The sequence below is a fragment of the Scomber japonicus genome, chromosome 21, assembly GCF_027409825.1.
Source record: "Scomber japonicus isolate fScoJap1 chromosome 21, fScoJap1.pri, whole genome shotgun sequence".
NCBI classification, from domain to species: Eukaryota; Metazoa; Chordata; class Actinopteri; order Scombriformes; family Scombridae; genus Scomber; species Scomber japonicus.
Genome location: NC_070598.1, coordinates 9,524,838 through 9,669,016, shown reverse-complemented (window position 1 = coordinate 9,669,016; position 144,179 = coordinate 9,524,838). Strand labels below are relative to the sequence as shown.

The window sequence follows — 144,179 nt, the reverse complement described above, 5'->3', positions numbered from 1 at the left end:
TGACTTTCGATGTGAGTGACTTTCTTAATTACATTTTCTGACATAATGTGACAAGTTTTTCTCTATAATGCTCAAGCCTTATAAATCACGTCTCTTTGTAAATATGTAAATACTCCTTGATAGCATGATTGATCTATCCTGTGGTGATTTGTCAGAACATTGTTATTGTGAAATGGGCACAGGAGAGTTGTATTCTGTTATTCTAAAGATAAATAAAACTACTTTTTTATTATTTTATTCCTGGTTACTCTGCCCTAGAAAGACAAGCTACATTATAACTCAAAGTTGAGTCATATAACTAATTATTAATCAATGTTGAGCCTGCATGTGATGCCATTGGTGATAACTTCAAACTTTTGCCGGTTTTGAAAGAACATGAAAGTGCACATATGAAAAGTCTTCACACACAGAGGTTCATTTATTAATTTTTCACTTTTTTCCAGCTAGGTGCAGCTTGGACTCCAGCTACAGTATAAAATTGTTGCATTTACTCAACAATTGAATCAGGAAAGTTAACACACTCCATCAAGCAGCTCAGCTCGCCCACGTAATGAATGTCTCTTTTCTTACCAAGCTAAAGGGCCTTCATGGGAGCAAAATGGCGAACATTAGACATAATTAAATACCTTATGTTTTTGACTGAGTGGCTAAAAGTCTTTGCTTCTCCAATGATGAGCTACAATTATTGCTCCTGCGACAGAAATAAAAACAGGGACAGCCTCTCTTGCCTGGGCTCTTGGCTCAGTAATGTAATGGTTACTGGTTTTTAGTGTACTGACTATCTTTGTACCTTTTTTACACCCATTAACTTGGACTAGATGGAGGTGCAATGAAGAGGAAGCTTGTTTTGAATTATTGTGGGACTGGGACTAAAGGAAAGCGATTACAAAAAAATTAAAATAAAACCTATTTGTTCCAATACTTTAAAAATGTTGAAAATTATCTTTTATATCTTTTCAGATATTATATTAGTTCATAGCACTAACTACAGGCAATTAAATTTCATATAGACAAATTAGCAAATATATGAAAGTTAATTACCACAGTCTGACACTGAGTGCCCCTCTGACTCACACAAATTGATTCATGTCTGGTCTTCATATTGAAATGAATTCCAGTGAGAGTGACTGTCCGTCCGGTGATGAAGGCTCTCCATCTGCATCCTCACTTACATCCTCTGTTAAATATTTTGTCTGGAGACAGCAACTTGTGTTTCTGGTGCATGGAGAGAAATTTGATTTGTCATTAGCAACACTGTCACCAGTCGTTATCTTTGATGCAGGCTTTTAGCATGTTTATTGCAAGAAGATGATATTAATCAATATGGCAGGAGACATTCTGCAAGCAAGTTCAGCAAGTTGCTGAATTACCAGACAAGTTCTTAGGGAGATGAGTATAAATTTCATCATCAAATCAAAATCAGCTCCTTAATGTCATTTCGCTCAGCATGGCATTTAGGGATTTATTTCTAATGCTGTCAGGCATGAATTAAATGAAAAGTCTTCAAGAAAAGGATGGAGGAAGATAGAAAAACATCGAGATGAGGAGAAAAGGCAGAAATGTTTGTTTCCCTCTAATATAATTCTAAAGTAGGAGTGAACAAATTTAAATATATATTATTTCAGAAAGAACTTTAATATGCGTAACCATCTGTCACTTTATTTTGTTGTTGTACTTCAATAATCAGAGGGAGTGTTCAATATGTTTCTGTGTGCAAAAGAATGCCACACCTGAAAATACTGTGAGAATTAGTTTTCAAGCAGCAACACACCCCCTAATAAAATGTATTGGTAAGGAAAGGTATACGGTAAGAAAATGTAGTTCAGACTTTTACTGTAATAAAAACATTAATTACGGAAGTTACTGCTGCTGAGCCATGTGTGTAAAATATTCAAAATACCTGGACATGCTTATATTATTCCTGCTGATATGTGACGACTGCAGCTATTTAAGTTACTGAATAAAAAGGAGACATCATTATTAGTAAGATATTTATTAAAACCAAATCAAATTTACTCTCTAATATCTTCATTAGGAGCTTTAAATAAACTTATCCTGGCATTACTGTATCCCCCATTCATCTTCTGGAAGATTTCTTGGCAGCACATGTCAAAGCAAAAAAAGAAAGCACCGGTCTGGAAAGGTTCTTTTTTGTACCTGAAAGATGTTATAAACAGTTTCCTGAGTGGTAAAGAACTTTTTCCTCAGTAGAGTTTCAGTCAATGGGGAATGGCAACATTATATAAGATCAGCAGTGAGAAAAGAGACCTTGAAACTTATACTATTATTGAAACTCAACTTTCACATTGAGACAGGAGTATGTTGCAGTTTATCCAACATGCTGTATTATACCTACAAAGCTGCAGTGAAGTGTGAGCAAGCTGTAGGTGTAGGTTTAATTGTACAGGCATGGGAGTGATATTGATTTTCTGATCAAATTCTCCACAAGGAAGTGAAAATAGCTGTTTTCCAAAGCGTCTAACTTTTGCTGTAAAATGCCATTAATGAATGAAAAATGAATCAAATGACTATATTAATATGGAAGTAAATGTTTTACACCACATTCACTGTTTGGCTCATCAACCCTGTTTTCAGTTGCAGCGGAGCGTGTTTTCACCAAACATGCTCTGACAGACAAACCCACAATATGTCACCTGTCAACATCAAATGTCAAAAGAGTCAAACTTTTTTCTCTGGAGTTGGTTGAGACTGGTTAAAAGGACTCCGAATATTGGATGTACATTCATCATGTGGACAGAAACATGATTCTCAGAGCTGTGTGTCTGTCAGTTTGTTATGGTGTTATTCTGCTCCCACATACCCAAAAAAGCTTTTAATATAAGACATTACTTAATAAAATATTACTTTGTAGTTATAATTGGATATAACACATGATAATGGTGGTACACTGGTAATTGTAGGCTATAGTCAATAGAAATAATAATAATATGTATAATATTATACCATCATTTGATATACATAATGTTTTCACTGTTGGAGGAAAGACTCTCTCTCATGTCATTTCATGAAACCATTTAATGTTTTAACTTCACTTGTGAGATAAAACAAAATCTTGCTAAGTGATGCAACATGTTTCTCAAATCCATTCAATTTAAAAACTGCTCATTCATGTGCGTCAATCCAAACTTCGCTCCTCCTCCCACCTTATCAGCAAGCGGATAGGACAGGCGACTACTGGGAGTGTTTGTGTGTGTGTATGTGTGTGCCTGGTATAATAGCAGAGAGACAGGGAGGGAAGACCACAGTAGCTTGCTAAGTGATGATCTGCCTGCACTTGCACAGCAAGCTTTTGCGCACTACTCTCTCTGCCTCTCATGTTGCCACTCATCGTTAATCAGTCTCACACATGCTTCTTCCTGCACGCACCTCTGCTTTCTGCTTCACTACTTCCATTTATCTTTCTCACATCTTTTTTATTTTAACTTCTTACTACACTCTCTTCAGAGAGATGAAAGGAGAGCTGTGGGATTGTCATTGGCTGAGAGTAACAACAGCAGCAGATGTCTGAAGAAAACTGCCTTTCTTGATAAACCTTGAAGGGTGTACGAGGGAAGAAGGAAGACTGACAAAGATTTTTCTTCTCCCCTGCCAAGGGTGCCAGTGTTGTCCTCCAGAAAAATGGGGATGACTGGCTCACATTAAGATTTTAAGACTGACAAACCAGATGGACTAATAACTTAAAGAAAGAAAGAAAGAAAGAAAGAAGACTTAAACAAAGAAGACAAGGAATCTAAGGAGAAATTATGAACACCACACAACAGCATGGATTGACTCAAGGCTACCACAACAGGAGCCAAATCTCAGGCACTTTGCCACTTGACAAAGACTTAACAGCTGAGAAGGATTCATCAGCAGGATGCTACGAACAGCTGTTGATTTCAACAGAGGTTTTCCTCACCTTGGGCATTGTCAGCCTGCTGGAGAACATCCTGGTTGTGGCTGCCATTATCAAAAACAAGAACCTTCACTCACCTATGTACTTTTTTATCTGTAGCCTTGCTGTGGCTGACATGCTTGTTAGTGTCTCCAACGCCTCTGAGACTATTGTTATTGCGCTCATTAATGGAGGCAAACTGACCATCCCCGTCACGTTGATTAAAAACATGGACAATGTGTTTGACTCCATGATCTGCAGCTCTTTGTTAGCATCTATCTGTAGTCTGTTGGCCATTGCCGTTGACCGCTACATCACCATCTTCTACGCGCTGCGATACCATAACATTGTCACCCTGCGAAGAGCGACGTTGGTAATCAGTAGTATCTGGACGTGCTGCATCGTGTCCGGCATTCTGTTTATCATCTACTCAGAAAGCACCACAGTACTCATCTGCCTTATCACCATGTTCTTCACCATGCTGGTGCTCATGGCATCTCTTTATGTCCACATGTTCCTGCTGGCGCGCTTGCACATGAAGCGGATTGCCGCGTTGCCAGGCAACGCGCCTATCCACCAGCGAGCCAATATGAAGGGAGCCATCACCCTCACTATCCTCCTTGGGGTGTTTGTTGTGTGCTGGGCGCCTTTTTTTCTCCACCTCATCCTCATGATCAGCTGCCCCAGGAACCCCTACTGTACCTGCTTCATGTCTCACTTCAACATGTACCTCATCCTCATCATGTGCAACTCCGTCATTGACCCCATCATCTACGCCTTTCGTAGCCAGGAGATGAGAAGAACCTTCAAAGAGATTTTTTGCTGCTCTCGTGCCCTGTTGTGTGTGTGAGCTGCTTGTTAAGTGTCACCAGAGCCACGACCCTGGCAGTTGCAGTCCACTATTGAAATTAAATTGGTTGAACAAGGACTTTGAGGTTTTGAGCTGTAATCATTGTGGACTGGATTGTGGTTGTGCCCTGTGCTCTCGCAGTCGTCCGTAAATGATTTATAAGTAGTGCCCTCACCCACACCCTCACACCCTGACTCACAAAAACCTCTGGTTTTGTTAGTCAGCTTTCTGAAGAGGTAGGTTTACAAACACCTTGTAAAAAAGAGTATCATTGTATCACTTCTGTATAAAGAGAAATGCTATTTTGACTTAAAGTAAATGTCCTTCTGAAGTGCAATTTGAAAGGAAAATGTGACCAGCATCTGTATAAACCAGTGCACATGCTCAAACTGTGATTAATTTTACAAATTCTCTCTCTCTCTCTCTCTCTCTCTCTCTCTCTCTCTCTCTATCTCCCCCCCTCTCTCTCTCTCTCTCTCTCTCTCTCTCTCTCTCTCTCTCTCTCTCTCTAATCGTTTGTACTTTCACTCTTTTCTATTTAAGAGAAATCAACAATGCTCTGCCTTCATGTATCTATTGTATATTATATAACTACATTATGGCACTTAAATGTCACAGCTGTAATAGTGTTGCAACATAGAAATGAAATACCACAGTGCATGCACTATACTGTAAATTACATAGTGAATATCTTACAGTGTATTTTACAGACTACCTCCATGTTTGATGCTAGAGTTTAATCTTCTTCATAACAGAAATCATGACTGTATTTTGCACACTGCAAGCAAAGATTGGTATATCCCTGGCATATACTCTTTGTGTTTTGCATTTTAATGAATGTAAGTAAATATCTGTAACATTTACTTTTCATGAGATACACTGATGAAGTCAATTCAGAAGGAAAGCCATTATTCTTGACCAATTTCCCTCATGTACTATGTGCCAATCAACAAAAAGGAGATGGAGACAAGTTACCTTTTTACCAAGCTGGCATTTCACGTGTAGAAATGTAATAACGGGGGAAATCGCTCATTTCAATCTGATGTGTTATTTGTACATGTGTCTTTTTTTATCAAGCTGAAAAGAGCACTGTAATCAAACTAGATTTCTTCTGGAAATCATGAAAGAACAGCACAAAAAAGGAAGCCAACACTTTTCTCTCATCTGCTGACCTCCACCACTCAGCATATTGACCACATTGACCATTTTTTGATGGTTACGCACAACATTTGTTGACTGTGATCTAAATTGTAGGGTGGCAGATGTGTAAAGTCACTCAATGGGCTAACAGGGGTTAAAGATGCAAAAGGCTGCACATTTACAGAAATAAATAGTGATGCACAGTAAAACAATCTTTTTTTGAGACAGATTTTTACACTTTGAGGGAACTGAAGTCAGGAAATAGTCATTAATATATACAGTTATGTGTTTTTCTCAGGCTCAAATATTGACAACTTATAAACACCTGTCATTTAGATTTAACTAATACAACTACAGATTAATAATATCCAGAGTCCGGGTTTTTTTTTTTTTTTTGTGTATGACTCCATAATGGAAAACGTTGATCAAACTGTTGGGTTATGAGGTTTTTTAAGACCCTCATCTCTAAGTTCTTTAAAAGCAGGGCAACAGGAGAGATATTTTCATCCCTGATGTGAAAAGAAAGTAATTTAAACATTCAGTGAATCATGATTTCCAGTGAGCAAATAGCTGAAGTAGACCTGATGATTTCACTGCCACTCCACTCCAATCATTATCTCATTTGATTGGATGAATTTGTGTAGATATTTGTGTAAATTTGCACATGTGGGCTGTTCTCACTCTCACTCTCAACATGTACATGTGACTATTTAGAGATCTATTTTTCATCATGTTTATGTAATAGGACAGATTTTACTGAATGTATTTTTATGTACTGTGAACTTATTGCTTTTTATCTTTGCCTTAAATATGTCAAACTGTGATGTAAAGAGCAACTGTGTCCTCTGTGACAGTATTTGAACTTTTAGAAACTGATGTAATCAGTCTGTACATGTAGGTAAATGCTATTTTCAATATTGACTTATTTATTCATGCCTTTTAAAACTTGAAGTGCATTTCTAAGCCCAAAAAATACGCAAGAAAAAACTCATGTAAACTAGTGAACACATTTTAGATTTAAATAATGTGTGCTGATATGAAGATGTTTGCTTGACCACTGCATCCTCTGTGAATTGCTGCTGCGAAGTTACTTCAATAAATCATGACGCCACCTCAGCAACAACTGTGTTTGTCAGTGTTCCTCTGGAGTGCCGACTTTAACCTTTAAGCAAAGACAAGATTGTTGATGTTTTACTTCCAAAGAAAAGAAACACACATGCACAACCTCAAACCTAAAAAACAACTGGCCTTAAGATATACTGTAAGATATTGAGATACAAATACATTAGATAGATAGCTAGATAGCTAGATAGATAGATAGTACTCAAGCTTATTTCACCTATGAGAAGCATAGCAGTTGAATGCAGTTTCTCCCAGTTCAGTTTTCCTGAATGGGATATCCAAGGTAATGCATCCTTGTAAATGAGTGTGATACAAAATATTGATTAATGATGAAGAGCATGTAATTAGCTCTACCTGGATTTATTAAAAACGTATTTCAATCATAGTCTTTTGTATAGCCAAAAACGTACTGTGAATTAGACAAATTAGGATAGGACAGGATAGGACCGAGTATGGAGCCCTGTGGCACCTATTTTGTAACTCCCAGGAAGCCAGATGATCATCCTATACTATTGCTTGTGTTAGTAGATAATTGAACTAAGTCTATAGAGTATGATCCACTATGTCAAATACTTTGGACAAATCAATGATCACTCTCTCCTATTCAGAGAACAAATGATATAATTTACTACCTTACATGCTGATGTCAGAGTGCTTTGTCCAGGCCAGAAACCAGACTTGTGGGGGTTTAAAATGCAATGCTTGAATATAAAGTTACACATTTGATTGTCGATTAGCTTTTCTAAGATTTTGGCTAAACATGACAGTTTAGAGATTGCTAGTTTCACTGCTTTTATGCAGAGGCAGTACATCTTCAGGAATATTCCCAGATACATGAGTTAAATTAAAAATATGGGTTATAGGTAAAGCTATAATAGGTGCAGCCAATACTAAGAGTCCTGTATTCAAAAGGTCTGATGCAGCAGGCTTTTTTGGGTCAAGGAGAAGTAATACCTCTGTATAAAAGAAAATCTTTCACTAAAAGGGCTAGGCTATATCTATTGCAACTGCTCGCATCCTCGACTGAGGCAACTGTAGATTGGATAGGGAGTCAGCATGACCATGACTGAGTGACATTATTGTTTTCTAGAATTGGAAAATGATCACTTAAGCCTAGAGCAAAGACACCACTGGCTGTGAAATGATGTGTTTGTTTGTTATATCTATCTAGGTTTACTTTTCTGGATTTCTGGAGTCTGGCTGAGTAGGTGAAAAAATGAATCAAGTTTCTTTGCCAGGAACATTGTCCAAAGGGTTTCAGTTATTGTGAACAATTTCAAGCAAAGCAAACAAAACATTTATGACTCTGAGAAATAGCTTCTCCGTGGCTCAGTTAAAAGCCTCAGCCAGTATCCACACATGCAGTATTGCTTTGAGAACATCAGTATGACAAATTGATTCTAGTTTAATCTGAATTTAATAACAGCTTAATGGATTTCTGTGTTGTAATGGATTTGTAGATATCAAACTTAAATATGCTAATTAAATGACATATTTTCCTTCTATCAAGTATCCTGATCTCATCTCTCGTCTTGACATTGAAATTGTATTCATAACAGAAAAAGAGATTGGAATACAACAAGACTGGTAACTGAAAGAAAACATTTTGAGCCCAGAGAACATGGTTATTGTCCATATTTATTCTATGTCATTGGAAAATACTTCCATTATACAGAAAATCATTCAAACGGGCAAAAACATTCATTGTTTGTATTCAGGCAGTAAAAAAATACTGTATGTTATTTGTTGGAGTAAGCAGAATGAAGTATGAAATCTTTTACAAGTATAAAGAAGCAGTGACTCAACAGTGATTCAGCATTCATTCATTCATTCATTCATAATGGCAGCCTCAATATGGGCCCAGGCACATCAGAGCATCTACTGTACTTTCTCTCCCTTTTATTTATTTTTTTGAATTTTATTTTTTACTGAAGCACAATGAAAAATGTCACTGGTACAGTGGGTCACAAACAATGTATTTCAAATGTATGACTCCTTTCCTTTCTAAAGTGCAAATAACACAAAGCAGAAAGGGGCATCTGGACTCTTCCTGAATTACAAGTTTGAGAGTCTACATTCACTGGATTGCCTAAAAGTGCTGTCATACTGTGAGGGTGTGATGTGAATGACAACATGTATCGAAGCAACTGTGGAGTATGTACAGACATGTCAGACATTCAGACTGAGAGAAATGTTTATGATGCTTCATTCAAATCTAACACAATTCAAAACTTGATTTTCTTCCTCCTCTTCCTGTCATTATATTTTAATTATTTAATATTATGCATCTCAGGATCATGGATTGGGAAGTGATACATGTTTTTAGCAGTCTATCTATCTATTGATTCCCTCTCTCATAAGAAAAGTTTTGCACGTTTGCAGCCTTGCAAGCAGTCCTATGAGGCTTCAGTGCTCATCACACACCAGAAAACTAAATAGTCAGATGGGTGAAAAATGGACACTGTTGACACAAAATTTTTTAACCGAATTTCAACCAAAAAAAAATCACCAAAATCCACTTTTCAGTGTGTGATAGTGATGTAATGCTCCATCTCTCTGCTCCTCAGACTGTCGTATATCATAGTTAAACCCGACACCAGTCTTCAGCTGAATCCTTATAAGCCTGAGGAAAGCCGCCGTATCCTCAACTCCAGGACAGCCTCGCCTCGCCCGACTGGCTCTAATGTATCATCTACGGACTTATTACTCCGCTCAGCTGATGAGTCAGCAGATACTCCCTGATGTAATGTAATCCTTTTTTTTGGAGTGTTGAATCATTCTTTACACTTCATTCACAAGTGGAAAAAGGTGCTGCTTCTTTTTTTTTCTCATCTGTACCACTGCAGTTTCTCCTCACATGTGGTCGTTAAATACTGGTTAACTTCTGACTCTCATCAGCTCTCTCCTCCTTTATCATGCTGGCCTCCTGGGGGTTTGTGCACAGAGCTGCTTGCATCAAATTACACCATGTTGACTCTACTCCTGACATCCTAAGCCACAGCAAATAATGCTGGAATTTACTTCCAAGTCAGGTCCTCTCTGTCAAGTTCAATTAACACACAAAATTAGATTGTTAAAAATGCATGTGTAGTGTAGTGCCTCTGTTTCTGAAAGAGTAATGTTCTACAAGAAATTTGCCACATTGTGAGTAGAAAATACTTCTTAGTTCTTAATCCTTTTATAGTATTATTTGTATTATTACTACCAGGTATTCAATTTTGGGTAGGATAGGAATTTAGTCATATGGACAAATCAAAACTGCTGACTGTACTGTACTGTATCTTGCAGTGTTCCAGCTCTAATCCTCATTATTACATATTGTGTAACTGTATTTGTTCATCTCACTGAGTGTATTAGAGCATGTGTGTGAGTGCGTGAGAGAGAGCAGGAAAGCCAATGGGTGCTATAGTCACCATAACAACACTTACCTGTGCAATATGTCTTTGAAACCAACAAGGGAATGACCTCAGTCTTTTCTCTCTTCTCTATCTGGCTCATTCCAATCTCACACCATATACTTGAGAAAAATACCACTAGACCAGAAGCAACATATATCATACCTCTCTCTCTCTCTCTGTCTGTGTGTGTGTGTGTGTGTGTGTAGAAGCCTCAGAGCCTTATTTTTATTTTTTTTTAGCAATCAACAAAGATATTGCAACTAAAATATTCAGATTTTGATCCGTTCTTTGGAAAAGATGCCTATAAACTAAAAGTGCAGCTTTTAGCAAGGGTTACAATCCAGCCCCATCAAGCATCACTAATAAGCTAGGGCAGCCTGTATTTAACCTGATAAGTGAAACAAAGGGCAAAAAGTCTCCTTTCACCACTCTTGCCTGTTAGGCTTACAGGTTTAGCATATGGTAATAACTTGGCTGTAAATCACTTTGGATAACAGTGTCTACCAAATAATAACATGTAAATATAACTGAGGGCAATAAGCATATCAATATGTTCTGTCAATTCCTCTCTTCTGTGGACTATGGAGAATAGATAGAGAGAAAGCAATGTTCAGACAGATTTTAGAAAGAAACTTAATCTCTAAGAGTAAGAATAAGGGGGCAGAAAGTTGTATTTTTAATGTGGAAAGAGTGGAAGTTACACCGTTGAGTGAGTGTATACATTTTTGTTAAAGGTAAGAATCATTTTGCACTTGTTTGATGATTTTGTGCTTCTTGTCATGTCTGCGCTGCTGAAATCAATTCAAATATACTGAATCCAGTTTATACAGTACTTACTAAATGATCTTGTTTGCTTGTTAGCCCACTTGATATTCTAAATTCAAACCCTAATTTAACAGCTAGACTACATGTTTATATTTGAACATATTTTTCATAATTTGGTAATATCTTGTCTGACCTGTCTTAATGTCTGTATCACTAAAACTATCTACAAGTTCTATTCTTAAAAAAAAAATATTTCATTCGATTTAACAAACAATACATTTATTAGTGCCACGGGTGCACAGCTCCGAGGCACTATACTGTACCTTTTCATTTATTTCAGAACTTTCTTTTGATCTCTTTTCATTCTTTAACATACATTGGGTTATTTCGCATCACAGAACAATTCCACTACCCCTTTTACACTTTACACAGTTTTCTCTGAGGTACAGTACGATCATTGTTGTGTGGGGGGATAAGTCAGACTTCCATCATTGTAAAACACATTACTCTGCCACTGTCTGAGCAAGTATGATAGTTTTGACCTAAACTATTGTGAGTCAAAACATCACAGTCCCCCAGAAGAGCCAGACTTGGATCCAAATTAATATCTCAGTGTAATATAGTACTGCTACTGACGTACTGATGTCCAATAACTCTTGAATCTCACACAGCTATATAACATATGATACATCCTGCATCCTCTTTATTGCATCTTAGAAGTAGCTCAGGGGTATATGTAATGTCATTTGAAGCAAGATGCCAGGCTGGATTAAGCTATGTCTTGGGGTTATAATGAAACTGGATTGTGAATCTTTAATATCTTTGTTCCACTGTATGCTCACCAAGGTCTTAGCTTACTTATCTACAAATTAGTCACAAACTCACAATTTTACATTTTGCAGGCTGCAGATTCTCCCATGGGAATTAGTTTAATTCCTTCTACAAGAACAAAGTTAATCTTTCAATCTAAACTCTTACCAAAGTTTTAAGACTGAAAGTAACCTAACTAACCTAACCTAACTAGACTCACTCTGTTTGATCCTTGTCCAACCACTTCTATGCACACCAAGCAGTGCCACCTACAGGAAAAGCAACAGTTAAGATCTGCCCAGAGGCATGTATCACATCAAAAGGAATTCAAAAAGCTTTGTGATCACGTGATTCATGTAGGCTACAGATAGTTCCAGGAAATCCTTTGGGGTCAATTACAATTACAAAAAAATGACCTTGTCTGTAACAGGTTTTCTCAATTCCTTAGGATATTGCAAACAAAGACAACCTCCTCTCTAACAAGGTCCCTATTAATGACTTACTGACCTTTCAAGAAAGGATGGCATTTACAATAGCTCCCCATCTATCAGCTGCAGCAGTCGAGCCATGTCCAGCCTGTTCTAAATGTATTCAGAAAGGCAACAAGAGATATATGGTGCAGAAAGAAAACCACCTTATGTCCCACATGACTATAGCCACGCTACAGTCTTGTGGAAAGTCATGTATGATCATTGGTTTGATCTCATGTCAACTTGCCATCTCATTACAGCCCTGAGCAGAATCAAGATGAAGGGTCCAGGGGTCCTGAAGGACCGTCTTTGTTGATAGAGTGAAACAAAATGTCACCCAGGTCTCCTGCAGGGCCTAGCCTCCCCTCCTGTCTTCTGTCCAGTCCAGCCTCTAGCCTCCAGCTCCACCCCTCCCTCCATGCCTTGCTCACTGTTGGACTCCTGGAGGAAACAGTGGGATGGCTAGCAGGATGTTTTGATTATCTTTGCCCAGGGATCCCAGTGCTCTCCTCTATAGCCCTTGTTTCTCTCTCACAACATCTCACATTAAAAGAAGAGTGTCTTGGTAAAGCTTGATTGGCAATTGATCCCAGTGTTTAATGCCTCTGTGGGCTTCAGATCTGATTCATGGAGTAATGCATTTAAGATCTCATTACTGGCTGTCTGTTGTAATCAAAGTTTATAAATGAAAGTAAGGAGACTGAGTTCATCTCCAAAATAATAAGTATTGTTATTTTGAAAAGAACCTTTTGTACATTTCTTTTTGTGCTAAAGCTTCTTATATATTAAACTGTTTGTCAACCCTGCCTTGTCACTCCTTCTGCTGTTCTCTGGTGTGTTACTGCTGCTTCTAGGGCTGTGCAGACTCAGCATTGTTCCTCTGCGCTGCATCCTGTGTCTACGATGTCAATGTCAATATAATCCTGCAAAGAGCCATTCAAGTATTCAGTGCTGAAGTGAGTGAATATCATGCACTAACAGGCATATAAAACAGGGTTCAGCCCATGCATTTGCACCAAAATCTAGGGTGAGAAAAAAAACAATCTCTATGAGCTGCAACTGTAGTCATAAATTAACATGACCTCACACAGAAGCAGGTCACTATGTGCAGGTTTAGAGTAGAATCAGCTGGACATTAACCAAAAAAATGTAGCAGAAGATAAAACAGTTTCAGTGAACGATGTGACAAGAGGAGTTTTTGCTTACCTCCACAGACCTGTACTATGAAGCAAGATTTGGTGTTAGTGAGGTAACTTTGCTTCTTGCTAGGGTACATCACCATGGCAATGTAAACTGAAAACCTGCTCAGGTTAACTTTGAAGGATCTAACCACAACCTGTCAACACCCTGACTACTGACTAATCAAGTGACAAGTAAAAAAACCCAGCAGTATATGTTTTTATCGGTCAGAAGAAACTATTTATTTTTCCAGGCTTTCTATTTCCAGGCTGGTTTTAAAAACTGAAAAACATTGGTTATGGTTATGACACTAAAGACGTAATGATTTAATGAGGTACATGATGAGTGGCCATGGTTTAAGTGCGATAATGTTCTTCAAGAACTTCCGATATGACACTAATGGACTAGTTCTTCACTTCTCCATTATTTTCCAATACCGGGACACATCGTCAGGTATTATCAATTACGTAATCATTATTATTGTGATGGGAATTTCAAGTATTTTTTTCTAGTTGAGTATACTTTAATGCATAAAAAAATAATATTTTAAAAATAACATTGGGTAGCATGGAACCGACTTAAGTTACCAAACAGCACTCCAAATTAGTCATATGTCTCTGACAGAAACATACAACTTGTTGACCGTAAGAGAGGGGAGATACGGCTTGTATCTCTATCTCTGCCTCTGCTTTGCACTATCTTGACCACCTGCCATTACCCTATTGTCTCAGAAACGTTCCCCTAAATTCCTTGGGGATTTGGTGAGTTTGGTCAGCCATGCCAGCTGGTTGGCGCGCCAACACCTTATCCCGACTGCAAATAATAGAGCTGTGGCGTTGTTGTGCACTGGTGGCATGACGCTCAGAAAAAAGTATGCCAACTTCCAGAAAAGTGATCGAAACTCCTAAACCATGTGGTTACAGAAGGGTTATTATACAATAAATAAGGAGTTTTTTAAACTGTAAATCATGTAAAGCTATTCCTGTAGTGTCACAGAATAAAATGTAGATCTGGAAATGTGCATATTATGCCCTCTTTAGAATATAGTTTTTAGTTTGAACAGTATTACTGTGTGAGTTTGTAATGACTTGCCCCTGCATGATAAAAGGGCATTTTCTCTCTCATAGTATAAAGCATATTGATAGGACCAATTTGTTATAATTTCATGTTCACTTCATATTTCTTTGTGCAATGAGCTTTGAGATGGTTTTCAGATTTAACAACAAAGTTTTATTCCAAAACTGCCTGTTTGGGACAGAAAATGAGCTTTGACATCTAGAAACTTTAGCTGCTGGTGAAGTAATCACTGAATCAGTTGCATTCACCAACAATCAAGTTAACCTCCTGCAGATATATTTTAGCCATTTCGAATCCATGCATTAATCTCAACAATATGGCTGCATTGATTCAAAGAGCTTAAACTAACCCTTCACCTCCTGCTCAGTTCTCTTTGTGTGTTTTATATAACTGACTGATGTTTTACTTTTATAAAAATGCAATGCTGAAAATATATTATAACGGTATATAACCCAACTGGACTAATTCATGTCTAGACATTGCCTCATTTAAAAAGCAGAAAACTGCAGCAAATAATCAAAACAAGTCTGAATCAGATGATTAGTTCAGGAGTACATTAGCTGACTCTGAGTAAGAAACAGTCACAGGAGTAGTTCGCTTTCACCGATAAAGTTCTTTAATTGTGCAATGAGGTCCAGAGCTCGTCTCTTTCAACTATTACTGCTTTATCCAATTTCTGAGAGACACCAGACTCCTCAGTCCCTTACTTTAATCATTGTTCCCTACCTTTATTTCTCTAATCATTCTGTTCCCAACCTGGGTGTCAAGAACTCCACAAAGGGTCACTAGATAAATGTGAGGGGTAACAAGATGATAAACGGGAGGATAAGAAAGTTGAAAATGCACCTGTTTCTCAGTAAAGCTTTGGTTATTTATTTCAGACTCACTTTGGTTTTTGTCCAGGGAATTACTGGATAATTTTGTTTCTTAAGGACTGTGAAAAGTCAATGTCTCATAAAAATCTGTTTGGGTCAACCAGTCATCTCAGCTGCTAGCAGCCTGACTCTTGAGATGGTCAGCTGGTTGACATCTGTCATTAAAAAAAAAGGAATTTGATATACTGACTTATTATAATACATTTATACTGAAATGTGGTGATATCTATACGTATACAAAAATTATAATAAATAAATAAAAAACTCAAAGTGCCAATACTTGTTGTAGGGCCAATACAGTTTCTTCCAATAGAAGCATTTCAGTGCAATGTTTTCTTTTTAAATTCAGGTTCTGTTTGTAATGCTAAATTTTACTTTTGATGCCAAACTGCCCCATTCAACTACCCGTGGAACAATGTTACCAACAAAGGCTACGAAACTTACAGCTGTTTGTGGGCATGTAGGCCTACAGTTTAATGGGGAAGTGGAGGTAACCTTGCAAACAAAGCTATCAGAGCATGTTGAAGCCCTGGCTTTGCTCTGTTGAGCTTGTCGCGAGTTAAGCCCAATTTCCACCGGGTCCGTCAGTGGCACGTTACAGCTGCGCCACGGTCACCGGAGCTGATACAGTAAGTACCACTATAATTAATGAGAGTGTCTCCACTGGGAGTGTCTCAGCAGTGTGTCAGCAACGTCCCAGCAGCGGTTCTCCGCGCTGCAGCGCTATCAATAGGTAGCATTTCTATTATTGACGGAGGAAACACTCTCATTGATTATAGTGGTACCTATCAGCTCCGGTGACAGTGGCGCAGAAGTAACGCGCCGCTGACGGACCCGGTGGAAATTGGGCTTTACAGACATACAAAAAAAGTACAAAGTAAAAAAAGAAAAATGATTCACCATACTCAAAACTGGATTTTTATGTAAAATGATGTGATTCATAAGGGGTAAAAATAGTAACTGTATCAATTAGAGACTATATCACAACACAGTATCTATAGTAACTACCTTGGTTAATATTACTCATTCTTTGCTCTAGTCTGTACACATCTGAGAAGTGAATGTCTGACAATGTGAATATGAAACAGGATGACACTAGAAAAACTGCATGCACTCAGCCATCCACACATTGCACATGTAATATAGATCAGTGACTGAATTCACAATGGCTAATTTTCATTGCTTTGCAGTGCAGACACCACAAATGTCTAAACTGCTTTTAAATTAAAGCGAGAGGAGAATCTGTCTTTATTTATCAGACAGTTTAAAGAGTCTGTCCCATTTGATCTCTGAAAAGTCTCATGAGATTCATGGGCATGAACTGCAGTGCTAGGTGCAAACAGTGGTAAATGCCTCTCCCTGTGTTTGCATTCAGACTGTGGTGTTGTTTTCGGCAAGTAGAACTTGTCATAAGGCAAAGCAAGTTTATCAGTTTACACATTTCAAAAAGACAATTTGAAGTGCTTTACAAAAACATTAGATGCATTAAGATAAAACACACAAAAAACACTTATAAAGGACATTTAAATACAACTAAAAATATTTATCAAAGAGTTAACGGAATGGAAAATAAAAATAAGCTAAAATTGAATAAGACATAAATACAAGAATAAAAGAGCAGGGCAGAAAAGTCTTCAGCCTTGATTTTAAAGAATTGAGAGTTCCAGCACACCTGAAGTTTTCTGAGAGTTTATTCAGATGTATGGGTCATAAAAACTCCATGTTTAGTTTCAAGTCTGGGAACAGAAAACAGATCTGTCCCAGATGATCTGACAGGTCTGAATGGTTCACAATGTTTGGTTTTGAACATTTCCAATTGAAGCAGTTATTTATTCACGTCCCTTCCATATTTTAATGTGTGCCAACCAATCACAAAATGTTGCTCAGCTTACACTGTGTAAAACAAATGATTGCCCCTCGAAATCTTCAATACAAATTGAAAATCCATGTATGTATATTAATGTCTCTTCTGTTAGAATGTCTTTGTCAGATTGGTCATGGAAACCTTGTTTTGATGGGCCAGTGCAGAGCTGTATCCTGGGTATGGAATCTACTGTGTACTGTATGCACTATAAACTGTACTGTAATGTGATCCAGGAGGTCTAGTCTAAAGGCTTATCAGACCATCAGACCAAGACACTGCGCAGGGCATTACATATCTGGAAAATCAGCATGTCAACACTCATTTCTTATTCGGTCTTGTTGTTTTGGGTAATAAATAGTAGAATTTGTCCCACGCTACATGCTAGAGTGCATTCTAATTGGAATTGGGCTTGTATGTATTTAAAGCCCAACTTAAATCACATTTAATCATCCCTCTTTGCAGTATCTATTTTTAAAATGTATTGTGAATAGCATTGAGTTGTAAGATTGAAGAAAAAAAGCCCTTTGAGAAAATATCAGAAATTCTCTGGTTTGTCTCAGACGGCTGGCAGTTTTTCAGAGGTTTGTTTAATTGACATAAGCTGGCAGACTGCCAGTGTTACACTGTACTGAACAGAAACAAAATGAAGAAACTGCTGTGGCTACAAGTCATGAATAGAAAGTTTGTTGCTAACAGGGATTCTGAAAAACAATGAACAAATCAGTATCTTGTTTTCATTCTGTTGTGCTTCAGCTAATTAGCTATCTAGCCTGCCATGTTCATGTTTGAAATTTAGATAGGAAGAAGACTTGATCAGGAAAGCTAATGTGGGTTGTCCAGAGTCTGTGGCTCTTGTGTTGTAGAACAGGATGCTATCAGGCTCAGTGTGACCACATGCCCTGCCTATGATAGAACGACACATTATCACTTTATACAAAGATTTGATTCGATTTATTGAAATAAGGACTCCTGCTACATAAATGGAAATGGAACTAGTGGAAAGGTATTTAATCCAAATGAAATCAACACTGGACTGACTTATTGGTGCAGGAGACAGTTGAGGCAGCACTCCTGCTGGCCTTACACAGTTGGCTGGACCTGTCCACAATCTGCTGTGTTTGATATGATGGTATTGTTGGTCTAAAACTGTGAATGTCTGTCTCCCCTCTCCTGGAGGGATGAATCTCAGTTATAGTAGGAATGTGCTCAAAGTGTGTTTTCCTGATTAGTCTCTTTTCATATTTTCTAACTTCTTCTCAAAGGTCCTGACCTTCCTCATTTGTAAGCATCTGGCAAATGAATAAATGTAAATGTAGAGATTGAAACATTGTAGTGCATCCTCCCATATGATTCAAGACCCAATGATTGCTTAGCGGGAAAACCTGAGGATGTTAATAACGTTAAATGCCTCTGACACACAGGGCACAGCTAATCATGTATAGCTTAGATTCCCAGGAAATTGAAGCCCAGCTGTTTTCTATTCCAACTCAACTACATAAAAGAAAAGAAGTGTGAGAAGAGCCAAGTGTCAGACTGTCTCTCCTTGAAGGCATTCATAGCGTTACACTCGGTTGTACACTTGAGACGTGATAGCAATAGTTGCGTAACAAACAGAAATAGAAAGCTTGGGAGGAAATTTCATAACCTCGCCCTTCTCTCATCTCCTCACAGGTGGGCAATCACAGGTGGGAGGCTGCAAGGTTTAAATTCAATATTTACTCAAAAATCATCAACCAATATATTTGCAGTCTCTTTTTCTTCCCCTAGCAAAACAAAAGAAAAAGCAAATAAAGTAATTTTATTCACAACAGTGCACCCGCTTGTGGTTTTCAACTTGATGTGTGACTGCTCTGCTCAGAATATAGAACAGTCCAGAGGAGAATAACCTCTGTCCCTGAGGTCATCAAGCCTCTCTCTTCTACCTGACACAGTTGACATGGTAATCTACCTTCATCCTCCCTCTCCCCCTTGTGTATGATATTGGCATACTGATCATCATCATTGTATCAATACATTGTGTTTGTTTATCTATTATTTATCCAATATTCATGCTGTACAACATTTGAAAGTATTCCTGTAAATCACAGAATGATGATAGTGGATTTTAGAGCCCTGAGGTTGTAAAGTTAAACAGTATTTACTAATAAAAAGCATAAATTAGAGGGACGTAAAAAAACAGCTAATATGTAACGGATACATCAAAATTTGTCAGGTCAAATGTCATATTCCCATCCACCGATACCTCTAGCCGACAAATTTAAGATTTTTAGTTCATTAGTGGAGCCTGAAATGATAAAGAACCTGCAAAACACTTCCACATCATGTTTCCATGACAACAAGCAGCATCAGGGATAAAGGCAAACAGCAGCAGCTCAATGAAGAAATTAATTAAACAAATTCAACAAACTCAGTACATCAATGAAGATCATTTTGTCTTCACAGTTGCAAGTTTGGAGAATCCTCCACATGTGTCATGAGCTGTAATGAGTTGCAGGAGGTAAACTGACTTCTTAATGGAGAGCAGACAAGCATCATCATCACATCCAGGGCAGTGAGTCAGTCCTAGTATTGAGTAATGCAGATTCATAAATTATCCCCCAAAAAATCCCCATTCATTAAATTGACATTCATAAAAATAAGTGTTTGTGCTGAGTTCAGAAAACATGCCAGTATTCAGATCAAGCACTGCACAGCAATAGACATGTAGTGATTAGTGATTCTTATGATAAACTTTTACTTCGAGCTTAAAAATGTCATGTTGGGAATTTGGTGTATAAAGTTGCATATCTAAAATATAATAATGATCAGATGTATTTTTAAATGTAACTTTGCATGCTGGGTTCAGTCTCCATCAACTTCAGAGGCCCTTTAAGTAAGTAAGAAAGAAAAAGTAAGAAAGAAAGAAAGTTTATTTTTATGGCACCTATCTAGATCAGATGACACAAGAGAAATAGAATATATATGAAAAGAAAATACATATATGAAAAAACTGAATAAAATAGACACAGACATACATAAAAAGAACAGCATTTTTTTTTTAAAGATTCCACACATCTTAAATCCAATTGGAGTTTCAGAGTTTAGGAGCCAGGACTCCGAAGGCACATTCTCCTTTTATTTTGAGTCTTGACTTATGAAACAGCCAACAAAGCCTGATCAGATGACCTTAAAGAGACCTGCTGGTGACAAAAGACTGCAGAACATGTCTAATGCAGGCAGGTACCAAGCAATGCAGAGCTCTAACAGTAATGACAAGAATCATCTTCTTCTTTTTTGTGTGCTGAAAACAGCTCCTGCCTGCATCTGGAAATGAGGGAAAATGAAGATAGGTGAGGATGAAAGAATGAATGATAAAATTGCAGACCATAAAAAATGAGTTTTGTAGAGCCAAGGGGAACTGTAGAGTAAAACATCTCTATGGTTCATGACTATGACTATGAGCAACCCTTTTTAAATGTACGAGTAATCTGTAGTCCCCCGTTGATGTACTTACCAAGGCAAACCACCATGAGGAATCTGTTTTTCAATACATGGTTTTACATAATTTTATCAAAAGTATGAGATGCTCATCAACACTCTGAGTACACTATATCTGAACCTGAGCTGACAAATTATTCATGAGGAGCTGTGTAATGGAGGAAAGCTGGAGCATTATGAAGCCTCAGGACCTGACTGCATAATGAATTCAGGCCAAAATACAGGTGGGACTATTTCTACATTTACTATTTATTTATACACTTCTATGCTGGGAAAACTATTTTTCCCTGCCAAGGAACAACCTGGCCCACTGAATATAATTGGAAAACTGCCTCAGAACAAGCTATGCAAGACTGCACACAAGGGGTATGATGGTATGTGTTTTCATCCCAGACCAGTTTGATAAGGAATTTCCTTGACTCGCTGAGCCACTTGACTCAAACAACTGGCAGTAGTTTAATAATCCACTCAAATGTGAAGAACAATAATTCTAGTGTGCAAGTTCTACCTGGAACATTTTGACAATGTACCACTTAGCTGTAGCATGCTAATGGATGTATGCTAGCTGGCAGAGTGTATAAATGCTAGATTGTTTTATTTCCAACACACGCTCACTTAATTAGACAAACGTGTATCGAATTAGAATTGCTGACTTGACCTTTAATGATGAAAGGCTTTCTTGAGCTTACTAATTGTATTTTCTGGGGTTTTAGTTTCTATTCGCTCTGCTTCCTTCCTGTGTTGATGTACTCCTCCTTGGCCTGCCTCTCCCTTAACATCTGCACTGCATACAGTCTCGCTAGCCCAACACTGCTCGCTCTGTCTTCCCCAGCCTAGCCTGCCCTTGCGTCTTGCCAACTGTTTGTTGTTGTTTCATTAGTTCAGTTTGTTTTAAAGTATGCTCTGTTTGATCTGTGTTGTTCAGTTCTGTTCAGTTTTTCTTTTTAAGCTAAAATAAAGAAGTTCTTCTTCAGTTCATATTGCCTGCATCCTGCATTTGGGTCCTTCTCCTGCTACTCTGCCTGACAACACTAGCTTACCGTCGAAGAAAACAGCACACTGCTCTCGCCTTCACTCCTCGGTACTGCCAGTTCAAATGCAAGCAGGTAAATACTCCTAGCACGAGAGGTGGTTTTACACAGCTGTGGGGATCACAAAGTGGTCATAGATCTGCAAATAAAATGCAACACCAACCGCCTCCACGTAGCCGCCAAGTCCAACCACCATGCTGATATTTTCATAACGTTAGCTACTATTAAAGCTACTAATTAGCCTAATCAATAATTGTAACTTGTATAACTTCAATTGCAGTTTTTTAAAAACAATATGATACTTTTCAATTCAAGTTCAGTTAAATTATGTTAAAATGACATCACAGAGACAAGCTTGTGTTAGCCTAGTTAAGCAGTAATCACAAGGAAAATGATCGAATGTGCTTTGTTGCTCCCTCAATATTATCCAGAGTGCATGAATTCATGAGTCTGTCTAACGCACACACTGAAGCTTCTACTTCACTGATCCTTGCAGTGATTGATTTGTCATTCAGTAGCCCCAAATGAGTCCACAAACCTTGGACCTTGTCTCCAGAATACATGATGAATGGAAATGCAATTAAAAAAATATAGCCAGTCCTTCATACACCAGATGGTCCCATTGTTACATCTAAACCTGTTAAGATTTAATATTACTTACAATGACTGCACTGTGTCCTTTGTGACAAACTGCACCAGCTGCCACATCATATTTAAAAGGTCCAACAAAAAACACAAAACACAAACATACTCTCTCTGGGAGCCTACTTTCTCCTTTTCCAATATGTAATTGAGTCAATGCTGGTCTGTATGCTGAAAGGAATAAAATGCACATTAAATCAACATTAATACTCTCATGAACTTGTGATATTTGAGAAATGCTTATTCATTTTATTAATTTGTTGATGCACAGATTTTCCTATGGGAGAATTTTAATTTCCTGATATGCTTTAAGAACCATTTAATTAAATAAAAAAACAGCAGTTTTCCCATTTAAAAAATCTCTCTGGGCATTTTTTCCTGCTGTAATGTGAGTCAGTGCTCACAAAGAAGGGAATGTTTACTTTATTAACAATATGTATTTTCAAATAATACCTCTTGATTAATAGTTTTGTCAAAATACAACTGAATACCATATAACTCCAAACTAGATCAATGCCACCTGTGTCAAAGTGGTACTTATTACAGAGACCCTCCCTGATTGGCCACAGACAAAAGGTGTCTGGGTATAAAAGATTTTGGGAGACAGCAAACTGGTTGGTCTGTTTTGGACAATGAAGGCCTTCTCCACAAATTGTCCTCAGATGATCAATGATCAATCTTCTTCTTTCTGTGCAGTCTGAAAAAATGTTGAGTTCTGCAAAATCAGTGCCTGCTTGCTGGTCCTTCCTTCCAACTCACACTACCAACCATCCTCAAGTACAAAATACTACATTTATGAGGTATCACTATATTGGAAAGGTAAAACATCCTACTCACCCATCTAAGACCTTTTTGCGAGCCCTGCCAGACTGCAGCCATGATGTAGGCATTGATAATGCCTGCCCATGTAATCCTTTTACAAGATTGAGAGATAATCATTCACAATCTACTTGTGATCCACAGTTTTTCTAACAATCTAAAAGAGAAATATCAGATCAATAATATTAAGAAAAAAAAGTTAAGAAAGTACCACACTCTCTTACTCCTTTCCTCGGGCCAGGTCAGTCAGATAGATAAACTTTGTATGGGCTAATCTTTATTTTTCTCCAATGCCCTGATAACTGTAAAAATATCAATGTCAGTTATTTATGAATAAATGCATAAATTCAGATGTGCTTTGTGGAAGTTTACTTACAAATTCCTGCATCATTTTATGGTTCCGAGGCCTTGTGGCATGTGGATGGCCTTTCACATGTCCATCCGTGTAGTGCATGTTTGTGTGTTCTGTAAATTGCGTCTGTCTGTTATGGAGTGGTTTGTGATGGGCCAGCCAGAGGAGAAGGATCCAATTTGGCAGGGATTCTCTCCTCTGGCTGGAAATAGTGTGTCCCCTTTCCCTTGTCTTACACAAAATCAGCACTTTTCCACTCCAGTTTGGTTATTTGAAAGGCTCCCAGTGTGTCCGCTTCCAACTTCAACCTTTTCTCTACTCCTGTCCTCTACATCAAAAACAAATGTTTTTAGTTTATTTTGTTGTCAGCTGTTTCTTGGTGCAAAGGCCAGCCATGGTGGACAGGAGAAAATGGTCCTAGCTTTTCGAGTGATCATCCACCACTTTGTTCAGGGACCTCAAATACAGATTTCAAGTACAGGCATGAAAAGTTATTTATTGCAGAATGCTGTCTATTTTCTGAAAATATCTTCACTGATTAAGTATTCAGATAACAAGAAAGAAAGTTATTTGACGACAAACCAATACAGACAAACAGGCTGACTAATAATAATAATAATAATAACTTTATTTTGTATAGCGCCTTTCATAAAACCCAAGGTCGCTTGACAATAACAAGAACACAGACAAAAACACACATTTAGCCGGCAAAAGCCTGCAGGAACAAGTGCCTTTTCAACATTGATTTAAAATTGTCCAGAGTTGGTGCCTGGCGAATGTCCTGAGGGAGCGAATTCCAAAGTGTAGGAGCTACCACACTGAAGGCCCGGCTCCCAAAGGTTTGCCTTCTGGTGCGGGGGATGGACAGGAGGCCCAAGTCAGTGGAGCGCAGGTCTCGTGAAGGGTGGTAGATATGGAGAAGGACTAACAAACAGTTACACAGATAGCTGAGAGAGAGATAGAGAAACAGAGAGATAGATAGATTTTGAGTTGTTCTATGCCAAGTTTGAGGAGAAGTGTCAACTGTTGGGCCTGACAGATCCATCCACAAGGAATGTACAGCCAATCAAAGAACATAGGCGGGAGTTGTTCCACAACATCGATGAGGATGTAAGCACTCAAATGAAGAACAGGTTTGATCATTATGGCCAGCTCTCCTTCTTTAGTTTGGTTGACCTCCGCAAGTTTGAGAAGATGTCCAGCAGCTTTGATGACCGGTCCCTGAAGAGCTTGGAAGAGCAGATATTAAAAATAACCATAAAATAGTTTTCTAATCACAAAATGCCTGAATCCTGCAACAAAAAAGAAGAATAAAAGCATCAGATCATAAATATGGGATGATATGATTAAATGTACAGGCTTGACGTATCATTAAAAAAACGGGGGGGTAGGGGGGGAGAGAACGAGTTACATATACGATATGTAATATGATATACGAGGAATCTCTGATGATTCAAATGTTGTATGTATGCAGTTGATGTCAAGGTTCAGAAATTAAATAAAATCGAACCCCTTCTGTGCGCTGTGGCATTTGACTGTTGTGAGCACAAAATTAACTTCCAATTGAAATACATTAGTTTGAAATTCGTTCTGAGTAGCACGAAAAAAATGAGAAAATCGTGCTGGCACGCACGAAACAATAGATTAATTAACGTGACAGTTTCACGATTTCCCGTGAGACCAGGTTGCAATGTTTCACTTCACACAGTAGGGTGCGCATAGCATATAAAGTTGAAAGATGGTTCTTTCAACATGCTATTCACATGGAAAGAAAAGAAAGAAAGAAATCCGGCTCATGAAGGAACAATAATATGTGTACTATGATGCTTGTGAGGCTATCAAAAATCAGGTTAGCAAGATTTATTTAGACAGAATGTGGAGGGATTTTTGACAAGAAAATAAAGAGATGGCACTAAATGAACATGTCAGTGTTTTTCAGTATTGTTTCGCCTGTTTTTTTTGCCTTTTGTGTCTAAAAGCTCACTTTTTCACGTTTGACCCCCGATCATTGTTTGTTAAAAAACTAATTTGAATCATGTGAGAGAAAGGTGTATTTTTCTATCCCTTTGTTTGTAGGCCTTCAAAGATGGGCATGACAAAAAAGGAGTTACTGTGCTGACATTCACGTTAAAAGGTTTTTCTCTTTATCTCATTAAGTCTTGCTAATGCAATTCAGACTTTTCTTGCTACCTAACAAATTGGCAAATATTAATGACAAAATGTGTTCTTTGAAGAAGCAAAAAACAAAACATGTAATTAGGGACTCCATTACTTTATAATTAAAAAAAATCACACATTTTATTTATAGGGCGCTCTTCAAGCTACTCAGACACTTTACATAAGTTAAAATGATGGCGAGCAATATAACACACAAAATTAATCACACATTAAAAGCAGTTGTGAAAAGGTGAGTTTTGATTAGTGATTTGAACATCAGACAGATCACACACAGTCTTGGATGTGTTTGGGGAGACACATCGAGTACTTGGTCCTTAGTGTGGTGGAGAGAGCAGGTCGGCATCAGGACGCTGTGGGGAGGAGTGGGGTGGTGGGAGCAGGTTGGTGAGGTAGGAGGGGGGCTGGATTGGATCAGCTGTGGGACAGGAAGCCAGTGGAGGTTGTGGAGGACAGTGGTGATGTGGAGCAGGCGAGCAGAAGAGTTCTGGATTAGGACTTTGGACAATGATTCTGAATGTCATGAAGGCATGGATCAAAGTTTCAGCAGCAGAGAAGGACAGTGATGGGCGGAGACAATCTACGCTTTTTAGGTGGAAAAGGGGCAGTTCTGGTGTTTTGATTGACGTGGCGTTCAAAGGAGAGGTTACTCTCGAAAATGACTCAGCGATAACAGATGTGTGGGGGAGGGAGACAGGGAGGTGTTATCAATGGTGAAGCAGCAGAGATGTATCTTTCTCCCCTAGCTGAGATGGTGGTGCCATCAATATCTTTTGATTCATTACCTGTCTTCCACCAATGTCCATAAACCATTTGGACAAACATGGAGAATCAGCAAGGTTGCATTAGTGTTGTTTCAGTTCTGGTTTGTAATTTACTTGTTACAGGTGTGTTTTTTTAGATAATAATAATTTTAAAAAGTCTAGAACATATTAAACTTCATTTTTATTTTCCTCTGATGCCTCAGAGAGAGAGAGTGGATCCCCTGCGGGGACCATCTATACACACCTTGCCCTAGAAAAAGGCTTAGGATCAATGGCAGTGCCTACTTCACAGCTGAGAGGAGCTGTTGCTTTATGAACGTGTTGCTCCTAGCAACTGATAAGAAAGAGGAAAGATTTCAGTGAATGGTTTTCTTATGAAAAATCATACATCTGTGATGTTTTCAATGGGAAGATAAAAAAATGCACAATACTGAGTGATACAGAGCTTGAGTTTACTTCATGATATAGTGCTATATCTGCATCATGTATAATGACATGAGCTTTGAAATTATTAGATTTGGCTCAACAGTTCCTTCTGTAATAGAGCTCCTTATTTCTCTACTCATCTTAGACTCCATCATTGTTGATAATGTCATGCTGAAAAGAGTTGTCACTGCATTTAATGAATCAGCCGTTATCGATCTCCTTCCTTAGGCACACTAATAATCTCAATATAATTGAGATTTTTCTGGCCACCATTCTCAGACAAATAACTTGATGGATTTCTTATCGATTTATTTGTTCATCTACAAAAGATTGCAGCGGACAAATATGTTTCTGTATTTCCAAAGTAGTCTGATAAAACAAGTAAGATCACACAAAACATTAAAATCCTAACTTTTGATTCTAGAAGAATATCCAAACCAAGAATTAATAACCACATCTAACCAAATAAAAACGACAAAATTTAAATGATGGCAATTTTAACCTGTCATCTTACTTTATAAATATGCACAGCTGTTGGACACAAGGTAGAGTTTGTTTAAAATAAATAATAATAAACAATAACTTTATTTATATAGCACCCTTACAGACAACTGCACAGGAAATAAAGAGGAGGTTCTGACAACATTATGTACTCAAGTCTCTACACATGATTGCACACTGATGCCCTGGTGTTATGGTGGCATTCCCAGCTCCTCCAGTCCACATGCCGAAGTGTCTCAAGGCAACATACTGGATCCCAAATTGCTACCAATGGCTGCGGTTTTGGTGTATGAATGTATATGTGAATGAGTAGATGATTAGGATGTGCAGGTTGGCACTTGCATGGAAGCCCCTGCTATCAGCATATGAATGTGTGTGTCTGTGCGTGTGTGGACAGCTAAATGTGGCTTGTCATGTAAAAGCACTTTGAGAGGTTGGTCCATTTACCATCTGCTGCTTTTACTTCTCTTGACAAAAAACAACATGTTTTCTGGTTTGTGATGTGGACAAAGCTGAAACATGCATAAACATATCTGGATCAAAATGTACCTCATGGACCTAATCTTTGTGACTCATCAATGGGAAGTGTACCAGAGGTGGGATACATTCACACTCTATTAAATCACTACATGCTGGCACTGGGAAATCCTTACTTACCTATGCTGGAGCGTGGGGTAACTGCGGCTCTGGAGGTAGAGTGGGCCGTCCACAAATCTGTTTGCTTGCTTATTTTTGTCTCGTTTTTTGAGAGCTGCCCCCTCCCCTCTAGACCTGTCTCCCCAAGGAGATGTATCTAGCACATTATATTCTGGGGCTCTACTGGCATATATTTGCATGATTTTACAGTTCAAAAACTCCTTAATTACCTCATGCTGGAAAATGTAATCAAACATTGGAGCAACCTCAGCAACAATTTGTGGGGATGCAACATCACAACAATCACAAGAAGGAAGTAGAGTAAACTTTTTAAAGCACTCGGTCTGAGTTAGTCAGTCAGGTTGAAGCCCTGGCTTTTTTTTGACCATTTTTACATACAGCCAACCTCAATTTCTGAAACCTTGACCATGTGTAACATATACATCTGACATCATAACAGCTAAAAACAAAAGGAAAACAACCCTAAAATGGACTTCCTGCTTAGTCATGTAAGTGTGATGTCATTCTGATCTGTAACTCTTTATTTTTCACATAAAGGCAAACATATCAACCATCTCTAATATGCAGGCAATGTTGCATGATGGTAAATGTAGCACAGCCTTTTAGTAGCTCTAATAAGCCGTTTACACTTGCCCACAACAGGTAATGTCACCCCTTTAATAAATTACCTTCTTTATCCAAAATGTAGTGTTTTTTTTTTTGTTTTTTTTTATATTGGGCTACTGGTCGTTTTTCAGACCTTTTTTGTCCACCTTCTGATCCATTATCTGGAGAATCTGTGCTCATTACACTAATTTCATAAAGTGTTTGTATGAATGCCAAATTGAGGACCCTGCTAACTGATTGTCGGTCACACATGTAGTGTTTAATGTTCTGGAGACATTTAAACAAAAGTGGTTGCATTCGATCAAATGTAGCATTTTTGTTTTGGCTGCAGCTGAGCTCTCTACTGTGTTAGTGAAGGCAGGAGCTTTTATTTCAAGTGCTACTTCATCATGTAGCTCTATACTTTTTGAGTGACACCACTAATTTGCATATTTTCAAAATGCTGTTACAGTGTTAATTCTCTGTAACTGAGAAGTTTGTTTTCATGACGTTCAGTCAATTTAGATTAGGAGATAAAGTTCATTCTTGGCTATATAAATAGTTTTTTAAACAAAGCAATCTTAACTTAAAGTCCATTTTGTTCCCTTTTGTGCATGATAGCATAACTATTACCAGAGTTGCACACAGGAGAGATTCAGACATTCATCTACTGCTTCTAGCTTTTTATGCTATGATAAATACAACAATTCGTGCTGCAAAGATCAAAATCACAGAAGCTCTTACTGTCACACAGCGGGACCTGTTCATGAAAAAAGTGGATTACATAACCAACCAAGAAAAGTTTATCAATCAATGCTCACTGCAGTCATGCCAGACATGCCAGATGCTATCTCCACAGCCATTCCAGACAACCTCTCCGATGACAAAACAAACTAGACCAAAAGGGGGGAAAAAAAGACTCAGACATGGACAATCTGCTCACAACTGAAATAAATAACAGTGTATTACAATCCATTAACCAAAAACTTCACCTTCTCTAAGAGTGTCAGAATTAACTTGAACCCTTTTTGGGATCCACAGCTTTAGAATAAAGAAGATTGTACTTCTTACTGGCTTAGCCCTAAAGACACACACACACACAATTTAAAAGTCTAAATAGTTCAGTGTAATACAGGGAAGAAAACATCATCTATGGTGCTTTCACTAAGTGCAAGCAATCAGGATGATGACATGCTTTCATCACAAGATTCATGCTACAAGCTGTATTGTGCCTCCTTGCATAATTTTCCAGGTGTGTGTATAATTTTCTGGAGACCTTTTTGCCTGTGGTTGTTTACTCAACTTGCATGTTATTTGGGCCTGATGAACAGCTTCCATTAACTATACTGACCTGTTTCAGGTGATTGATTTTGGACTTGGGGACAGAAAAGAAATGTATAGGCAAGAAATGGACCAAAGACAGGCACTGTATAAATATTAGATCTAAATCAGCTTCACAGCTCTCATCCAAAAGCTGCTCTAGGATTATTTTTTTTATTGGTTTCCCCTCAAAAGCTGGGAAACAAAGGAGAGATATATTACGTCAGGGTCAGAAATTAACTGCAGGGCAGAGGCATGCGTCCTTGGGGATCATACATTTTGAATGAACTTAAAAATGAAGGGGCAGCAGCCTTTGTGCAACGACCCTGCTGTCATGGACATTCAGTCACTGACACTCAGCTGTGGATACAAAGGTGGACGGTCACTGCTCGTCCAATCAAGTGCCTGCTTTGAAGTCTGGAAGTGGCAACACCTCATCCTCTCTTGTTAAGAATATTTAATACAAATCAGAGTCAGATGAAGTTCAGGGAAGTTCCTCTGAGACAAAAATGGAAAATGGAGCCACTGCTGTTCACTGAAAATCATATATGTTCACAGTATTGACTTATCACTAAATAAGGAAAGCCCAGTTTTGTGTTAAAGTCTGTGTAAAGTCAATTCATTAATTTACTTCTAAACATATTATACATGTTGGAAAATGGTTACAGAAAACATGTGAAAAGGCTGATAACTATGCAGTATTGAATTGTGGAGGTAGCGCCTTAAACTGTTTTTCACCCTCTCATTTTTCCTGATTTTCTGAGCATGCAAAAAAGGGCTACTCCGTGACGTAGTGGCGTGACCTTGGTCCCTCCCCTACTATATAAGACTGAGAGGCCGATCTCCTCAGTGGTTAACCTGCCTAGTGGCGAGTTATTGTTACTACATCTGACACCTGGTAGGGGGCGGGGTTTCAGTGAACTTGTCGGGCACGCCCACAGCGTTTGGGAGCAGAGACAGAGGCTGATTTTTACACAACTTGGAAGCCTAATTTCATATATTTGGCGATTTTTTTTAATCATTCAAATTTGGAAGGGTTGTTAACAACACACTTTTCTGTGGTATGTCAAACACAACACATATTTATTCTTACTTTACACAGACTTTACGCTTTTTAACAGTTTCACAGTTTTTTAAGTCACACTAGGAGATGGAAATGCTGGTCTGTCTGTCCTTCAGTCCACCACTTTGGTCCAGACTGAAATATCCTGATAGAATGCACCATGAAATGTTGTGCAGATATTGTGCAGATATTCATAGTGCCCAAAGGATGACTCTTTTTCCATCCTTTACTGTTGCTCCACCATGAGGCTGACATTTGTGATTTTGAGTGAAAAGTGAACAACTACTTCCTGATCTAGTTACTAGCTCCATCATCACATCAAATATTAATTTGTCCAGTTTTTTGTTTTATGCCCAAACATATAAAACCAATAACAATCCCATCAGCCTCAGCTGTGTTTAGTACTCATTAGAACATGTTAGCATGCACCACCAATTATGGAGTTACATAGCTTTTACTGGACACTATGATCCTATAGGCTACAGTAGGCTATAAATGCAACATCACAGTTTACATTTCAGATTAGGTTTTTATTCATAAATATGTTTACTGTCAATGTCAGTGATTCAAGGAGACTATAGTATAGTGTACTGATTCTTTCCTATGCCTTCTGGGTGAAAAGGGTCAGTTTGTTGTTGATGGTACTTGTCAGAAAATAACAGGACATACAGCACAGACTGTAGAAAATGTTTCATGCACCCAGCATTTGTTGAAATTGCCTCTGATGGAACAAATTAATAGACTGTACTGAACTGAACTGAACTAAAAAAAGCAGACTTCCCACTTCAACCATTACATAAACAAAATATTGACAGATGTCAAAGTGGGTCGGACATGTACTTAACAATATAATGCAAGAACTGAAATGTTATGTTATACATTTTGTTATCAGTATGCTTTCAATTGCAGATTCGATTTCCTGATTCATCTCTATCTTTAAGGACAAGGTTTTGGTGGTCTATAATCTCTTCGTTTTGCTTGTCTGATCTCTTTTCAACTACTGACAGATGCTATCCTGTTTCTCCTGATTTTATTACATATTTCAGATAAATACCGGAGATCCTGTTTTTCAGTTCTAATGAGAAGACTGTTAAGAGCATTTAGAAATGATTTCCTCTACTGCCATCCCCTGAATGCGGAAATTAGTTCTGCCTGTTCCCCTGTCTGTCCAAAGTTATAAAAACAGGTTGTCAAAATTTCACATTAATGATGACAAGACTGGTTACTTAGAATCCATTTTTTAGCTTCATGGAAGAACATATGGAAATCTATGCATGTTTTAAGATTGACCGGTAGATTATTACTTGCTTTAATGGCTTTAAAATAAAAAGATTGTGCAAAGGCAGAGCCTCATTAAGGGTTGCTACTCTTTCCCCTTGAAGCAGACCTTGAAGCTCTACTGATTTGTTCAGAGCAAAGCTGATCAAAGCTCATCAATACTGGAGGAGCATTATGAATTATGCTCTTAATAGACTGTGGTCAGTTTATCACAATGATGATAGTGTTGTGATACAGGATTCCAATGTCATACAATACCAAAGAAGGAGGCTTTATTATTAATTAATCATTATAATTAATTGTATTTTTGTTGTCTGCACGATGCCAAAATGCTGAAATAAACAAGTTCCAAAAAAAGTGCCTTGGACCACACATTAGCCAATATGCACAAATGCCAACTAGCATTTTGTGCTGGGAAATATGAACAATGATGATGAAAATGCAATTCACTTTATAAAAACAGAAAAGATAATGTTATACAATTATTATTTTTTTTATTTAATCATGTCAGATGTTTACACGTATTAAAAATGACTACATCTCTAGATCTAGCACGCACATGCACCTGGTCTACTTGCTACTGCTCAATGAATTGGCTCACCGTGTCTTGAGAAGAGAGTGTGTTTTTAAAAATGGAGAAGATTTGGTAAAAGACTTTGGTAAAAACATGTCCTACTGTACTAAGAAAAGTGGTAATTCCGTTGATAATAAGTGACATTTTCTTATTTATTTAAAATAATCAGAATGATAAGAAAAGCAGGGCACTGGAAAGCTAAGCTAAGGCTAAGCTAGTGACCATCTGGCTACTTTGTTAGGAAACCTGGACATGATCTTGCCATTCTGCAACATCCTTTTGAAATCTTAATCTCAGGTTCTTCTTTCATTCACGATCAGACTCTTTTACATTGTACATCAGCTAAACAGCCTTTCCAGCCCTCCAAAGGAAATTTATTTCAGGAATGGCTGAAATACATTTTTGGAGATAATCTTTTCCTCTGTAATTGCCAAGCAGTGTGTGTGCTCAACACATTTTACAGCCAATTGTCTGCTGTGTCTTTAGTGAGACTCAAAACATGCAGGCTTAAGGGAAGTTGCATTATTCATTAGGTAGTATTAGTATGTGGTCATTAATAATGCCCTTTTTATGAGAATAGCTCCAGAAATGGCTTGCTGAAGGGAATCTGTGCTGTAAGAAAAGACAGATTTTATCAACTTTCCCAAAAAATGTTGCAGACTTGATTTTTTATGGTCATAATGAAAATCAATAAAACTATTTGTGTATTTATGAGTGTAGAATATCCACAGTTAAACTTTTCTCTAAATGATCATCTCAGTGTCTCATATTGACTTTCATACAAGTGTAACATACTTTATACAGTATAAGGCATGAGTAAAACCATTTCCTTGAAATGTGTAGGAATTTCATGAATCGTAGTTGGACACTGGATATTTAAAGTATTAAGCGAGGATAAAGAATGCATCAGGTCATGTTTGTATTAAGCATGACCTTATAGAGAAGTGGTAAAGCTAATGTCTTCGTCCATCAATCTATTTCTGTAACCATGTATTCTTCTCCAGGGTCACTGGAGAAGAACAGAGCTGCTCTCAGCATGCAATGGGCAAAAATCAATACAGGTTTTCAGTTTACAAGGTTAATACACTCACGAAAGACTTGAAACCAACTGACTTGCATTTTTAATGTGATAGGAATATCTGTCATTTAAATAGATGACTATATTATATGTTTTTTCTTAGTTAGTTAGTTAGTTCTTAGTCAAATTAACAAGGCAAACTTTATCTATTCAGGATCCATGATACTTGACTAATCTTTTGCCTGCAACATATCTCAGTTCTGCTGTGCTTCAGCACCCAGTCACAGATCTTTATGTAAACCTTATTGCTTTCAGCTCCAGTAACATTGCTGCACAGCCCAGTGGCAATTCCTGCTTAATAAGTCCATGCACACATGCACCACTGAGATTGATCTGAATGTTAATTTGCAAAAGCATGTGTAGCAGGCATGACTGCTCATACAAAGCTCATGGTCTAAAATGAATATTATATAATAGATGTGTCTATCTATTATACAGTGTTGCCCATAAAGTTGGAATAACATATTTTTTACTTCTTCTTATAAAATGATTGTGACAATGTGATTTATTCTTGATAGATAAAGCGTATATATTCTCAAAATTGTATTGATCAATCTCATTGTACCTGGTCAAAGGTGAGTACTGATGTATATAAATAGAAAATAAAAAGAGGAATGTGTCTGAAAACAAAATAATTCCAACTTTATGGGCAACAGTGTGTAATATCTATTACTATATACAGGTGAGAACGTTTCTGTGAACTTTGAACAAGATACAATAGTTCTAAGAAGTGAAGAGTAGAAGCAGTGAAGAGATAAATATTATATGATTGGTAAAAAGTTATGTACAGTATATAAGGCCTGTTCAAATATATATGAAGGGTTATGAGTGAAGTGTATTGCACATTTTGTGTTTTTAGACTAACATGAATATGATTTGTAGGTACAGTGGGTATTTTACTGTTCCTGGGTTATTGCATAGATCCACAGTGAGTTCATGTAAGTGTTTTGGTGAACAGTGTTCTGTGGCACCTCCCAGAGGGGAGAACTTAGAACAGGTTATGTCCAGGGTGTAAGCCTTTTTCCTATCTCTTAAGGTGTACAGATCATGGATGCTGGGCAGGTCAGTGTGACTCCTGCCCTGTTTGGTGGCCGATCCAAACCAGATAGTGATGGGTGTGCAGAGAACACACTCAATGACTAGACTGTAAAACTAGATAAGCAGCTCTTGCGGTACTGTAGGTCGTATTTCTCGAGCTGGCTCAGGAAGTACATTCTCTGCTGGGCCTTTCTGATGTTGGACTGCCACACAGGTCCTTGAAGATTGTACATCCCAGAAACCTGAAAGATGCCACGGCCGAAACAGTGATGTTGAGTGTGGTAGGGAGGGCTGAAGTCCACTGGCATCTCCACAGTTTTTAACGTGTTCAGCTCCAGGTTGTTGTGACTGCACCACAGGACCAGCTGTTTGGTAAATGCAGGTTTTAAATTTGATGTTCTCAGTTTGTGATATAAGCTATTATAAATTTGCCTCCATGTCAAAGCTGAAAGCTGGAGGACATTATGACTGAAGGGACTGATTACACTTTAAATGTTAAAATAGTGGAGTTACTCTTTAAATTACAGTCACAACAGGAGAACACACTCAATCCACCAGTTTATTTTTGGCTATTGCAGTGATAAGATTTCTTCCACATCAAGTGTCTCCTGGTTTCTTATAATGAGTTAGGGATTAGAGTATCAGCTACATACTCTTGGGGATGCAAGTGCAGAGTGTGCTAGGTATCTTACTGGCTTTTTACATGTGTGCCTGACAAAGACCTTTTTTTCAAGTTAATCCAAATAAAAGTGATCTCAAGTGTCAAAAGATCAATTTAAGAAAGGTTTGACATTTTGGAGAATACACTCATTGCCTTTCTTTGTGTGAATTACGTGAGGGGATTGTGAGCCTGAGGAGCTGAAGTCGGGAGGTTATTAGCTTAACTGTTTTTTAAAGTAATTTTAGGCCAATTTGTAAACTTCCTTTTATAAGCAAAATTTTTGAAAAAGTGGTTTAAACTCAACTTTTAAGTTTTATGTCTCAAAATGATATCTTTGAGAAATTTCAGCTTGATGTACCATTATTTGTACAGTATGCATACATGTTTCTTTTCCTCAGAGGTGGATTGATCCTCCAACTAAACCAACCACCTAACAAAGTATACTTCTGATACACCCAACCACCACAGTTATCTGTAAATATCCGCAGATGACAGGATACAGAGACGTGCTTGAAGGTGGAGGTGTATAATGAGAACAGAATGGGAGAAAGCACGGTTGCATGCTGGGCTCTGCTCCTGTTCAGAGAGAAAAAAAAATAGGTTTGTCTATCAGCCGCTCAGCTATCTAGAAAATTGTCGAGGCGTCTACCCTCTTCCTTTGTAACCTCTCACTCAGCAGCAGTAATTGCATTCTGTTAAGGGCCAAAAGCGTTGCCATCACAGTGCTGCCTGTGCTGTCCTGTTCTAATGTGATTGGTATAACTCTTGTTTCAGTTAGTAATGACAAAGCCAGAACTCTTGAATAGCTTACAATAAATGTATGGTTTGTGAGAATGAGGTCAAAATGTCAGATGCTCAGTTGTCAGGGTCAGCGACTAGAGGAATGATTGAAGCAAATGTGCCACTTATGTTGCTGGTGAATGACTTATCATTCTGATTCCTTTGAGATGATGGCTTTCATTGTCATTTCCAGTTCAAATCAGGTTTCATTTTTTTCAAATAACAATTAAACTCCATAAAGAAAATGCAACCAGGAAGCATGAATCTCATATGTTGTTTGTTCAACAGCATGACATCTGTGTTCAAAATGTTCACAGCAGCACTCTAATAATACTAAGGGAAAAAAGTGCCTTTTGTGTTATTCAAAGCTGCTAGGTGATTAATCATGCCTGGTATCAGACAGACTCAGAATGTTAAATACATCTGTACACATCTGAAATATGTGAGTGCACAATGCAAAACACCTTAGCAACAAAGAATACTTAAAATAATTATGTGACAGATCTGACATTATCACAGGAATGTAGATGTAACTTTGCAAACAGAGTGTTTAGAGCAAACTGAAACCCTTGCTTTTCGAAACGCAGGTGACATTTTTATATACGTTTACCACCTGTTATGCAACTTTCACCATGTTTATTATAGGCATTCATTATATCAGTATATAACTGTCAGAAAATCACAAACAGCCTGTTAATGTCCTTTTTGGACATAGTGAATGTCCAAATTATACATTCACTATGCCACAAATTGCATCTTTGAATGTCTGGGTGCAGTGATCTTGCAGTCCTAAAAGAGCAGTGAATCTTACACGGAGCCTTAAAACTCCAAATGTATGTCTCTTTTATAAATTATCTTGTTCTATAATCAGCTACATCCATTGTTCAAACACAACCACTTTTTCAAACCCAAGTGTTTTGTTTGGAGTCCTGGAGACCACTGACCCTCTTTGTAAGAGTTCAGAAAACACACTTAACATCACGATTGTATCAAATAGACACATGGCAAGTTTTCCTAGTTTGATAAGCTGACAGATGTGATTTTGAATCGACACCTTGGTGAAACAGAATCCTTCCCATATAAGTCTATTTGGATTTCTGTTAATGAGATTTTATAACAGTTTAATTATTGTTTCGTGTGTGCATAACCCATTAACATTTTTGGTGAAATAGCAACAGTTTATTATTATTTCTGTATTTTGTGTCACCATGAAATAACAAAACAACCTTTTCTTATGAATAGAGAGGTCAGGTTGCAGTTAGTACTTTTATGACTCATTCTCAACTTCAAATCAAGGGCAAACTAAATTGAATGTAGCTGAAATATCTGCAGCACCTATTGAATTCATCACTGCGCACAATACTGACCTTACAAAAGTATTGGCCAATGTCAGGAAGGTGGAATTGTTGATTACAAAAGTACTTCATGTCATTCACAGTAGTTTTTGTGTTGATCCTTTCATCCTGTTTTTTTGTATTTTTGCCTTTCTTGGGCTGATTTTATCATTTTTTGTGTGATGGTGGCTGCATAAAGCCATGCTTTTGTCTTCTCACCTACTTTAGCAATGATTAAAAACAGCCAGAGAAAGAAGATCTGATTGAATATAGGACTCTGACTCTCCAATGAAAAGACTTTTCAAAGAGTACCAGATACTGTACATACATACGGAGCCCCTCTGGTGACATGGTCAAAAAAAAAATTAAATTGTGGCCACAATATAGCTATAACATGCGCACGAAATACTAATTACTAATATTAATGTAATTCCTGGACAGCTGGGTAAGCAAATCGAGCGCACCTTCTCTAGAACCTGACTCTCAAAATCCTGTTTAAATGTCTCTCGGTAATGATGGTTCCTTGCAATGCCAGGTTATTCAGAATGTCTATGTAGCTCATTCTCAGCTTAAAATAAAACTCATACTGTCCCTGTCCATCATGTAGCTTTAGCCCCTCTAATGCCTCTACCTTAGACCTTAGAGAAGGTGTGCTTGATTTGCTTGATGGACAGGTTTTGTAATTAAGATTTTAGTGATGTTGATGAGGGAATGTACTAAATTTTGCTGTACTGTATATGTATGTTTACAGGTAATAATTTCCTTTTCGTAAACCACTATTGAATTCAGGGGTTACGAACCAGTTAAATTTAGTGTATGCAGCCGTGTATCTATATATAAGTGTAACTTTGTTAATATCATACTGCTATCCAAGGTGAACACTACACAGATGGTTCCTTTAAGTAGATTCCAGTTAATGTCTTCCCTTAGTTTAAATGAAATGGTACTGAAAAAATGTTGACATGAAGCCACCAGCAATTGGACTGAATCCTCCACATTTTATGCGAATGTCAGGTGAAACAACAAAAGCAAAACTCTTATACCAGCTGCATTTAACTAAATGCTTTTTGGGCAACTAAGGTTATGAGATGTAATCACAGCATTAAAGAACGCCTCGGTACTTGTACCAGGTACATCAAAGTAAACTCCCTGACCCTTATTTTTCTACGAAATTAATTTGCTCTTCCCAGCACTCCAATGAAATGCATCACATGAAAAATGTGTTATGGTCTCCGCATGTTGCCTTTGGTAATTATGTGTTTCCATGTATGCACAGGCGCTGCACTGCACAGTGAACGAGATGATAAATGCCAACTAACAAGCGGCATGTTTCTCAAGAAAATGACATTAACATCTCCACGGAAGCTACTTTTTCTGGTTGCAGGCAACATCAGAATAATCGGTTCTAGTCAAAAGAAAAGAATGGTGCTTTTTCTCAAAATAAACTGCCATCTGAAAAAGCAGTTTAATTTATTTATAAGCTGTTTATTTTATTTATAAGAAATACTGTGACTGATGTGGTCTTTTAACCAAAGACTTAAATGTAATCCTTCATTGAAAACTCCACAATCTTCAAATGTACAGTATGCTTTTCTGAAATCTTAAATATTTTACTGTTGGATACAAGATATATTTAACTTCACTGTTTCACTGACTTCACTGTTAGCGCAATTTAACTAAAATAGCTCTACTAGTTAGTAGCACGGCAACCAGTAGCAGCATCCAGAAGCTGCTACTCTGAGCTCCACTGTAAACTTATAAGTGATGTCACAGTCTGTGATACATAAATGAGAGTAGTATTGGTCTTCTCATCAAAACCTCAGCAAGAAAGCAAATATAAAAATACCGACCACTACAAGCCATATTCATCAATTCACACACACACACACATCAATGATGGCAATCTACCACGCAGGGTGCAAGTGCAGCAATCAGGAACAATTTGGGGTATCTTGCCCCCAGGACATTTCAACATGTGACTGGAGGAGCTGGGAATCGGACCGCCGATCTTTAAATTGGACGACCTGCTCTACCTCTTGAACCACAGCTGCTCACAATCATGTTGACATATATGTAAATCTCAATCTGCAAAAAGCCTCTATGCCAGGACAAAAAGATGCACTGCCTGGAAAAGACATTAAGCTTTTTTACCATTTCACTATTTTTGAATATAATCTTTTTTTTGCAAGAGGGAGATAGATAGAGCTTCTCCATGAGCATTAACATCAAGGTAATGTGGGCATCAAAACTAAGAAACTACCATAAACATCATGTAAATTTGAAAACATAATTAGATGCACAGATGCAAAGTGTGCATGTACAGTAAATGCAAAGACCAGAACCACATGTTGTGTTTTGTCATGCAGCAAGGATGTGGCCTTGTTCCAATGGTGAAAATCAAAAATCACTTCAGAAAAGTGCTCCTTTTAATTTTGCGACCTTGATTAATTATTGATACTATTCAACACGAATCAATGTGCACTGTAAATATTCTCATCCATTTTTATCCTGTATATCATTATGGTAAAGTATACTGTACTGTACTGTATAGTCAGCTGGACTTGCTGTAGATTTTTTGAAGACAGTAAAGTGCAGCGAGGAGTACACAGACCTATTCAGTGGGGAGACAAAACAGCTGAACAAGCACATTAAAAAAAAACATGCACAAAAAAACTGTCTTTTCAATGTCACTGAGATGAAGATAAGCTGAGATGCTGCTTTCACCTCTTTTACTGCTGCTCTAGTCAATCAAATCAAACACCTGAAAATCAAACGCCCTCAAAAGGGAAAATTACTTATGCAGTCAATCTATCTCCAGTACACTATGTGCTATATATCATTAAGTGGCAGTGGTGCCATCAGAGATATCACATTGGGCCCCATTACCTTATCACCCCAGGCCTTGCCAATCCTTCGCAAGTGCTGCAAACCCACTTCCAGAACCCAATTGACCCATTCAAGACTTTAAATAACTTTACCTTAGCAGGCTTGCAACTCTGTACTTATCGTACAATATTTACTGACAGTGAGCTGTGAAAATATAACACTGTGCAGATATGCATACGACTGCTAACCTCTGTAAGAAATGTGCTAAAGGCCATCTTTTACAGTCTAAATGTAATTTTAATGGGAATATTCTTGATATTAATGAATAACTTAAAATAGAATTTAAATATATATTGACCTCTTCAATTAAAACAAATGATATAGCAGATTTTTTAACTAAGAATACATACCAACTACAAAATAAGCTGCTGTAAATTTGAAAATGGAAAATGGAAAACAGAGTGTAAAAGGAAATGAAAAGGTATGGTGGTGGCACTAGAGGAAAGGTCAAGTGGTCATCAAATCAATATGTTTCTTCCACTTGGGGTCTTAATTGTGCACAACACATTTTATGGCCATTGCCTTGAGATTTGTCTTCTTCTCAGCCTGTTTTCTGTCTTGTTCTTAGCCTGTGGGCATCATATATGTAGTGATCCAGTATCCATAGCCATGACATTTATCACTGACAGAATTCCTGTTCTCAATGCATTGCAGTACTTTCAGTCAGACAGTGAGGAGGACAATAGCATTGAGTCACAGTTAGTTTTTCAGCCCACTAGCTTCTGATCTGGCCTCAGTGTTGAGACTGCATGTCTTGACTATGTTATCAAGAGCCTTCATAACACAAGGTCATTGGCACTCTGGTATTGGAGAGGCGATGCAAAGAGCAACTTGTTTTCTCTTTGTACTGTAGATGGTCTGTAGCTCTGTGCCTGCACTAACACGTGTATGAAAAAAATGTTGATACTTCTGGGCAGCATGCACACCTTAAGATGTAAGGTGTGGGAGACACAAAGTGAGAATATAGCCAGATGATTTTTCTTTAGTATTTGGGTTTGGACTTGCCCTATTGTTATATTCCTGCTTCTCCAATATCTATACCTTGGTCAGGAAGCACATGTTCAATCATCTCTGCCATCTCACACTGCCTTTTTGTGAAAGTCTTTGAATTCATGAAAGCATTCACTGATCATATGTCATATGTTTCTCTGTTATAACTCACATGAGCCCAACATTCTGCTCTGTATGGAAAATGTCTGGTGTAGCCTCACAGATAAATAATAGTAACATCTCCCTTTCCTATAAAATTCTTTTCGAAAACTCTTCTGCCTCATAATTCAATAAATTCATTTTTTGTAAGTGCTCATTCAACTGTGGATTGTAATGAGACAATAAGTGTAGTGTGCCTATGAAATTACCATTGTGGATGTCATTGAGGTCTTTGGTTTAACCCCTCAAAAGGTAATTTTCTTGCAGACAAGGGCAGTGTTCTTTACAAGAAAGCTCTATTCTCCTCAGTCTCTTTCTGTATATGCTTCTGTACTCTCCATGTGCCTTTTCCTTTCATGACTTGAGAATTTATCATACATACAATGCCTCTTCACATTGGATATTTTATTTCAGTGCACTAAAGAAAGGTATTTTTTCATTAATGGGAGAAAAGCACATACAGTACAGGATGCAATAAAGTGCATTAGTACATTTACTATGAATTAGGTGTGTCTCATTTGCTTATAATTAAGGCCACAGTGAGCTTTTGATGAGCTGATACACCTCTTATATATTTATTTTACATTTGCTTTATACTCTATTGATCAGATTTTTTTTTCTTCTGCTGCAAACAGTCATAAAGTAATAGAATAATTAATGTAAAATTGCAGCTCTTATGATTTCAATTTCAGACATCTCACACATTGTATTTTGAAAACTATAAAAGTGACATGTAAGATTGTTTTATTCTGTTACTGTGTAAATTACAGCAACATGTGATAGTTTTATCAGATGAGTCTTGTCACCTCAAAGCTCCTCTATTTCATTAGGGTGAGCCTGTTTCATATAAATATCCACTGGCTCAGCATTGCTTTGGTATTCATTACTCTCCACTTCCCCACTGTATCACTCAAACACCAAATAACACCATTTCTCTTTGGCGTTTTCAGCTGGAATGAATCATTATCGGGTGAAGGTATACTCAATAGTTGCGACATGTTTGTCGGCTCAAGAGAAAAATGCAGTCTGCCTTTTGTTCTTGGTCGTAGCGTTGTTATTTCAACGGCACAATGCAAGGTCACACTCTAGTTACTGCAGCATTTCCATTTAATTTGGAACTAACTTGCATAAGTCTTAATGTGACACTTCGCCCTTGAGGAATTGTTTTATAGAAATGTAACTTTTCTTTCATTGATGATGTTGAAAGTTTATTATCACAACAAGCTTTACAATTTATCCCATCCCCTTTTCCCCCCTAAGATAACTTCCTAGATCTTAATTAATTTTTTTGCTAATGAATTTTTAAAAGCACTTGTCAGGTGAAGGTGATGCGTGGTGTTTCAGTTCTCTTGCAAACATTACCTTTTTTCTTTTTTTTCTTCTTCAAGGCAGAGTATATTAATGCCTCTGAAGGCAACTTGAGGTGACTCATAATGGAGTTCTGTTGCTGTCAGAGAAAAACCATGAAGCCTGATGTAAGTATATGTTCATAAAGTCGGTTGCTTTTATCTCTGGCATGGCATGCGTGGCATTTATATGTGTCAATATTTCTCTTTTGTGTTTAGGGATGATTGAAAACATCAGAGTGAAATTAAAGCGGAACACAGTGATGAGTAATGTGAGGTGCACTGGCAAGAAAAAGCCAAATCATATGTTAATCACCCCAGAGACTGGTCATCAGAAGACATATTGATGAGCTAAATTCAAATGGGGTGGCTGACTGTTTAAAGGGAGATTCCACTCTAAAATATAGGTTCATCGCCGTCTACTTATTTCTTCTTAAAATACAGCCATTTGATATAAGAATAATAATAAAATCAACATATTTTTTAAAAATATGATTTCTACAAATGTAATCACAGTGGCATTTTTTGCATCACCTTCATTCTGACTACACAATATGGCCAAAAAATAGAACCTTTTTGTAAAAGGGGTTGGTGCTTGTTGAGAGCTACTGCACTGTGCCTCTCCAAAAAAAAATGGCAAAATTGGCAATCCAATTTCAGCCGACCATGGTTGCCATGGTTCTTTTTTATTTAGGCATTTACCTTGCTCTTTAACCCCACTTTCTGTTTCTGTGTCAGTTAAATATCAGTTAAAGGATAGGTCCACAATTTTTCAAGTCTGTCTTAAAACAGCAGTCAAATGCCCATATGAAAACTGAAAGACCTTTTTCCTTGCTGTGATTATTCCTCCTGTCCATCCTGGCTATTAAAAAATCCCCATCAAATGTGCTTTCAATATAAGTGATGGGAACTAAAATCCACAGTTTGTCCACACAGTTGTTCTGTGCAAAAATACTTTTGAAGGTTTATATGAGGCTTTGGCGGACAAAATTCCCTCTTTGTTTCCTCTGTTGAGCTGCAGTGGAAGTATGGTAACAAAAAGAGGGACCTTGGCACTAAGACAGACTTGAAAAACTGTCCTTCAAGGCCGACTCTTAGCTCTAACTTTTGACATCACCTGAAAACTTCAAGCTCAGTGTCTCCAGGCATATTATAAGTATAGTAATGTAGAAAAGAAAAGCTATTTTACTTCTTTTGTTAATCAGAGGTTGGCAGAGCTCTAACTTTCCAATTAACAGATGTAACTCATACTGTATGTCTTTGTTTGTATCAGTGTCTGGAATACTGCCCTTCAACAATTAACAGTCTTGTTTATAGAGAAGACAAATGTCTTCCCACTCTTTTGTAAATGAGATTATTGAACATTTAATTCTAAATCCATATCCATAAAGCCATATGTTGCTAAATCAACCTCCAGTTTTCTGGGTTCAGGCTTTCTTCCAGCTTTTGGAGATAGGCCGCAGGGTTTTACTCCCATTCAACTACAGGAGTGTTTGACAGGTTGGGCACTGATGTTGAGCAATTGATGAAAATGGTTAGTTGTTCATTTTTCACAAAACATACCTAGTTCCAGATTCTCAGTTGTGATGACTGTGATAAACTGAACATCTGGGTGCATTGTATTGTTAGTCAAGTTAAACAAGTCAGCTTAGACTCATATCAGGATAATTAAAATAAATAGGTGTTCCAGTTCATCCCAAAGGTGCTGGAAGGGGTTGAGGCGCACAGCTGTCAAATTCTTTGCCTTAGTTTGAAAAAAGTTATTTTTTTTATGGCTTTATAACACAGCGGCATTGTTATGTGGTCTATAACTAACAATTTAGAAGTTTTTACACCCAATCTTCCAAGCTACATGATAAGTGATTTGAAGAGCATGTAGGTGTTTCCTCCAAGCAAACTGTGTGGGCTTATGCACTTTAACCTTGGTCTTTCATACTGATTTATTCCAACTGGAATGTGCATTGCATAACATCACAGCAGGAGGCACAAAATGTTACAACGGAGTGAGGTTAACAACTCGGCTATGAGTCATGTATTCAGGCCAGCATCTCCTGAGACAGGGTTAGATCAATAAGGAGCAGATGTCTAATAGGTTCCCCCTCAGAATGATACAGGAGATGCTGAATGGATTCAGGCCGAAATGCTCCCCAGGTTCTTTAAGAATGCATTAATAGAGTTTAGCCTTAAGAAATACATGTACACTATGTTTGATCTGTGGCGCAGTCTCTGCCTCATTCATTCTGGAAATGATGTGTGATGTTTCCATGGTAATGCTGCATCAATTTATTGTAAGGCAGTTTCAGAATATTCCTATGCTACCCTCTAGTGGCTACAAGACACATTCACAGTACATGTAGTAAATACAATTCTTAAATATTTATAATCTTTTTTTAATGTAATGTAAATGAAGTGAATGTGAGATGAGAGCCTTAACCTGAACTAGCTGATAACCTTCCATTAATCTTCTGACATACCAAGCCACTTCATTACTTATATCAATCCTCTGTTAACAATAATTATCTTGTAATAAAGCAGTTTTTTCAATTAAATACATTGATGCTGTATTTAATGATGGCTACTGCGCAACAGAAATGTTAAATGTGTAAAATTAATAAATGTGATACAGCATGTATTTAAAAAGTCAGAAAATAATTAGCCCTGTCTGGGAGAATACAATTGAGTGAATTAAAGACAATTAATTTTAATTCAATTAAGTAGCTTTTCTTAGATGACAGGATCGACACATTACAGGCTTTTAGTAGGATACAATAATTTAACAACGCAGATACATCACTAAATGTTTTGAATTAGTTTTAAATGTTTTAAAAAAATTCTTAACCAAATAACTGCATTACTATATTATATTATTTATACACTACAGTGATCTTTTTTCCCCTTCCTTCACCACCTTATTCATGTGTAACATTAAAACAATAGCAAATGGAAAACAGTTAGGCACCTTAATGAAATAAAGATGTGACTTCACTTTCAATTTGTTGATACAGTCAATATGGTAACTTGCCAAAGGATAAAAATAATCAGAAATAAATAAATAAATTAACAGAAATGTAGGCAAAAAAAAAATCTTGGAGCACACTAACAGTATGTGCACATTTCTCATTGTTTATACATTGGATAGACTTAATACTTTCAAAATTCAATCATGCAAAATCCAAATGATTGGTGACACCTTGGTCTACTTTGATTCATGGATGTGAACATTTTCCAGTTAAACTGATAGTCCGTTGAACTTTCTGTTTTTTATTTTCTCAGTAAAGTATGACATCCTTGCCTTCCAGCTTCACTGAATAGTTGATTTGAGTACATACTCCTCATATATCCCAGAGTCCTGATGTATACTGACAATGAATACTGAAAATTGATGTTTAGATACAAAAATCACATTCGTTATCAATATCAACAAATCTTTTATTTAATCCTTCATATAAACAGGTAGTCTCACTGAGATGTGAATCTCTTTTTGAAGAGAGACCTGTGTACAAAAAAATCACACATAGAAATAGATTAACATAATTCAAACATTGCACATTAAGAGCATGATTGAGAACACACAAATACAACCTTTTAAAAAGTTCAAATGAAATAAGAGAATCCAGTTTTAAAATCTTCTGAAGCTCGTTCCATTTGTGTGTACAAGTGGTAGGCCTACAGATAATGTTAAAATATCCTGAGACGTGAACTCTTTTGAACTAATTCCTTGATGTTATGTTTACTGTTTTTGGAAAATTGCTGATGAAGACAAAAAAAATCTACTAATGTTTGCAGTAGTCATACAATGCAGTAGCCTATAATTAACTAACTGTCCCTGGCTCTGGTGCTCTGGATTTAGCCCTGGACCTTGTCAACTCCTAAACCTGCCCCTGCTTTAGAGTGGAGGGTGAGGCATGTATGATATGTATGATATCACCATAATCAACCGAAGACAAGATTGTACATTGTACTATTGTTTTAAGACCAGCAAAAAAGAGAAATAAGTTCTTGAGGCTGTGTTTTATATTACTTTTGGCCTCAAGGGTGGAAGTAACAAAATATAATGTGATTAAAATGATGATAAAATGAATTAATAATAAAAGTGATAAAATGTATGTGAATTGAAAAATAGAGTCCAAATGGCTGCACGTTGAGAGCCAAAAACTTTTTCATTTTCATGACCTCCATTTTTATCAATTAATTTTTGTTACTTCCACATAGTTTCCCTCATAGTTTCCCACTGAAACCTCGAACTCTGTGATTGGCCAAAGACCAACTCGCTGAATGTGATTGGTCCTTCCGTGCGCCTCTCTGTAACCATTCCGACCAGAAACAAGAGGCAGTCAGACAGCGTGACACCCATCTACTAGCGTTAACTCTCCATACTACTACAAATCATTTAAACCCTGTTACATTTAACCCCGCTGAAGACAGCTAAGACTGGACGCGTTTTGAACCAGCACTAAAAGACGGAATGATACACGTCTGTTGCTAGTTGCTCCTTATTTTCTAAGGTAATTTCTTCCGTACGTGTCCTGTTATGATGTGCTAGCTAGCCTGCTAAATGAACATGTCACCCGGGGAGCTATGGATGTTTACTCTAGCTTTTCGCTCAATAATAATAATAATAAAAATAAAAGTACCCATCCGGGGTGACTGGTTTATCTTTTGAACGGCAATATTAAGTTAGTTGTTGCATGTTTTGGTTAAACATCTGTTTTGATGGCTTCTGTTGGAGCTAATGCTGCTGAAGCTCACATCTGTGCAGAGTAATTCATTTAACGGTGTTCACGCTGCTAATTTACACAAATAAATAATTCACCAACGTTTTATATACTACTTTTAGCTTCAGTTATATGGTGATATAACATAACTCATTGCATTTTTGTTTTAAACTTGTAACATTAACCTGTAAGAGAAAGCTGATGAAATCTCGTTATTTTTCTGAATCTTGCAACATTAACAGCTTAATAATGTCAATTAGTTATTTTGCAAAGCTTACTTTTTTCTACTGATGCTTCATTTACATCAAGATCTCATTTAAGAGTTATAGTTGTGAGGTGCATAGTAGTAGTGTTGTGTATGTTTCCTCTCCCCATAATGTGAAAGTAAATTAACCCTACTCCTGGTTTAGGGATAATCTAAATAAAGCCCTAACTGCAGCCACAGAAGACATTGCTATGTGAAACTCTATTTGAAAGGAAAACCAACTTTAATACAGGACTGGAAACAAGTATTCCACAGTTCAGAATTAGAGTCAGATACTTTTGAACCTGTTCTGTGACTCGGTGTCACTGTTAATAAAAGTACATTGCAAGTAATTAAAGTAAGCTGAGTGAAATAAAACCTCTTGTTTATCTAGGTGCATTTACTTGTGTTTCATCCATGTGGTGTAAGAGTGGATACCAGTTCTAATGTGATTATTCTGTCCACAGTCATGTCTTTCCATCAGGATCGTGGGGGTCCCAGAGGAGGGGTACCACCTGGCCAGCACAGCTCACCACAGAACTACCGACCCACCAACTTGAGGCCTCCCCCTCCCCAGCCCCCCGTACCTCCATACCACTACGATCCTCAAAATCCTCCCAGTTCAGGCTACCATGGAAACAGCGGCTACATGCCTCCGCACTCTGACTTCATGCAGTATCCGCCTCCACCACCTTCCCAGACTCCCAGTTCTCTGAACGCGTGCCCAGTCCGCCCGCCTTTCCCCAAGCCACCTGTCCGACAGGGCTTTCCTGAACCCCCACCCAACTTTCCACCTCCACCCTTGCCCTGCTCTGCAGGGGGTCCTACAGCAGGCTCCCAGGTGTCTGCTCAGAATGCCTACCACCCTTACATGATGCCTTCCGTGCCCCCACCACCACTACCACACCCACCCATGCCTCCTCCCATGGCTTCTCAATCTATGAACTACCACCCTCCATACTCAATGAACTACCCTCACCCCCCCCACCCTCCCTTCCCTCCTCCGACCTTCAGCCCTGGTTACACCCAAAGCCCCAACTCATTCAAACCAGACCACAGCTTCAGGCATGGGGGACAGTACAAGTATGAGAAACCCATGGACAACCGGAGGTCTCCAGAAAGGGGATATCGCCATGATGACCACAGGCAGAAGAGCTATGCCTACGGTAGTGATAGGCATAAAATGGAATTTCCTGGGGACAGGAAGGACCGCGGGAGGAGTCCAGACAGGCGTAGCAGGCCAGAGGCCACAGGTGGACGTTACAGGTCCGAGTATGATAGAGGCCGGACTTCTCCCAGACACAGGAGCAGGGATCGCAGCAGGTAGGCAGACGGCAGTAACTCTTCTGATTGAGATTATTCTGTGAAATAATCCCCTTCTCACTGCTGTGTGTTTGTGTTCACAGAGAGAGGTATCGTCACAGAGAAAGTCGGAGATCCCAGTCGCCTGACAGGCACAGAAAGAGGCCTCGCAGGTATGATGCAGACCCTTATTCGTCTTACAAAAACTGCTGTGAAATACTTACCTAAACTTTGTCTCACCTTTTGGTCCAACTTGCTTTCTTACAACTCTTGTATTTTTTTGGTCTTTTTTTGTGTTTAGTATTTTTAAGTTCAGTAAGATTAATAAGGTGTCTTTGCTTTTTTACAGCAGTTGAAACATTCAATAGAGATTACTTTTTCAATTATATTTTCCTTTTGTAATCCACGTCCTTTGAAGTGCTTTTATGTTCTTTGGTAAAGAAATGGCTTCATTATAACTTCCTTCAGGGATCAGTGGAGTATCTATACTGTGTCTGATAACTGGAAGTACTTTTGAAGCTGAACAATCCTGAATGATCCTAGAAGCAAATATCAGCCTCAGAAACAAAACTGCAGGATCTTTACTGTTAAGCTTTGACTTTACAGACCAAACAGAATACTTAATGCACTACTTGATGGTCTGCCATAAATACTTGTGTTTTGTTGATCATTGTCATTGTTGATGAAGAAAATATAAGCACAAGCACACTTTAGTAAAGTTGGGGGACAGATTTTTTAAAAAGCCTAGCATGGGACAAACTCCAAGAACCCTGGATCCCACACTCCCTGTGATGGAACTCAATTCATCTTTCTTTGGCCTCAGCCTGCTGGCTGAAAGCTTGTCTCTTTTAAAGTCTAGAGCCCCTGTTGTACTGTACAGGCTTTCTGTTTTAATATTTAAAATGCATTCGATTAAACTGAGGTACTCAGGTAATGTCTGAGTAATTTTGTTAGACCTGACAAGGTCAGGCTGTGTAGTACATCTCCACAATGAGGAAGATGATTTTCAGTTGTATATCATGGTCTGCATTTAGCAAATGGAACTGGCTACGGTATCATCACATGACCTTAACTGTTTTTTTTGGCCACATCATAAAAATGTTCATAATTATGATTGTGCTCATGGTGATCGTTGTTTCCTCTCTGTGCTTTGCAGCCGGTCAACAAGCAGAGACAGGAAGCGCAGTCGCTGGGAAGAGGAGAGGGACCGGAGGTCAGAGAGCTCCTCAGGCCCGAACAGAGAGCGCAGCTACTCATCCGTCAGGAGCAGAGACTCTGAAGAGACCTTCGCTGACAGAGACCGAGACCGAGAGAGGGAACGGGAGAGAGAGAGAGAGCCGGAGAGGGAGAAAGAGAAAGGCGATGATGAGAAAGAAGAAGAGGAACTACTGAAACCTGCCTGGATCCGCTGCACGCATGCTGAGAACTACTACTCCAACGATCCCATGGACCAAGTGGTACTGTTACTTTTGAGTTGATCTATCTTATGTTCAGTTGCTAGTTGTTCTAATTGTTATTATACACTTGGTAACAATTAACAAGAGTATCAGAGTACATAATCAAGTATATTTTATTTATGTAGCGCTTTAATAAGCAAATGGATTTTTCACCAAAGGTCTTTACAGAGACAGACATATGTATTCACACACAAGCATGAGGACAGTTTTGTGCATAGCAGATGGCTATGAAGAAGCATAAATTTACAACCCAAAGAAATTAGATAAAATAATCAAAACAGATTAAACACAATCAAAAGCCAGAGAATTAAAGTGAGTCTTAACCATGTAATGACTTTTATTATTTTGTTATGGACAGATTAAACAGAAGAATGACTTGTTAAAATATTTTGCATTTAGAGGGAAAATTTGGTATTTCTTAACCTGGACTCTATTTTTGGATCTTTTTGTGTCATGGTGATTAATGGAGAAAACAGTTATTGGAATTGGTCGGGTATTGAGTGAGAGCGCTTCACCTGGCAGCTGTTGAACAGGGCTGTGATGTAATCCACCAGTTAATCCAATCGTGTCAATATATGTCCACTGAAAGTTCTTGTTTTGTCACTGACAGGTTCAGATTGTTATTATAAGTGTTTGACAGCATTAAAGAAAGGATTACACAGAGAAATAAAAACGGGTTTCTTTACCTTTTACTTGATCTGGTCTGTTTGTTGGTGTGTCTAACCAAGTCTCGCTCAATAGGAGTGTCATTCTGAAATCTTGCGAGAGTTGAGTCGAAATCAGCTAAAATATTTCCTTACTCCTCTCTGGTTCTCCTCTCTTCAACTATATGATGGCTGAACATTTAGCTGATTTTGACAGCGACTTAATTCTCAAGATTTCAGAATGAGACTTCTCCTTGAGTGAGATTTGGTTAGCTACAATAACAAAGAGACCGGATCAAAAGGTAAGACGCTTATAATAACTAATCTGAGCCTGTCAGTGGCAAGAAAAAGCACTTTTAGTGGACACACATGGACTGGACCCTATTGCCTCATCGGATTATATCACAGCCCATTTTGTGGCTGCCAGCTGAAGTGTTCTCGCTCAATACTGGACCTATTTCAAAAATTGTTGTCCCTATTAGTCACTTATACTTTAAAGATGGGAAAATAGAATCCAGATTGAAAAATACCAGGTTCCTTGAACATTGCTCATTATCGATGAGTAGAGACTTGTTTGATAGTGTTTTATCCACCTGACCAGCAAAGGAAACTTTCCTTTTACGCCTGTCTGCCATTTTATCTGTTTTGTCTTTGAAGGTGTTGTTAAAGATTTTGGTGCCGCTCTCAAGTGTGATTTTTCAGCCTTTCACTTAGTAGCACTCAAAAGACACCTTAGTAGCACTTTGCAAATCACTACCTGCCCTCTCAAACTCTTTTTCTTTTATGTCTGTGGATCTTTTGGATATTTCCTACTCCTTTTTCTTCTCTAAAAAGCTGACCCTTAACATTTCTGAATGCTTCCTTCATGCTGTCCTCAGCTACTTTCTTGCCACAAATTACACACTCTGGCCAAGACCTGACCGGTCCTTCAATAAAACCAAAGTAAAGGTAAATGTCGAGATGGAGTCTTATCTTTTTTTTCCACCTCTCCATTAAGAGATTCAATACTGCTATGTCTCTGTCTTCTCTGCTGTGACAGTGAAGATACTAGCTGTCCCACAAGTGTTGAATCATAATGATGGTCTGTGGACGATGCAGGTGATAGTGGACAGTTTATGAGGACTGGAAGCAGAATAACTTAATATCCTTTTAGCTATATTCACATATAGCTTGTTTTACCTCTATTAGTGAAATAATTGTGTTTTTATTTTTCATATATTGTGGTTTTAAAACAGGAAAAGTCTGGTGCTTGACTATCTTCAGAGCTTATTCCTCTAAACCATTCAGTGACAGCAGATTGTAGCGGTGTCACAGCTGTTGGTGTGCACATATTAAACAAACTCCAGTGTTCATGTTCTTAAAATGACACCGGACTGTGGTATCACTCAGGTCTTCCTTGTAAGATTTATACGGTGAAACCAAAAACTGTCAGACAGCCACATATTTTATTTGTGTTTGTTTATTCCAGGGAGACTCCACAGTGGTGGGGACCAGTAAACTCCGGGACCTGTACGAGCGATTTGACGAGGAGCTGGGGAAGAGACAGGAGCGAGCAAAGGAAGTCCGACCTAAATGGGACCCACCCAAGACCAAACTGGATGAGGATCCAGGTGAGTAACCCTGCAGGGTCACACGTGGCAACCAGTGATCCATTCTTCCATTGAACATTCACCTGCTTGTTCTTGTGATGTTGTTCCTTTTTGTAGGCGTACGAGTTATTTAGATAAGTGCAACAACTAAATAGCAAACATTGCCTACATCTGTTTGCAATCTTTTTGTTATTGATATCCATAAAAAACTTGCTGTCTTCTCAGCAGTGCATTAGGCTGTGGCAGAGATTAAGTTCAGTGTTTATGATGTTATCTGCCTGGCTGTCAGCTTGATCGTCTCCTCCAGCATCTCAATAATATAAATCTCTCTCAGGGAGATCTAATTTGCTAAATATGTTGCTGCGGGCACTGACTTCACAATAATGTACTTGAGTTAAAAGGCTGATAAGAAGTGAAGACTTTGTTTAGCTAAGAGCCAGAAACAATTCAGCTGACTGGTAATTATAATCTTCATTTTGGTGGGAGGTTTCTTTTCGGAAAGGGAGGGGTGGGGGTGGGGGGTGGGGGGTGACAAGTCTGAGAGAAATAAAGAAAACATGAGTGCCAGATGTCAACATTGGCAACTGTGCTGCTTTTTTAATCTCATAGATGCATTTAAAAATGTAGTTAGCTTGAAAAGTAGAAAGTGTAATGAACTAGAGTGTTTAAACAATGAATCTAATATAGTTATTGGTAAATCATTCCGCGCTCTGTTTGCTTGCCTCAAGAAACATACTGTAAATATAAATTAGGGAATTGGGCTGTATCACCAGCATTGTGCGGGTAATTATTCCTCTCCGAGAGCCGTCAGGGCCGACAGTAGAGTACACACAGTTTGAAAGCATTTTGACAGATTGCTTTACCGACACTTTCTGTTGTATAATACTTGGTGAGGGCACAGCTGAGCAGGGGGAGCTTAACCACTCAGCCAGCTCCGGCACACTGAATTATGTTTCAGTTGTCAGCCTCATAACGTTCTGATGATTAAAGACCATTTTGCACTTTGGTTTCAGATGACAGCAGTAGTGACTCAGACTGTGAGTCAGATGGTGAAGGAAGTACCTGCTCCAGCAGCTCTGACTCTGAGGTTTTTGATGTCATTGCCGAGATCAAGAGAAAAAAAGCTCACCCCGACCGCCTACATGAGGAGCTGTGGTACAATGACCCCGGACAGGTTTGTCTCTCTTAGCTAGAGGATATCCATTTAACATTATACTACTCATACTACTATTAATAATAATCTTTATTTGTGTTCTTTACAATAAATCAGAGCAGATTTTACTTACTGAAATCATCCTTCCTATTCACAACAGCCATTCAGAGATTCACTTCCTAACACACTTCTAGTGTAAGTGAAGGAGGACAAAATCCACAGTCTTTCCTCCTGTGCATTTCATACTTTATGCTCCTCTCTAAGAGTTTATGAAAATCACCCTGGGAGATATTGGAAATCCATTGGTCCAGTAGGAGAGGCAGGTTGAGGCTGAAGTGGATGGACCAAAAGAGTAAATTGCAGTCCATCAGCCTTTATGTCCATCTAATGTTTTTCCTTTACAAGACTATAGCTTGCTACTGTTGAAAAAAAGTGCATGAAAATGATCAGCAATAAACTCTGAAGTGTAGTTATAGGCCAATATTTTTTTTAAATGTGTGAACTGGGACATATATTATTCTGAAAAGTTCTTTTTTTGTCTGCATTTGCCTTCATGTTGCCCATACAATATCTGATATAACAAAACTCTGATATAACAAAGTTAAGGTAGGAGTATGCTGTTTATGGGTGTTAAGTGTTCTGCAGCTCTGTGTTACACATGGCAAGCAAAGCAGTAGTGTCTGATTTACGTATTTTCTTTCTGTCCAGATGAATGATGGTCCCTTGTGTAAGTGCAGTGCCAAGGCCAGACGTACAGGGATCCGCCACAGCATCTACCCGGGGGAGGAGGTATGACACGTCTTGAATAAATCACCCTTTCATAACCTTGAAGTTCTGCCACAGAGGGGCAAGGACATTATTCTAGTCACCCTAAATATATGCTCTGCACATAGCCTATTTTCTATTGTGTGAAAGGGAGTATAAAAGTACAATTTGAACACCCTAAAACACCAAATGATGATATTAAGCCTGTAAGAGTTTGACAGGGGAGTCGATCTATGCCAGTGACTCATCGATTATTTTGCCACTTGTTGAGATTTTTTGGTTTTCATGACTCATTTTCTGGCCCTCCTGTGGTTTGGAGCAAACACTCTCAGCTAGCTGCATCTTCAACTGACCAGTTTACAACAAAGTCAATGAAGAACAGCAACTCACAAAGCTACATTGTAGTATTCTGCACATCATTCCTTTATTAGACAAAAAAAGAAACATACAAATTATATGTTTCTTTTTCCTTTTGGTGACACTAGAGAGCATTGAATGTCACAGATTACTTAAAGCCTACTTAATGAGTATGTTAACCTATAGAGATGTATTTGCAGACAAAAATAAGTACATTTTAGTTGTAAAAAGATCCTACTCATGAGCTGCTTTGGCATACACATAAGCATTATTTGATGGTCATACTATATGTTCAAATGCTATTAGGCTGGCAAAATAAACAGTAACTTGGGTGTACTTGGAGGATGTCAATTAAACTTTTAGTTATCAGTCTTCACTGGAAAATGTCACATCTCTGCCATCACTGTCATTTTCACAGATATGCTTTGGTTGGCAGCAATGTCTAGTTTTTTCCCCATATATTTAATAAATGATAAACTGTGAAAGTCACTTGCACTTTAGTTGATAATGTTAATAATTGCTACTTGCAGCCTATATACTGTTACATGAGGACAAAAACTCTTAGATCTCTCACATGTGTGAATGGTACAGTGGAAGACCAAAGCATGCATATATGATATGCTAAAATCAATTTTTAAAGAGATATGAGTCAACTAATGAGTTTGTGTGTCTCTTTCAGCCTGTGAAACAGTGTCGTGTAATGAACAACAATACAGGAAAACTCTTCCACTACAGGATCACTGTGTCTCCTCCCACCAACTTCCTGGTATGAATATGTCTGTTTTGTCAAAATCCTAAAATTACAGAAAAATAGTAATTTAAACAATACTTTATAAAGTCAGTGCCATTAATCTGTTATTGCTCCAACAATCAAGTGCTGTATCTTTCCATATTCCCTTACTGCAGGATGTTGTAGCAAGTCTGAATTATGGATTATGGATTTTTCTACAGCATCATGGAAGCTGCATTGTAGACGTGTGGCTAAAGCCTCCTGCTGTTTTGTGTTTTGGTTTCAGACTGACAGGCCGACAGTGATCGAGTATGATGACCACGAGTACCTGTTTGAAGGCTTTTCTCTTTTCTCCCACACTCCTCTCACCAGTGTAAGCTTGCGTTTGATTCAGTATCTGGTGATAAAGCATGAATTTTACACCACAAAATGTCTTATAGTGTATGTCACTTTTTCCTTTTTATGCCTGCTTTTTTTTTTTTTTTTTTTTTTTCTTTATTTGATGTCATTGTTATTTATTCATTAGCTTGCTTTGCAGTACCTTCCACTTTGTGTTTCTTTTTGGTGCAGGTGTCATACACATTTTTTTTTGGACTGCTTTACTTGAACGATTCACGTTAAACCTATCAAAGCTCAAGTTAAAAGTTTAGAGGGTTGCTTACAACTTCTCTGTAAGCTTACAGTGCTCACAGACATTGTGACTGATTGTCATTTTCCATATAAAAAGGTGCGTACTGTGCATAAACCAAGCATTTTACTCTGCATTACATCCCCAATTTTAAAACTAAAGAGCTTCAAAAACAGTCTTGCACACATAAGTAGTCTTTGTGGCAGGTGCACTCTTGAAATAGCCATGTATTAAAAAGAAAAAGGGACACCTGCACACTCTTCACTTGATAAATAAATATCCTTTAATATATAAATATGCAAAATATATACATTTCAGTCAAACACTTTCTTCAAATTTATACCAAAGCATCTTTTTTGGCAAGTGAAGACAGTGTCCCTTCTTTTTAGTATGCAACTAATTATCTAAAATCTCATCTGAACTAATAATGTGTGATTGGTTTTATATGTGGGTGTGAAGAGTTTATATATATATATATATATATTATACATTCAATTCAGCAATATAGCCCAGTGTTGGTAATCCACCCATGGTGATTTTTCTTCTCTCTTCTGTGTGAGCCTTCGAGCATGAAGCCCTGTTGTCTGGGTAAAGCACCCAGGTCCATGATTCGTTTTATTACCCTGCTCTCAATACAGTACTTCGTGTGGCTAACCATCCGTCTTCTATATGTCTGTTAAGGAAACATATCTAATTTAGGCCAGAGGATGAGTTAAAAGCCTCCACTCTCCTTAAAAGTAACTTCAGACCAACTTTTGGCTTCGGGTCGGCTTCTTTGTTGCCTGGACAAAGTGCTCTTCTCTCAATGTATTGACCTTGTCTCAGAGTCCTCTTTCACTTTTAAAGGCCTCAGCTTTGACTGTCAAACATTAGAGAGGTCATGACTTAAAAGGACCCTCTCCTTCTGTAGCCATTTCAGCTGTGTGCCTGTCTTTTATCCCAGGGAGGAAGTTTAAAGGGAGCTGAGGGATCAATAGAGGACCACCAGACCTAGTTTCTTGAAAATGTGTTCAAAGTGTGTATTTTTTTTGCATATGTATGCGTGCTTGCATCCAGCAGTGTCTATGCGTTTGTTTTAGATGGTGGTGGGCATCAAGTGGAACACAAGATATGATACTAATATAGTTATATAGTAATAGTTATATCACAATGTCAATGTTACTGAAAAAGAAAAAAAGAAAAGAGCAAGAAATCACAATACTATAACTACATTAGTTTCACGAAGCTGCCAATTATAAATATCACAACACTGCTAACTGTAGTTACTGTAGCTACCGTTAGCGTTAGCAAGTGTGATGAGAGACGAAGTGAGACAGTGTCGTACATGAATGAAAGGTTTATTCCTTTTCTGTGGCAGTAAACACAACACATGACCCACGGACAATTAACAAGATATTAGAGCTTAACAAGATATTCAGAGTGGATGAGTGAGTAGGCTAAACGTTAGCATGATAAACAGCAGCGGAAACATACCGTCACTCCTTGACAGCCTCTCAAAGAGCCGCTAGCTCAGCTACAACACCAGTACCGTACAGAAAGATTTACACGAATGTGCTTCTAATGACTGTCAAGCTCCAGTGGACTCTGTGTTTCCAGCGTGGACCTGGAGAGTCTGACGGATGTAGCTCATTGCTGGTTATATTACTTGCATTTCTTTTTCAATGTCAACTACAATTGACGATCATCTGACAATCAGTCTTTTGAGCGCCTTGGGTAGGGGTGCTATAGTAGTGGTGAGACAAAGAAGCTGAATCAGTTTTGAGTATCAGTATTCAACTTATCAAAAGTGGAAATATCATGATATGTTGCAATATCGAAATATATATCTTTTTTTGTCCCACCCCTAGTATTTTACTGCATGTTTGAATAATAAACTACTTGGTCAATATCCTCCTAGCTTGAAAAGAGCCCAGAGGATTAGCCATGATTCGAACTGGATAATTTAAGCAGCCCTTGTTAAAAGCCAGGGTAAACGCTTCGTGGCAGTGTGGGGATTAGAAACCTCGGAGCGTAGTGATATTAGCCCCCTGCTAGTTAGCTGCTGGGATGGGCAAGAATGAATGTGGCTCCCAGGTTAATCTCTTAAAATGGACACCCGCGCTCTGACAACAAAGACCGTGTAACTAGGGAGATTAAACACAGAGGAGCAGGCTTATCTATTTAGCGAGATTTGAGTTCCTTAAATTTCATGAGTCAGGTGCCTGTGTGTGTGTGTGTGTGTGTGTGTGTGTGTGTGTGTGTGTGTGTGTGTGTGTGTGTGTGTGTGTGTGTGTGTGTGTGTGTGTGTGTGTGTGATTTGTGCGTTTGTTTTCCAATTAACCAAAGGTTGTGCAGATTCATAGATATTACAGTAAGTTACAGTGGGATTTCTGCAGCATACATACAGTTTCTATACCTGCATATGGTTGTATGTGCCATTTTTGGGGATGAGCTCCACAGCATAGATGAGGTTTTAATGAGTTTCCTTGAAATGCTGTAACCTCTGCCTAACGCCATGGTAATGAGTTGGCCCATTCTTTCTTCCTCTCGTCCTCTGTTCCTTTCATCATCACAGATTCCATTGTGCCGTGTGATCCGCTTCAACATAGATTACACCATTCACTTCATAGAGGAGATGGCACCGGAGGTCAGTAAAACCCCACTTTATCTCCCAGCTCTTTCTCTCCCCTTTCTCACCCCTTTGTTTTTATCTCAAACGGCAGAGTTTGAGCACAGCTGAGCCACACGTAACCCTCACACCTCAGTGCCTGGGTGAGCGAAGGTGCTAATCCTTTTAGAAGAGGGAAAAGAGATTCTTTTTAACCTGCAGAGGTTGATTATGTCGATAAGGTGGCTTATGCGATAAAGTTAGAGAACTGGATTTACTTATCAGTCATATCTACATTAAGGTACTTTGTGGCAGTATGTTTTTTTTTATGCTCTGCTTGTACTGTATGCTCACACACGCTGCTATCACTGCTAACACTGTTCTCTTCTGTGCTCAGAACTACTGTGTCCGAGGCCTGGAGTTGTTCGCCTCCTACTTGTTCCAGGACATTCTTGAGCTGTATGACTGGAACTTGACAGGTAGGACACCAAGCCAGGTTGACCGCCCGCTCTGCTGTCAGGACTGTTCTTGTTCTGTTTTTATGGGAAAGTATTGCATCATGGCCGACCCTGCTGTCATTCTTTTGATATACATAGCAAGTTTGACATCAACAAAAAAAAAAAGAAGAAATTCTCAGGGCCTTCGTTCTTTGCATTTGCTGTCACGACCTTTGACAGTGAATATAGTTTGCTCAGTTGTTCAGTTGTTAGCACTGTTCCATGCTTAAATAACGGCACAACAAAACCATCTTCGTGATAATGGAGCAAACTCCATTCACTGATGAAGGCCACATGATGTTGCTGAAATCTGTGAAAACCTGTAGTGTAATAAATAAATATGACATTTTTATTAACCTTTGTTTATGACACATTAAACAGGGTCCCATATATTCCAATATAATACACATTTAATAAAAATGAGCAGTTGAAATGTGCAGAAAGCATCTCAGGTTTCTCCTCAGAGGCAGTGCTGGCCAACATGTAATTATATTATTATGAATTTAATTATATTATTTAGCCCCCATAGTCATCATAGTGTAATGAATTCTGATTAATAATTTTGATGAAGATGTCAAGCGACACAATTGTGGTTATCATTTCACCTTTACACTCCCAAATCTAACTTTTTATAATTACATTTTGTCCACTGCCCAAACAAGAAAAGAAGTCTCCTTTTTTTTTTTCAGGCCCTGACTTTGACAACGATGTTTCTGGATGCCAGCGGTTCCATTTCATGCCCCGTTTTGTCCGATTCTTACCTGGTGAGGCTCTGAACAACTACACAGACCCTGTCCTGCTTAGCTCTCTGTCTCCCTCTGGTGGTCAGATAAAACACCCAACAGAAAATGAATAAGGAGCTTACATGTTTCTACTAAAGTTTACTCTGAATGTTTCTGCATACGTTAACATTTGATGGAAATCTTTGGAAGAAACATGAAAGGGTCACTGAGAGCGACTGTGCTGCTGTGTAGCTGCATGGTGTTCATCTTTGCTACACATGATGGTGCTGGTGTACTATGATGTTGCCACAGTGTTTGTTATGACAGCCGTGTCACCTACCTTATTTCCATCAAAAAACAATTTCTCCCCTAGTTCTCCCAATTTAACTGGCTACAAACACTTATCTGCCTCTTTTACAAAAGCACAAAAAAAAACTGTCCAATCCAATGTTTCTGATGTGATCTGTGAAGAGAAGGAGAGTGAGAGGAGACAAGGAGTTACAGTGAGAGCATGATGATGGTGTGTTTGAAAGTTACACTGAGAGAGTATGGGTATGCATTTATTATTGTCTTAATGCATTTCCAATATGGAGTGGGCAGTGGATTTCTGTGTCTCTGTCCATATGAACACTAGTCAAAGGAGGTCAACCAATTTTGCATGAGTGTCTATTAAACCGACTCTATTTGACCTGGTAGATTACATGCATGTGCTCGAGTGTAATTCTGTGCGCATGCATTTTTGTGTGACTCTGTGCTCATCCCTGCTTGTGTAATAATGTTATTCCATCAACAAATCATTATGTGCCTTCACATATTGTGTAGTATTCGACCTTGCATCAGTGCCTCTGTTCACCTGTGTGTTTCCTGAACAATACAACTGTGATGCATGGGGACATTTTCACAGTGTGTAATATTGGCTCAAAAACACAGTTACAGAGGTGAGACCAGGTGAGATGCTGGTATGAAAACAAAGATTTTCTCCATTGGGCAACTTGATTTTTTTTTTTTTTAAGCCAATGATTTTGAACAGAGGAAGAATGCATTGTGGAAGCTCAGTGAAACATTTTCAAATATAAAAACAAATATGTTTTTGTTAAATTTTGCAGCCTTTGGCTATAAACACTGAAATGTTTACATGTTTTTCAATTAACTACCAATCCCTGGTGAACATGCATTGTGGTAATCTTTTTATACTTCTTCCCATACATGCATACATTTACTTCTGGTGTGTGTTTATGCCTCTTTACATTTTGGTAGATGGTGGGAAGGAGGTGCTGTCTATGCATCAGGTGCTTCTCTACCTGCTGCGTAGCAGCAAGCCCCTGGTCCCTGAGGAGGAGATTGCAGACATGCTGCAGTGGGAGGAGCTGGAGTGGCAGAAATATGCGGAGGAGTGCAAGGGCATGATCGTCACCAACCCAGGCATGGTAAGGCCTCAGCGTCTCGGCTACAACAGGAGGTGGCCTTGTCTGCCGTTTCAAGGGCATTTGACGCCCCCAACCCCGACACCACAGGAATAAGGCTGTTCCTGTTAGCCTGTGACATGAGCAACTTCACCTATTATCCCCAAGGGCGTTTGCTGTCATCAACACTACTCGGCCCGAAGCTTTTATGTCACAATGAAGTTGGTTAACCTTCTTGTCTTGCCCATATTTTAAAGGATGTACAGTAATTGTGTCTGAGTAAAGGTGAAAATGTCATTGCTAGCTAAAAGGTTGCATATGAACAGTGAATATGATTGCGTAACCTTTGGCGTGGGTGAGTTATTGAGTCAACTCCTCTTTCTGGCAGGACTGAATTGTTGCTGTCAGGGTTTCCACATAGGTGGGTGTTTTTAATAGTCTTTCATCCCTGGACTCAAGTTAAAGATTGGTCTGCCAGTCAAACAAAGTCTGTTTAAAAGGGTCATATATAAAGCTTTACCCTGCTTTATAAAAAACAGAACTAGTTGGGGCAATGTTCAATTACTCTGTCATTGTCCTTGTACCCTTTAATTATAATTACCCTGACCTTTAGTGCAATATTTTTTCATTGAAAAGTAGGGTGCGCCTTATATACCGGTGTGTCCTATTCACCAGTAAAATACAGAGAGAGGTTGGATCTGCATATGAGTATAGGTATGTAAAGGGCCGTCCAAACTAAGAACAACAACTATAACTGTAATGATAATGAGCATCCACACTTATGAACTACTGTATAATGTTATATTAAACAGCGGCGTCAAGCACACTACATGCTCCAGCAATTTCGGCAGCTAATGAAAATAGAATATTGATGACCCGTTAATGCTATATGTTGTACCGAAAAAATGAGTATTTGGGGGCACTATTTGCTGTGATATTTCAGTATTTACAGACCAAACTGATGTTGAAGCGCGATGTGCAAAAGCGTGACTCGGCGGCAGTAGTCTATTTGCGCACAGCACAAATATGTAAAGTTACTGTCTTCTTTTAAAAGGTTTGATTGAAACTCAGCCTAACCTGAACCTGGTCTGACTTAATATACTGGTCCAGTTCAGTTAAGCAAATCATTACCAGACCATTAACCATTAACCCGACACACTGTTTCAGGTGTAATATGTGTGTTTTGATTGTTTCAAATAAAAGTAAATTGAGAAAGTTTTAGAGTAAAAACATACCTGTTTATAAATTGAATAGCTACTGGTGCATTCAAGTTAACCAGTCTTAAATAGAAAAGCATTTTTCTTTCTTATACACTGGTGCGACTTATACATACTGTATAATTAACTTGTTTATTTAAACGTGGGTGAAATAAGATGAAAACAACTGTTTTATTTAATTCCAGGCTTTGGAAACTGTTGAATTGTCTGAAAAATATTTTTCAGTTACTTCACATTTTTGTGAAACTTCTGTAAGGCTGCTTGTGAAGCTATTTTTTGTATTTTTTATTGTGGATTTTTTGTCCATGTCCATTTATGCCCATCGCAATTTCCCCAAGACCAAAGTATCTTACAATTTATATTCTTCCAACAAATTGTCCCATACTCCCATACATATGAATTATAACAGACATATAAAACAGATAAAAGCAGAAAGCAGTGTTAATTCATCATAAGAGTGTTCATTTATCACAACAGTTGCTGATTATTTTTCTGTTGATAGATTGTGTTTCTGTGCCAACCAATTTGATCCAAACCTTCATGTTATGGCAGCAAAATATGTTCAGGGAAGTATAGAATAATAATTAAAAAAATTATTGCTGGTTGCTTAATATCTATAAAGTACCCTTTTAGAGCTCCTTGGGCCAGCTCAGGCATCACTTTCCTTTGTTTTGTGGAAATCTCACTGTTGTATGTCAAGGTCACACATGCTACTCCAAATGAAAAGGTCTGATGCCAGTCAAACATGGTATACTCAAGTGATTATTTCACACCGTAGCAAAGTCGACAAATGAGGGCACAGATGTCATCAACCCTCAATCAGTTTTGGCGCGTTAAAGTATAGGCAAAGACCCAGCAGATGCTATTGTCCCAGTATATATAAATCAGCATGTACAATGTATTTGTGTCGGGATTATAAACAGGGCAATCATCAAGGCTTCCATCAAGCCAATCAAACCTGATTATGTTGCTTTAAAGACTAAATCAAAGTTGGCTGGTGACCTCTTGCTCTCAAATCAAAGTTTGTATGCAGACTGTGATGAGCGAGCGCGGCTAATGTCAAGGTGAGCCCGAGCCTCGAGCCATCTGCCGTGCACCTCATCACGCCTTATGCTACAGCCCCTTCCTCTGATCTCGCAAAATGCCTGACAGGCTATCTGTGATTTGGGAGACAGCTGAGGACATGTTGCTTGTCAATCTCCTCCCTGATAATAGCGTCAGAATTTGGCTCGCCATCTCTGACATCACTTTATCATTGTATGTGTGCTACAAGCTGAATCTGGGCCTCATCTCATTATATTCCTGTGACAGACGACCATCATGGCATCGGTTATTTGTTATTCCACATATTGGTAGCAGATGATTGAATGATGGCTGTCTTGTAGCCTTATTAATGTGTTTTTACTGTAACATGATTCACTGTGCTGACTTCTTTCTGCCCTAGAAACCCAGCTCGGTGCGAATCGACCAACTGGACAGAGAACAGTTCAACCCAGAAGTCATCACCTTCCCCATAATTGTTCATTTTGGGATCCGGCCCGCTCAACTCAGCTACGCTGGAGACCCTCAGTAAGATCACTTGCATACATGTAGACACACACGCACATGCATAAATGTCGACCAGCCATCCAGGTACAGATCTCTGCTTATAGCTCCCACCTGCTGCTTAGCAGCTCTCTTGTTCCCTCCACTCTTATTCACCAGCGCTCTCCTAGGACACTGTGACGGCAATTTCCTTAGTGTTGCGCATCGAAGAGGATGAGAACGGCGTGTGTCAAACTAGAGGAGAGATAGAATGATAGATGGAAAGGGCAATAGAAGGATGAGAAAACGAGTGGCGTGACATTTTCACATGCGTCGTCACGGGTCCCAGGTTTCCTCTGGGTGCCTCCGCCGTGGGAGCTGCTGTGGTTTATGTCTCGTGAATAGTAATGCCACACACACGCCACAGGGCTGCAGTAGGGAATACAGTACTGTGCTGCTGCATAATTAACAAAAGCAGTGTATTAGATCATCAGAGCTGCTGTCTCCAAGGTGTTTAGAGAGATGTGACAACACCGCACCAAGCACCAATCAAAAGTCAGTTCACAACTTGATTTCTACCCTCTTATTCTAAATTTAAACCTGTGGATTTCCAGTAGAACTTAAATAACTAGTTCCCATCACAACAGTCAGAAGGAGGAAAATGGAGGTGATGAAGATGCAAACAAGAGGATGATCATTAGGAAATGCATTTAGGCAGAACTAGTTTGCTTCCTCCCCCTGACTAATGTCCTCTCCCCCCTGCCGTTACATTTAAGCTGCCTGTCCACTGAGCACTTTCATCCCTGTGCACCCTGCTGCCATGTCAAACTTCTCAAAGCGGCAGACAACGACAAATTTATGGATGGACTGGGACATCATTAGCTGATGCAGAAACGAGTAGTAAGAGACCAGTGGAAAGGATTTCCTACCACTGCTAATGATGCATGTAGCGAGGGCAGGAACGGTGTTGATTGCGGTGGCAGCAATGCCACAGAGAGAGAGCCTTGGACACAGCGACAGTATATATTGGGTATACCCCAAGTCACTTAAACTGCATCGATGTTACCCTCACTTCAAATCCTTTCCTTGTGTCTTAGTCCCTTCCTCCAAGGATGCATGGAGATACGCAAGGAAACCAAGCAAAGGGAGAGGAAATGGAGTAATACATTTTTTAGAGAAATGCAACATCCGTCATGTGAAGCAACATTGATTTCTGATGACGGTGGCAGCTGATCACAGCTGGATCAGCTGTCAGTTGGCTTGAACAGCTGGAACAACTTCACACAGAGCTTGCGTCTGCATATATGTGCACTATCCTAATACTAATAAAGGTGCATAGGTATCACTGCCAGAGCAGCAGTGTTTTCTTTCTGTTACAGGTTTAACAAACACCTGAACATAAATAATAACCGGCATTCTGTATTTATAATGTGTCCTGCTCAGAGGCAGAGGAACAACTTCTACTCTCAGAATGCGTTTGTTATTTCATAATTATTTTTGTCTGAATTTTTTGATATTCTGATTGTGAATTCATTATTTTATTTAATAACTCAGTATATGGTTAGGGTGTCTTTTGAACACTGGAAATTATTTATTTGACTAAATATTCAGGGAAAATGGGAATCATGTAACTCATTGATTGCAAAATTCAGGAATTTCCAGCCTCACATGTAAATTATATGTTCTTGCTAACAGATAGACTCTCCCTGACTTTTATGTTGCCCATAATAACAGTTACTGGGGGTAATAACAGACCATGAAAAGAAAAAAAACAACTTTCTGATAAATGAAGAAAGTTATTAATGCTTCTTTAGTTGATCTTAAAACACAATCAGGAAGCAAATAAAATATAAAAGTTTGTTGTGATACTGAAATTAATCTGAAATCTGTCTCCATTCAGTGGTCAGATCAGTTTGATAAGCTGCAGCCTTCAGTCGGTAACTGATATCCAGTAAGGGGGGCATGTCAGCCGTTAAAAGACTTCTGTGAAGGCTATTGCGTATTCTCTCTCGTGGCACCTCAGGTATCCCTCTTCAATCCTTGATCCTCAGAGCAGAAATACTTCTGGTTCAATTAAGGAGCAAGGAAGAATTAAGTAAGGGACTTTGCTTATACCATAACTCAGGAGACTGAAGAAACTGTGTTGTCCTCTTTTCTTTACACTGCCTACTGGATACATTTGTGTTTAGCACTGCAACTCATGCTTCTTCAGCTTCTCCATCACAACTGCTGAGGCAAGAATGACGACATGTCAGAGGTCAGGGAATGTAATGAAAAGAGAGCTAGATGGAAAGATGGCACATGACAAAATCAAGTGTAAGAGAGAAATATGAAAAGAAAAGAAGAAGAGGGGACATAGAGGACTTGTGTTTGAATGAGCCCCAGCTACAACCTCTTTTTCATATAAAGTTCCTCACAGCAATGTTACTGAGTTTGGACCTAGTAACATTTCTTAAACACTTCCAATGCAGCTTAAGTTTGAATTGACACTTATTCACACATGCTCACTCTGATTCAAAGAGGCATGCTCTCTGTTGTCTCTTTATAAATTGGAATCTTCTGGACATGTTAGCCTTGAGCACATAATTTATTTACTCTTTGATTGGGCAGTTTTTTTTTTAACATTGCTACTATACTGGGATACAACATAGATGCATTCTTTCTCTTATTAGTGTTCAGGTAACTCGTTAAAGTTATGTCCTAGAGAATGGTGAAGCCACTGATCTGATTTTCCTCCATTTAGTTACATTATTTCATAGTTACTGTATATGTTACAGAAAACAATTATGTATCTCAGTTTCATCCCTTTAAATATCATTTATAAATATTAAGATTCAAGATGCTTTATTTGTCAAGATGCTGTCATCATGTCACACATGTGAGCGAGATTTCTTTTACTGACTTTTCCATGAAGGTCTTTGTGCATGCAACACCACTCCTGAGTCTGATAAATCTTCCTGCAGGTTTTTTGCAGTCAGGTGGGAGTTCTGATTTGCCTTTTTGACCAGCATTCGAGCAGTTCTCTTCAAGACAGTTGCCTAAAACGGCGAACTCTTAATACATTTCACACTGTGGAAACTGCAACCTAACAATGATTTACTACCTTCTTGTAGCCTTCTGCTGCATCTTGGGCATTAAAAACTTTAATATTCAGAGTTTTACACAGCTGCTTAGAGTATTTATAAAGTTTGAAAGTGGCAACAACTGACATTTTCTAATGACAATGGTTGACATATCTCAGGCTTAACAGGCTGATTAAGGTATGAGACCCTGTAAAAAGAATCTGAGACTTTGGAGCACTTAAGGTGCCCGAATGTTTACACGTGCCACAATGATGTTTTCATTTTTTAATATTTTCTTTCAATTCAGACAAAAAGTATCTATGCATTAATGGTTGCTGATAATATGGTGTTTATGTTCCATATCCAAGAGAAGCTGAGATCAATTAAAAAGTTTCTATTGAAAATTATATTTGTTGAGGGGTGCCCAAACTTTTATATACAACCACAGGAAGAGAATGCAGAAATCCACTGGAAATTCCCATAAGGTGTTTAAATGTCTGGGTTAATAATTGGTGGTTAACAGTATCGACTGCTGCACTAAGGTCCAATAGAACCAACATCGAGCACTCTTCAGCATCTGCAGCCATTAGGATATTTATTGAGCTTTTTCAATGGAGTGTCATTTATGAAAACGAAATTGATATTCGTCAAACACCATGTGCAAATCCGGTGTTTGAACAGGTTGCTTTTCAACAACCTTTTCTAAAATTTTGGACAAGATACTTGTAACAATATTCTGACAGCACCAACCTCTGCCTGTGGAGTGGCTTCAGCACTCATCAAATAAAATACATTTGTATTCACTGACAAACAAATCCTTAGAGCCAAAAAGTTCAATATCCATGCCATGTGTAAAAACTCGGTCCAAAGTGTGCACTCCTGTCTATGTACAACCAAATTCATGTTGTATAAAATTGCAGGACTCAGTGCGATTGAGAAATTCAGAGGCAATATAACACATGGATTCTAGTCTTAATACGAAGACTAAAAAGTGTGAGGTACAAAAGAGGGAGAAATTATCCAAAAACAGATTCAAATTGTCAATAAACCCTATATTGTGAGCTCTGCAGGTGGGCCAACGTTGGGACAGGACTGGAAATGAAAACACACTTTCTGCAAATTCTTAAAAAGTAATAAAGGTCATTAAAATGATTTTTGGTCAGCTCGGATTGATGACAAGCTGCATCATTTGGCCCCATATGAACGATTACTCGTTTGGCAGAAGATGGTTGTGAGGGAGCTTATCCAGGATCTCAGTGACCATGACTCCATGGAAGCTGTATTGAAAAGAAGGATATTCCTCATGGGATCTCCAACTATTAATGTGGTCAATATCTTAAAAGGGAAAGAAGAGGTTATTTCTCAAGATGAGGCTCGTTGATTTGGCGTCCCAGTAGAATGATGAGGCACCTGAACACTGCTAACCACTAGTGGTGAAGAAACTGCAGTGTCAGCATTCTGCTGTTTTCAGATCAGGACAAGACAGAACTGTAGGAACACCAGCTAGGTGGACCATAGTGTAGTCAGACAGGGTTGAGTAGCAGTTTGAAAGGCTAAGGCAAGTTGGTGAGGCAGCCCAGTCTGAGTATCTACTAGAATGATGTTGAGCAGACAAACCTGGATGGTCACACTGATGGTAGTAATTCATCTGGACTGCTCAGTAGCCACGCCCATGAAGTTTGACAAAAGAGTGTCTTTCTTCTGCAATTCATTAGAAACCTGTCAAGTATGAACAATTGACAGTGAACAATGAACAGTTCTTGAAAAACACTTAAAATCCATGTCCGATGACTAAAATCCATTGTCCGGTTAAAATGTGTGGTTAAAAATGACTAAGACCCAAAAAGCGTATCGCAAATATGTGGCCCAAAACTGGATTAAAAGTCCATTTCTGACAGAACTTCTGGTGGGCAACACAGACACCGACGCATGAGAAGTAAGCAGTCAGTCATCCTTCAGTTCATCATGAGTGCTTTGCGACTTTCAGCTGCCTCTTGTGCCAAACATTGTGAACATTGCAGTGCTCTCTATAATGGTCTTATCATATTTAAATATAGGCATTACAGAACATGAATATACTGTATATTTGAGTGCTAAAAAGCTGTTACTTTTACAGATAGATGAAGCCAGCGATATTTCAGATCACGTGTCTGAAAAGGATAGAGATAGAAAGCAGGAGAGAGTGGGATGGAAAGAACAAGGCAGCATATGCTAATGAAAGCATGTGCAGGGAGTGGCGAGAGCTGCGGCAGTGCTACCCTGAGAGCACACAGCGGATCTGTGGAAAGGTCATTGGAGCGGATTGGGGACGAGGGGGCCTCCCAGGCTGGATAGACTTTCACCCTCTCTCTCACTGTCTTGCTCTTCTTCTTCCTCTCTCTGTCTCTCGTCTACTCTGGCTGCCTCAGTACGGAGGTGGTGGAGAGCTGATAATCGGGCCGGTAAAGCCGTCTCATTCCCTCGTCTCAGTCTCTAATGAAGTCCCCACTATTAAAGCTCTATAATTCTTCTATTCCACAGCAAAACCCCCCACCCCCCACCTGCACACCCCCCCCCTCACCCCTTCATCCCCTCTCTCTTTTTTTCTTTCTTTATGCCTCTCTCCCTTTCTCTCTGTCAATGCACCACCCTATCCCCCAAACCTCGGCACCTTACCCCTCCATCCCACCAATCATAATTGAATAACTCTGGGTAAATGAGGAGAAAGTCTCCTGAATGAGAGCAGAACGGTCACACTCGGCCCTCAGTGCATCAATCAGGAGGTCTGATTGAAAAGAGAGAGAGAGAGAGAGAGAGAGGGAAATGAGGAGGGAAGGGGGAGAAAGGGGAGGTGGTTAGTGTGGTGGCTACATGTCACCTTGCCGATAACTCCTTGCCTCTTTTCAGATGCAAATGAGAGCAAAGACAATGGGGTTTTATAGAAAATGAGAATAAGGAGGTTATGAGATAGCTCTGGAGCCATGTGTCAGAGCTGCTCCATGTTTCATGACTTACAGCTTTTTCAGCTTTTTACCAGAAAGGAAAATATGGTGAACTGCAAATTGTCAGTCAGTTAGCCTGTGTGTGTGTGTGTGTGTGTGTGTGTGTGTGTCTGTGTGTGTGTGTGTGTGTGTGTGTGAGAGTGAGAGAGAGAGAGAGAGAGAGAGAGAGAACCGCTGCTCACAGTTCAAATGGTGGACATCTGAAACAGAGAATCTTATGTGTCTACTGCCCTCACACACAAGCAGCTAATGCAATAAAGGCCGCAGGCAACTGTTAAATTATATTTAATATCAGGCAGGCTGCAGATGAAATATTGATGTGTTGTTCTAGAGCAGAAGAGTGAGCGGGAGATAGACTCCTGTCAGCCTGATCCTTCCTTATTTACTGTTGGCAGGTACCAGAAGCTGTGGAAGAGCTATGTCAAACTACGCCACCTGCTGGCCAACAGCCCCAAGGTCAAGCAGATTGACAAGCAGAAGTTGACACAGAGAGAGGTGGGTTAAAAGAAAACAAAACACACTCACAATATTTTTGTTTCAGAATATTTTCATTGTCACACACACAAGTTTTATTGTTTCATCCACAAACATTATCAATTGGTAATTTTTTGTGAATGTGCTGCAGTGAGCTTTCAATTTTTATAATTTGGAAGCTCAGTTCAAGCAGATGCAGAATTAAAGTGTTTGCTGAGACATTGGAGCTCTTGCATGCTCTGCAGAAATAAGACATTCACAGCCATTAATTAAAAAAAAAAAAGAACTATTATCTGGAACTTGCTGCTAGTAATCAGAGTTGTTCCCTGAAAGTAATAAGGATGCTTTTTAACTAAACAAAAGTGACAGCCAAAGCCTACATTTTTTTTAAATTTTTTGTTAAGCATCAATTTCATGCCTAGAGGAATATTTCAATTTTGCTTTCAGTGCCTTACCTTGAAAAAATGTTCATTTTCTCAGTAGTACCATGTAAGTAAGATGTTATATCATTGCTGACATGCTTCCTTTATTTATGTTATGTGTTGGTAAAACATATTTCAATTAAGTGATTTGTTACAGTATACTCAACTATAACCTTACAAATTGTGGCATTACTGTGTTAGCTATCATCTCTCTGTCATCATTATCACCAAACAAACTCAATTATTATATTAACTGAATAGAAAATAGAAGAATTATATTTTGACAATAGGTGTAAATGTAGAGATTTGGAACTTGTTGGCTTTTGCCTTACACAGATTGCAACACCTGTAAATATTCTTGACTTCTCTCCTTTACCATCCCATAAATGAATTCTTGTTGCACTTGTAGCTCAAAGGTATGTCAAGTATGTTATATGTATTATTTCATGTTTATTTAAGTCTTGTCTGTAGGTCAAATATAAATGCTTTGCTTACATATAGGCGTGGAAGCATTGGTAGCATATTTCTTAAATTATTAATGTACACTGTAGATGAATTTACACCTCAGAATAAAATGTCAGGGACTGCTCTCTGCAGTTCTCTGTGAAGGTCAAACCACCACAAGAGACAGATAATGGAAAAGGTTTAGGTTTGGTGAAGTAATGACCATGTCTCCACAGACTCACCAGGTGTAGGTACTGTGTGTGGCCTGTAGTAGCTGAGTATAGTCCATGTACTCTGTCCCACCATATCTCTCCCATAGGGACTGCTGTAACTACTTTGCAGTAGATACAACTTTCACCTCTCTCTAAGTCTTTGAGTGTGTATCAGATCCAGTCTCTTCCTTTGGTCTGTTTGATACACTCTGAACCAATAATGAGCAAGAACTCCAAGCTCAATTAGCTTGTTTCCCAGGTAGCTCTGCAGAGCTGTCTGGCTAACAGGCCCTGACAATCCTACTGTCAACCTGCACTGCAGCAATTAGTGAACCCAAACACATGCACACTCACACACTGGGTCCATCAGACTCCACCACAAACATTAGCCATGTCAGTGTCTCTTTACTGCAGTGGCAGTGTGGCATCAGGACTTATTTAATGCCCGAGGGAACACTGAAGCTTCCTGGGTAAATGCTCTTTCAGTAAAAGACTAAACGTCTTCTCCTCTGATAGGTATTTTCTGCTATTAAGAATCACCCTGTCAGAGGTGTTCACAGCAATGCTGTGCTTCTCGAACTGGCTCTTTGATACCTCTGTGCTCAGTCCTCAGTCCACAGGGCTATGGGGAAACCAGAGGTGTGTGCCTAGGCGAGAACTGGCCTTCACACCAGGGTGCACGCCTCTGCACCCATGACAAGCACATTGGAAGGTTGTATATTTGTGTGTGTGTGAAGATGGTGTGGCATTGAGGGACATTCAGACTGTCTGTGTGCATTGCCCAGATGGATTTTGTGTGAGATCCTCAGCCAAACATTTGCATAAACTGATATTGTCATCAGAAAATACTCTTGTGACTCATGTTTTGGCTGTTTCACAAGATCTGTTGAAATGTTCATTGTTTCTTGTTAACTGTCTACACAGAATAAACAGTAATGGCAAGGTGAAACTGTGACATAAGACCTTTTTGTTACTGTACTAAAAATGAAAGAACAGAAGTTACTTTATTATCACATATCTCTAATTTGAATAAGTATTCAGGCCCAAGTCAGTACTTTGAATGCAGTTTAGAGTCTTCTCTATCAGCTCGGCATATGTGGATTTGGGGATTTGCTCTGATTGTTCTTTGCAGATTTGGCCAAGCTCTGCCGAGTTGTGTGAGGAGCATCTTTTAAAAGCGATCTTCAACTCATTCCACAGATTTTCTATTGGTTATAAGTCTTTGCTTCAGCTGGGCCACACATGAATTTAACATCATTTTTCACAGTTTATTCCAGTGTTGATTGGGGTGTTTTTTTTAAGGATCACTCTGCTGTTTGGACATACATTTCTTTGCAATTTGGAATAAAATGAATGTCATAGTAGGACAAATTGTCAATTGTGAACAAGTATTTTGTGCATGTGTGTTTTGTTAGGACAGAATTAACACAGCACTCAAAATGTTTGTTCAAAATGTTTGGTTATATAGGAATAATGATGGAATCATTGGAATCAAAAGGTTTTATCTCAGTGGGGAGTATTGAACAAATGTGTTTGCACAGCTGACGTTTTTACATTAAATTATATTTAGTTGGTGAGTGCCTCTGTGCAGCCTCAACCTAAGAAATGCTCATTCAGTCTCCACAGCAATAGCCAGATTTTACCAAAAAAATTAAAAGTGCTCGTCTCCCACACAAAGAACATTTTGGTCTAAGCCTTGTCCAAGAGGAAAGATCAAGTGTGTAATAATAAAAAGCACTAAGAGTCATCCTGTGTAAACCATGAATAACAGCTGCAAACTTCCTGAAAATCTGACCCTTAGCGTCTGGAGACCTTTTCCTGGACCACATACATCTACATCTGTTGTAATCATTATCTTCCCACAAAACAAATAAGTAAATGGACTGCACCTGCAACAGATGTACAGATGTAGAATTTCCGACATAGGGTTTGACCTTAACCTGATCCAAAACGCATACTTGATAGGAGGATGTAATGATAAAAGTCAAATGTACCGTGACACATCTGTTTGACCAGCAGAAAGTTAGTTTGTTCCAAGAGACTTATGCATCCCTACCTCCTCTTTCTGGTTAATTATTTACTTTTTGTACTTCTAGCCATTCCCTAACCCTGTAGAAAGCCCTGCATAATAAAGTATTTACATATCATTTGCACTTCTCTGTGATTACTGCTTTCCATATACAGTGGCTGGCTGTCCATGGAAGGATTTGTTGTGTGTGGTAGCGCATGCATGTGTTTGCGCGTGGGCGAGCGTGTTCACTTTGATGCACAGTTCAAAGTAGGATGGCATTATTTATTCATGCCTTTGTTGTTCTTATTTCCTCTGCGAGTCAGAAATTCCTGGCGTTCCATTTTAGGCAGATCACGGCGAACTTGGAGTCGATAGCGTCACAGTTGAATGAAACACTTGCGTGCACTCTCACATTTAGGAGGTGCAGTCTGTCAATACATCTTCCATCTTGGTTATTTGTAGGACCCTCTTGTCTCAGAGTCAACACCCCTAGCCCCCCTCTCTCCCCTTCACTGAATATCCAGCTATTTGTTGTAGACCTGACATGATGCTGTGTGTGTGTATGTGTAATGTATCTATAATGATTTGTACTGCCTCTGATAGAGCAACCTCCAGGCTCTTGTGTGGTGGTCCTAATGGGTAGGTAGGTGTCTCAGTTCTCAGTGGTTGGGATTGAAGCCTCAGTATGAACCTTCCTACACCCTGTATAACCACCACCGCCCACAGCCATGCTGAACCATTGCAGCGCCTTAATTAGCCAGGCCCAGCAGCGCTGTCACTTCCCCTGTTGCTGCTGTCCACTGCTGTACTGTATGTGTGTCATGCCATGGAGGTTTCAGTTTATTGCATGTGCCAGCCTATCTGTTGGGAAAGAAGGAGGGAAAGAAAGGAGGGGGTGAGGGCGGGGTAGTGTTTTGAGGATGGGAACTGTCCCCATAGGCTGTGCTCCAACAGATCAATAATTGACTGGCTGGTTGTTTGGCAGGAAGCTCTTCAGAAGATCCGTCAGAAGAACACTATGCGCCGTGAGGTGACAGTGGAGCTCAGCAGCCAGGGTTTCTGGAAGACTGGCATCCGCTCCGACGTCTGTCAGGTAACACCCGTCAACCGTATTAATGCACAAACACTGATACATGCATACATACTGCTATACGTACTCATGGATCGAACAAGTGCACGCATGCAGCACATTTAGATCATTTAGATGTTCATAGATGTACAGATTTGTATGCAGGTCTACAAGCACTCACTTATGTATGTGCTAACAATGGTAGATATTCACACATAATGAACTCATATAGCTTAAAAATAAATACAATGCAGAGCAGAGACTGAAGAGAGGTGAGGAAAAAAGGTAATTTATGCAAGAAACCTTTAATGGTTTATGATCAATAGAATTATTATTTTTTTTATAGAAAAGGGTTTTCAAGAAAGTAAGGATGAATTTATTTATTCATATTGAAATTAACACTAAGCCCATCACAAGTTCCCACACCCCAAAGTAACCTCTTCATGCTCCTTGTTTTGTGTAACCAAAAGTTCAAAACCCCCAAATATTCAACATTAAACAAGCAGACAATAATACATAAGCTCATTAGACAGACATTTACAGAGGCTGGTTGCTCTGATGGCAAATGCCCACTCACCTATTGACACCTGTCTGTACTTCACATTTAATCTGAGGATTTTAGAACATGCTGTGATATCTTTGGGATAATGATCTCAGACCATTAAGAGCCTTAAAATGTATCAATAAAATATGAAAATCAAGTCTGACCAGAGGCCAACATAGAGCAGTTAAATTGGGAGTGACATGGTCATGTTTAAAAGATAATTCCACCTTATTACAACTTATTTTGATAGTTATGGCCATCATCAGAAACAGATGATCAGACAGGACTTTAACAAACTGATTGTTTGACCGCTCATGTGCCCTGTCAGACTTTGTTGTATTGCTGTGGCTCTGTTCTTACATCTCAGCACTCAACTAACTGAGTACAGTGTTATCATAACTGATATCAGTGATTGCCAAAAGTGAAAAAAATAAGTTACAATTTGTAATACGCCACAATTATACTTTGAATCCGCACATACATACACAGTACTTCCAATCAGACAGACACAGACCAGTGCCCATTGCAGCCACAGTCAAAAACTTGGCTTCTGATCTTTCCGCATATTGCATCACTTCTCCATTCAAGTGTCAAAATCTGTGTAAGGAAAGTGGACTCCCACAGAGCCTGAGCATCCATACCCTTCATTAAGTAATGTCTCAGACCTGACAGTTTATTTATATACAACTTCACCACCACCCAGTATGCCAAGAGCACATGTACCATTATGTCCTTCATGCACTTGTGGGCGGTAAAAGACAGAATTTTATCTCCACATCTTCTACATCTTATTATTTCAATCAGAGAAGTGCAACAACGTATATGGCTTATAGTTTCATGTGTGCATAGGGGGGCCCTAATTGAACTTGAACCATAAAACCCTTAATGTGTGCCCACTGAAACATACAGGAGTGCATTTGTTCGTGGATTTGTCAGTGTAATGAAGTGGACTTGTATGCTTTATTTTTATAATTCTTTTATTTATTGCCTTCTCCCTCATGTGCTCTGCTTGTTACTCAGAAAATAATTGGCATCAGCGTTGCACATCTTCCTCTGTGAACACATACCCTATCGCTGTACGCAGCGAGGATAGCCTAGAGCTGATGCTCATGCTCACATTTTGTGAGGAATGACTGAAAGTTCCAGCCTCATAAGCCAGACCCCTCTTATAGCAAGGTCTAGCAAAGAAGGATCCAATCAATAATTGCTGCCCAATTATATTTGCTTCAAGCTGTACCGCTACGACTAATTGGTTCATGAATAATTTCAGTTCGAACTGCGGTGGTAAACTCTGCACAACGTGTGACAGAGACAAGAGATAACGGCAAAGATGACCCATAGTCTCTTGATTCTAAAAGCAGGCACTACATTCGGAAACAAAATCAACCCCCTCCTTACTGACATCGCTTGGCTACACCAAGGTTGTTTCACATGAAAGGTGCCGTCAAGGACCAGGCTACACATTGGAAGCAGGGCTGGGATTCATATATTCATCAATGTTTTTTGTTTTTTTTGTTTTTTTGTGATTCACTGCTGTTTCCTGCTTTGTCTTCCTGACTTTTTGTGTCCCTCATCACATCCATGTGAAGGTTATCAGTCGGTCAGAAACATTTTGAGAGAAAGGCAGCTCGATTTCTCTTCTACAACATAGAAAATAAGTGTGGACAGATCTTTGTTCACTGCAACAGTGTGGTAGCATTTATTTATTTATCACCATTTACTACATACATTAATCCACCTACTTAACCAAGTTGGAGCATAGAGGGATACTTTACCTCTCTCTAAATTTGTGTTGGCAGCATATGAGTACTGTAGGAAATAAATTAAATATCTCATGTAAATTTGCTTTAATACTGCTGAGTAGAGTTTTCTTAATAAAATGTCCTGAAATAAGCTGGAGTAAAGCACAGTAAGCATTTAGCCTCGCAGTGACATCTCTATTGCACAATATACAGCATACATCAAAATAAATGAATCTTTAAAAATAAAGATGTTCAGTTCATTATTTATGCCCTATGGAATTAATTGATATGATTAAACTCCAAAAAACAAGGTGGGATCGCGGTTATATCACATTGTAGTTAATAAAACGATGATGGTGTGAGTTAAAGCGCAATTTAAAATTCATGCTTGCAATATTTCAGCCAGGAAAAAAGACTGCTGGTCCGGTTGGACGGTGTCCAATATGCCCAAATGTCATCCGTGACAGTAAATTAGAAATTTCCCACCTTTTAATTACTGGAGTATCAACTCTAATAAGCCCCAACCCCGCCTTTCTACACACACACACACATATACTCTGTCACTCAGGCATTCATCAGAACAGGTCAGGAGCTGTAGACACGACCAGGGCCTGGCTTTGTTAATTGGCTGCTTAACAAGGCCTAGGGATTGTGTCACTACAGCCCCTGTGATGGCCCCAGGGCTACGTGGCAGCACTGCTTGTAGCCGCCGGGCCTCGGGCTCACCCTCCCCAGTAGCATTAATTAAAACATGCATGGCTCCCTCCTCTCTCATGTGGTGGCACGGGGTTAATGTGTGTACACCAGCCTTTGCTACAGTTTCTTAGCCACTTTGACTGGCCTACTTGATAAGCCTCCACTAATGATTCTGTAGATTGGCTCTCTGACTGTCAGAGTCATTCTCTTGACCACTGACTGTTTTCTCTTCTGCTTTTATCCTCACTTTCTGTGTCACATTCCCACACTGATATGCACACACACACTTCACCCACAACTCATCCACCAACTCTTCCTCTCCTCCCCTTTTCTTTTTCACTTTTATTTCACTTTCTTTCACTCAGACTTTGTTTTAATATGTGTGAGGTTCATAGGTGACTGTCAGTGTTTGTCTGAATGTAAGTGTGTCAACATGTTGGAATGGGCTTCGATTTTGACTGTCCTGTCCAAATGTGAATTTCCCCCCTCTGTCATTCCCTCTCACAGTGCAGCGATTGGGTTTTTGATTATTTCATCTCTCTGTTGCTGAGCACCACTTAATAAATAATGACTGGCTGATTGATTTCTCCCTCCCTGTTCCCTCTATCAACCGTCTCTTTCTCACAATCTCTTCATCACACTTTCTCTCAAAACATGCTCCTCTCACTCTTTTTTTCATATAAGGCATGATCCTTCTTCTCACACTCCTCATGTTTCTTTCCCCTTTCCAAATTTCTCCTCCAAAGCTGCCTTCCTCTATTGCCCTTTTTACCTATTCTCTCTGTCCTCCACAGCACGCCATGATGCTGCCTGTTCTTACCCATCATATCCGGTACCACCAGTGTCTGATGCACCTGGATAAGCTCATTGGTTATGTCTTCACAGAGCGTTGCCTCCTTCAGGTAAGGCACAGTTATGACAGCTGCTTACTTACAAAATGATGCGAGACCGTGCCCCAAACCAAGCTACATTATTTAAAGGCTAGCATACTTGATAACTAACAGGATAGATAAAGAAAGGCATGGCTAGCTGGTTAGATAGCCAGATAAAAAAGTAAGCATTTTGTGCTTTGGCTTCATGTGTGCAGGAATACAGGGAGGCAGCCGTTTGCCTCATTATTGTGCCCATTCCACCTCTGCAGGGATAGTTCAGGTGAAGACAGGGGTTCAAGAGTCGGCTAAGGTAACCAACATGCCATCCTGAGTCATATCTCTGCAGCGAGCAGGCCCAGTCTGCTGTGAGTTGCAGTGACAGTAGTCGGGACAACAACAGCCTCCTCCATAATGCCAGCTCTCCCCTGTCAGGTCTGCAGCCTCAAGCTGTGTGCTCTCAGAGAAAGCCCTATGGCTGCCTCCAGCAATATTGAAGAGCTGTCATAACCTGATACATTAGAAATCAATGTGTTGTAGCCTATACATAGTTAAAAAGGGGAAGGATCCATTAAGATTTGCTCAAGGCTCTGTATGTGTGTGTCCGTGTGCATGACTGCTCGGTGCTCTGGGTGTGTTTATGCGTGGAGATTTGCACATATCGATCAATGATTGGCCTTTTTGTCGTTTGCGTAATGACGACCTGTCATTATGAGTGCTAAAAAGGAAACACGGACCCGCTGCGAGGCCAGCCGGCGGCCGACAAGCTGCGGCCCCTTTCATCGAGGAGACGCACATTTGAGCTTGACATCTCCGTCTCTTGGGAGAAGAAATTAATGGGTTTGTCCCTCGCTCTTTTTCATCCAACTCCTTAATCTTCCAAAAAATGACAAACAAAAGAAAAACAATCAGTTTGATCATAACAGTTGACAGCTCACATACAGGCGGCTGCGGTATGTCTGCCTGTCTGTCTGCTTCGCAATTCTGTCTGCTGTTAATACTGTGACATCACTGTGTGTGTGTGTGTGTGTGTGTGTGTGTGTGTGTGTGTGTGTGTGTGTGTGTGTGTGTGTGTGTGTGTGTGTGTGTGTGTGTGTGTGTGTGTGTGTGTGTGTGTGTGTGTGTGTGTGTGTGTGTGTGTGGGACAAAGCAAGGGCTGTCAGCACTGCAGGGATTGAAATGGCCAAAGTAGGGAGCCATCATTGCTGGGCTTACAGCACTCTCCTCTTCTCCTGCACACACACACACACACACACACACACACACACACACACACATCAACAGCGGACGACACACAGCAGCCCAGATAGGTTTGGACAGTAAGGCTGAAGCAGTGCAATGGTGCTTGTTCAAACAGCCCTCTAAGAGTCAAAGCTGATTTCAGTTCTGCCATCACTTCCTATTTGCCTCAACGTTGATGGGTTGATCTTATTTAATGAGCTGAATGCTTTCCAGTGGCAGTCTATTCATTTCTAACAAGAGAGACACTGGTACCTCTCTTTGATTGCTTTCTAAATGTGTTTTATGACCCCCGTAGCCTTGTTTTAATCACTACGCTACTTCTGACAGTGCTTCGGAGCTATGAGGTATTGTGTTTACCTAAAGTATGTTGTGGAGAAGCAATGGGTGTTTTGAACTGAACGTACAGATCAATAGCCTCAGGGATGTTTGAAGAAGTTTCTATGAAAGATTTTTGGTGGGGTTTTTTTGTCCCTTTATTGTAAGGGTGTTTTCAGACCTGCACTTTCTATTACAGTTTAATCAGACTCTGGTTTAACCTCTTGTTGTGATTTTTTAAGTCCGGTCCCAAACTAACTTTTAATGCGGTTTTATTTGATCTGAACCAACTGCTCATACTGTGCAACTATGAGCTGAAAGACTCCCCATAGTCAGGATTGCTTTGCATTACGCCACAGACACATCTGACCAAAGAGCAGAGGGAATATTCTAACATGGCTTGTAGTGATACATTTTGGTTGGCTTGGTTTTTTCTCAGTGTGAAAAGAAACCAAACCAAGGGGAAAATGCACAGAGTTTACCAATTAGTCTACTAATTCAGACCAGAGCAAACAAACTATAGCTTAGAAAATGAAATGCCCTAAGCTGGTTTCCCTCATAGGTGAGAATGGTGAAGACATTTTAAGCTACAGGTGGTGAGTATTTGATGGTCAAAATATTTTCAGAGTAGTATTTTTTTTTTTTTTTTAAAGAATCAAATTCAGCTTGGAATTGAAGTGACCTTGCAAAGGTAAACTCAGCCCCCCTCCTGGTGTCTGGCTGGTTAAAGGATCTTGCAGGAAAGTGCCTGGTGTCTGAGCTCGGCTGCCTCAGGGTAAAAGGCATTTGCCAAGTTCAGGGATACTAAAAACACTGGTCATTGTGCAGTTTATCCTGGAGAACAAGAGGCTACGAACTTATGTAACTGAACATAATGATGGCCAAAAGTTCTAAGCGAAAAAAGTGAAATTTCTTAAAGTCTTACATATAATATGTAAGGTATGTGCCTATAAAGCAAATTAAAATATTAAAAATGTATTTCATAGTTGAAAGCCTGAGGGTAAAATAGCTTATTGTACTAAATATTAGTGTATTTATATTAATAGGCCGGAACACCACAATATGAACTTATTTAAAGATTAATAAATAATTGGACATTTTAAACACACGCACAGTGCTAATGTTGACTGGTTTGGACTTTCCTGTAGTTTTCAGGGACAATTAAGACAGTGATTTGTGTGATCGGTCTCAGTTTGGGACAGTTGAATCAGAATTTCAGAATGGGAATTTTTGTTCCAGCTTTGAAGGATAATGAGCCGTACTCCCATTAAAGAAATGAGAATTTATTTCTCTTTTTTCACATTTTCTGTAGAAGAGATGAAAGCAGCCGATCATCTGGGAAACTGGAGAGTTGGGTCAGTCTATACAGAGTTTCAAGCTCATTCTCTGTAATGTTTTAATGAAAACATATCTGCCAATAAAAATTGCAATGAGACCATATATATCATAAATGTAAGATCATTATACTGTTATACTCAGTAAATCAATGGGTACATCATCTGGTTTTCTGTGTAAAAACATACCTGTTATTGCAATACAGAATGGCAACGTGATGATGGCATGAGGCAACTTACACAAACCCAGCCTGAAAGTGGGAGCCTTTGCACTTGGCACTTCCCCCCGCCTGTGCCTGGCTCCAATGCAGCCACGGCCCCTTTGAAGCTCCTCTTCTGAGAGCCTCCCTGTTAAACATTTAATATTTAAAACTTCAGAGGGGGGGGGGCATGTGTTCATGGTCGCCACATGCTCCCGCATCCCCATATCCACCAGACCCTCCTAATCCTACCCACCCCCTGTTGCTTCATCCCCATTCTTCACTTTTGACCCATGCTGAAAGAATGAGAGGCATCACAGAGGATCTCAATAATTTAACTGTACAAGTCCTCGGCCCCAGCTCTGATATTGCATGCTTTTGTTCGTGTGCCCCCATGAATACAGCTGTGACTCTATGTACAGAGTACCAGGGTGTTTTATTTGTTTTGTTATTCATGATGATGCATGCCCTGCCCTGTGACTGAACTGTTATACACTATGAATATTCCTTTATATTTCCTATATATACTAGACCTAAATACTGTATAGAGTATATTTATTAATTAAAGCAGGGATCGAACACAGATGAACTCAAATGTGGTGTGGACTCAACAGTTAACAAACTTATAGCTCAAACTAAAACCAAACCCAATATAAAATGTGAAGCTACAACTTAAGATGAATGAATGCTTTCTGCTGTAGACTCCTATGTGTAGGTTTTGATTTACAGTCTAGCATCAGATTTCATCACTTCAACACAAGATGGATATATTGTATGTGATCAGCCCATATCATGCTTTATTATATTCCCCATACTGCCTGTATTTAAATGTTCTCATAGTCATCTCTAGAGCAACTATGGGAAAGTTTGATTTTACTTATTACTCACGTTACTGCTGTGCAACTGTTATTTTTACTTATTTGATTTAAGGACAGTCACTGTGGTGAACAGGAGGTTTGCAGTGGAGACGGTTTCATTCGACATTAACTGAAAGTTGAAGCAGAAAACATGTGCAGCCTGAGCTGACCAGTTACAGGTTTTGTGGTCTCCCATTAACACACCCATTAAATCCCCCATTAGTCTGTAGCTGTATCAGCCTATCCATTATAAGTAAATATTGAACTAACTCCGAAAATTAAGATAAAACAGTAGTAATGTTAGAACTCCCACGAAGCATTAGCCTTGTAAGGCAACCATCAAACGCACAGAGACAAACAACTCTACAATAGCATAACAACAGCATCTATAATGACAATGCTGCAAGCAACTGCTGCATTAACTCAGATCTTTCTTCAGAGCTTTGTGTTGATGTGAGAAGAACACGGTGTCACAGGAAGCAGCTAAAATCCTCAAAGAACAGAGGCTGCATATAAGAGAACTTTTTTTTTTCATTCTAATTTTACTCTGTTTATTCTCCATTAATATCCAAAATGCATACACTGCCAAATCATTAAGCGTGTTTTGCCTGTTGGACATCACACAGGTGTTTGTGGAGTACAGGAAAGGGAGGATGAGCAGGATCAGAAAGGGACAGAATCATTTTGCAGAAGTCATAGCGTTAAAAAAAATAAACCTGACATTGATATTCAAAAAAATCATTTTAAGACCAGCCCTTAGTTTCAAGTGATTCCAGTTCGCTCCCTCTGTGTTACTTCATCCGTGAAGCCTTATTTACCTGTGTACTCTATTAAATGATGCAGTGCACAATAATGACATTGTTGAGTGCTGTTTGCCAAGCAGGCAGTTTGCCCATCAGTTTCTCTGCATGCGGGTGCAAAAGCGACACTACTTTCAGTCAAGACCACCGCTCTCCACTGAGCGATGATGTTTATTCCCGTTTAGCCAAAGGCAGTTGAGCAGCAGCTGAGGCAGTGATCACTACATCCAAATCCCTCCGATACTTTACGCAGTCATTATGTTGACAGGAACAGTTGTATGTCAGTCCTCTTTACAGATTCAGCTTAAAAGCCCATACTGTTGTTGTACTGTTGCTGTCCTTAACTAGGAAGGACCTGCAGTATTTACAGAAGAAGTCATGTGTTTTTCTTGATGTGTTACCAAACTTTAGTTCAGGCTGTGTAGTAGGCAGCCATTGACTTGTATCTGACATTGCACAATGGGGGAGTTTAAATTGGACGTAAATGTGGTGTTTGTTGTTGTTTTTTTATTCACTTTTTAAAAAATCAAATACTCAAACTGCAGGGAATTGCTAGATTTCGGCTTGTGTCAAATCAAATATGGTAAGTCGCTTTTTTTCCTCCCTCAAGAAAAAAAAAAACTGTTCTTTTTAACCACAGGAAAAAAAAAAATACAATTGCTGTTGAATTTGTCATCTCTGTGTTGAAGGCTACAAAGCTGAAGGCCTCTTGAGCAACTATAAATATTGAAACCTCTCTGTTAACGTTTTACATATATATCTCATTGGAGCTTGAAATTGATTTGAAGTTGGCTGGAAGGAGACAAGCATTTTGAAAAGCAAGCCCAGGGGGGGGGGAGTAGTTGAAGTTTTTTTTTTTTTTTGGCTGAGATTAACATTCTCCTAATGTAAGATTGATAAAAGCTTGACATATCCTACTGAGCCCTATCTTTTTCCTTTTTCTTCCCTCAGTGAGTTTGAGATGTTCAGCCGCAGCAGTCTTTCTAGGCACAGCATTTTTGTCCTCATATCAAACAAAGCCGAATATCGACGAATATGTTTCCCTTGGAGTTATTTTACCTTAAATTCCCGCTATTGCTTCTCTTAACAAGTTTGAAATTTTAACTTTGTAATTTTCATATTAACAACTTTCACTGTGACAAAGAGGCAAAAAGGATATCCTCCCTTTCCCATGGCACATCTAAGTACAGCGCTCTCTTCTCTTTTCCTTCGAGCTGATCCAACATTATTAGACTGATTTGCTTTGACCAGTGTTACTGTAATTAGTCATTAGCCAAAAGAGGGAATAGAACGGATCAGTCTCTGTAGAGGGTTTTACAAGGCCTGGGGTCATGTTGTTGATGTCTAAATGCTGGCAGTTAAGCCTGTGTTACTCGCTGTGTAAATTGTTGGCCGTATTTCAACTAACAGTCCAGGATCTCAGGAGCCCCGGAACTACAGTCTGGACCTAAAAGTTTCTTTTAGCGAAAAAGTGACAAATTGCTGATTTATGGCAGTTACCAAATTCTTATGAATAAGATGTAATAGCACTAATTTATTAGACTAAATTTAGATGCAGACCACATTGCCTTTATGCACAATTTTGCCATCTATAATCCAAGATTCTGTTACACATTGCTGGTCGGGATGCTGTTTTCTTCTACCTTGAATTAATCAATACTCTCATTTTCTGACAGGGAAACAGGGCTTTCAGTAGGTTAGAGTGACACTGCTTGTTGCATTTATACATACTGTGAAATATGCTAAGTCATTACAGAACCAGTAATTAACTTTACCTCACCTTCAATAGATTGCTTAAAAGTGACTTGAAGTGTTTTTAATGCTTAAGTTGGTAATTGCATTGAAAAAAAAATTGCAAATACTAAGGGGCAGTGGTGGCCTAAAGCTTGTGACTGGAATGTTGTCGGTTCAGACCCCAGACGGGCAGAACAAATTAAAAAAGAGAAATATTGGTAAAACTTCCCTGAATAAATAAAGGTTTATTTTTATTTATTTATTTTAAGTTTTCGGTCTTGTTTGCACAATCTCTATCCCGCTTTTCTAAAATACTTGGTTAACACTAGTTTTTACACTAGAAATAAATTCAGTACCTGGTTCCTTTTTAAAGCCTTCTGGGTTCTTAACCAAGTTCCTCTAGTAGGGGAATTGCCAAAAGTTTTTCTTGTTTGCTTACTCCCTCATCCCCTCTTGCAGCTGGCCATGACACACCCCAGTCACCACCTCAACTTCGGGATGAATCCTGATCACGCCCGCAACTCCCTTTCCAACTGTGGCATCCGTCAGCCGAAGTATGGAGACAGGAAGGTCCACCACATGTACATGAGGAAGAAAGGTGTGCACCCCAATCTCTCTTTTCTTGTTTCCTTTCCTCTGCCAGATGACCACTCTGTCTGCTATGGTCTCTAACCCCTCCATTCTTGGGATTTCTTTTTCTTCTTCCAGGAATCAACACATTGATTAACATCATGTCTCGTCTGGGCCAGGATGACCCCTCCCCTTCCAGGTAGGCTGCCTGCGGGCACATATCTGTTCATGCTATCACTGACCACAGGAGCAATCAAAGGGACGATTCTTGTGATTAATATACCCAGCAGGCCTGCTGACAAGAAAATTAACTTTAACTGTGAAAGGAAGGGATATCTCAAGGGAAATGAAATGAGCTAATTTTAAGGGCAGCAACTACGTATTATTGAATGTGAGCTGCTGTTATTCTCACAGCGCTGATCAGGTGAGCAGTTGTGTGTGCGTGAATGTGTGTGTTTGCTTGAAGCGTGTTATTCTCTCTCTGCTTCTTCAACTGTCCTCACATCTCCACCTTTCTTCCCGTCTCCTCCCCTCATCCCGTCTCCTCCCCAACCCCAGGATCAATCACAACGAGAGACTGGAGTTCCTGGGTGATGCTGTTGTCGAGTTCCTCACCAGGTGAGAAAGCACTCACACATCTTTGATAGACTCAGCCGCTAATTGAAGCTGACTACAACACTATCCGCCTTTCTCTCTCTCCCCCCCTCCTCCGTTCCTTCCTCACCCTCTCACTCAATTTTCCTCTCTGTCTCCTTGTCTACATCTGTCCGTGTCTATCACAACCACGCTCTTCCCCATACTTTCGACTCATTCAAGACAGTGATTTACTGGTAATTGGAACTGGGATATAATTCCCCCCTCCCACCCCCTTTTTTTTACGGCCTGAAATTCTCCATGACAACTTGCAATTAGCTGTCTGGAATTGCTGTCTGGAATGCTGACTGTGTTATTGACTCCCAGGTGAGTGTGGACATTACTGCCCAGCACTTACCTGAGCGCTATGCTAATTATATGTAGCTATTATTAATCTCAAACACTACCTATCTAGGTAGTTACCCACCTACATACCACCCTCCTGTCTCCTCTTCTGAGAGGATAATACTACAAGGAAACATAAGAAAAGGACTTTCTCTCTTGCCACAGGATGTAATACTTGCGTTTACACAGAGGTTGCAGAAAGGAAGAAAAGATTATCTCACTTCCATTTGCCCGACTGCATAACTTCTACCACCAAAATCTAATTCGTAACCCTCAATGCTAACACTTCCACAACACTGAACATTCAAGAACAGGATTAAACCTTAATCGGAACTGACACTGGGGCACACAGGACATTGCTTCAGCTCCTTATGCAGCAGCAAGAGTGTTACAAAGAAGGTGGTTAGCCTCTGTTTCTCTGGATATCTCTGGGCATGTTTTGCCATTTTTTCCCTCCTTCTTCCTTCTCTTCCTCTGCCTTCCCTCTTTGATTGTTAGCGTCTGACGAGACATGCTTGGCCTACGCTCTGGCCCTCTGAATTATTTATCAGCCCCTTGTCCAGTTAAATGGGTACAGCAGATCCAGCCAACTGTCTTGTGCACCTCCAGTGAGCCCTGCCCTTGGAGGCTATCGGTGCTTCTGCTGTCCAGCCTACAGACTATTTTTCACATTTTGAATTGTCCCAACACAGGGGGCTTAGTGTTGAACACAGAGAGGTCACAAGATTATTTTTTAAAAAGGATCAGCATGATCAGATGATGTAAAAAAATAGGTCCACTTGCAATATTTGTGATCCTTCCTCAGCAAGACGTAAATATTGCATTAGAAGTAGATAGTAAAGTTAAGGTAAGTTCTTAAATAAGTAATAATTATAAAAGTTACAGGCCTGAAATGGCAAACAAAAAGTCAGCTTTGGAATTGCATGTACATCACAGAGCTTCAAATAGGCATCACATCTGTTCTGGGATTTCTGAGCCATAAAGTTTAAGAATCGTTGCTGCAGAGCATGTCAGGAAAAGCACATGAGAAACTGATGAGAGATGAGCTATAGAATTACTGGCTGGAATGAGCCCGAGGTTTTATATTCACTTAATGACCCTTTGATGTTCTGCGCGGTCAGCAAGGTTGATGGTTCATAGCATTATGAACATTTGAAGGCCATTTTCTTTGTCAATTAAATTTATCAGGAAAAGATGTCCCAATCTATTTAAGATTATACTTCCTGACATATTCAGATGTACAGTACACAAAGGAATTCAGTCTTTTTCCAATAACCGTCTCGTAGAAATTAGGTCCTATCCCTATACAGGTACAAACACTACCTCCTCCTAGCCCAGTGTGACTGACAATTTTGCCATCAGACTAAGGGTCTCTGGTCTAATTATTCTTCATTAGACTAAGTGTTTTTTATTAATTCCACGTGCTTTTATTTTCACACCAAGATCCCAACACCCTGACAAATAGACCTCTCCTGAATTTGGAAAAGAGAACGCCACCTGCTTTCCTCTCTTTGCAGTGATTAGAAATGACTGAATTAAATGGCCTGTTTTAATTCAAATGAAATCAAATGACACGCTGTGGTTAGGGAGACGCTGGACTGTAATGAAAATGGAACCAGCTCGCCCGGAACCCAGCTGTGGAACTACTGAAGCACATGCGGCCATTTCTGGGTTCCAACACAGATCTGGAAAGGCTGGAAATCTCTGGAAATTTAATTAGGAGGTCTTGGAAATGTTTGGTATTATGAAGGACCATAAAACTAACAAACAGCTTTCATCTGATTATAGATTTAAACATTTGTAAATCCTATTTATTCATAACATGTTGGTCAGAATCACGTTCTGTAAGTTTTGATATGGTGATGTTTTACTCACAGTTTTTAAAATTGCTTCTTAAACATTTACGGAATGTTTTCCAAATAAAATGTCTACAAACCGTTGAATCTGAGATCTACTGACTTGTTCTAATATTTTAATATGCATTTCATTCCTCTGTCCACAGTGTCCACTTGTACTACCTTTTTCCCAGTTTAGAGGAAGGCGGCTTGGCCACTTACAGAACAGCCATCGTACAGAACCAGCACTTAGCCATGCTAGCCAAGGTAAACTAACCTCCTCCAGCTCATAACAAGTTCTCCCTCTGCAGGTCAAAACGGTGAAAGGTCTACAAACTGACAGGAGAACATATTTGAGACAGGGTTATTGTTTTCTGTCTTGCCGTTATGACTTTGCTTCTTTCTAAGGGGGCGCTGGGGAAAACACTAATTTTGTCTTACTGCCATCCCTACTCGTTTTTATGCCCTCTCAGGTTTATAATTGGAGTTAAAAGGTTGTTGTTTTGGAGGACTAGACTAGTGCGGCTGGGGTCCCTGTGGGCCCCTAGAGGTCTTCCTGAAACACTCTCCAGTTCCTGTTATCGTTAGGCCCCCTTGCTACCCTCCTTCTCTCTCTCGCTGGCAGCTTTATAGAGCCAAGCCGCACTCACTGGCACGTTTGTAAAGAACACAACAATAATCGTCCCGTGATGTGGAGAAAGCAATTAAAAACTTCAATCTTTCATGTTGCTCCCCGCTGAATACAAAGATGCAGCCGCCCGAATCTGCATTAGTGCTGTGTAGCAGTTTGGCTTGTTTCAATTTGCCGCTCGCGGTAAAGTGAGTGTGATACAGCGTTCGACGTTGCCAAGTTGTTTACCAGGCTCCTCTAAAGCCGTCTGCTCAAGAACACTCGCAATTATCTTTCAAAAAATATCTTCAGCGAGCAACGGCACAATCCACCACTTCACTTGGAAGGCTTAAAAGTCAGAATGGGTTCCCTCTGAGTTGGAGTATTTATGAATTGTGATTTAATTTGTGTGTGCAATCACGGGGGGTGGGATACCACCAACAGTTATCAGCCATAATTAAATCGCACCCTGACTGTTTTTTGCCGGGTACTCGTCTGTGGTGCACTGCCAGTAAAGTCAAGTTGGGCTACTTTTGACTTGGCTCAGAGAAAAAGTTGCTGAAAGTTTCAATGACCAACACAACAGACACACATTTACATTAAATGCAAACATCATTATTATTGGAAGTTCAGAGTTGTGTTTAATGGCATCTTCGGCTGTTAGATGAATAAGGGGAGGTTTGTTTAGTCTTACCATTGACTGGTCACAAGTTAAGTTTATTTGTACAACCTAGTCATGACACCGTCTCACTGGGCTTTTTGGGAGCACATCAGCAACAGCTCCAAAAACGGCCGACGTTCCAACACAAAAGAAAAGTTCTCTAATAGGCTTTACATGTTTAAAAAAAACCTGAGAAAACACGGAAGAGGCCATTAAAAGAATATACATCCTGCATTAATGGTGGGGGTCAATAAAAAATACAAAAACTAAATTGTTGTAATCAAGATATAAAGTACTTTATTAATACCAATGAAAAATGATGGTGTTGCAGAAGTCAAATAAATCATGAAACAAATGACATTGGGACCCCTAAGAAGGCACTGTAGGTAAGATAGCCAGTAAAAACTAAATTTAAACAAACAGTATTTGTACAATACAGCATTTGTAACAGTATTTTCTACTGCACAGCAAAGTACTGGATTGAGCTGAGATTTAACTTAACAATGGATATATGAATTTATATATATAAATATATCAATGAGGCACCATTATACTGCAGAGGTAAATAGGACATTGCAGGTTGTTACAATAATGATACATAATCTTAAACCCAAAAATAGGTTTATAATAAGTCTCCTGTCATAAGTTCAATATTGGTTCTTATCTTTTTAACATTATTGAGGTGGAGGGTCAGTGGATGCTGCAGCTTAAAGCTCACATCTCTTTTATGAAAATTTGTAATACTAATGTACTGTATGTTGTAGAAATTGGTTTACCAGTGAAAGAACGCACTACTTTTCAGAGTGAACGAAGGTCACCACTGTGCTATTTCACAATTTATCTTGGGATTATCTATCGTGTCTGTGTGCCAGTGTAATTTTGTGCTCACATGTGTGTACGCACGTGTGTGAACACTCTCCTCCTGTGTCGGCTTAGTGCATCATGCCACAGCTGGACAACACATGGGCACATCTGTCAGTGCCATGAAGTAGAACCTTTTCCAGCAAGGGCAGGCAATCTTTTTCATTTCCCTCAAGTTTCTTGCCCCCTCCTTTTTTTGCCATGTTTTCCATGGAGAGCCTATGAACATGTGCAATACCAAAAAATGCTATTACTTTTTGAAGAGGCTATTACTGTGTGGGTGTCAGTGGTCGCACACTGATATGAATATGTTTATCTTTTACAGAAACTGGAGTTAGATCGCTTCATGCTCTACGCTCACGGACCAGATCTGTGTCGGGAGTCAGACCTGCGACACGCCATGGCCAACTGCTTTGAGGCTCTTATTGGTGAGATTGCTAAAAGACAAAGATTGGAGCAGGGAGGGGTGTTATAAGTGTCCAGGAGAACAAAAAGAAGGAATGCAATTTGAGTGAGCTGAATAAGCAAACATACATAAATACTGCCTCTCTTCTCTCACAAGCACAACACAAACATTAGTAAGAGGTTTAATACTGTAGTTTTAGTGCTGCTCTACTTGACTTTACACAGAAGTATTCTTATTGGTAATTTCTGTTCACACGAGTGTTTAATTCACCTGCTAAGTTAATTTGCTTTGAATAAAACTGAATCTTTTAACAGTCTAATTTAGGTTTGTGTGCGTTAAGCTGCGTAAATAGCTGCAGTGGATCTCCAGCTAGATCCTGGACACATTACACGGCTTTATTGATCTCAGGAGATGTGGTTTGACCTCTGGCTGGACAAGCAATCCTCAGAGCACATCTCTCCTTTACCCACACCAAACACATCTACAAGCTTGCTATTCATCTCTCTAGCAGTTCAGTGATAGAGTTTGTGCAGTGATTAGGACCCGTGCTGGAAATCACACACAAAACACACACACACAGACAAAAATCTCTCGGTGGGGACCCTCTCTGTCTCTCTCTCTGTCTCTCTCTCTCTCTCTCTCCAACCACATGGGCAGCGCTAAGCTAAGCCTCACTCCTGGAGAGCTGCAGAGTCGGCAGCTTTCCTCATCTTATCACCATCTTGATTGAACCAGTTCAGCCATCGCTGCATTCCCCTGATGATAGATACAGAAAGTGGGTGGCTTTAAAGAGATCTTCCCTCCCCCCCGCCCCTGCACCAAAAACAGCATGTGTGAAGTGTGGCAGGAAAGTGCTGACTGGCACCATGGCACCATGGCCCCCTGTCGGCCCCGGGCCCCATACTTGTTACGGGTTCATTATCGGCAGAGACGAAGTCATAATCTATTCTGTCCTGTGGCTGTCGCCGCCTCATTGCAGCACACATCCGAGCAAGGCAGCAGGCCCACAACACTGGATACTTCTTTCTCCCCCTCCCTCTATTTCTCTTCCTCCTCTTTTTCTTCTATCTCACATTTCAACCTAATAAAAGTGATGAATAAACAGGGATGCTGTTATAAAGGAACCTATAAGAAAACCGCTGTCAGAGAGCACCCTGTGGTGATGAGTTGTGGATCACTAACTCAAAAGTATCAACCCCCCCCACCCTACTCTGCAGACACACATGCCGAGGGGCATAACTTACACACACACACACACACACACACACACACACACACACAAACACAAATTTGAGACATTCAAAGTGACTTGCATCGAGAATACCGTCTGATGTTGCCACTCTTCTTTCATTACGACTTTTGTCATCTTCATTTCATTTTTTTTAGCTCAAACACCTCCTTTTAATACCTTGTTGTTGAGCAGTCTATCTGTCTCCACCCTCTTCTGTCTCTGACTTACTCTTTGTCTATTTGCGTTCCTCCACCCCCCTCCCCCCACCCCCCTCCTCTGATCTAGAGTTTGGGTGTTATTAGGTGAAAGATGTGCCACACAGATGATGAGTCATCCTGTCACTGTCATCTCCTCCTTCCCCCCTCCTCACCCTCCAATCTTCCAAGTCTCCCACTGAACAGAGCTTTCTCTCCCTACAAGACAAACTCAGATCGCTCTCACGTGCTGTATGATGCTACGTGGGGGCACACAAATGCTGTCATTTCATCCTCACACACATGCTTCTCCATCTGACAGACGTCAAACCACCACTTTCCCAAAAGCAGCAGGCACCACATCAACAGACACATACTTGCAGACGTATCATTGCCTTGTTGTCCAAAGGTACCATCAGTTTCTGAATTTTTTTTTTCTTTCTTTTTTTTCTTTTTAACACCTTTTTTCCTCTAGCATGAACATGCACAGAATTCAAATGCACCTCTTTTCGTATTCTCTCCTTTTGAAAGCTGTGATAGAATATGACACGCTCATAATATTTCCAAGTCCCTGGCAGATAGCTTTAACAGCTTACTATGCATGTTTTTGACCTTTGTTTTATTTGTTTCTCTGCCACAGTGACCGTTGAACCTGGTCTGTGTTGGAAATGGCAGATAATCTCCTGCTTTGCATGGGCAAAGCTTTCCCTCCATGGAGCCGAGAATGTGTCTATCTCCTAACCCTAAGGCAGGGCCATTCTCTTGCTTTAGACAGAGAAAAGAAATAAAGAGAGAGAGCTAGAGAGAGAGGAAGAATAGAGAGAGAGCAGTAGAGGAATGGAAAGCAAAGGCATCTGCAATGCAAATGGGTGCCCTGCAACCCTGAATAATTCAAAGTGTTGAATGGAAATCTTGCTTTTCTGATCCCCTGTCATTAACTTCTGCCGGAGTGGGCCATTCTCATTTGGGCTCTTTTGGCCTGCGCACCTCCCATTCTGTACCAGCCCCCCTCTTCCCCCATCTCTCTCTCTCACCCCCTCCCTCTGTACTTTTGCTCTTGCCCACTTTACCTCTTCGTCTTTAGAAACCACTTTCTCCCTCTGCTTATTCATAGAAACTCTGCACGCCTGTTGCCCTCCCGTTTCCCTCTCAGGTCCTCTTCACTGATAAGCCACGTCGCTTCCTTCCTATCGAACAGTTTGAAAAGAATTGAGAGAAGAAGAAAAGAGGCCCCACTCTGTTTTTATGGCCCTAATTTCCTTGTACAGTTGATCTGTGGATTATACGCTGCCAGCAGCCATGGGGGATACAGATGGTGAACCTTTGTGAGGGCCCTCTCTAAGCTCTTCCTATTAAAAGAATGGAGAGAAAGGATTATCTCTCACTTGCTGAATATCAGATTCATACACAATGCAGCCGGTGTATTCATTGAGCAAGTTCTGCTCCCTTTGTTAATTGCTGCAGTGGTAGCTGTGGTGGTGGAGTTGGTTTCTTGTACGACCTCTTTTTTTTTTTGTTTCTATGTCTTACCCCCCACTACTCCCGCCCCCAGCTCCAAGCCACATTTTGAAAAGTAAGATGTGTGATGTTACAATGCACTCAGCCTGCCTTTGTCGCTGCTGTGGTGAAAATTCTATTTTCATGTTTTCGTTTCATTTATTTTTTTGCCTTTAATTTGTTGCTTTCTGTGTCCGTCTGCCGCTTCAGCCCCCATTGAGCTGAGAGGGAGCGGCTTAATATATTATTTGATGGATTAGAGCCTGAGCGTTTTTGAATAATTCATTCTAGGTTATTAATGTGACTGTCAGCCGCTGGTGTTTCATATGCCCCTGACTCTGGGTTTTTATTGGTCACTGAAAGCCCACAGACATAGGAATTCTATTCCTAAACATAACACTGCACAGTCGACATGGCTGTCTGAATTAGACTTATGACAGATGTGGAGATTCATTAGTAGCCTTCTCTGGCCATGACTGATATTCTCTACACAGTACTGGATGAAAACTTAGTTAGAGTTTGTACACTTTGTTCTCTCTGACCTGTATCAAATTTACACTGTGAATTTTGATCAGTTTAGGTTTGGGCTCCAGTAGGTTCTGGTTCTATTTTTGGGTCCAAAAGGTTTTTCAGTACCCAAAACTTGTTATCCTATGTGCCTATCAAAGATTGCAAAGGTCAATGTACAAAACATTAAAGTGATTATTTAGCAAAAGAGTAGGAAAATTAGTTAAAATGCAACACATACGTCCACCTTAAGGGATTTGACTTTTTTTTTATTATAGTGGATTCAGATTCAATAGAATAATGGTGCTCTTCAGTACAACCTTAGATTTATGCGGTTTTGTACAAGCTGGATCAATCACACTGTCCTGTTAGTGTCAAAAGGGCATCCACTGCACTCTCAGAGGCAGTGTGCCCTCTGCAGTGTCAGTGATTCTTCATGTACATATTCAAAGCAGCTTTATCTCTGTTGTAGTCCCTCCTGCATTTTGTGATTCCTGCTTCCCTGGCAGGGTCGACATCTCAGTGGGTTGAGTGTGCTGAAACTCTGAGACTCCGGAGTTATTTGGCCCGGGCTTAATGTTACTGCAATATGAGCTACAGAGAGATACTAGCATGTAATTGCCAGTTGAGTTGGCTGGGCGTCTTTGTGGGTTGCGTATTCAGGGCGTCAGCTGCAACTTTGCAGGCTGGTGGGTGGACTGTGAAGCACAGATCTCCGTTTAATGATTGCGGCAAGTCGTACGATTGATTGGATCGCTTTGGGGCACACTTTTTGCATGGACAGCCTCCTTGTCAAGAGTGTTCTTGTTAGAATTAACTGCATATCTTGGTTTCTTCATCCACAGGCCCTTTGATTGACACCAAAGGTGTTGCTTTGAGATTTTTAATACCTTTTTTAATCCCTTGAGGCTCTCTTGGCTTCCTCCTCTTCCTCCTCTTCCCCTGCTTACCCCACACCTTCTCATCACTCTTGAAAGAAGTTTGGAAAATCTGATCAGAAGCAAGAAAAAAAAAAAGTAACAACCTTTAGTTTCGATGACTTCGAGGCCTTGATTTGGGGAACTTTACAAAACTGCTGTGTCATCAAAACATAAAGAAAACTGCCTTCCGGCCCCACCCACACTCCTTAGCCTCAGTGTTCACACAGAGGAATGCATTATGAATGATAGTTGAAAGACATTCAAAACTTGGTCTTAAGAGGGAACTCGTATACTCCCACAGCTTGTCTCCAGAGGAAACATCTGCTATGTAGCAGCGTTTAGAACTCAGGTCCGCATTATGGTAAAACCACAAATCCTCAGTGCTGACGCTTAGTGGAAAACATCCTATGAGGAGCTGCTCCCTTTTCTAGAGTCTCCTGCGGTCAACCTCAGTGAGATGCTCTCTCCATCATGCCGAGATTACAGAGGCCTGCCTTCTGATACACATCTGCAAGGGGTTTAGTGGCATGCTGTGTTTGTGGACTTCATGAAGAGTTTAGATTTAAAGATACTGATTTATAGGCTGTTTGTGTTTAGGTTTTCAGATGGTCATAAGCACTGCAGGGAATTACGTTTTTATCTAAAAAAGCAAATTGGCTTGTGCCTTCCAAAATTCACAAGCTACTTTCATTATTTTACCACTCAACTAGATTTTTAAATTAGTAAAAGGCCTCTGAATGAATGTGAGTCTGTTACATGCCAAAGAGACTGCTGGGTGAGACAAAGTTGTCAGGCTTAATCAAATTTTACTATCATTTGGGCAATAGCTGGTAGCAATTTCCCACTCTGTTTAGAAATAAAGGGCATACGAGGCAGATAGAGTGGGTGTGCATTTGTGTTTGTCTTTGTTCGAGGTGGTTTGTATGTATTTCTTTATGGTTTCGGTCATGTAGGCTGCATCCTCACTGTTTGTGTCTGTGTGTGTGTGTAAATGGTCTGTTAGCCATCTGAAAGCAGTTTCCCTCCCCAGATGATGAATCCCTCATATGTTTTTGATGTAGTCCATGAAAGCAGTTAGCGCATTTAGACTTGCAACCGTACCGCGCCCCATTTCCACTGGCTCATTTATGCACATAATAAAAACCGCTGCACAATTGTATACCCAATTTGCCAGGTGGTTATTGCTTTCTAAATTGAATGAGCCACCCTAAGTGTGATGGTTTGAAGTTGTACGCAGCTTAAAGGCACCATGATAGTTCCACTGATTTTAGGAGAAACAGTAGAAGAGGAAAACAACAAAACACACAAAGGAGAGATGACTTGTGCAAAGGAGCTGACTATTGCAAAGAAATGAGCTAAAGATGCTGCATACCATTCCTATAGAGAAACATATTTGGGCTACTTGTCTTGTTCGTTGCTTGCTGTGACAGCAACTCACCGCAATTTTGGGCCAATCGTCTATCGAATTTCTTTCTTTGTCCTTCGTCTTTTGTGTCTGTGTGTGGTGTATGCACTTGTTGTATAAAATGTGGGTTTTTTGGGGTTTTCCTTCCCAATTGATTTTTTCCAGGGCATTCTGTGTGTTTAGTGTGGACATCTGCACAGATAAATAATGCCTGAGTGTGTAGGCGAGCGACAAAGGACATTATACTTTTGTCCATACTGTCCATGAATGGGCTTCAGCACAAGTACTTGAGCTTGTATGTGTTTGTCAGACCTTCTCATTCCTAAGAATCCAACACAGGATCAGCCTGCTGCTATCAATTCAAGTTTGAAGTTTATGTGACCTTGGCTAGTTCCATCTAAATGCAGTGATGCAACAATCCCTTTCTCTCCTCCTACTGCGCTCTTGACAAGAGGGAGGTGGATCTGCACAGGAACCCTGAGGTCATTTCGCCGTCAAAAAGCAATAAAAATGCACTCCTACTTTTAATAAAGCAATTATAACTCATTGCCGAGTTCAATTAATTTTAAGTTTTCCATTAGGAGAGAAGTCTGAAATTGCCTGAGAATTGCAAGAATTTTTTCAACCAGCAATACACTAGTGGAACGTCATGCTTTTCACAGATATTTTAAATTTGTGTTGTTGGGGGGTTGTGTAGTGGTTTACCATTTCAGGCTAAACAAAGCACTCTGAAAAATGTCCTGTAAATACTCTACATAGATTTAATACACTTCATGATTGAACTTTGTTGTTTTCATTTCGCCTCATTCATTTTTAGTTTCCTTTTTTCTTCAGGTGCTGTGTATTTGGAGGGAGGCTTGGATGAGGCCCGGCAGCTCTTTGGTCGACTGCTTTTCAACGGCGAGGTAACTAACAAAAGAAACTCTGCTCTAATTTGATGTCTGTCACTTGCCTCTGTAGTTTTTATTTATTTTATTTACATGAGTGTGTCTCGTGAGCATGTACAAATCAGTCAAAGAGCTGAGCTGTGGACACACTCGATGAGATTTTCCAATTTTTGAACTGCAGAAGACATAATTGTAACGTTTTCACCAATCTGGTCTCTTTTATTTGTTGAAACCCACACACTTCATGTTTTGGCAAAGTACCACACATTACGCAATATTGAATGCTATCCAGCTTCAGAACCTGAGATCTCACATAATCTCGCTTTATCCTCCAATACTTTTGACTATCTGCTCATTGTGTGTACACTGATCATGCAGAAAGATGAAACGATACGATGGAAAAAGAAAAATGAGGATGAAGCCGTAGCAGAGAAAATAAGCTGAACATTGCTTGTATATTTTGCAGAATGAACTGGAGGTGTGGAACATTGCAGTTTGGCAGTCTCGAGCAGGACACCTGCTATTGTTGAGAGAGTGTGTGTGTGATCAGTGGGCATGAATAATTGATGAATGAATCAGTATTTGCATTTATCTTGGCAAGAAATGTTATGAATCAATTAAATGACTTGCAGCAGGTCTAGTGTGTAGCAGCAGGCTTGGCTCTAATTGGCTATTGAGGGTGTTTGTCTGAGATTCAGTTAGTGACTCCCACACACTACAGTACAACAGGACACATGGCAAGCTATCAAACATGTTTGATCTAAACTGGTGGGTCTTTGAGAGACCAGTTCAGAAGCTCCAGGACTGAAACTTTGAAGACCTTGCACCATAAAACAACTGAGGAATATTACCATTAATTAGGGATCACTTCTCCCCAACCTCAGAATTTGCTTCAAGGATAAAAACACAAATAATCTATTGTAATGACTTGACTGAAATACTTAAATACACCAACCTAATGTATACATTATTATTATATTCTGGGCTTAAGAGCAATAATACAGTGTTAAGTTATACATTTTAACTTTTCACTTGCATGTTTTCCACTATAACTGACATGACATTTTGCCTTGATTTGTCTCTATGCTTGGTCAATTTTTGTACTCTTTTGAGTCTCTTCTACTGTGTGGTCCGCTATTGTGTTTGAGTGCCGAGAATTTTTTTCTATGTGGAAAGCTGAAACATCCGTGGTTCTGTTTTACTGTCATTCTCTGGCAATGAATGTAGACATCAGTAATCGAGTTACAGATTTTTAGTGTGTGGAAGTCTTTATTTGTATGATGAGAGATCCCCTTGTATAGACAGATTTTTTTTTTTTTTTTTGAGCTGCTGAACAAAACAAAAAGTACAAAATGTCAAACAGTATAATAGTCTTATTATAAGGAGTAGTACAGCATTTATTGGAGTTGGCAGAGAGTACACCAAAACTCATATTGTGCTTTTTAAAATCTGCATAGATAATTAGCATATATACAAAGAAAAACATGCTCACACAAACAAGTGTGCTCATGCAAAAGAAATCTTCAGCATTGAGCACATCAGTATCCCATAGCTACAAAAGATACCCGCTGTTGCATTTTTCCTTGATAGTCCTGCTGATAGGACATGCACTGCGAGTGTTTGTTTCTTCACTCAGGGAGAAAACAGATGAGAGGAAAAATAGATGTGTTTTGTTATAATATTTTAAGACGTTGTGTCCATGTGCATTGACCAAAGAAAAGAGAAAAACAAGGTGTATTAGTAGCAAGCTGTATGGAAAAAAGGAACACATAGAGATATAAAGACTTATCAGATGCAGAATAGAGCATAATTGTATAAATTATTGTCAATTTTAGAGTAAATCAATCTGTAGTTGATATTATTCCTGATGATCATGGTAATAATGATGATTATAACAACTGCTACAGTACAGGTGCATCTCAATAAATTAGAATTTCGTGGAAAAGTTAATTTATTACCGTAATTCAATTTAAAAAGTGAAACTCGTATACTATATGGATTCATTACACACAAAGTGAAATATTTCAATTTGCCGTTGTTTGTTTAATCTTGATGATTATGGCTCACAGCTAATGAAAACCCCAAATTCAGTATCTCAGAAAATTAGGATATTACTTGAGACCAATGAAAAACAAGCATTTTTAATACAGAAAAGTATGTTCATGTGTATACACTCAGTACTTGGTTGGGGCTCCTTTTGCATTATATTACTGCATCAAGGCGGCGTAGTATGGAGGCTATCAGCCTGTGGCACTGCTGAGGTGTTATAGAAGCCCAAGTTGCTTTGATAGTGGACTTTAGCTTGTCTGTATTGTCCTCTTGACAATACCCCATAGATTCTCTATGGAGTTCAGGTCAGGCGAGTTTACTGGCCAATCAAGCATAGTAATTTCATGTTCATTCAACCAGGTATTGGTACTTTTGGCAGTGTGGGCAGGGGCCAAATCCGGCTGGAAAATGAAATCAGTATCCCCATAAAGGTTGTCAGCAGAAGTGTTCAAAACATTTCCTGGTAGATTACTGCGTTGATTCTGGACTTGATAAAACACACCACATTTTTTAAATGGTCTTTGCTTGACAATCCTCTCAAGACTGTGGTTATCCCTGTTGCTTGTGCAGCTTTTTCTACCACACTTTTCCTTCCACTCAACTTTCTATGAATATGCTTGGATACAGCACTCTGTGAACGGCCAGCTTCTTTAGCACTGACTTTTTGAGGCTTATCCTCCTTGTGGAGGGTGTCAATGACTGCCTTCTGGACAACTGTCAAGTCAGTGGTCTTCCCCATGATTGTGAAGCCTACTAAACCAGACTGAAAGACCATTTAAAGGTCTACATTATTGAACTTTTCCACAATATTCTATTTTTCTGAGATACTGAATTTTTGGTTTTCATTAGTTGTAAGCTATAATCATCAAGATTAAAACAAATACAGGCTTGACATATTTCACTTTGTGTGTAATGAAAAATTGAAAAAAAAAACATTGAATTACTGCAATGAATTAACTTTTCTACTACTACTACTACTAATTTATTGAGATGCACCTGTACTATGATGCTGTATTACAAAATGAATGGTGAATAAGGATGTTAAATATACAGGCAGAACAAGACAGGAGCTAAACCATTTAGCACTAACTAGCAAGATGTTAAATCACTTCTAAAATCTGGTGGGGGGGCTAGTAAAATGATGGCCAAATAGGAGATATGTGATCTATATTCTTTGTTGTTCTTTAAGGTGTCAGCATTAGTATCAGTATTTTGAAGCCACTGGAGATGAGTGTGGGCTAGGGCTGAACGATTTATCGTTTTCTGATCGAAATTGCGATTTCAGACAGCGCGATCATGTGATCGCCAAAGCTGCGGTTTTTGCAGCGCTCCTGACTGACCCAGGATCTGTTGTGTCAACTATTTTACACATACATGCCGTCTCCCTACCATCCTGCCAAGCTCACCAATCAGAAGCGGCATGCTACTCGTGGACAGGTCACGCTAACCAATCAGTATTAACCGGCTCCTTAATTATAATTATTCAGAAATAGCTTCAGCTGGACCTGAAGTGGAGTTAGGGGATTTAATCCCCAAGAAAACCAGCACGTCGGTCATTTGGGAGTGTTTCGGGTTTGAGGCTGCAGACGTGCACCTAAAACAGGTACTGTGCAAAATCTGTCGCGCTAAAGTTGCAACATCCAGCGGAAATACAACCAATTTGTACCTGCATTTGAAAAATCAACACAAGCATTTGCATGACGAAAAAGTCCGGTGAAAAGTCCGGTGAAAATGATACTCAGGCCCACTGTAGCAAACAGACTACAATTACAGCATGTTCTGCCAGTGTAACTCCGTATGATAAGAGCAGCGGAGACACAGAGAGATTTAAAAACCTCCTCCGCACGCTGGACAGAAGATATATGATTCCCTCCCGCACCTACTTCAACCAGGTTGCCATCCCACAGCTGTACGCAGAGTGTAAATGCTGAGTGATGTAAAGATGTCAGGGAAGAGAGTATTATTGTTGATTTAAGTATTTTTGGGATTTTATTTGTTCTGCACTTCACCCTGACGTGTGGTGTCAGCCTTTGTTTAAAAAAAGATATTTGAGTTTTATTTTATTACCATTACTTGTCAAATTCACTTAAAAAGATAGTCCAGGTTTCTTAATATACAGTAGGGTTGAATAAAGTAAAGAGTTGTTGAATTTAGTTTTTCTTATTACTTATTTAACATTGTTTAGTTTTTTTGGAATTGTTTTGTATTCTATTTAGCTTTTTTTTTTTTAAATTAATACAATTAAGGATTTTTTGCCATACTTTTTTTTAAGTACTCTTTTAGTTCTTCATTTGTAATAACTGCCATTGGTCTTTAGTTTTTATCCTTGCATTGGAGTAATAGCATTTAATGTTTTAATGTTACTGTACATTGTGAATATTGCACTGAAGCTTGATTTGAAGGAAATCGTGAATCAAATCGAAATCGCAATATCTGCCAGAAAAATCGCAATTAGATCTTTTCCTAAAATCGTTCAGCCCTAGTGTGGGCTTTGCAGCTTAGGCAAGAAAACAAAGATTTAAATGGGTCAGTGCAGCAGAAATCCAGAAGAAAAAAAAACTCAATCTGAAAAGGATAAAGAACATATTGTGTATATAGTTGTTAGTTGAAACAATTGGATCGAAGTGTCCTTTGTACATAACCTTAAAAACATAAATTAGGATAAAGAGATTTGTCTTCTTTTCAGAAAGTTTAAAGCAAGCAACTTTTTAGAGAAAACGATTACTTGATTCAGATGGGATAAATTGGAACGTACAACTGGTATTATCTGCATATAAATAAAAAGAGACATCATGGCTATGAGCAGTATTACCAGTAAATGGAGAAAGAATAATGAACCCAAAATGGATCCTTGAGAGACTCCACCTTTTGATGCTGAAGAGAGGAAGTGGAATTAACCTCAAGTAGGGTTCATATCTGTGCTATATTGGCTATCGAATGACTGAAGTTAAGCAATACACCACTAGAGGCCACATTTTACACTCAAAGTTCAACAATACAAAAAGCAATTTCACATTTATATTTAAAGAAAGTAAGTTAAGTTGAGAAGAATAGAAACATACTTAAAATGTCAGATTGTGCAGTGATACAGTAACTGTTTAGGATGTATAGCAAAGTGGAGGTAACAGCATCATATTGACAGTGTTAAAGTTTAGGATATCCGATGATCCTTAAACCATACTGTTGATGGCCCTTAGTCTCCACTCTGGCAGCTAAGCAGAGTAACATTAAGGTTTTACCAGCTGACAAGATTAGATGCAGCCTAGCCCTGAATGCTCCTGCTCAGATCACAAAAATACAAAAAGACTTCCCATGGAGTGGAGGGACAAAGACATAAACAAGTCATATCAGTGAATAAAACACAGCGGATTCACAGTTTCAGACGCTTTCTTTCAAGGGGCTTAGTAAAAAAAAAATATTGCCTCTGCTGGCGGCATACATTACTCTACTCTGCTCCAGCCCACTATATTCTCAAACTAAAGAGGACCCATTCTCCTCCAACCTGACAACCAGTCATAACACTTATTCACTTACACATACTCTGACAGTACTCTGTACAGTCCACTTTGATGCCGTAAAATTAATGATACAATCCCAGCTGTTAAATACTGTCATTGTGCTCAACTTCACTGTTAAGTAAAACCATAGTTAATGTGATACTAATAGATAGTGAAGGAGTACATAGGCTGCATGTGATTGAGATTCTCCAGAGACCAAATATGAGTGATTTTCAACTTTGGTTAGAAAGTTTTCAGACTTTCAGACCGCAGATTTAAATAGTATGGCTTGTCACCCCCCCCCCCTGCTGAATCCTCCTGATGGCTGCTCTGTCATACAAAGCTGAGAGGAGACAGATGGACACAGACCAGCAAGCCAAACACCAGCCGGATGGTGTGACGGGTATGGGGGCGGGGAGCTGTGGGGCAGGCCAGAGAGATGGACAGACAGAGGGTGAGGTACATTTCTATGGTATGTGAGGCCACTTGAATCCTCATGTATTTCTAGCTGGGTCTTCACACAGCACATTACCGAACTAATGAGATGCGGTGCAAAACTGAAGGACTCCAAATTTCGCTCTATTACACCCTGGAAGGCTTTGCCACTCCTATTTGTCATTATGGTATTCCATTCACACATGGGTAATCAGTCCCATATCCTCCTTCTCTCTCTGTAACAACAGGATGCTGGTTGGTGTCTCCCTTTTGCTCCCTCTTGTTCTCTTCCCCTTCCTCTCTATTCTTTCCTCTCACTAACTCTCAAGGATGTCATTACCCCCACAGATGTTTCACACCAGTCCTCTTATGACAATGTCAAAACAAAAGTTCCACAAACTCCGGAGGTAAAATTCAGAATTGACTACCTAAGACAAAGCACGCATGTAATTTCCACCTCAAGACCTAGCCAGAAAAACGGCGGCCCCAGTTTTGTTTAGTTTTTTTCCTCTTAGTCTCTCTTTGTTATTCCCTAATTGGTATAGCATTCGTGGCTGGAGCGCAACAGTTATTTCCATTCTCTTGTTTTTCTTTCAACGTTTCACCTTGGCACTGGTACCCAAACAACAGCACTCTTGCAGAGGATGGAATCTAGCTTCATTGCACACAGAAGCCCAGAGGAAACAATAGATGCTAATTTGCTAATGACATTACTGTGGAGGTTATTAAAGCATCAGCAGAGAGGCAGGAAGCATCTTCTTCAGGGGGAGCTGCTCAATTGCTCCCAACCTGGACTCACCAGCAGTGCAATATTGCAGGGAAAAGATGTTGATGCCACTGTGCTGTCCTCAGGGAAGTGCCTCTTTTGAGGAGCAATCACTATAATGATGATCTCACTACTTGCCCACGGGCTAATCTTTTGCCTTTTATTAACAGCACCACACAAGCATATACACACACAAACAAGCAACGGTAACAAAGGTTGCTGTGACAACTGAGATGGTCACCATGGCACTGTGATGGTCGCCTCTGGTAGTATAGCATTGCTGGCCTCTTTCTACCTCCTTCAATTCTGGCTGCAGTTTACAAAAGTTATTTTTTTTAAAAACAGACAGCACTGACAGCATAAATGGTTTGAATCTTAAAACCCTTTCTCCCCATTTTAACATTAAGTGTCATGTTTTCTGAGTTGAGATTTTTTTTTTTGCGACACTTGCCAGTAAATCATATCTGCCTTGGTATGCCAGTACAGTGTGCTCAGCTTACATGCTCAAAAAGATGAAAGACTGGCTGACAACTTCTTCTATACTAACTCCCACCAAACTAATGTGCTTGTTGGATAGTCGGATCGCTTCATAAACCTCCTCCTCCCCACTATAGCTTTCCTACATCGGATTTGAGCCATTTCTTTAACTTTCCTCAACAAACAATCCGACATTCATACCAAGTGATGCAGCGATTGGTCGGGTGCAGAGGTGAGACAGTTGCCATGGTTTTAAATAGCATTCTCTAGCTCTCTTTTTACATCCTTGACATAATAAATTCAGTCATTTTTAATGTGAATACCTGAGTGTAACACTATGAATTTCCTCCTGGAGTGCCTATCTAAAAATACATTCAGTCATTATTCTTGTATTTAAACAATATTTTATCTTCCACACCTCTATAACAGCCTGCTTTTCACTACACCTTCCAGAGTAGCCTTTAAAAAACAACACCTTTGATTCGTAATGCTATCATACAACTCGTAATGAACCAGCTCTCATCAGGTCTCATCAACCATAAGGTCACCTCACTGACCTTATGGTTAGGTGTAATTCAAACTATTTCTTTCTGGTGCGCAGGTAGTCGAGTGGTTAGAGCACATGCCATATACATAGTCCACCCTGGTTCGAATCCCGGTTGGGAGGTCCTTTGCTGCATGTCACCCCCCCCTCTCTCTCCCATGTTTCCTGTTGGTCTACTGCTACATAAAGGTGTCTATGCCAACAAAATTAAAAAAAAATTCTTTATTCATTTGTACTTGTCGTAATAGAAAGTCAACTAGACATGAGTCATTCTCAAATAATGAGTTTCTAGTTCTTTTACATGAACCTCAAACATATGCTCCACTCTTTTCACTCAGCCAGTCTTTACCTTTTCAACATTCCAATGTCCCTCCCCATTCATGCACTTTGACATTTATGCACTTTGTACATTTTGTGCTGTAACTATAGATAATATTTCAAATGTTTGAATGAGACTAGTGTATGCCTTCTTCTCTGTGTCCTTTGTTTGGTTATAGCTTGGAGAACGAATGCCTGTGCACATTCACCGTCAATTTTCCATTCAGATAGACTTTTTTTCTGCCCACACTCACAGGAACTATAAAAAGGGTGTGTTTTTTCACCTCAACCATGAGAGACTTCACCAAAGTGTCGACATTAGTTTTCCCATATTTGGAAGATCACCTTGACCATTCACTGACAGGAGCCTCCGTTTTGAACTTAGGTCTGCTTTTATGTTGGTATTGATCAGCGACGCTATCTCTTATCGATTTGTCTGCTGCACTACTACGTTTGATGGATTGATTGGCAGCCTGTAGCTAGAGACCAATTTGTCAGGGAGCATTGGACCTTGTCAGAGAAGAGCACCATTATGTCCCAATCATGGATGGCCAACTGTCCCCAGGGGTGTGTGGAGGGTAGTGAGTGTGTGTGTATGTGTGGGTAGAGGTTGTAGTGGTGTTGCCTATTCACGGTTGGCTTGTGAGCCCTGAATATGTGCAATACTGAGCCTGGGTCTTGATTCCTCTGTGGGTTAGGGCAGCGCTGACTGAAGCCCACCTTTTAAACCAGAGATCATAGGCGGTTTCACCAAGTTGCCTTTCATTTTGCATTTAATTTCAACTTCCATAATGGCTAGGCCGTTGACATTCAAATAAGCATGTTTGCATATGTTTTTTTCCCCCTTTTTTCTGTTTGTAGCACAAGAGCTCTATTCTCCAAATGGCTGTGATTCAGCTGCTGCACATTATGATTTGTTCCCCCAGTAATTATACCTTCCTCATGCTGGGAGAGAGAGAGATAGAGAGAGAGAAGGAAGAAAAAAACCTGTTGTTATTCTTAAATCCCCACTCGATGCTGGCTTAATCATTGTCTGCCTTGTCTTTGGAATGGCTGTAATTGAAACATTAGCTGTTCGGGTCTATATACAGCATGTGGGCTGATCGCGTGCGCCTTGTGGATGGATTTTAATCATAAGCCTTGATCACAAACCAATGAAACTTATGTGTAGTTCACTTCCTCCCTCGGTGTTATTTCTTTTTGGTTTGCTTGTTCTCTGTCCTTTATTTATCATTGACCGTGTGCACCTGCCCAGTGCTTTAGATGCATGACTATCATCTGTGTTTTATGGCAATTTGTGTGGCTTCTAAAACACTGCATCGAAAGCAAACGATGCATTAGCTAGTGCTATTGATTTTTCTTTTAGTGATGCCATCCTCGACAGCCCAGAACCGATGCTGTATTCACAAGCAGGCTCCCTGTTGTTTTGATACCATCCATGTACTTAGTGCTACTCAACTCCAGTCCCAGGCTAAGAGACAAGCAACCGAAAGGAAGAGTTTGCTCAAATGTATTGACCGCTTCTATGAATTTTTCATTGGCTGCTCAAGGCGATGGGTTGCCAGCTGGATGGGTTGAGAAGATGAGGCACCTATTCGATGCCGCTGACCACACACAACACCCCCATGGGCTAGTACCACATTTTAAAGGTTTATCTCCTTGAACCTTTTAAACACCTGAGTGATACTGTATTTTAGAGGCCCTCAGCACATCTCTATCACCACCATGACTCACCCCTACATCAGACCCCAGGCTCAAAACTGCCTCTGAATAGCATTGTCCTTGGCAACAACTTGAGAGCCACAGCTTACGCTCTTTTTTCTCTCTCTCTCTGTGTGACTGTCAGTTTTTCAGTCTCTGTCTCCCTGCCATTTGATCTTGTGCGGTTACCTCTGTGCAAGGTTGAGGAAACATGTTGATCTTGCACATATTTCTCTCCACAGGCGAAAAGCTAAAGCAGTCCAGCATTGTCAATGTGTGTCCCTGGAGACAACACACCTTTCAAAGCCAAATCCCACCAACCCTCCACCTACAGCACCACTTGCCTCACGCTCAAATCCACAACTTCACCCCCCACCTAACTCTCTAGTGGGTGGTCGATATACAGACCTGTGGGTCTGAAAATGAGATGCTGACTCATTTGCTGTTATTTCACTGCCCCCCATTGGGGCTGCTGATGGCACATGAAAACACTTGGACTAAGGAATTCAGTCTGTCCCCGACATTGAGCCATCTGGCTGGCACCAATACAGTTTTTCAGTTTTTATGCCCACTGCAGAATCATAAAAAAAAAGATATATATATATATATATATATTACCCCCTAATGATAAAAAAATAATAATTAGGGGTGAAGAGTGAGTTGTCAAGTCTAAAATCTAAATCTGCATTTGTTGTCGGTGTATAGCCGCAATTTTATTAAAGCTGCACTGCAAATGGATCAAATGACTATATGTGATGTCAAAGGAGTGTCTCACGGTAACAAACCCATGGAGAATTAGCATCAAACTGCAGTTCCCCTCTCAGCTCTAGGTAGCGTTGTAGCATCTTTCTGCTGATTGTTTTGATTTAATAGCTTGCAGCTTTACGGTTTAGGTCACTGGCTCTAATTAACCCATTTACAGGCGCATCAGGGCAGCTAAAAGCTCCAATAAACCCACAATACACCAGAAGGGAGATTGACAACTTTAGTGACTAGCTGGTGAACATAGTGGAGCATTTAGCAGCTAAAGAGCTGGATATTTCCTGCAGGAGTTGGTGGAACAGAGCTAAAAGTGAATATTGAACATATATTCCTCCAGGTGTCCTGAAACATAACTCCAAATGAATAATTAGTATCTGTTGTATGTTTTTCTAAACTAGCAATTTTACAAGAATGTTCACTGTATAACATGTTGATATCTGTTAAGAGCTTATTCTGCTGTCTCCAAGTGGCTAAACAAAACCAATTAATGCCAGCTTTCATGAATGCAGTTAATCAGGAGAAACATCACTCTAGTGTCAGTGACACTGGACAGTATTTTATCCAAACAAATCAGTTTATTCAAAAGCAGCCCTCAGAAATCTTACCCATAACACGCATTATAGCAGTCCTTAGCTTGTGGTCTCTGGCTCTCCTGAAAAAGCTTTTGGTTTTCTTTGTGTGTACTGGCTTCCAGTTAGGATAATGTGTCTCTTGCAATGGCTCCTGGCCATTAGAATAGCCAAAATTTCTCAGCACCACCATTACATCCCACATACTGTTCAGAACTCATGAAATTCAACAACAGGAATGATAAAATACCCACATATTTACTTATAAATAGAAGTTATTGTTCAGAACAGAGCTTAATTATTGTTGCTATTTTTATGGAGTATTTGGAGTTGCAATTATTGGCAAGGGAAGGAAGGAAATACTATAACTGATATTACTGTATCACATGTGTTATGTTAAAATCACCCAACTTTAGCAGAGTATTAAGCAGTGTTACATTATTTATCATTTTAAATGTGTAATCTGTAATTGCCATGTTTATTTCATTCACCTACAGTTAATTGTTACAATTATATTTATTAACACAGTTGATCCTCACACCTGTAGGGAATACTGAAATCTCTTCCCTCTGATGGCTCATCTCTCTTCCCCTCCCTTTATTTTCTCTCTTTGCAGGACCTACGGGAGGTCTGGCTCAACTACCCATCACACCCCCTGCAGGTTGGTTGAGATATGTTTTATTATTGATGTTTATTTTGGCTAGATGCCTCTCATTAAAACTCACCTCGCCCCCAAGACACAAAAGCGATCTCCCATCTTTGAAGTTTCCGGTCTGTATGTATGTTTTTCTATGTGTGTATGTGTGTGTGTATGTGTATGTGTTGCTAACAGAGGTGGGCAAGCTGTTGGTTATGTTGCCTGAGGCTGACTGAGTCCTTTATAGCTGTCACAAGGCCCCCAGTAGCCTTCCACTAGTTTCTATTGTTCTGTTCTTTTGTCTTACTGCTCCCCATTTTGGTTGAGACCCTAATCCTCTCTTTCATTTACTCTGTCTCTCTCTCCCTCTTTGCCATTGCTCCTTTCTTGCCTCTTTACTCTGCCGCTGCATTCTCCTCTGCTCTATCATCATGCTTTTTGCACTAACTCTCTAACTGTCTCTTCACTCTCTCTCTCTGTACTGCCGTTCTTTGCTTTGCATGATCTGCCCAGAAACATTGAACATGTCAACAGTGTTTGTTTGAAATTAGGATATGGAAGAAGAGATCAAAGATGCCATAACAGGATTACAGTCCCGAATCATATGGGGCCTCCAGGGACCGTCAGGCATCCTTCCCTCTGATGTGTTTGTGAGGAGAAAGTGTTTCTTTGTGTGTATGCCGAGACTCGTCTTTAAGCACTTTATTCTCTTCATCTCTCTGCATGTGCACAAGTGTCGCTGCGTTTTCACATGTACATTTTTGCATATCCATGTTTGGCCCAAAATAACAGTGTATTCTTGTTTATGTACATCTTTGTATATATATTTGTTTTTTTTCCAAACTTTGCCCCCTCACCCATTTTTTTTTCCCCATCCCAAAATGCTGGATGCTTTTGTTGAGTTTGTCAGTGTTCAGAATAAACTGTATCCAGCTGTCTGCTTTCCCGGTGAGCTGCACAGCAGAGGCCTCAGCGGTGGGCACCGTGGTCAGGGTGGAGCCCTGGGGTCAGCCCTGCAACCGCTCTGTGGTGCGAGGGGGACCTCCACAGTGTGCTGCATGAGTAGTCATTAGCCGCTTCAGAGCGGCGGCCTCATTACCACACACTGCGCGTGGCTGAGGTTTACTCTGGGTGGTCCCTTGCCAGTGGGGTAACGCCTGTTAAATTGTGCCAACATCTTGGTAGCTTGATAGCATTCTGACCTTTTGGCTTTGAGATGATATAATCTAAGCAGTTTCACACAAGGAAAAACACCTTTCCCTTCATTATTTATTTAAAAAATGATTTATTCTATAATTGATGAAGACCCCTTGGAGTTTTGGTTAGAACACTATGCCCAAAATTGTTGCTGAGAGGTAACAAGGTGTCAACACCCTCCCCTGCCCATATAGACGAGAATGACAAAATGGAGGTGAAAAGAGGCGCTGCCTTAATGAGGTTTGAGCGGATGGCAATGGCAGCTCGCCATGGCGTGGGTAATTATGCGTACAGCCGTCTTTGGCATACACGCATATATTAGCCTTGCCACCGACGTGCCCTACAGAGCGCAGTGGATCGCTTCGTGGTTGACAGGCACATCTTTATGTCTTTCGTGTTCGCTCGATTCGCACCAGCGCATCATCACCCCCGGCTCTCCAGAATAATTTACCAGAACGTCATTTACGTTGAGTCTGGATTTTCAAAATTTCTCCTTTGGTTTATTAGGGAGATACATGAGTGTCATGCTATTTGGGTCTCAGAAGACCTCGACTCTGATTCTGCTTTCTGTCTGGACTGAGCTGAAAGTGATGCTTTGAAGCCATTTCAAAAGTGTATTTTTTTTTTTTTTTCATAACTGCTGTTGATTCACCCCCCTTCTCTCTCTTCACTTCGTTTGAAGCCTTGCTGCTGGCCATTCCCCCTGAAGGATAGCTAGCGCCTATGAGTGCTGAACTCGTCAGATGTCGTTAGTTGTGATGCATGACATTTAAACGCCTTTCGTTAATTAACAGATGGAAAAAAAGGCAGAAATGAAATGTTTCTTAGGACGTATTGGAAGATGGAACCATGACATTACCGGCAGCACTCCAATTAAAATGTTGAATTTAAAAATACATCTCTCCTCTACACAGTTGCTTGACATGGGAGACTTTGAGAAAGCTGTTTACTTGTCATTTCTTCATGAAAACACAAAGAAGATGCTGGAAAATGAAGAAAGTGGCCTTCTTCCCCTTGAGAGGCTTAAATTGTTGCTTTCTGTATTCCTATATTTCGGGTAGTATACCGTATAGCTAAATGGAGCGAGCTAACAAGGTCAGCTGAATACGCCTTATTTCCCCTTGAATGTCCAAGTGAAATTATGTGGCTCAATGTTTCTTTTTCTTTGGAAAATATGTCTTGGTCAAGCTTACAGTTGTACCACGCAGAGACCAATTAGAGGTTTCCAGTAGCCTAATTAATGCGCCCATAAGGATGTCTCTTGATTTAACAAACATGCATGCACATATTTTCTTAGCATATCATTTCTTTTTCTAATGAGCACAGGCATGAGCAAATATTGTAGTTAAATCGAGCAGCGTGTTTTTTGCTGAATCCATCTACCTCTGAACTCGCCAAGCCCTGAAGTTAATGTTAAAAGCATAATCTACAGCAATTTTCACAACTAAAAACCATTCTTTAAAGACTTAACAAAGTCACAAGGCCAAGAGTCTCTGATATAGTCTGCTTTAGAGCGAGTAATGAAACTTACGGTATGGCTGAGTCACCAGAGATATTAATTGGCCGTTTGAATAACCAGATTTAGACAGAAAGAAAGAAAGAAGTGAGCTGTTGGGCTTGAAACTTAATGACTAAGATATTCTGTTTGCTGCAGATCTTTTGAGTTTGTTTTGAGGCGGGAGTAGAAACAGACTCTAAACAGGCCCTCAAGCAGCACATACTTTAGAGGTTCTTTTCATTTAAGGAATTTATTTGACATGCTTATATGGAATGACTTCATTGAACAAGTAGCATTTTTTCATGTATATGTGTTTCAAGGACCGGTCGAGTAATCATGCTGGTTGTATGGACACGTATTTGCTGTTTTGAAATTCCAAACCTCCTTTTCAATTTCTTCTTCCTTTGGCTTGGTTTATTCATATTATATTATAGAAATAGTATTATTCTATTTCTATAATATAATATTAATAACATATTAATTAACATTTTCAAAAAAAAAAAAAAAAAAATAGTAGATTCACCAATACACACACCTAAACAAAATCCACAGATTCAATAGAATATGAGATGTGAATATGGAAAGAAAGAAATAAAATAATTAATTACGAAGAGCATACAATTGAATCAGTGCATGAATAAAATAATAAAAGTTAACAAATGATTTCCTTTTTCGAAAATTGAAACAAGAAAGACTTATGTTGCCTTTTCTACATTACTGCCTTAAATGAAAGTTGTGTCATGCAGTTATATACTTCATTGTGAAAAGTACATAGACTAGAATTAACATTTACTCAGGCTTATGATCTCCCACACATTGAAAGGAAACACACTATATGTGTTATACTATCACATTACACTAGTATGTGATAGTATAACATCTCATTCCCAAACCATGGGCTTAAATATGATGTTACAGCAGCCTCACGTACTCTGTGAAGGCTTTCTACAATAGTTGTTTTGAATGTGGCTGCAGGGATTTGCAGTAAAGGTCTGGAACCTCATATTGAAGTAACCAAGTAGTTGTATCAACATCTGGATGTAGTCAACATCTGACTGTCAAAATAAATCATAAACAACTATATTTATTGTCACTTTTCACATTGAACTGAAGGGATTATGAAGTAAAATAAGGCCTGCAAAGTACTTTTGAAAATCATGCATCTTAAAATAAAGTTTAAGTTTAGAAAAATCAAATAAAAACTATAGCTTGAGTTTCCCTGTGTCTTCTTTTTAAACTCACTTTCACATCTTAACAGTTTCGACCAATTTTATAACAAACAGTCTCAACACTTCTTAACAAGAACAGCTTTAACACCTCCTTTCTCTTTCTCTCCCTCTTATATCCCACTCCCACATTTTTCTCTTGCTCAGTGACAGAAATGAGCTCCAACTTGTCCTGCCAGGGTTTTAAAATCTGAAATGTGTTAAGATTCTGCTAGATCGATCATATTGGGCTCTCAGATCGTTTATTTTCTGTGCTCTCGGTTCAGATTTGAGTGGGTATATTTGCTCAAAAGATTTGTGCTTTGTCTCATAGTGGCCCTTTACAATTGCCACGGTCTTGGGAAGAATGCTAGTGGGAAGAATGTAAGATTCTGTCCATTCTTGATTAAAACCTCTCTTCTAACTCTCTATTTTTCTCACACCACGTCTGTGACTCATTTCTCTGACTAATGTCTCTTGTGTCTTCTCTCCTGTGTGTGTGCATCTTACTTCAATCACAGTGCTCATCAAAATGCACAGATTTGATTGGCTAAGCAGTGTCATTGTCTCAGTGTGAGATTATTTACAATCTGTAAGTTTCCTGGTCCGGTAAACCAGTACTGTAAAGTCTAGAAAAACTGCTCCAGTTAAAATAGAAACACTGTGTCAATAATTGATTAGTTAAATGATTGGATCCAGACCAGGACCGCGGCCCGCCTATTAGTGACCTCGGCACTTAGATCATTAGTGAGGTCAGCTACTGATGTCGGGTGATAATGTCGGTCTCACACTCAGCATTCCAGTCCATCCCAAAATGGAAAAACCTTTATGTTGGAATAGACATCCCCAACCTATTACCACAGAGTTGAACACAATCATCTAAATTATAATAGTACGCTGTGCAGGCTGTCACCTATGTCATGTGACTTCTTCCATCATTACAGCTTCATGCCTTCACTCCATTACAGTACAATCCAGCACACCAGCAGAGCAGCCGCCCAACACTAACTTCCTGAAGCAGCCTGTCCCATGTCCCATGCTTTACCTGGAAGCCTGTTTTCATCTGTGATGTGAAAACATCAGAATTTTCACACAAGAATAAGACCTGTTCGTCCTGATGGAGTTCAGTTATAAAATCCTAGTACACTGGGGAGCATCTGTCCTGCCTAGCTGCTGACAGCCCTGTCAGCTGAAGAGTCAATCTCAGTGGATGGAAGAGCAGGTTGCACCAGCATCTGGTTCAAAAGTAGTTTAGCCAACTTTGTTAATACCCGATACTGCAGCTGAGAGCGTCAGAGTCGGAGCAGGAAACTGAGTTGCTCGACTCTGCATGGGGCTGCTCTGTTCCATGCTGTCCTCTGTTCAAATTTGACAGACTACCTTGCTGTCACCCTGTGTTCCTCCACTCATTTTAGCTGCTTCATTATATACAGTGATTCCACACAGGTGACTCTGGACTGATACATAGAATCATCAACGTTTAGGGGACAGCCCTAATGCAGTAAGTTTTATCATAATTGGAATTAAGGGGCCTTATCCAAATAATGAAAATGATGAAAAACAACTTAAGAGTCCACAAACTTATGTGGACGAAGGGTTATATACTCTATCAGATACAATCACCCTCCACCTTCATGAAAGTGTTTACACCTGCTTCTGATTCCCCCCTAACACTTTCATATTCATATAGGTATAATAATTCATAAAAAAAAACAAACAACCATATCTCTAACTTTTGACTGAATGATTCTTTGGCCAGGTCCAGGAGCCTCATACAGACAGGCAGCTGATAGAGACGTCCCCAGTCCTGCAGAAACTGACCAGCTTCGAGGGCTCTATTGGCGTTCTGTTCACTCATGTGCGTTTGCTGGCCAGAGCCTTCACGCTGAGGACCGTGGGCTTCAACCACCTTACCCTGTAAGTACAGTTGGTGTTTATTTGTATATAATAGAGTTACAGCCAATTAAAATGCAAAGTGAGGCACTAGCTGGCCAGATGCAATTTGCAAGCATGATACAGAACTATCCAGACTTTGCCTGTTTTTTTCCCCCCTCCAGCAGTGATGCATTATAATGTATAATATGATGTGAGATATTGGGAGTTTTAACCTACGTCAAGCATTTTTTTAAAAAGTTGTATCTGTTGCAAATGCAGCAGCCTCCTCCTCCCACATCATCATTATGTTTACCCCCTGCATCGTATATACATGTGGCACAGTCACCAACACTGCCTGGATAACAAGTGATGTCTTGAATGTCATGTTCAAAGTATCTTAGTGAAATATGCACTTGTTTTTGGACTTGTGCCTAATCCAGGGGTTTCACAGCTATGAGAGAGAGAGGGGGAGAGATAGAAAGGGGCCTTTGGGACACTGAAGTCCCCATATCTGTAGTCTGCCTGTACCTGTGAGGCCATAACCCCACTGGCCCATGGGAAATGGGGGTTTGATTCACTGGGTTGTTCAGGGCAGAGGGTTTAAAATTTCTCTCCTTTTCATTCAGAGCAGTCACATATCTCTTTTGACAGGTTTTTCTCTCTCCTTTTCATGCTTCTCTCCACCCTTTGAATTCATAGATTCTCACTTCAGTTTATCCAGATTTAATTTAGACTACATATACTACACGTACAATTATGAAGTCCATTCTATTTTGGTTAGATTTTATTAGTTTTTTCCTCTTAACCTCTGTTATGACATTTGTTTAATTGCCAGTAAAGTTCCAACACTTCTCTGGATGACTTCAGATTTATTGGACAGGGTCTCAATATAACAGGACAGTGTTGTGTAGCTGCAGTGTAACCTTGCTTGTTTGTTAATAGAATGCAAGTTTGAGAAGATTGCAACTTTCATGAGAAAATGTTTTCACTAATGAGACTGTTCACTCCAATTTGTGTTTTTTTCTGATTTTGTGCTTGAGAGCGTTATTTGCAAAGAAAGCTTAGCTCACTTCTGAGTTTTACAGCAAAACACAATAGTGAGTTTGACAACTAAAGCAAATTAGCATTGGCAGCTCACCTCTGATATCTTATTGGCAGGCTGCACTCTGTAATTGCTTGCTTAGGTTTGCCACAAGGACATTGTTCTATGTGTGTTTGTGTGTGTGTGTCTCATGTGCACACATCCACACATACTGTACACCGCTGTGTATGTTTTAATCCATCACTTAAATGTCAAACTTCCCCAGAAGTCGAAAGTGAAGTCGATTAGAGGTTTGTCTCCTGCTGCGCTTTTCTTTGAGGATTTTCTAAGTCAAGGTTGATCCCACTGTTATTTTCTGAATTGGTGACGTCACATCCATAATAGCTTAACTCGCTCTATTCAAGGTATTCATTGAATGTTTTTTTTTTATTTTATCACCAAATAGTATTGTTAATTTTCTTGGAGCAAAAAGGAAAAAATTCTTCTATTTCTCAGGGTGATTTATGTTCATTAGCTCATTAGTGGCCAAAGGCAGGTTGACCTAAATAGAGCTGACTGACTTGAAAGCTGGAACAGAGCAACGACTGCCCATAAGGACTAAAGGTTATACTAAAGTAGGTCACGCTGTCGTGATGGAGAGAAGAACGAGGTCAGATGACGGAAAGGGAGGTCAGACAATAAGGTAGGCAACAGATGAGGAGACAGGACCCAGGTTGGCCTTCGGTCTATCACTTTATGCAGAAGTAGAGGACAAAGTGACCTAGAAGAAGACAGCAAGGATGGGAGTTGACCCTGTCGAGAGACAGCGGAGACCGGAGGCTACCATCAGACAGCAAAAACGGAGAGAGTTGGCCCCCAGGCGCTGGGCTTCCTATCTCCTCTCAGAGCGGAAGAGCTGGGTGTTGCAAGAATTTCACTGTTAGTGAAAAAGGATTCATCTCTCCTCAACTTCAGTATTTGATAAATGAAAGTACATCTCACTGTGCAACTTTCAGAAACCTGTATTTGAAACATGTTTGCATGCAGTAATGCTTCACTAAATAAAATGAGGATGCCCAAAACTTAAAGTTGAAAAAGCAGTTCCTCAGTAAGGCCAACATTGTTGGCTCCCTAAATTTAAAAATAATATATTTTAAAATGAATACATGATAAGGAATATGCAATAACTCTGAGTACACATGCTGTGTGGATGTTTACTTCTAAACCATACAGCAAATTATATCCATCATAGTCATCAGTTTCAGTCAGAAAATAGTGTTTAATGGTTCTATAAATAAACAAGTGACAGCATGTTGAGGTGATTCCAATATTTTCTGTTAGACTTCCGATCACGTAAGTAAGAAAGTGTGAGTAGATCTATATTTAAACAAGAAAAAAACAAACTGTAATTCAGGTTTTTATTTCATTCTTACTGCTCTGAAGCCAAGGTGATATTTTTCTTCTGAAGTGAAAACTCTTAATTAATTATCTATTTAGTGCTGCCATTTGGTTAGAAGAGACCCTGAGTTTACATTATATTTATTGATGTTCTTCACTGTAATACAATTTATTCTCATTTTATAGTGTACAGCAGTTTCTTTTCTATTGTTTTTACCCAGAATTGCAGTCTCTGCATGTGTGATTCTAAAGTCACTTTCCAACTCGCTCCCCCTCGGTGACACTTCTCAAAAAGTAGCTGCAGATTACACATTTGAACCTTACACAAGCATGCATATATGAAACAAGAACATTATTTCCCTACAAATGGAGAGGAAAAACGGCCTTAAAAAATGCAGGGCTCCCCTCTTTTAGAGCGGGCAGCCTGTCACTGCCTCTTCAGAGGGGCTGTTAAAGGTATTTTAGATCAAAGTCAAAGGCGAATAAAGACCTCGGCTCGACACTTTACTTCAATTTCCCCCACCTTACTGGAGCATTGTGCCTCTGCTGTTGAAGTGAATAAGGGATGGCTCTTTGTGCTGCTTCATACAGCAGCGCATTCCTCTTTGACCCACTCTATCTCTCCTTTTTCCCTCTATGTCTTCTCTTTTTCCTTTCGTCTCTCACTGTCACTTTCTGGCTCTGCCTCCTATTGGACATGGAATTAGCTCACACTAAGCTTTGCCCACCCATTTCTATCCAATCTATGCTCCCTGGCGTACCCCTTCCCCATCTCACATACATGATGTATGGTTGATTTTGAAAAAAAGAAAATACACATCAGACCTGTTTACACACAAATTCACATGTACAATAATGAAGTTCAGGAAGACTCCCACTGGCCTCCATTTTCATCACATCCTTCTCTTCTCTCAGCACAACCTCTACTCCTTTTCATGAAGAGGCTCTGATTATTTTAAATGTGTGAGTTTGCGTGTGTTAGTGTCCCTTTCCCTCCTAATGAAACTCTATCCTGAACTTTAAAGACAATAAATAAGTAGCCTCTCAACTTCTTATATAATCTGCGTCCCTCCGTTAACTGTCCTGCTATCTTTGGATTCATGTCATGTAAGTAAAAAAGAAACATCAATATCAAAATCACTTTTCTCTTCATGATCAATAACCAGTGAATCTCTCCCATCATATAAAACTGCTCTTGACTAGTGCTGCAACAATAGTCAATAGACAAGATTTAATCAATAACATTTGATAATTATCCATTCTTTATCTTTCTTTAAATTATCTTTAAATTATTTTTACAGCTTTTCAAGTCTTAAGATCTGCAGATCATTACAGATGTAAATACATTTGGGTTTTTGACTAGACAAAATCACTCAATTTTGAAAATCAACAGATGAATCAATAATGAATATAGTAATCATTAATGAGCTACATTACATATCAAAACCTTTTTTGTTTACAGTTCCAAAAGTGCCGTGGCTGGAATTGATTACTTTCTAATTTTTCACTTCATCTTCCGCCTCTTGATGTAACAATATGGGCGAGGGAGGTGATGATGGATGAGACCAACCCCCTACAATTAAATAAGGGGGGAGTATCAATGTCAGAGTCATGCCCACTTTAGAGTGATCAAACCTTCCTAAGAGCCCTTCTACAATTATGCCCACATTTTCTGTTCCACATGTCTTATTATTATTATGACTTAAGATGAAGCTTAGTGTGGAAATGATTAGTCAGTCAATCAGTTGATCAAGAGAAATGTCTTTTGACTCAAACTATTTACACATTTTGACAATTGACCAACAGGAACAACTTAAGTGATTAATCAATGAAGAAAATAATAGTTGCTACCTTATCAACAATGCTATTTCACTGTCTTTTGCTCACTTTTCTGCGGCTGTGGCTCATGAAAGCCTAGATACCAGAAAGCTGACAATAAACTTTGACCTTTTTCTCTCTTTGATGTCAGCCTCCTCCATGCTTCTACCTCAGCATCTTGCTCTCTCATCTTCAGTCCTTCCCCCCCTGCGAGGAGTTCATATCTATATCTGCTCTCTTGCTGTACATACCTCCTCGCTTGTACAACGTTCACTTACGCCCACCCCCACCCCCACCCCCCACCCAACGCTTCCTGCCCTGGCACAGCACCAGCCCACATCTGCAATGCTAATCTATAATTCTGTTTAATTAATGACCATTACAGCAGCAGCAGTAATGCCCACCCCACCGCCACCCCCACCCCCCGCTGCCCTGTCTAGCGCTGTGTAGGGAGTCACAGTATGCTCCCTGCCTTTCACTGATTTGGCGGAAGGCAGGAAACTGATGTTAGTATCACAGTGCTGCCATTAGCTTTTTCTAGGAATTGTTCGAAGGTTGGAATTTGTTCTCCAAACCTGTGTGCACTTTGCCACTTTTATGGGTTTAGATTTTTTTGACAGGCACTCCTGCAGGTGAACCAGAGGTTTTGTAAGCATGTTTTTTTTTGTCCCGTTTATATTTGAATTGCAATCAAAGCCTGGCGTTTTCTTCAGAAAGGCTGCTACTTCAGGCAGCCTGCAAGTTGTCACACAGACTGTCAGCACAGCTGTTCCCAAAGGCCACCCATGAAATGTACATCAGCTAACTTCACCATATTTTTTCTTTTTTGAAAGGCTAAAAGCGTGGTAGCTTTGTTGAGAGAGCACAATGCTTTTCATGCCCCACTGATGTTTAGCTGAATAACTTCATGTGAAGCCCTCCCTGTCTCCTCTTTTTACCCCAGTTCTCTCCTTTCCTTCCCACTTAACCCTCTTTACAACTTAATTTCTCCCCATATGCATCTGTTACTTTATGTGTTTTTGTTTTTTTCTTCTCTTCTTCCCTTTTCTTTTCTCTGTTTACCCCCATCAATCTGACCTTCCTTTCTCTTGTGCAGTGGCCATAACCAAAGGATGGAGTTCCTGGGAGATTCTATCATGCAGCTGGTGGCCACAGAGTACCTTTTCATCCACTTCCCTGATCACCATGAAGGACATTTAACAGTAAGATCCAGTCACTTTAATCATGTCATCACATGTCATTTTTTTAGAGGCTTCTCTCTCACCCACGTGCATTCGCTTTATATTTGCGTCATTGCACCTGTGCTTTGTCTTTCTTCCATCTTTGTGCGTCTGCTGTCTGAAGTTGAATGGAACCATTGTTACGTTACACCAGTTAACCTGAAATAAAGTTTGTGTGAGTGAGTGATGTTTTGTTTTTTTGTCTTCTGTCCTCCCTCCCCATCAATCTTTGAATCTCCAAGCGCTAGCCACATGTTCACTGAACAGAATACAGACAGAATAAGGCATCCAATGTATGCCTGGTAAGTTAAATGGATGGTGGCAGAGTCATATTTGGCAGCTGAAGCAAAAGTTTTCAACATTGTCTCGTGGCTGGTTTTTTTTACACCCTGAAGTTTTTGTTGCCATTAAGATAACATACAAATATTATTGAGTGCGTCAGCCTATTAATAGTAGTTTAATCATATCTAACTTCCTATATCACATATCACACAAGTCAAGTTTGATCACACCTACTTGTTCAAACAACCCTTGAGATATAAAAAGCAGCACACTCACAGCGTGGCAGGTTCAGTCTCTTGCTGCAGTGTCTCCAGGTTGTTTTTTTTTTTTTTTCCAAACACGTTTGACAGTGTTTGTGAGTCAGAAATCACGATGTTGTAGTTGTGACTCTTCTTATTGGTAAAATGGTAAAACATAAAAAAATCTATGGCCCTTTCCCAGACTGCTGAGTCCTCCTTGTGAGCTTTTCACTCAGTATGAAGTCATATGGAATGCTTTTCCCATATGAAGTCAACCTGGAGACGGATTAACTGGCCAGGCAGATATATCGTCCACTGTTATTTAGCTTATTGACCATATTGTGTTCGTGTGTGTGGGTGATGTTTTTTTTTTCTTCCATCCTTCCTTCCCATCAATCTTTGAATCTCCAAGTGCCAGCCAGGTATTCACCTCGCTCTTTGCTTGTTTCTACAAAATAACTCCTTCCTCTGCTCACCCCACACTGCGCCTTTATGTTTACTGTACTCCTTGTGATGGGTATTGTCATGAGACCGAATTTTTCAGTGGTTTTCAATAACACATCTTTGTCTGCACATTTTTTGCTGAAGCTGTCAGGTGTCTGAAAAAGTTACGTTCGTGAGCACGGTTTGGAACCACAGGTATAAAACAAGTGATCACACATGGAACATGCAAGTCCATTTTCTGACAGTGTTGGACAGAATAACAACTACCTCTTTTCATTTAAGCATCAGCACTTCTCTCACCTGCTTGAAGGGTGAGGGATTGTACTAGTCTAAAACTGAATAAGAACCTCTGCAGTTAGATGTTTATTCAGGGATATTTTTTATAGATGGAAGCCATGACGTCATTTGTCTAAAAGCTTCCACAGACTTCCGCTAAAAGTCTGAGAGCTCCAGCAATGCCTATGCCCAAGAGTCAAGATGGGGTACATCTGAAATGGATTTCAAATCGGAGGAAAAAGTGCTCATTCAACTAGTGTGTGCATGTACGTGTGTGTGTGTGTGTGTGTGTAACCGGGATTGTGATTGCGTGTGTACTGTTAAGGAGGACACATCGCAGCAAGTCAAATCCAGACAGTCACATTGCATTCCATTTGCTTTTCTCCACATCTTGTAGCTATATTTAACATGTTTGTGTTTTTCCTTTTAGAGACGTAAATGTACCTAACCCAGTCTAACATGTTGTCATCCGCTCAGCTCCAAGTCACAATGTAATATTTAACAGAGCAACATGCAATCTCCCTGAAACATTTACTCTGCATCACCATTTCCATCTTTGATGAATTATTCCATGTGGGGGGTTTATTTCGATGTTATTGTGTACAAAGTTGTTTTTCTTTTAATGTGTGTGTGTGTGTGTGTAGGTGTAGATATATGTTCACATTTGCTTAGCTATATGTTCACATTTTTTGAAAGCCGTATATAGAAATGTCATCTGTGTTCTGCGGGTTTGTCCACAGCTGCTCCGGAGTTCGCTGGTGAACAACCGCACGCAGGCCAAAGTGGCTGAGGAGTTGGGCATGCAGGAGTTCGCCATCACCAACGACAAAACCAAACGACCAGTCGCACTTCGGACCAAGACTCTGGCTGACTTATTGGAGTGTATGTTCACAGCTCTTTGATTCATTTGATGAAATACAAAATGAAAAGAGAAAAAAATCTTTATAGACCTTTTAAAGACCCCCACTCAACCTTTTTCTCGTATGTCTCTCCAGAATGTGCAGTTTAAGATGGCAGCATGGAGTACCATTATTGATTTCTTTGTTCCCTTTGTGTTAGATGTCAAACACAGTCACTTCACTGCTGAAGACACTGCGAGACGTGCTTAGTATGAGGAGAGTCGTTACTGATGATTTTTTTTTCTTTTCTTTTAAAATTCCACCAGCCTCGACTGCCACATTATCCCACAATCGACAAGCTACTTGTGGTTTTCTACCAGCTAAAATATTTTTTTGAACAGAGAATAAGACATCCAATGTAGGCTTAGAAGCTTAAATGGATGTTGGCAGAATCACAGCCAAAGAGAAAGTTGTCAGTATTGTCTGGTGGCTGTTTTTTTTTGCACTACCTCCTATGTTACATATCATACCAGTCAAAAGTTTGGATTCACTCACTCATTCAAGGGTTTTTCTTTATTTTTACTATGTTTTGCATGGTTGAACAATACTCAAGACATCAAAACTATGAAGTAAAATATGTTGTGTTATGTTATGTAGTAAACCAAAAAGTTTCATATTTTAGATTCCTTAAGCTTTGCACACTCTTCAACCAGTTTCTTATTTGATGAGATAAAAGGCAGAAACCAGCTGTACAATACAGTTCATTTAAATAACTAGTTTCAATAACATCACATTGCTGTAATGTGTAAAAAAAGAAAAAGTAATCATTTAGCAGATACTAAAGATAAAAAAAAAAGCAGCACACTCACAGCGAGGCAGGTTCAGTCTCTTGCTGCAGTGTCTCCAGTTTTTCTGCGTGCTTTATCAAACACGTTTGGCAGTGTTTGTGGGTGGAAAGCCTGTCAGGAATCATTTTGTGACTATTATTATTGGTCAGCTGTTCCATGTGATGCTCCATTCTGACTGGTGACAGGGGGAAAAAAAAAAATCCATAGCCCTTTCCCAGACTGCTGAGTCCTACTTGCCAGCTTTCACTCTGTATGGTGAACTGGCCAGACGGATATATTGGTATATTTAGTCGATCATATACAAGAAATGACATAAAAAGAAAAAATAACATTTGGAGGTAATTAAGAAAGTGTTTTTTCCATTATGTCCATTAGGTTTTCCACCAGAAGGCATTACACGTTTTACACTGTAAAATGTTATGATCAGTTCATTTCACAGACTCAATTCTGATATCATATCAATATTTGAGAATTTAAAAAAAAATCAAGGAATAATATATCAGCTCTACATTTTATTCACCATAAATTCATATAAACCGCGTGCTGCAAAAAAATAAATACATACAGTAGATATAAATATATTTTTCTGGTAAATACTAATTGAATATTCTGTTTTGCCTTCTTCTATAGGCTTTGGAGACAAAGTTAACAAACTGAAACACATCAATTAAACAACCATTCAAATTTTCATTCATCCTCATTCATTTGTACACAGGAATTGTACATCATTTGTTCAGGGTTTTGTAATTTCATGGAAAGTGGGAATCAGTTTTCCACCCAAAGCACACAGCTCCCTCTGTCTGTTTTCATCCTAAATATTTTTAAATTGGCCTATCTCAGTGGCAAGAGGAAGAATAGCATCTCTTAAGTGCTCCTAAAGATATTTAGCTTCTAGATAAACGAGACAAGAAAACCTAATTAACGGCCAAAGTTTAGTTTGATATGCACATGGCTTCTTAATGTTGGCTCTTGACAAGAAAATCCTTTTTCTGAAACTTCATAAAAGCATACTTTTAATAAAGTTAACATCATAACTTATTCCTGTAGATATATTGTGCAGCATATCCACCTCTTCAAAGACTGAGTCAAAGTGTGTAATTTATTCCATATTACCACCATATTCATTCTACTCTGTCATTTTGATTAAGCAAATCAAATACATTTTTCTACAGAAAAATATTCCTTTTATTTTACTTTGCTGCACATTTTCTGATTTCAAGCCTACAAGCAAAATGTAGCATTACAGCAAAAAAAATGTGGCTATGTGTGAGTCGAAATTCATTTTTATGATGTTTCCTCATATGCCCGTGCTGAGGGGTATTTGAAAAAAAGTTAATATTGCTCAGTTTTGATACCATACTAAGAAACGCCCTTAACATTGCAAAAATGGAGCCAGAGTGGCACGAGCAAGAGTGTTTGGGCCTAGCTGGGATTGAACCCGTCTATACTAAGCCAACAGAGTGATTATGCAGCAACAGGGACGGCAATATAAATAGAATAGACCTTTCCATATTGGCAGAAAAAAGGGGAAAAACAAACAAAGAAGGAAGCATTTATGCCTTCCAGGGCACTGTTGAATAGGCAGACCATAATGCATGAATCACATGCATTCGCAAACACACACACACACACACATACAAGGGTAAAAACAAACAAAAAGCATCATATCATTTGCGTTTCAAATCATCCTTCAAAGTTCAGACCGGATCATAGTTGATGACACAGGAAGGAGACGTGGGTCAGCGCTGAAAATGAGTGCAGCTCTTCCGCATATGAACAGTCGTACCCTGCAGCTACAGCAGAGCCTCACTGGCCTCCTGAAATATTACCTATTATTCGTCTCTCATGTCCCACTGTCTTAGTCACAGGGATGAGTGAATGCACTGGCAGCTAATGGAAGAGGAAAAACAAAGGGACAGCCACGAGATGAAGATGACACCCAGGGCACCCACTGCTTACATTTCATATCTTTTTCAGTTCAGTTAGGCCGCCACTTACTCTCCATTCAGCTTGACACACTGTTTTATCTTATATATATATTATATAGATGTTTCTCTGAACTCTGTTTGGCCTTCCCTATACCAATTTCCAGTTTGATGGAAAAGGCAGGCAACTAGTCACCAATCTATTTTAAGTGTTTGCGTCACCTCACTTGCTGTGGAGAGAGACAGCAGCATCTTTGTTGTTTTTTACTTTAGATGTAGAAACAGAGCCAACTGTTTAGCAGAGCATTAAAAAAACACACCCATCAAGTACCTTTTTAAAAAAAATTGCTTTCTTTCTGTCTTTCTTTCTTTCTTTCTTTCTTTTCCTCTCTACAGCTTTCATCGCAGCCCTCTACATTGATAAAGATCTGGAGTTTGTGCATACCTTCATGAACGTCTGCTTCTTCCCCCGGCTGAAGGTGAGCTCCTATTGATAGCCATTCACCGCTTGTACCTGATCAATGAGCCGCTGAGCAGGCACCTCAGAGAGAAAGAACCAGAGATGATGAGGAGGGAGTTAATGGCTGGGCCCTAATGGCGCTAGCATCGACACAAGGCTTGAAATGGTGCTCGGCTCTTGAATGCCTCTCGCGACGGCAGCTCAGATCGCTATTTTAGTCATCTTTAATGGGAATCGCAACAGTGTCGGAAAGCATTTAGTGGGTTGTTAACTTTAGTCGTTAGTGTTTTTCTATTGACCCAAGCAGTGCTTGGGCTGTTGATGGTGTCCACGTCTGGAGTGTTCCAGGAGTCAGATACACTGAGTAAGCTTTAGTCAAGACTCCCATGACCTGATGTGATAAAGGACAGATATTTTATTATCAAGCACCATTGAATCAAATTTAGAAGATATAGAAGAGCCGTGGGTCTGCTATCTTCCCGACACAAATTAATACATACGCTCTCATACCTGAACAGACATGGGCACAATTGTGCACACTCATGCACATGTACGAGTACCCACACAGTGTGGACCTCTCCTTGTGAAGCTGCTGCAGTGGTCTGATATGCCATGCTAATTGCTGTCTTGGTGTGCCTCTCGAGGGAGAATCCCCAGCTCTGGAGGAGCTGAGCTTTGCGTCATGGTCGCTGCAAGAGAGCACCTCATTTCCACTTCCAAGAGAAAAGTTGTGAAACAGCCAGCACGTCTCCTTACATAGCCTTCTGGAAACCACAGCGTTGCACACTGTGCTGCTTCATCCAATTTGGATGGAAATAGAGAGGCAATACCAGGGACATAAAAGCTCCTTTCCTTATGTTCGCATTTTTTTGCTGCACTGTGTGATTACACATATAGAGGGGGGGTTCATGTGAGTGTGAATGCATCTGTGCATTTGAAATGGCTTGTAGTGGAGCTGTGCTATATGCTACTCTCCTTTCAAAACAGCCAAATTTCTCTGCTTTAAGCAAAAGGAGTGTAGATGCCCCCCAGAGAGAGGAAAAGTGGGAAAGAGAAAAAGGGAAGTAAAGCACGGAAGCAAGAACAGCAGAGCAGGAGGGGTTGGGGGGGGCAGTAAAGCGAGAGACTAAGGGAGCGCAAGCAACAGAAGCAGAAGCACTCTTTGTAGAAAATTAATAGGAGCAGACAGTTCTGGATTCAAAGTCTGCCTTTTTATGACAAGGCTGCTTCCCTGTTAATGGAAGGGCTTTTAGAAGTCCCCCTTGGATAAGAGAAATGTATCAGGGCTGCACACCTGGGAGACTCCCAGGCGCTCTTTATTTCTGGCCGGGGATTGGCTTTTGTCTTAAGTAGCCTGTGATTTGTACTCACTGCGAAGACACAGATGGAGAGAGAGCAAATAAGTGAGTGCAAAAGGAGGGGGGGAAAGGGTAGAAAGGGTCATGACAAGAATGAAATAAAAAGCATGAGCAACTGAGGGAGAGAGTTTGTAACAGCAGATTTTGATTTCTTACATTTCTGATTGTTTGAAAGGAGTTTGCGAACCATGTGGTTTGATTGCATGTGTGTTTTGACGCGTGTGTGTGTTGCAGGAGTTCATTCTGAATCAGGACTGGAATGACCCGAAGTCTCAGCTGCAGCAGTGCTGTTTGACCCTGAGAACAGAGGGCAAGGAGCCTGATATCCCGCTGTACAAGTAAGACCCCTGAAACCTCAGACACTCTGCACTAGCTGGTAGTTACGGTCAATTGTTAAAAGTTTTTTTTTTGTAAATATACCTCTGTGACTTTGCTATACTCTAAAAGCTGTCTTTTAATAGTACAGTTTTGATGGCAGAGATCTTTCAGTTTAAACTAGACTCAGTATTTTCATGTTGTTTTCAAGAGCTGTGGGAGAACAGTGTATGTTATTTTATACTGCAATATCATTATACATTATCATATTGTAAATGAATAACCTGACAAATGAAAATAACATCAATGCAAAAATCATACAGAAATCTGTGCTCATTAATGTGCAAGTTTGACCACAGTGACCTTATCACTAGTTACTAAACTTTTTTATGGGAGTCCTACTGCTACAGTCCTGTCAGATGGACTCAAATACTCCAGCATTGACACTGCCATTTATTTCAACCCATGTCTCCATTAATTTTAGCAAACTATTTCCACCATTTATTCATCATTTTTTAGCTATTTCAACCTCTCTGCTCATTTGCTTGAAAGCTTTCATGCAATTCCAGCACATGGCCTTCAGGTGTAAGAGCTGACTCAATATGTGGTTTTTTCATTTAAATCATAATTTCCTTTTTTTTTTTTTTTCCCCTCACAAAACCACAATTTTATCATATACTCCCAAGCAACTGCAAAAGTACAAGTACCTTGGTTTGGAATTATTTTTCTAATGTATCCATAGATGAGGAATAATATTTGTAATGTATTAAATTGTACTTTTTGTATGAATATTTGCCATTTTAGCTTGAAAAATTAGAGATAAATGCCCTGATAGAACCTAAAAAACATGCATGCACTCATTCACGTGTACACTGTACCTAAAAGAGAAGAAACGGTCACATCCTTCCTTCTTTTCAGCGTGACCCGATGTCTACAGATCAGATGGGTTCACTCAGGCATCGCATGGGCCTCAGCACACATTCAGAAAAAAATGAAATGCCACAAACATAATTTATAGGACTTTTCTCCTTGCCTTTGGTCCCTGAACATTGTGAATAGCTGTGTAAAGGTCTCTGTTGTTGTGATAAATAAACACTCCCAAAGAGACCTCTTATTTGACAAAAGGTCAAGGAGCAAGTGTCATTTGACAGAATCCTTTTGAGAGCTGCCATGAAACAGTGTGTGTGTGTGTTGCCATGGAAACACAAACACCGTTCTTTTCTAAGAAATAAGGGGGTCAGCTCGACGTACAAGGGCGGTCGGAGACTTAGCAGTTTTGTGTTCAATGAACTTCACAATACAGCGTTTAATCAGTTCCCCTCTTCCTCCCGTCCTCTCCTCTTTGCATTGATTTGAATGTCTTTTCAGCTCTCCTCTGTTTATTATTCCATCTATCTGCCTGACGGTGATTTTTGACACAGCACAACTCTGACACTACAATCAACACTTCCCTCTACCTCTATTGCCCGCAAGAAACGTGAACAAGAAATAAATAGAGTTCCTGTGTGATTTGAATACACACTTACAAGAATAGACTACAGATTAATGTGAGGCTTCTGACACACCCTAGAGTATAATTATTTGCTTTGTTCTTGTTCGATGATGCACTGTAGAAGCCAATAATCTCAAGCACGTTCTTGACCTCCTCAAAGATAGCCTGACCCTCGTTGCTATGTAAGTCAGAATCTATTTTTTTTTTTTTTTTTGTAGCATTTCAAACTGCACCGTCTTGCCTCACATCTGTCAAGCTGTCTTAAGGAATGCGTCTGAATTTGTTTACAAGTGTGAAGAGCAGCGAAACAGAGGGTGAGACAAGAGTGTGAGTCAGACAGAAAGAGACTAAATGACCAAGGAAGGGAAAGAAAGGACGACACAAAAAGTAGGGGGAAGGAAATGAGTTAATGTACTGAGCCCCCTGCTAAAGGTTCCCTGGTGTATGAGTCTAGCTGATGACAGATCCACACCTCAACCCCAGCACCATCACTTTACTGTACATCTTGTCTGGGCAGGACACACCAGGGAGCGCACACACATACACACACATTCACACTTTCACATTGTGCAAACTGGCCTGAGTTCGTAAGTAGCTGCTTTTAGAGTAAGCTGAAGATCATACGGACCCACTACAGTGCTCTTTCTTCTCCCTTGCACACTTCCATCTGTGTGCAGCCTTGAAGTTGACAACTTCCCAACAGCCTCACAGATTTCCTTTTTATTCCGTCTCATTTTGTGTTATTTTAGCAGCGTGATAATTCCAAGTGACACGCTCTCCCTGTTGAGATTTGGCGGAAGCGGCGTGCACAAGAGTCTTATTTGCTCCGCACATGCTATGTGCCGCTTCATTTGTAAGTGAGAAAGGGGGCTGAATTATTGATAAAGTGTCATAAGTGACCACATTGCATTAAAAATGGATTGCTCTCCTGAAATAAGTAAATTGTCTGTGAATAATTTAGGTGACTCACAGCTTGGTTCTGAGATGTTTATGCTAATGTTAACATTTGAGACATCTCCCAAGTTTTGTCTGCTGTCTTGTACATATGTCCCTACAGAAATGCGGCAAAATTGACAGCTTGATTTTATTTATTCTTCTAAATGAGGTGCATCTGTAAATTAGTTAAGTGGTATTCTCTTGCCTTCTCTCTTATTTTTCGGTCCCTGTGTAGCTTTTTCTTTGTTTACCCTTCTAATACACCAAAGACCACCGGGTCTTTCAAAGACGATTGTCATTCTTTATTTCGATTCCTTTCCCATCTTTTATTTTTTTTCACCAGACACAGATCTCAGTTTCTGAACATGATGGGTGTGGGGAGGTTGGGAGGCTTTAAAAGTTGTTTATATGCCCCTCACATGGCTTCTGTGTGCTCTCAAAGCAAACTACTGAATCAAAGCACTATTCCCCTCCTCTCAGCCCACCGCTTGAGATGAATTATATTTGTTCCAATTGAAAACTTTTTTTTTACCTCTCTTTTTCTTGTTATTTTTCTGAAGGACAATGTCCCAGAGCGTCCTTGTGCCTTTCTCCTGGGTATTGTTATTATTTCTCAACTCTACCCTCCTCCTACTCATCCCATATTTCTATGTTTGAATTTGCAGGACCCTGCAGACAGTGGGGCCCTCACATGCCCGCACCTACACTGTCGCTGTGTATTTCAAAGGGGAGCGAATCGGCTGTGGCAAAGGCCCAAGGTGAGTAAGACAGTACAATATAATAAGACACAACAGGACAAGGCTCTCTCCTTCTCAATGCACCGCTAATGGGCTCGAGAATAATGGCTGTGCTTTATTGATGGTGTTTATTATAGCAATTAAGCTCTTGTTGGCCTATTCTATTGGGAGAGACATTATGCAGAATGAAAATGAATCGATTCATTATTGATTTGACGTAAATTGTGTTATGGAAATATCACTATGTGCAGAAGAGGAGTCTGTGATGAGGCGACACTGCATCTAGGGCTGCATTACAGTCTACCTGGGATTGTGTTCACAGCAGGACACGGATCTGTGTGTTTCTGTGTTCGACTGCGCACCTTTTGTATATGCTCACGTATTCACGCTTTTGTAAAGTAAAGAAAGTAAAAAATGCGCTAAGGCCTTTTCAGGGTTGAAGGGGCTGGCGATAAAGCTGCAGCTGAGCCTGCGAGAAATGAAACCTAAATCCATCAAACATCACCCCCCACCACCTCCACCACATGTGGAAATCCCCTCCACGGCCCCCAAATTGAAAGCGCTCTCTCTTGCTCTAAGCTGGCGATAAGTTTGTCCCATCCATAGGATCTTTGACAGCTTACTGTTTTTGTATTTACATGACTTAAGCTCCCAGCCACCTCCGCTGCTGGGCTATGATCACACACCACATAATATATACGGAGGGACGGTGAATTGCAGGAGTAAACAGTGCCCAGCGCAGAGCCGCCAATAGGCTTACCTTTTTGAAATGTGTGCACTGCGTTACCTGGGATTGTTAGGCAAAAGGGCTCTCTTTCAAAACAAATATAAAGCACTTTTGATAATCCTCTCAATATTGGGCCTTTTTTTTTTTTTTTTTTTTGACAGAATTTCAAAATAGGGAAATTTTGAATATGCTAAAGACCTTTTCTCCCTCTTTCTCTCTCCCTCTCTGTCTCCTTTCAAAAAAAAATTCTAATCTAGCATCCAACAGGCAGAAATGGGAGCTGCGATGGATGCGCTTGAAAAATGTGAGTTGTTTGGCATCATGAACCCCTCCCCTCCACACACACACATGCACATTTTCACACTTTAAGCCTTTCACATGCTTTGCCTCAGTGTTGAATATTAGCCTTGGCTGTACAGTATGCAAGATGGCTGGCAGAGAGCTGTGGCCTGACCAGCCGGTTGGCTGCGACATATAGGATATTAGGCTGTTTGAAGTGCTAGCCCAGAGCACAGGCATGGGGCCTAGCCAGAGATGGAGAACCAATAAAACAAGGACGGGGAAAGCTAAGCATCCTCGACCATGTCAATCATCCCACGGGACCAGAGGAAGTTTGTGTAGAGGGCCGTGCAAAGTTTGTGTTTTTTGTTGTGTTTTCGAGCGCTTCTGTAGACCATGAGAGCGAAGCTTCACACTCTGAGGGACTCTCTTGTGCTCAGCACTCCTCTTCAGATTTGAAGGAGTGCGGCTGATGCGTCCCTTGTGTGCTGCTTCACTCCTTGGCTGTTTTTCATCTTGTCATCAACCACCACTTAAGGAAAATAGACAGTGGTTTTTAGGCATTTACAATGTCTCATTCACTGCCAAGTAAAAATACAATTACAGGGCTCTCAGTAACACATTCACCCACCATCATCTCCCATTCGCCTCTTATACTCCATGCATATGTATGTAGATGCATAATATAATACATTTAGTTTGTAAAGAGTTGGGTATGTGTTCAAGTGTAATTTTTGGACTGGACTCGCTTTGCCATCCCTGTGACCACCACATTAATCAAATGTACAAATTGTTCGTTACACAACTAATTAGCTGGAGGTGAACGCAAATGGCTTTGTTGGAACAGGCCTGCAGAACTCGCAAAGAGCACGAAGGTCAAACTTTGATTTCATTTGGCTCATAAATGATGCCTCCAGCCACTTGTGATTGATACTGTTTGTGCGCCCAAGCTTTAGCTTTTTATGAAATATTAGTGTTGGGGTTTTATTATTTAAAGCGGTTCTTTCTGCCTCCGTCTGTCTGCTTCTGGGTCCCCTTCTCCCTCACCTCCCTCCCTCCTTATCAGGGGGCGTAGTTCAGTGCACACACCTCTCTCCTGTGTCTTCCTCCCTCCCTTAATTCCTCCCATTTCCTCTCCCCAGTGTACACCTCTGTCATCATGATTGATAGATGCTCATTGCTAGTAAATGAACATTTCCCCCCTCATAAATTGCTGTTTCGTGTGACTAGATTAGCAATGCCTTTTAAAAGGTCAGTTAATTTAAAATCATCTCTTCAAGTCTTCCTTCCTTCGGCGCAAAATACTTCCAGTTCGAGGGCTTTGTTTGACTTTGTATTGTCACTTAATTTAACCACGCCAATTTACAACTCACCCCCTCAGCTCCATGCACTGTTTTCTTTCACCCTGTGCTCCTGAATATCTGAGGTGAGTCTGTCAATTACAGGACTTAAATTAATAAGTAGAGAACAAAATCCAGATAGGCTGCTGGGTTTAAAATATTACCAGATAATGTGATGATATTAATAAAATAGAATCGATGAGAAACAAAAACTTTAAGAGATTTAAGTTTTGATTATTAATTAATAACTTAGGTAATTTATCAAGAAAAGTACAAATTATTTGCTGGTTTCATGTTCTCAAATGTGAGGAATTGCTGCTTTTTCCTGTTTTATATTTTACTGATTATTTAATTTAGGGGGTTTTGGTCAGACAAAATAAGCAATTTGAAAACACCAATTTGGGTCTTGGTGCTGGGCATTTTTTGACATTTTATAATAATGATCATAAAAAAGTAATGAAAAAAATCATCACCTGCAGCCTTAAAGTGGTTGTTTGTGCTTGGGGAATCTCCACGAATTAAATGAGTGAGGTTGATCAGTTCTATTCAACCATCCATCATTTACATGTAGTGCTCATTATCTAGAGGTCATATTTTAATATATAGTCGGCTGATCATTATTTATTTTTCACAGTTCACTATTCACGCCTAAATTAATCAGTTTGGTGCAGGAAATCTCCCCGTAACATTCATATTCGGTTATTCCATTTGTGAAAGCGGTCTCGTTGAGATAAATATGCGAGGTCAGTCAGCAGGTTTCAAAAACCCCTTTGAAGGATGTGTGTGTCTCCTGACCATGAGTTTATATAATGAGACTTGAGCTCATCTGCAGCAGAACCGCCTGACGCATCAAGTCCTATTGGAACCGCATTGTCTCTCATGTGATTGTCAAGGGCCTCGCTTCATTTGTTCGCATAGCAAGACTAATCAAGGACATTAGCCCCGGTGTCATGTAATTCGTCATTGATTGTCTTGTTGGCCCTCACTGCAGCATTGAGTACACCATTACTCCTCTTGTACAACAGCCCTACCTTGTGTTACTCAAGGATCGAAAACACCTCCCCGCAACGTGTCAGGATTCATTTCCATGTTTTATTTAAGGCCTCCTCAAGTATCCGGAGCACTTTGAGCAGGATTGAACTTTTTTTGTTTCTGGTGCAGAGCTCTTCCTGGCTGACGGAATCCGCAGCTCCAACAGTGTCGGAGAGGTGGGAGACATGGCTGTGTTCAGTCAGACAGCTCAGAGCTCATTAAAGAGAACGGAGCCCAATATTTGGTGTGTGTGTGTGTGTATGTGCTGTCTGTAGCCGATCCACTGGTGGCTCAGCTGATTCACATTTCATTATTTGATGGCCCACGTTTTGACAGTCTCCTGCCTGTATCTGTCAAGGCAGAATTAAATGTTAACCAAGGCCCAGACTGGGAGAAACATGAGTGCAAACAAATCGAGCTGAGAGCAGCCAGGTAGGGGAGAGGAGTCGGCAGAAATGAAGGAGTCGGCAGTGCAGAGTTTCTCAGGCCCTCAGGCTCCATGCGCCACGCACCGTTAGGTCTAAGGCAACATCAAATATACATGGAAACGGCTTAACCATTTATCATTCATCCTTGCAGATAGTACAGTCTCTGTTTAAAGTCTCCAATCTCTCTCTAAGACTCAACCTCCTCCCTTACCCATTTTTTTCAGCTTCCTCGCAGCTGCTTGTTTCTTGAACAATGCAATATCTGTTGAATAAGAAGAGAAGGAGCTTCGATGTGGCTAGTAGCTGGAAGGGGACTACATTCTTCCTTCAGCTTTCTCTAAACCCCTTAATCTCTGGATAAAAGCATTGGATGGATAGAGGCAAAGTAAAGTACAGTATGCAGGATCTCTATTCACTGGCTTTAGTCTTTTGTTTGCCCTTTGGCACGGCAGGGAAATCCCTTCATCAGCACCGCTATACAGCCACACTACTGGCTTGTTGACTGATGTGGTGTGCGTGAGCTGTAGGTGATAGACTCAGCCGGCGCAGTCTATTGTGGAGTCATCTCACAGCGCAGGCTTAAGCTGAATAGTGAATGCCTGAGTGAAAGGACACTGTATGTTCTCATGCCCTCAAAAGGGGAGCTGATCCCTCATCGCCGATTTCCACCTCCAGCTGCTGTGTGAGCTTGCATTTCTGCACCGCTGTCAGTGGGCACAACAGGATGCGTTGTTGCCGAGGCCCAGACTGCCAGCGCTGCTCCAAAAGCAGCTACAACCTGAATCTCAGGACTCCTACCTCCGTCCTTGAGAGGAATTTCTGAATTGTCGATAAACAAAAGACCTGAGCTGAGCTAAGTGCGTGAACGCCTTTACCAAAGGTAATCAGTATGCAGAGTGTGCCATTTCTCAAAGGTACTTTTCTCCAGATTGTTGGGTCGGCTGAGAATTCTCAATATGTCTTCCCGATGCCCAACACAGACGGAAATGAAAAGCCTTGTGTATTCTCGAGCATCCCTATTCTTTAACGTTTGCTCTCTCGCCGCATGTTAAACAGTGTAAATGGCCAAAGCTTTTTTTTTTTTTTTTTTTTTTTTTTGTCTCCTCTTGAGTGGTTTATACTCAAGTCATCTCCCAGGGAAAAATGCTGGTGATTTCCATATTTTAACTGCAATATGTAGTTTTCTCTCCAAGGCTCACCAAGTGTTGCTTACTCACCGAAAGCATATTGAAATAGCTTGTGTGTTTCTGTGCGTGGCCGTGCATGTGTGTTTATCTCAAATTTCCCTTAGAATGATTTCTCAGTGTATTCTTTCTTCAGGATTTTTTTTTTTTGATCCGTCTTCTTTTTAATAGGATATTGCCGTTATCTTGCACTTTTCCTCTCTGTTGCCATAATGAAGAATTAGAGGGTTGCAAGAGGAGGAATACATCATGCTCTTCTATTCACAATTCAAACACATATGTGAATTGCAGTTTTTGACAGTGTTTCATTTACTATAGGAGACTTCTGAATTTTGATTACAGGAACTCGTTGGTTGCAGGGAACAAGTGCTACACAGCTTTAAGGCATTTATGGCCAGTTTCTTCTGGCAGTTGAAGTATGTGTCGTACTTAAGCCCAGACTGAGGATAATTACTTTTTTGTTGAGAAAATGGCTGAAAATAGGGAAAATTATTTATTACAGCTTCCTAGAGCTCAAGGTGATGTCTTCAAATCACATTTTGTCTGACCAAGAATCTAAAACCCAACAATATTCAATTAAAGACAAAACAACCCAAAACCATTTTGCTTGATAAATGATAAAAATCCTAAATTCAGTTGTTGACCATTCATTCATGTCATCTGAATAAGCGACTCATCATCTCAGCACTACATTTAAAAATATAAAAACCCTAACCATAATAAAATGATTTTAATAGACATTACATGATGCATCCTTAAAAACTGTAGAAGTGATGTATTTTCAAAGTAGTGATTTGTTGACTACGCGCTTATCACTTCCATTGAGGGGGTTAAACACAAAACAGATGGATAATGTGTCGCTCCAACATTTTTACTTGTGCTCCCACGGTGAGTTTCTCCGACCATGGATATGGGTCTGCAGCAGTGGGACAGCAGCCATTTCCGGAAAACACACCAGATAGTTGAATAGTTGGCTCAAACCCTAAGGCGCCATATTATCAGCTGTGAGTCCACTGTCTGGACAATGGCAATAATTAAATTTGTCCGTTTATCAGAGATAATATACTCTATCTGTCCATGATACAGCACAGGCCATACGAGTTTAGACAGTGACACATTTTCTGTTGTTTTGGCAGTGTACTCCAGCACTTTGGATTTGAAATGAAATAAAGTGTGAGGTTAAAGGAGTGACTCAGCTTTTAGGGTGTGTGAGGGTGTTAACGTTCCATTCTGGCCAAACGGTGTAGGCATTACAACTTTTTATACACAATCCCTCTGAGTTTAGAATAAAGGCTAATGTCTTTGGGTCAAAGACTGATAGAAATATGATTACTTTATACATTTATTTTAATTCATCCAATATTTTTTGGTTCTTTAAATCCATTGACTATGTGTCAAAAATACGCTATAAGTCTTTGTCAAGTCCTTATCAGTTAAAGCTGAAATTCTGCATTTTTGCTTCCAAGGTAGAGTCAAAAGTACTGAGCCATAATAAACTCGTGTGTCAGTGTCCACATACAATCTTCAATGTAACTGAAAGGCTAGAATAAGAAATATTAGAAAATATAACATTTTATTCAGGTACATATAATTGTAGGTCACCTCCATTTTCTCTCACAGATTGGCTGAAAAACCTCTGTGGGAAAAGGTACGGAAAGACTGACTCTAATTTGTTTAGGTGTGCACGGTCATGGTCAGCAACCACAAAAAACGAACAGGCAAATTTATGTCAGTGATTCTCAGTGGTGAACCTTGGTCCTGGACCGTGGGCCTTCAATAGGACCACATGTAGCAATAAAAAACCAAACATAGCAATACAAATAATAACCAGTCCTGTGGAGGAATGTTAGTTTTGATTAATTTTCCTTTTGATAGACTGACATTGACTGACTGCCATCAACCAGTAACTAACCATTTAGATAAAAGTTATGATGTAGCTGTTCATAGCTTGTGTGCTCTGGTTAGCTTGACTTTCAGCTCGTCCTTATTCACATCAAAGTGCTTTCAGTATGTTTAGTCATAGTTGTTCTCAATGGGATAACATACATGCAAATTAACCTATAGACTAACATGCACCAGTAAAAAGTTCCAGTTCAGCATATTAAAGGTTCCTGTTAACTGGCTTCACAAAGGTGATTCTGGAAAACCAGACACACAAATCTGGTTATCATGACATCACTAAATTTAAATATGTTATGGAAACAACTAGCCCTATATTATTTTGTCAAAATAAATAAAACAAGCGAATCACATGGACTTATTTCATATATTTGTTTAGCTGGAATGAAAGTAAAATCTCTAGAATAATCATTGGCTCCAGTTCAACAACTTAAAATGGATCCAATGCTAATCCAATGTTTTTATATTTGTTTGAGCTTAGACATACTTGAAGGCACCGGTGCCATACAATACAAAAAAGTTGAATGTAGATATCAGATGTCTCATACTGACCAGTCAACATTCCTTTAACTAAGCAATTTATTACCATTTCATGTCCATGGCAATAAAACCAGAGATGCAAATTGCAGGTTTATATCTGTCATAGAAAAATCATATCAAATCAAGTCATATCAAAAGAAAATGATGAAACAAATTGGTTTGTTTTTCACTGAGATGTGTCTTGACTACAGACAAGTTATATTTAAATGAATGACAAATTTATCCATTTCATATTGACTTCTCTGCCTGAACACTGCAATACCCAACATAAATTCAAACACAGCAAAAATTGAAGTCGAGACCGTTTAAGATCACATCCCCAGTCATACTGTACAGCTATTTAACAATGTATTTAAACAAAAACAAAATCTTTCTGTAAAACAAAATATGAGGCTTGAACCAGCCGGTTTCAACCAAAAATAAGACATCCACCCATCAATCAATTTTCAGCTTCTAGTGGCACAGACCTAAGATTCATTATGACACGCCCAGTTGTCAACATCCTTCAAACATTATTTCCTGCCTGTCTATCCTGTTTCACTCAGAAACATGATATTGAAGTTATGTACTCTCAAACAGATGGACTTTAAGACACTAAATTGAACAAAAGTCAACCTAAAATCAAAGTTACAGTTGTATACACATAAAGGCCCACAGATTGCAACAGTCACAATGAGACAAGTCAGCATATATTTTCAGAAACATCTTCTACCAAAATATATTGTCCCACCCAGAAATCAACAAAGTATGATTGGCTGAGACAACGGTCAAAATCAAATTCATGCCCACATGGACTTGAGTTACACAGCCATTGAACTGAAGGTCCTGGCAGGAAGAACTTACCAATTCATCCAGATATCATCAGAATGGTCCATTTCCGGTTCCTTTATATCAACCCACTGCTTGCCAAGACATATGCCATAGGCCAAGTTTATAATGATGACCTAGAAAATATTACTATTATTCAGTGAATAAAGATAATTTCAAAAATGTCAAATTAAAATTCTTACAACAATTTTCTTAGGCCTTTCCTGAATACTTTGAAGAACCAGAGAGTTCCCCTCTGGTGAATCGACACCAACCACTGGGCATCTGTCATGCATGACATTTTGAAGTGAAGTGTGCAGTGCATCGACCCAGTAATGAAAACACTTAAGGGAAAATTACTTTAGCCCTTAATATCAAAATTACAAACAGTGCTGCCAGATGGGTCATTTCTTAAGACTGAACGCTTGAGGCGGTTGTCGTTTTTTGACAATTTTGAATGATTATGTGTGCCTTCTGCGTTGGGTTGATTCTTCTGTTATGTAGACCTTGGAGATCAAATTCCCCAAAAATACATTTTCTGGGCTGTTTTTCTTGGCCAAATAAAAGTCGGTGACACTTTATCCACTAGACAGTGACACAGTGTGGGAACTTATTTGACATGCAGTACCACAAATGACAACTAGGTGCTGCCCTAAAAGAAATTGTCCATAGGGTTCCATTGAAAAGTTACTAATGTCTTGTTTCACAACATATTATAGTCTTAATAACACATTTGTGTCTTAGTGGAGAAGTTTTAATTAGTTAAAATGCATCAAAAATGTGTAACTAGTTAGATTCAGTCAGTATGGTTGCCACTAACTCATCTTGTCCGTCTTGTTTGTTGATGTCTGGATTGAATGGCTCCAGCCAAGTTGGTGCTAAGCAGAAAACCCAAATCAAGACTTCAAAACTTCTTCTATGAAACTAATGCTACATTCATGTTTTGTGTTTTTTTATTTTTTATTTTATTGTAAAAGCCGAGTAGTAGCATATGTCAGCTGTTAAGGAGGTCTGGCAATCATCAATTTGTATCTTTTTAATAATGACTTTAAATCATTATCTGTTCCTAAACTTTAGTAAAGTCAAGTCAATGTTCTTTTGTTATTTTGTCTACTGCATGTGTGGAAGCATCCTATCAGCTTGTATCTGTTTTTGTTTTATTTTCTCTACTGTCACATTACACCATCTTATTACAGATCTCATTCAGAAATGTTCACTCGTAATTATGTTATCAGATCTCATAGTCATTGTGCTGAAACCAAACAAGGCCTGTCTAATTTCTTGTTACTTCATTTCATTATTAATGAAATAACAACATGAGGGGCAATTTAACCGCAGTACTGCCGACGAACATTTTTACTCATTTGACCAAAGTGACAGCATGACACTTGCTTTGAAAACAATAGTCGATGCAATTTGAGCCCTAAATTGCTGTCCTCGCCCAGTTGGAACCTGACCTTGTCTCTTCACACTTCTGCTTCTGTGTCTCTCTCTTTATCTGTTCTCCTTGGTCGACTTCTCTCTGTTTCCTGATCTGCCTCTCCCTGTACCAGATAACTTCCCACAGATGGCTCATCAGAAGCGCTTCATCGAGCGGAAATACAGACAGGAGCTGAAGGAGATGAGACGAGAGCGGGAGCGGCAGGAGAAGGAGACCGACGAGGCGGAGGAATGCAGGAAGTGACAGCACCTTTTTGGTGGCCAATCAGGGCCCACGTCCACATTCACGAGCCTTGTCTAAAAATGTGGCAGCTGTCCAGGCAAGATCTGGTAAAGCAGATGTGCCACTGGTTGATCATAGAGCCATGATAGTTTAGAACAGATTATGAATTGTTCTATAAATCATATTTGAAGCTCAATGGGATGAAGGTGAGGACTACCCAGATTTAGGGTTAAATTGTTTTTTGTCCACATTTTTTCAAGTTAGAATTGGGACTGAAGGCAAACAGACTTAGAAATGAAGTATGTTGCTGTCATGTTTTATGCTGTTTGGTACTGTAGTACAGTCAAAAGGTGGTCTTATGTTGCCTTTTTTATGTTTATGTTTATGTGGCCTAAAATTAAATATTGAGTTGATGACTGACTTTTAAATCCAAATCGGCTACAGGAGCTCATGTTACTCTGGCATACGCTAAAAAGATAGAAACAAGTTTTTAAATGGAGTGTGAAATGTTAAATAAACCATCAAAGTTAATACTGTAAATAAAGTGTATCTGAGATTGTTCTCTGCTAAGTCAATAATCTTATTTATTGCGTTTATTGTAATGCTCCGTGTTTTGCTAAGAGGCCTAAACCAGGAAAAAAGGTTTAGTCAATTATATTCAATCACTACAATGTCACCATCTGTCTCACATCTGCCACTCATCCTCTAATAATCAAAATGTGGATTTTTTTTCCCCCAAATCCGATTGGCTGCCTTACTGATCTTAATTATAGATTGTCTAATTAACAATTTCCTCAGCTCAGTAGCCTCTGGATCCAACTATTTAACAACTGCCGTAATATAAATTGCTATCTGACATGTAGAGTCGAGTCTTTTATACTAAAATGTATTGTAGATAATACATACATACCTGTGAGGATGGTACTTTTCTAGCTGCCTGTGGGTGGTATCACATTTCAGATAAAAGCTACATTTTCCTTCCTAAGCAGAGGAAGAAATAAGTCCACTAGAGTTACAAGACAGGTACATACATAAACCTGTCAGAATTATTAACCCGACAGTTTAATGTTTTTTTTTTTAAAAGAACATATTGCAAAGAAAGTAGAGGCTGATTTTAAAGATATTTAATCGTGTCATATAAATATTCAGTACAAAATATCACGTTTTACAAAGCAGATTGATGAATGGCCAATGATGTAGGGCCCCTTACACTACCACAACCTCTCAAATTGTTTCTACATGGACAAAACTCGACTGCTCAATCACATTGTCACCAACATAATATACTGTAGTAGAGGTGAGCCACGAGGCCGACCGTGTCTACACATCAACAACCACAGATCTATTGTACCTGGAGAAAGAGGACATCAGCGTCACCATCTAGTTGCCTCAATGTACGAAAACCCAGAGACTTGGCGGTGCTTTACGTTATATGATGTGCAACATTTTCTGTTATCTTTGCCGAGCATGGCGCCAATGCTTGGAGGCAATTATACTCTCCATAGGAAAACACAAGCACGTCTTCGTAATGGCAATATGCTGACACTCTGTATGAAGACAGAAAATAGTGAAGACTGAAGGGGAAAAAAATGCTTTTGGTGAGTGCTGCTGTCATGTTGATTTCCATTTGAGACCTCACATTGTACCTCGAGGCAGAAAAGCAGTTTTCTTAGAGTGAAGGGTTTTTAAACCCATTAAATGCTTATCATAGCAATATTTGTCGCAGCCTGAAATGGCCACTTACACAATGGGAGCGCCAACAACAAGCTAATAAACAAAACAAGGGGGCAAAAAAAAAGCATACATATGTATACAATAGCTGAGCATAAAGAATTTTTCAACCACTGTGTTATCAATTGAATTGTTTAATGTGCTGTTGATGCCTGAGCCAGAGTACGAAGAGAGAAAAAAAGTAGCACTCTGGCAATTACGCCTTTGTGTTTTGTTATTACTGTTTCAAATGTCTGATAAATGTCAGCCTCCTCGCAGGTTGGCCTTTCGCTAAAGTGAGGGCAGAGCTTGTTTTAGCTGGCCTGTTTTTTCTTGTTGATATAATTCTGCCTTCCCAGTTCACCCAGCCCTGTTTATTTCAATGCTTTTTATCCATAGTTAGAAGGTTGTAAAATAATTTGACGATATTGCTGTTTAAGGGTGATCATGTTCACTTCTTCCCTCTTTGTTTTCTAAATCACATTGAAGCAGTACACCCTTCTGTGTTCTTGCTGCAGGATAATGTTTTGACCTCCTCTCCCAGTCGAGGACACACTTCAGGGTTTTAAAACCTTATTCCACACAACTCAAAGGTCAGGAACCCCTCGATAAGCATCTTTATGGAAAAGGCTGCTCGTCCCACAGGAAATCAGGGTGAAGCCTGAACACTTGGACTGGATTGATGTTAAAACACTACGTACAGTACATGTAAAGAAGGGCAGGGAGAGGGTTACAGTAAACGGGAGGATTTAAAGGAAAATACTGGTGTTCTTTGCTTTTTGGCACATTTCCATTAGTGAACTGCTATGTTACATTAATATACATTCGACAGAGCCCTTCTCAGGACACAAAATCTCTCAAAGAAATTCTTGGTTAAGTAGATTTTAGGGTAAAAAATAAGAGACTACATTTAGATGGTCATTTAGGCTAATTTTCCTTGAAAGATG

The 144,179-nt window shown here is 39.6% G+C and overlaps 2 protein-coding genes across 2 annotated transcripts; both read left to right on the top strand.

The window, feature by feature from the left end:
• Positions 1–3,764: 3,764 nt before the first annotated feature.
• Positions 3,765–4,745, top strand: mc4r (melanocortin 4 receptor). Its single transcript, XM_053342236.1, has one exon. It carries the CDS (start codon positions 3,765–3,767, stop codon positions 4,743–4,745), a length of 981 nt encoding a protein of 326 aa, XP_053198211.1.
• A 42,967-nt stretch (positions 4,746–47,712) lies between these two features.
• Positions 47,713–142,084, top strand: drosha (drosha ribonuclease III). Its single transcript, XM_053342030.1, has 32 exons — positions 47,713–47,886; positions 48,808–49,663; positions 49,747–49,815; positions 50,799–51,099; positions 53,212–53,353; positions 54,346–54,506; positions 55,194–55,274; positions 56,287–56,373; positions 56,624–56,710; positions 59,520–59,591; positions 59,950–60,031; positions 60,739–60,813; positions 62,029–62,198; positions 64,836–64,960; positions 71,354–71,453; positions 75,507–75,614; positions 79,367–79,474; positions 86,383–86,521; positions 86,632–86,692; positions 87,052–87,111; positions 89,474–89,573; positions 91,764–91,866; positions 98,433–98,503; positions 110,220–110,264; positions 115,900–116,057; positions 121,349–121,454; positions 123,454–123,595; positions 126,722–126,804; positions 128,378–128,481; positions 131,552–131,644; positions 132,608–132,654; positions 141,413–142,084. The coding sequence occupies exons 2-32, from the start codon at positions 48,810–48,812 to the stop codon at positions 141,541–141,543; spliced, it is 4,065 nt and encodes a 1,354-aa protein (XP_053198005.1). The 5' UTR covers positions 47,713–47,886; positions 48,808–48,809; the 3' UTR covers positions 141,544–142,084.
• Positions 142,085–144,179: the final 2,095 nt, after the last annotated feature.

What these genes read in the sequence shown, in the direction of transcription:
- mc4r (XM_053342236.1), top strand. Translation starts at nt 3,765, where the DNA reads ATGAACACCACACAACAGCATGGATTGACTCAAGGCTACCACAACAGG.
- drosha (XM_053342030.1), top strand. Translation starts at nt 48,810, where the DNA reads ATGTCTTTCCATCAGGATCGTGGGGGTCCCAGAGGAGGGGTACCACCT. An exon ending in GCATCTACCCGGGGGAGGAG is followed by an intron (nt 55,275 to 56,286) that starts GTATGACACGTC and finishes TGTCTCTTTCAG; the next exon opens with CCTGTGAAACAGTGTCGTGT. An exon ending in TCGTCACCAACCCAGGCATG is followed by an intron (nt 62,199 to 64,835) that starts GTAAGGCCTCAG and finishes TTTCTGCCCTAG; the next exon opens with AAACCCAGCTCGGTGCGAAT.